This window comes from Monodelphis domestica, chromosome 3 (genome assembly GCF_027887165.1).
Source record: "Monodelphis domestica isolate mMonDom1 chromosome 3, mMonDom1.pri, whole genome shotgun sequence".
In the NCBI taxonomy this organism is placed as follows: Eukaryota; Metazoa; Chordata; class Mammalia; order Didelphimorphia; family Didelphidae; genus Monodelphis; species Monodelphis domestica.
In genome coordinates this window covers 142,830,140-142,974,318 of record NC_077229.1, presented here as the reverse complement: position 1 = coordinate 142,974,318, position 144,179 = coordinate 142,830,140, and the positions used below count along the sequence as shown (strand labels likewise).

The 144,179-nt window shown below is 35.6% G+C and overlaps 1 protein-coding gene across 2 annotated transcripts; it reads right to left on the bottom strand.

The window, feature by feature from the left end:
* Positions 1–25,342: 25,342 nt before the first annotated feature.
* Positions 25,343–143,108, bottom strand: TAF2 (TATA-box binding protein associated factor 2). 2 transcript variants are annotated; one of them, XM_056823154.1, is made up of 27 exons: positions 142,670–143,107; positions 140,889–140,943; positions 139,450–139,610; positions 129,010–129,128; positions 124,155–124,296; positions 122,849–123,080; positions 107,926–108,110; positions 107,010–107,123; positions 90,919–91,018; positions 85,772–85,857; positions 84,653–84,788; positions 82,684–82,838; positions 81,929–82,043; positions 81,340–81,449; positions 80,430–80,495; positions 79,242–79,494; positions 77,264–77,404; positions 73,486–73,596; positions 68,302–68,495; positions 66,451–66,590; positions 61,846–61,915; positions 47,327–47,436; positions 38,640–38,869; positions 35,071–35,226; positions 34,480–34,585; positions 32,932–33,054; positions 25,343–26,902 (listed from the first exon to the last, which is right to left on the bottom strand). In XM_056823154.1, exons 1-27 carry the CDS (start codon positions 142,750–142,752, stop codon positions 26,637–26,639), a joined length of 3,759 nt encoding a protein of 1,252 aa, XP_056679132.1. In that variant the 5' UTR covers positions 142,753–143,107; the 3' UTR covers positions 25,343–26,636. The 2 variants fall into 2 exon arrangements, with proteins under 2 accessions (XP_056679132.1, XP_003340732.2); XM_003340684.4 differs by lacking the exon at positions 35,071–35,226 and having other exon boundaries at positions 142,670–143,108.
* Positions 143,109–144,179: the final 1,071 nt, after the last annotated feature.

Below are 144,179 nucleotides of genomic sequence, written 5' to 3'. Positions count from 1 at the left end.
GGAACAAATGGTCAGTCAATAAGAATTTATTAAGTATCTACTCTGTGCTAAGCACTAGAAAATACAAAGAAAATACAAAACACAGTCCCTGTTCTCAAAGAGCTTACAGACTAATGGGGGAGACAACATGCAAGTGAATTATGTACAGACAGAATATATACAGGATAAATTGGAGATAACTAATAGAGAGAAGGCACTAGGATTAAAAGGGATTGGGGAAAGGTTTCTCCTAAATAGAATTTTAGTGGGGACCTGAAAGAATCCAGGAGGCAGAGATGAGGAAGGAGAAAATTCAAGATACACAGGAGAGTCAGTGGAAATGTCCAGAGTTGGGAGATGAAGCATCTTATTCAAGGAATAGTAAAGATATTAGATTTATTGGCTCACAGAGTTGGTAGGGACAGAGAAGAGGATAAAGAAAAGGGCATGAGATATAAGAAGACTAAAGAGAGGAAAGGTAGGGGTTGATACTGGTTATGAAGGACTTTGAACAGCAAAATGAGGACTTTATATTTGATCGTAGAGGTGATAGGGAATCACTAGAAGTTTTTGAATAGATGACATGGTCAGAGGTGCACTTTAGGAATATTAGTTTGACAGCTGATTAGAAGATGAACTTGTGACAGGGAAACAACTAGGCTATTGTAATAGTTCAGATGTAAGAGGATGAATACCTACTCTAGGGTGGGACAATCCTCATTTTGAGCTAGCCTTGGAAAAACTAAATCTCTGAAAAAAAGATGATCTTGAGACCAGACTTACAAATAGAACCTATAAAAATTCTCTCTCTGTCTCTCTCTGTCTTTGTGTGTGTTTGTGTCTCTGCATCTGTCCATCTGTCTGTCTTCCCCTTCTCTCCTTTTCCCTGCCTTCCCTTTCCTACCTCCTCTCTTGCCTTCCTGAAACTACTTTTTTATTTGAAAATGTTTATTAAATTAATTGATTTAGAATATTTTTCCATGGTTACATGATTCATGTTCTTTCCCTCCCCTCCTCTGAAATAATGATAGGGGTTTTGAAGGTGGGATTAGATGTTACAATGTAGGGCCAATATCAAAAGAATAAACTTTGGGAAGGCTATATATGGTTGACAGGTCCAGTCCAGGCTGAGCCTGTCCTGAGATAATAAACCAGACCACTATGTAACAGGGACATTTTCTTGTATTTAATAAACAAGGGAAGGTGAAAAAGGGATTTGGGATAATCTAAACTAAGGTCAATCTACCTAAACCCAACAGATCTAAATATTCCTTCGCAGAGATCTCTTCTGAGTGAATTTCCAACTCCAATCCTCCCTAACTCCCTTAATCTCCAGTCCCTGATCTTAATGAAAACCTTCAACTAAACCCCCCTTAGTTAGATTTAAGGAAAAGGTCTGTAAAAGGCTTTGCTAGGGCCAGGGAAGGTCTTAAATCCAAAAAGGATCCAGACCCAATCTCACAATCACAGCAGATGGATCAGGTTCAACAGGAACAGCCTCGATGAAATACAGTAAGCACAACAGCAAGCAGGAAAGGACAGGATTAACCACCAAGGAAATTTGCAGCCACCACCTCCAGAGATTCTCCAGAGATACAGCCAACAGCCTTGGTCCCATCTAACCCTCCTTCAAAGTTTCAGAAACTTCCTGCTGGTCTCATGCCACTTCTCTCTGCACACTCACACACTTTCCTTATATCACCTCCCACCCCCATCCTATACACAAGAGCAGTTCCACTGGGTTTTACATGTGTCATTGATGAAGACTTACTTCTATATAATTAATATTTACACTAGAGTGATCATTTAGAGTCTATATCCCCAATCATATCCCCATTGAACCATGCAGTCAAGCAGTTGTTTTTTTCTGCCTTTCTGCTCCCACACTTCTTTCCCTAGATGTGGATAGCGTTCTTTCTCCTAAGTCTCTCAGATTTGTCCAGGATCATTGCATTGCTGCCAGGAGAGAAATCCATTTGATTGTGCCACAGTGTATCTGTCTCTGTGTATAAGGTTCTCCTGGTTCTGCTCCTTTCACTCTGCATCAATTCCTAGAAGTTATTCCAGTTCACATGAAATTCCTCTAGTTCATTATTATTTTAGCACAATAGTATTCCATCACCAACAGATACCATAATTTGTTCAGTCATTTCCCCAATCTAAGGGCATCCCCTCATTTTCCAATATTTTGCCACCTAAAAGAGCATGACTATAAATAATTTTGTACAAGTCTTTTTCCTTATTATCTTTTTGAGGTATAAACCCAGCAGTCATGTGGCTGGATCAAAGGTCTTTTAAAGCCCTTTGTGCATAGTTCCAAATTGCCATCCAGAATGGTTGGATCAATTCACAACTCAACCAGCAATGCATTAGTGTCCCAATTTTGCCACATCCCCTCCAACATTCATTACTTTCCTTAATGTCATGTTAGCCAATCTGCTAGGCATGAGGTGGTACTTCAGAGTTGTTTTTGATTCACATTTCTCTAATTATAAGAGATTTAGAACACTGTTTTATGTGCTTATTGATAGTTTTTATTTCTTTACCTGAAAATTGTCTATTCATGTCCCTTGCCTATTTATCAGTTGGGGAATGGCTTGATTTTTTTGTACAATTGATTTAGCTCCTTATAAATTTGAGTAATTAGACCTTTGTTGGAGGTTTTTGTTATAAAGATTTTCCCCCAATTTGTTGCTTTCCTTTTGATTTTGATTGCTTTGGTTTTGCTTGTACAAAGCTTTCTTAATTTAATGTAATCAAAATTATTAATTTTACATTTTGTAATATTCTCTATCTCTTGCTTGGTCTTAAAATCTTTCCTTTCCCATAGATATGACAGGTATATTATTCTATGCTCACCTAATTTACTTATACTTTCCTTCTTTATATTCAAGGCATTCACTCCTTCTGAGTTTATCTGGGTGTAGGGTATGAGATGTTGATTTAAACCTAATCTTTCCCATACTCTTTTCCAATTTTCCCAGCAATTTTTGTCAAATAGTGGATTTTTGTCCCAAAAGTTAGGCGCTTTGGGTTTATCATACACTGTCTTGCTGAGGTCATTTACCCCAATTCTATTCCATTGATCCTCCTTTCTATTTCTTAACCAGTACCATATTGTTTTGATGACAACTGCTTTATAGTACAGTTTAAGATCTGGTACTGCTAGGCTCCCCTCCTTCATATTTTTTTTCATTATTTCCCTTGATATTCTTGATCTTTTGTTCTTCCAAATGAACTTTGTTATAGTTTTTTTCTAATTTTCTAATTCTAATGTAGTTGTTATTAGCTATATATGTATGTGTGTATATATATATATATATACATATATATTTATTTGGGTAGGATTGTCATTTTTATTATGTTAGCTCATCTTACCCATGAGCAATTAATGTTTTTCCAATTGTTTAGATCTAGTTCTAATTGTGTGGAACACATTTTGTAGTTGTGTTTGTATAATTCCTGTGTTTGTCTTGGCAGATAGATTCCTAGGTATTTTATATTGTCTAGGGTGATTTTAAATGGAATTTCTCTTTATAACTCTTGTTGCTGGGATATGTTGGAAATATAGAGAAATGCTGATGATTATGTGGGTTTATTTTGTATCCTGCAACTTTGCTAAAGTTGTTGATTATTTCGACTAACTTTTTAGTTGATTCTCTAGGATTCTTTAAGTAGACCATCATATCATCTGCAAAGAGGGATATTTTGGTTTCCTCATTGCCTATTTTAATACTTTAAATTTCTTTTTCTTCTCTAATTGCTATTGCTAGTGTTTCTAGTACCAGGTTAAATAGTAGAGGTGATAATGGGCATCCTTGTTTCACTCCTGATCTTATTGGGAAGGCTTCTAATTCATCCCAATTGCAGATGATGCTTACTGATGGTTTTAAATATATGCTGTTTATTATTTTTAGGAAAGGTTTTTCTATTCCTATTCTTTCCAATGTCTTCAATAGGAATGAGTATTTATCTTGTCAAAGGTTTTTGCTGCATCTATTGAGTTAATCATGTGATTTTTGTTAGTTTACTTGTTGATATGATCAATTACGTGGATGGTTTTCCTAATATTGAACCATCCTTGCATTCCTGGTATAAATCCCTCCTGATTATAATGAATAACCTTTGTGATCACTTGCAAGAGTCTTTTTGCTAGTATTCAATTTAAGATTTTTGCATCTATGTTCATTAAGGAGTTGGTCTATAGTTTTCTTTCTTTGTTTTTGACCTGCCTGGCTTTGGAAATCAGTACCATATTTGTGTCATAAAAGAAATTTGGTAAACTCTTTGCTTATTCTGTCAAATAGTTTGTATAATATTGGGATTAGTTGTTTTTTGAATGTTTGATAGAATTCACTTGTGAATCCATCAGGCCCTGGGGATTTTTTCTTAGGGAGTTCTTTGATGATTTGTTCAATTTCTTTTTCTTATATGGGATTATTTAAGTATTCTATTTCTTCTGTTCATCCAGGCAATTTATATTTTTGTAAATATTCATCCATATCACCTAGATTGCCATATTTATTGCCACATATTTGGACAAAATATTTTTTAATGATTGCCTTAATTTCCTCTTCATTAGAGGTGAGGTCTCCCTTTTCATCTTTGGTATTGTTAATTTGGTTTTCTTTTTTTTTTTTAGATTAACCAGTACTTTATTATTTTTATTTTTACAAAGTACCAGCTTCTAGTCTTAATTATTAATTCAATAGTTCTTTCACTTTCAATTTTATTAATTTCTCCTTTAATTTTTAGGATTTCTAATTTAGATTTATATGGTGATTTTAATTTGTTCTCTTTCTAATTTTTTATTTTGCATGCCCAATTCATTGACCTCTGTCTTTTCTAATTTGTTAATGTATGCATTTGAGGATATAAATTTCCCCCTGAGTACTGCTTTGGCTGCATCCAATAGATTTTGATATGATGTCACATCATTGTCATTCTCTTCAATGAAATTATTCACTGTTTCTATGATTTGTTCTTTAACTAAATGATTTTGGAGAATCATATTATTTAATTTCCAATTAATTTTGGTTTACCTCTCTATATACCCTTGTTAATTATTATTTTGATTTCATTATCATCTGAAAAGGTTGTATTTATTATTTCTGCTTTTTCTTTTGCATTTGTTTGTCATTTTTACTCTAGTATATAGTCAATCTTTGGGAATATACCATGTGCTATTGAAAAGGAGGTATATTCCTTTTTGTCCCTATTTATTTTTCTCCATATATCTATTAACTCCAATTTTTCCAAGATTTCATTCACACCTCTTACCTCTTTCTTGTTTATTTTTTGGTTTGATTTATCTAGATCTCATAGAGGTAAGTTCTGGTCTCCCACTAGTATAGTTTTACTATCTATTTCCTCCTTAAGCTCCAATTCTTTCTCCTTTAAAAAATTGAATGCTATACCATTTGATACATAGATATTGATTACTGATATTGCCTCATTGTCTATACTGCCTTTTATCAGGATGTAATTACCTTCCCTATCTCTTCTGATCAGAATCTATTTTTACTTTGGCTTTGTCAGACATCCTGATTGTAATTCCTGCCTTCTTTTTCTCATTTGAAGCCCAATAGATTTTGCTCCAGCCTTTTACTCAAGCAAACTTGCTTGAGTTTTGCATAGTTATTATTTTAGATAGACTTTGGTTTTTTATAAAACATAAGTTTGTAACTGAATTTTATTGTTTTGAAAGTTTGCCTTTTGTATTTTACATTTTGAATTTCTGTAATTGTATGTTTTTCACTTGAATATCTGCAAATATGTTTTCATTGACATTTTCTTTTCTTTCATTTATATCCCTAGTACAGTTTAGCATTGATAAAGTGTAGCAATAAGAATAGGATAAGATAAGCATAAGATTAAGACTATTTTTAGGAAATATGTGATAGAGGCTGGCACTAGAGAAAAAGTGCCAGACTGAAGAGTATATGAAATTGATCACCTCAACAGGGGAAGGGCCCCAGGAGTGAATTTCCTGGGTGGGGGGGGAATAAACTCTGGTTGTGAGAGCAGTGAGGGTCTCTACATCTTGAGATGTCGAAGAGAGAAGGTGGATAAAGACTTTCTCCTGAGGGTTCTTTCCCCCCAATACTTCCCAAATTGAAGAGACTTTCTGAAGAGAAACCTGAGCAGACTTTACCTCAGCTCCTGTGGCCCAGGGGTGAGTCAACCTGACTTTTTCTCAGGGGGCTCAGGCTGCCAAGGCCCAGGTTCCCCCCAAACTTGAGGAGGGAGGGAAAGGGTCTAGATAGAGACAGGGACACCTTTTCACACTTTCCTTTTCCCACTCTTCCCTGCCCATTATTCTTTTTGTATTATCTGATTGAGTTGACATTAAAGTTATCTGTTCACCAAGCTGAGTGTGAATGAGCGGGATCAAAGGGAGACTTTTTGGTCTCGAGTAGTAGAGGGGGGACAAGAGGGACAAGAGCAAATTGGGGAGATCAGCTTTAGCTAAGGAGGGAAGGCATAAGGGGGAAAATCTTCAATACCCCCTTTCTTCTCTCTGAGCCAACTCGTTGCATCTGCTTTCTCCCCTGAACCACACTTTTTAGGAAGGGGGGTTTCTCCTCTCTTTCCCTCTCTCCATACCAAAAGCCCAGACCTCCCTTGAGGGTACATCCCATCCCTTCTTTTTTAAAAAAAATTTTAAAACAATAATAATAATAAGGTTAGGTAAAGCTTTAGAATTACATAGAATAGTGAGCATACAGGAGAGATTTCTTATCTCTCCTGTATGCTCAAAGGGGGGAAATTGTAAGGATGGTATTAGAAAATAAGTAGTTTTATTAGTTTAGAGATAAGAAGCGAAGTGGCTGTTTAAGAAAAGAATTGGAGTTTGAAGCAGAACTGAGAGAGTGTGTTAATTTCAGATGTGACAATTATAACCATTTTTTTATGTCAATTACTCTCTGGCAGTTGGCAGAGACACCCTCTCAGAGACTCTCTCTCAGGGCTGGAGGAGGTAACATCTTTGTCTCCCTCTCCGTCTGAGGGAAAGATCTGAAGGAGCTGTGTTTTCCTTTTCCAACTTGGAAAACACTATTGACTTTCCATTGCAGTTTAAATAGATTGATTAAACTCTGAGAAGACCAAAGAAAAACCTGGTCTTTGGTTTGGACTCTGAGTCTGTTAAATTAACAGAACTCGGCAATAGAATGGATATGGGGGAATGAGACATAGTCAAAAGTCAAGGATAACAGTTGCATAACTAGGAGTGATGGTGGTACCCTGAACAGAAAGAGGGAATCGTGAAAGTGGGGCAGGGGGTCTGGGTGGAAACATACTACCCCAGATTCTCCTGCAAGGAATAGCCATCACTACCTTTGGTTCCTTCACTGGTCCTTCCACTTGTCCGTCCAATTTTCTTTCAAACCTTTGTGGAAGTGAGGGCTGGACCTCATCCTTACCTAGAGAGTCAGCAACATACTCTTGCACACATAGCCTTGTACTCTCTAATCAACTCAATTTTTGCCCCAGGTGAAAAAAACTCAGTTATTTAAAACAAGTCACAGGATATTGTATGAAACCATTCAATATAAATCCTTTATTGACTATGAAGTTAGCAGCAACAGTAAAATATTATTTTAAGCACAAATCAAACAATGTCCTTTTAGGACCATAATAGAAACATAACCACTTGAAAATCAAAACCTGATATGGACACCGTCATCTCAGAGTGAAATGTTCAGACTATGTCAGAAAAATACATTTGTATTTTTCATTTTTAAAAAATGGTTAGCATTCCTAATTAAAACACAGTATTAGAAATGTTTTTGCATTAACAATGAAAAAGCTTTGTACTATTGGTGAAATAAATGGGGTATGGGCAGAACACTAAGTAATACAAAACAGATAGAGCTTTGATCCAGACACCCAGAATATTTATTTTTTCTTCTGGAAGAACGTATTGATATTTTGCCAGCAGTCCTTCTGAGTAACTTACAATTGTTTGGTCTCTTTGTCTCTTAAAATCTCTGCAACAAATATCTATCATTACTACAACTATAACTATTTTCCAATAGCCTTTTTTATGTTTAATATGAGATAGATATGAATGTTATGAGATAGATAGATGTTTCTTGTGGCATTGGGCGTGCAGTGAAGCTAATTCTTTCATCTTTTTTACCTGCTTCTGCAAGGACAACCTATGAATCAGCCTTCACTTTATCTGCCATTCACTTTTGCATTCTGATTTCTTTATTTCAAGACCATTAACACTGAGTAGCTGGACAGTAGTGAATAAGGTACTGACTCACTCATGACCCTGGGCAAGTTATTTAACCATGTTAGCCTAAAAAAAGTAGAAGATCAGTACTGATGTGGTTATGTTCTTCCACTAAGATTTGGAGATTTAGGATCAGAAGGAATAATTATAGTTTCTCTTAGTTTATCTATTGATAAAACCTAATATTTAGATTTATTTTCTTTTATCTATTTAGAACCGATAAATCTATTATATAAGATTGGACTATCCCCTGATTTTATAGATGACTACTGTTATAAGTAAGAGAGGGTTACAGCATGAGAGGATGGTTTACAGGGGACAGATGCAGAGGATGGAGGCAGGAGACTAACAGGTAAAGAATTCTGGAATGTTGAAAAGAGGGTTGAGCTGAAAAACTGAGAAGTAGTTAGGCTCTCTGGGCAATTTTGCTGACTGCAAGCATCTGGTAGGCTTTGCTGCCAAGCTCCCTGGTGGATTACCTTTACTTTTCCATTGCTTTTAAGACCTGTGGTTCTTGAGAAGATCCTTGAACTGAAGCTAGCCTGACTCAACATCCAGTCAAGAGCAGCTGTTAGTGAGCGTGAGATCTGAGTCCATCTGGACTTCGGATCTTTCCGTGGGCCCTGCTAAGCTTGCCACAGACCCTTTAACACTAACTAAGGGGGTTTTAGTGCAGAATTAGCAAGAACAGGGACTGGAAATTGTAGGTAATTGAGGTGAGGATTAGTGTAGATCAACAATTCTGTACAGACTCTCTGCGAGGAAACATTTAGATCCTTGGGATTTTAGTTAGAAGGAATTAGTATCAGGGTTACCCTATTTCCCTTTCAGCCTTTCCCTATTTAATTAAAATACTTTCCCAGTTACTGAGTGGTCTGTGTCTTGATCTCAAACCAGGCTCTGCCATGGTCTAAATTAACTGTTGGCCTTCAACCCACAGTGTACATCTTGTTACTGGCCCAATTCAATCAATCCATCTTATCCCATCCCACCCTAATACACTACCAGTGCCCAGAGAGGTCAACTTGCCCAAGTAAAGTGAACAGCAAACAGCAGAGGAGGGATTTAATCACAGGCTCTCTAACTACAAGCTCCACATTCTTTCCAACCCCACCACTTACTGGCTATTAAAAAAATGATCTAGAAACCAGACAAGAAGGCAAAGTAGGAAGAAGCAATACAGCTCAGCTCCCCTTTACTTGCTCGACAGAATCAGAAGAGGCACCAGACCAACTCCTGATCTTGGAAATAAAGGAAGAATCATACCAAATCATTTTTTCATTATATGCTGACACCAGGAGGGAGACAGAAATCTGCCAGACATGAGATAAGTCTAGCTTGGAAGGCATAAGGCAGAATCTTCCAGTTTAAGGACTAAACTGGGGCTCATAGCTTTATGCAAAGGAAAGAAGTCCCAGATTCCACACAGTTGTTACTGTTGTTCAGCGATTTCAGACATGTCTGACATTTTTGTGACCTTATTTGGGGTTTTCTTTGCAAAGATGTTAGAGATGTTTTGCCATTCTCCAGTTCATTTTAAAGATGATGAAACTAAGACCAACAAAATTATGTGATTTGTCCAGTACTACAGCCAATAAGAGTATTAGGACAGATTGGAACTCAGGACTTCCTGATTCCAGACCAATACACCACCTAGGTACCCAGATGGGCCTGACGTTATGCAGGGTGCAGGACAAGTGCCAATTGGAAGCTCTATAACTCATAACCCAGAATGGGGATTCAAAGTCACAGCAAACTAACAAGGGGCCCTGCTCATAAAGATGGTGGACCAGTACAAGGAGTTGTCTTGGTCTGAGGGCTATATACTAGAACTAGATGAGGAACAGGAAGAGAAGGGAACTGTAGCTATGTGATTCTGAGCCAAGGAACAGAGTAGATCCATGGCCAGACCAGTCTGGAATCTGAAGTTGAATAGCATAGGGAGGTCAGATGAAGGGGGAGCCTATAGTTTGTGATATGGAAATCACTTTAAAAGACTGATATATATTAATTTAAGGTCGCCAAGGAATTCAGCTATGTAATTCCTAAATGAAAACTCAAGTCAGCAGTCAACCTTTTGGAATTTTTAATTACAAACAGGAGGAAGAAAGGTATTAGAGAGAGAGAGAGAGAGAGAGAGAGAGAGAGAGAGAGAGAGAGAGAGAGAGAGAGAGAGAAGGGAATAGGACTTAAATACCCCCTCTCCTTAGGCTAGGCCAAAGGCCCAAGCCCTTAGATAGCTGAGGCAAAGAAAAGAGATCAGTCCCTATCACTCACGTGACCAAAATGGAGAAACAGTCTCAGGGGCCTCCACCTCCAGACTCCTTCAGAGCAAAGCCTCTCAGAGCAAAACCTCCTCGGAGCAAAACCTCTCCTCCTTTTCTCCTCAGACCCCGCTATCTTTAAGGAAACCATCTAAGTTCCCTCCCCTCAGTTCTCACATCTACCAATCACTGTCCATGTCTCCCCTATGCCAATGGTGGCTCTAGTTTAACCCAGGACCTCCCAGAGGTCTGTGGCTTTGCACATGTCTGTTGAAGGTCATATTCTCAAATAATTAAATCTTGATCTTTGCTGCAGCCCTTCCTAAATCCTCTTACTCTAAGTAGGGTGGAGATTGTATTTTCCAAGACCTGGTTCTGTCATTCCAAGTATCTCTATTGTATCAATTCTAAAATCAATCATGACTCAAAGAACTTACTGTTCTATGCTTAAGCATAGGTCAAAACCCTTTCCATTGTTTAGCAAAAGGTTTCTGTCCTAAAGTAGTCTTAAGTAGGGAGGAGAAGGATCCTCCCATGCCAAGGGGTTTCACATTCCAATAGAGTTCTTACTATCAGTAGGAAAATTTTTCCAGTATGAAATTTCCCAATGGGGAAATTTCCAACATTCATAAGTCTAAGAAATTTTAAGGTTTACAAGTTCTATCGCTCTGAATCTTCAGAGTTGGGATCTAGAAGCAGATCAAGAGGTCACCGATGATATTTTGCCTTGAATCAAACTGCTTTGGGTTCAACAAAAGCTTACAGTTGAGATGCTCCTGAAATCTTTAAAGAACATAGCATATATGAATACAAAATAGAGCCCAGAAAAGCCCATACTCTCCTTCCAGAAGAGCACAGGGCCTGGCCCAAATGCAAAGCTCAAATTTAGAAAGTAAAACAGAGAGAATGCTTAATAGAAAAATAAACAAAAACAATATCAAAAAAGCTATTATGGTGAAAGGGATGCCCTAAGCACAAATCCAGAAAAAGAGAATCACTCCAAAATATCCATAAGCAAAGTCTCAAAAAAAAATCAGCTTAGTGACAAGATCAACTAGAAATCCTAGGAAAACTGAAGCAAAAGATAAAAAAGTAAAAGTTTAAAATTATCTTATAAATTAAATAAGAACATTAAGTGCAGGATAGGGAATGAAAGAAATGAGGACTATGAAGGAAACATTTGGGGAAAGAATTAACAGCTTGGTACCAAAGGTACATAACCTTATTGAAGTAACAGACTCCTTAATAATGAACATGAACCAATTAAAAATGAATGTCTATGAGATGACAAGAAATATTAAAAAGAATAATAGCTAATATTTATAAAGTGCTTAATATGTGCCTATACTATACCAACCTTATACTATACTATACTAACTATATTATACTTTGCCTATACTAACTTTATTATTATATATTTATAATATATTATATTTATGTAATATAATATTAATATTCCACTAATATATAAATATATAAAATTGAATATTATGTATTTATAATTATTATAAGCTTTATAAAAAATATTACCTCATTTGATCCAAACCACAACCCTGTAGAGTAGGTACTGTTATTATCTCCATTTCACAAATGTGGAAGGAAACTGACGCAAATAGAAGTTAAGTGACTTGCCCAGGTAACACAACTAATAAGCGTGTCTAAGGCTGGAATTGAACTCAGGTCTTCCTGACTCTAGGCACAATGCTCTATCTGCTGTACCACCTAGCTGCCCCAAAGTCAAAAGCAGAAAAAAAGTTTGACATATCATACAAAATAAAAGTGAACTGGAAAACAGATCAAAGAGAGATTACCTAAGAATTGTAAACCTTAAAATTTCTTAGGCTTGTGAATATTGGAAATTTCCCCATTTCCAACATTAGGTAGGTAGGGTCCTTCTCCTGCCTACCTGAGATTACTTTAGGACAGAAACCTTTTGCTGAACAATGGAAAGGGCTTTGACCTATGCTTAAACATAGATCAAAATTTAATTATTCCAATCTCCACCCTACTCAGGGTAACAGGATTTAGGAAGGGCTGCAGCAAAGGATCAAGATTTAATTATTTGAGAATATGACCTTCAACAGACATGTGCAAAGCCACAGACCTCTGGGCGGTCCTGGGTTAAGGTAGAGCCACCATTGGCACAGGGAAGACATGGACAGTGATTGGTAGATGTGAGAACTGAGGGGAGGGAACTTGGATGGTTTCCTTAAAGATAGCAGGGTCTGAGGACTGGGGTGGGTTGGTTGGTTGGAGAGGTTGGGCTCTGAGAAGCTTGCTCTGAAGGAAGCTGGAGGTGGAGGCCCCTGAGACTGTTTCTCCATTTTTGGTCACGTGAGTGATAGGGACTGATCTCTTTTCTTTGATAGCCTCAGCTATCTAAGGGCTTAGGCCTTTTGGCCCAGCCTAAACAGAAGGGGTATTTAAGCCCTATTCCCTTCTCTCCCCTTTCTCTCTCCCTCTCTCTCTCTATCTCTAATACCTTTCTTCCTCCTGTTTGTAATTAAAACTCCATAAAAGGTTGACTGCTGACTTGAGTTTTCATTTAGGAATTACATAGCTGAATTCCTTGGCAACCTTAAATTAATATATCTCAGTCTTTTAAAGTGATTTCCTTGTCACATTGTGGCTGACCACACGGGAGTCTAAAGAATTCTCTCAATAAACTTCTGAAATTCCTTGCCTTTTTACTCTACCGTCTCACCACTTAGTCCCTTTTAACAACAAACTTGGCTTAAAGACACAGCTGCTAGAACACGTGAGTATAAAAAACTTTTTCTCTCTTCTCTTTTCTCCTTAAGTTAAATTGGAATCAGCAGTTTTTCTTTTTTCTTCCCTTTAATCTTAAGGGACAGCTGGGTAGCTCAGTGGATTGAGAGTCAGGCCTAGAGACAGAAGGTCGTGGGTTCAAATCGGACCTCGGATACTTCCCAGCTGTGTGACTCTGATAGACAGAAAACAGCTGTTTTAAATCTCAGCAACAGGACCCTAAAGTCCTGGCTGGAAGAGTTGTTTCTAAATATCCTTTCCCTTAAGGAACAACTTCCTGGATTAGGAAAAAAAAAACCCTGTGGAAAGTTTGTTGCTTTGCCCTGCTCCTCACGTGTTTTGTGAAATTACAAAATATATATATAAAAATGAGTACTACATTCTTTGACAATTATATGGCAGCTGAAGAATTAGGGGCATTGAGGAATACAGGATACCTCCAAATTTTTATATTAATAGGTACTGTCATTTTTGTACTCCTCAATACTATATTTAGAGATGCTAAAATAAAAAAAATTGAGGATAAAATAGAAAATATTGAGGATAAAATAGAAAATATTGAGGATAAAATAGAAAATATTGAGGATAAAATAGAAAAAATTGAGGATAAAATGCAAGCCCAATTAGAAGATCTAAAATATTTCTTACAGGATCAATTGGCAAACACCCACTCAACCAGAAACAGACCTGTTTCTGAACCTTTGAATGAGGAAATTTCCTTCCCTAAAATAGAGATGGAAAACACCTTCCCTATAGCCCAGTTAACAGACTGCTTCTCTCGTGCAGTGCAAATCTTGACTGAATTTAATCCCCAAAACCCTTCCCCTGCAATCCCAGTTTCTCATGTTCCCTCTCCTACAGAAAACCAAATTCCAACACAAAGGAGATCTTGTCCTCCTAGAGAAACCTGTCCTTGTCAAACTGACCCACAGGTACAAAATTCAACTAGAGGCCTGTTTTCTCTAAGAGAAGTACCTGAAATAGGACAGAATGGGGATGTGGTGACTTTAAGACATAGGATACCGTTTACTCCCCAAGAAATAAATGAATTTACACGAAATATCCCCACATATGAACAAGATCCTTTTCTAGTAACAAAAAAGATAGGAGACATATTTTTTCAGTATAATCCGTCTTACAAGGACGTTGAGAACTTACTATAGGCTTTTTTAAGTGAATGTGAAAAAAATAAAATAATTGCTCATGTCAACAAAACCCGGGGGCATAATGCAGCACATTGGCCATCTCAGGATCCCGAATGGGACTATAACAATCCTGAGGATTATCTACAACTATACCGTTGTAGAGAGGCCATCCTCACGGCAATAAAGGAATGTGCAGACAGTACAGATAAGTGGATGGAACTGGAAAAAATTAAGCAAAAGGAAGAAGAATCACCCTCCAGATTTATGGATAGCATAATCGAGTTTGGGGACAGATACTTAGATTGGGATCTAACTAAAGAGAGTAGCTTAAGACAAGTTAAAAGGATCTTTGTAAATAACTCTTGCAAAGCAATTAAGAATTATTTTAGAACACAATGCCCAAGATGGTCAGATATGGACCTTGAAGAATTGCGAAAAACAGCTATATATGTTTTAAAGGGAAACAAAGAAAAGGAGGAAGAAAATAATGATAACATGGAGGAAATGAAGAAAAAAATAAGATATTTAATAGATAGGATGACTAAATTAGAAAGTGGGCATGATAATGAAGCAACGACAATTGCCCCTCTCCAGAAATCCAATTATCAATCTATTACTTGCCACTTCTGTGAGAAGAAGGGCCACAAAATGATGGAATGTAGAACCTTTCTTAAGATGTTTGGAAGGAATACACAGTTTAATAATAGCCTTAGAAATAATAACTATATAAATGATGATAATGGTTATAGAAACCAGAATTCTAGAAATTATAATAATGACTATGGAAATAACTATAATGAATATAGAAATAAGAACTTTAGAAACCAGAATTATAGAAATAGGAATTGGGAAAATAATGACAATTCTCCAAATGAAGAAAATGATAATACTCAACAACAATATATGAGAAATGGAGCTCATCCAAAACATGCTCAAGGTGCTAATGAACCTCAGAGAGGTGCCCTCCAGGAGGGTGCCCAAGGAACTTCCGAATATAATGAAGATGATTCTTCTTAGATTGTATTGATTTTGTTGATATTAATTAACCTTTTTCAGTTTTTTTTCTCCTCTCCAAATAGTAGGAAAGAATGAACAAAGAACTTAAGACTATGATTGGAAAATTATGCACCGAGACCCATTTAAAATGGCCTGAAATTCTCCCTCTGGCCCTATTTTATCTTAGAAGCAGGCCTAGAGGAGACTTACATATTTCACCATTTGAGATGCTTTTTGGACATCCGCCTATACAGGCTAAGCCTTTCTCCACGGCTTATACATCGCTATTGGGGGAGATATTACTATTGCTTCCTATATACAAGAGTTTCAGCACAAACTACGTGAACTTCATGAATCCGGAGCTGCAGTACAAGCTGGACCATTAGACTTTTCTCTGCATGACCTGAACCCAGGAGATAAAGTTTATATCAAGAATTTCAAGCGAACTGGAGCAACTCAACCTTCATGGGAAGGACCATTCCAAATATTATTAACTACTCCAACATCTATAAAGATTGGAGAAAGAGACTCTTGGATTCACTGCTCACATGTGAAGAAAGCATCTTCTGCTGAGACTGATTGACTGTATCCTATCATATGAATTGTGACTCTATCTTATCATATGAATTGGAGATAATAATCCATAGACAAATGGATGCTGTTTTTTCAAGAACACATTGAATTACTGATTTTTTTCTTATTTTTCTTATTTCTTTTATTTTTTTATCAGAATATTTGATTTTTTTCTCATTTTTTGTACTGAAGGTACACATAATTAATATTAATATTATTTTTTTCCTGCAGTAATACAAGTTAATATATATACTCTTGCTAAAATATCAATATATACCTAAAAGCTTTAAACTATGGGAACCTGCCATTTATTGATAAAATATTATAGGACTGTGATTAATGTTTGTGTCTGATTCCAGGAAAAGGGATAAAAACAAGGAGCACAGACTAAACCTGGATAGTGCCAATTGTAACAAGGGAATCACTTTAAAAGACTGATATATATTAATTTAAGGTCGCCAAGGAATCAGCTATGTAATTTCTAAATGAAAAACTCAAGTCAGCCGTCAGCCTTTTTTGGAGTTTAATTACAATAGGAGTAAGAAAGGAATTAGAGATAGAGAGAGAGAAAAAGGGAGAGAAGGGAATAGGGCTTAAATACCCCTTCTGTTTAGGCTGGGCCAAAAGGCCTAAGCCCTTAGATAGCTGGGGCAAAGAAAAGAGATCAGTCCCTATTACTCACGTGTCCAAAATGGAGAAACAGTCTCAGAGCCCCCACCTTCAGCTTCCTTCAGAGCAAGCCTTCTTAGAGTCCACCGCAATCACCCCTGACCAAAACTCCTCTACCACCTCCCTCCAGCTTCAGACCCTCCTATCTTTAAGGAAACCATCCAAGTTCCTCCCCTCAGTCCTCACATCTACCAATCCCTGTTCATCAATTTCCCTGTCAATGGAGGCTCTAGCTTAACCCAGGACCGCCCAGAGGTTTCTGGCTTTTGCACATGTCTGTTGAAGGTCATATTTTCAAATGATTAAATCTTTACTCCTTTGCTACAGCCCTTTCTAAATCCTGTTAACTTGAGTATGGTAGAGATTGGAATAATTAAATTTTGATCTAGGCTGCAGCCCTTACTCAATCCTATTAGGACTGAATAGGGTGGAGATTTATTCCAAGTATCTCCATTGTATCAATTCTAAAATCAATCAAGACTCAAAGAAATTCCTGTTCTATGCTTAAGCATAGGTCAAAGTCCTTTCCATTGTTCAGCAAAGGGTTTCTGTCCTAAAGTAATCTTAAGAAGGGAAGAGAAGGAACCTCTCATGCCAATGGGGTTCCCATTCCAATAGACGATCAGTAAGAAATTTTCCAAGTATGAAATATCCCAATGGTGAAATTTCCAACATTTATAAGTCTAAGGAAATTTGAGGTTTACACAATAGAGCACACATGAAATATTAAAGTGAGACTCGAGGTTGCGACGCTTAACTTATGTTTAAGTCGTAGGACTTCCTTGTATCTACACTCTTTACAAAGTACTCAAACAAGTACAAAGCTTGACTATCATGCTGGCTCCCTATATCCCTGAATGAAAAAAAAAATCAGACGAGGAAATGACATTTCCCCATCAAAATAGAATTCTAATTCTTTTCTTCTTATATTATGGCAACTTCCTGTAGTCTTGGCTACAAATGGCTAAGTGAAATATTACTGCATCCTGTCCTACATACTTATGGGATAGAAATTACTTTAAACTGGACCTATACAAGACCTATTTTGAATTTTTCTTATGTTTTTGATTATTTTTCTATTATTTTGATAATTGACACATACACTCCCATAACTGAACATTGCATTCTGAGCTAAATTTGATATATTTTTTAATACTTACTTCAGGGGGGATTGTATTTTAATTTAAAATCTAAGAATTTTTGAATTTTTTTTTGTTTAAGATTGTATTTTTAACAAAATCCAAGAATTTTGAATTTTGTTTACGATTGTACTTTTGTAAAAATTCAAGATTTGATTTTGTTCGAGAAAAGATCTTCAAGAAAGAAGCTTGAAACTTTTATATCCAGAGAATGAACTGTTGCAGAAAGATGCCGAAACCTACACTTCATCAAGAAGATCAAGAATGAACTTTGGATATGATTGATTGGACTGAACTTTTGATTGAACATTTATTGTAACTGTACACATTTATGCCAAAAGGGACTGCCCCTAATTTGGCTTTCTGTCAATGCGCCTAGCAAAACATTGGTTTTGCTTTCTTTTCTTTTCTATTTCCTCTCTCACTATTCTAATTTCTCTTAGAAAATTGAATATTGTGTATATCTATAGTTAGAAGTGCATTTAGAACTACAAAATGATTATGTTAAATGATCAATGGGGAGACTAGTCTCCCAATGATCATCAGGGGGGATTGTAAACCTTAAAATTTCTTAGGCTTGTGAATATTGGAAATTTCCCCATTTCCAACATTAGGTAGGTAGGGTCCTTCTCCTGCCTACCTGAGATTACTTTAGGACAGAAACCTTTTGCTGAACAATGGAAAGGGCTTTGACCTATGCTTAAACATAGATCAAAATTTAATTATTCCAATCTCCACCCTACTCAGGGTAACAGGATTTAGGAAGGGCTGCAGCAAAGGATCAAGATTTAATTATTTGAGAATATGACCTTCAACAGACATGTGCAAAGCCACAGACCTCTGGGCGGTCCTGGGTTAAGGTAGAGCCACCATTGGCACAGGGAAGACATGGACAGTGATTGGTAGATGTGAGAACTGAGGGGAGGGAACTTGGATGGTTTCCTTAAAGATAGCAGGGTCTGAGGACTGGGGTGGGTTGGTTGGTTGGAGAGGTTGGGCTCTGAGAAGCTTGCTCTGAAGGAAGCTGGAGGTGGAGGCCCCTGAGACTGTTTCTCCATTTTTGGTCATGTGAGTGATAGGGACTGATCTCTTTTCTTTGATAGCCTCAGCTATCTAAGGGCTTGGGTCTTTTGGCCCAGCCTATACAGAAGGGGTATTTAAGCCCTATTCCCTTCTCTCCCCTTTCTCTCTCCCTCTCTCTCTCTATCTCTAATACCTTTCTTCCTCCTGTTTGTAATTAAAACTCCATAAAAGGTTGACTGCTGACTTGAGTTTTCATTTAAGAATTACATAGCTGAATTCCTTGGCGACCTTAAATTAATATATCTCAGTCTTTTAAAGTGATTTCCTTGTCACAGAATCAATGGACCATCTAAAAGCCATGATGAAAAAGAGCCTAAGCATGATATTTCAAGAAATCATAAAACTGTCCAGATCTCTTGGAATCAGAGAGAAAAGTGAATATAGAAGGAATATTGCACACCTCCTGAAAGAAACTCCCAGTGGAAGTCTTCTAGCATTCAAATCCAGAGCTTTTAGATCAAAGAAAAAATACTGCAAGTAGTCCAAAAGAAAGAATTTGGACACTGGGAAGCCACTGTGAGTATCACCTAACTTTTAGCAGCCACCACTGTAGAGAAGTAGACAGCAATACAGAGTACAATATTTTAAAAGACAAAAGATAAAGGCTTATAACCAAGCATAATTTGCTTAGCAAAACTGAGTATAAAACAGTAGGGAGAGAAGGGAAGAGATGGGAAATATCCTTTCAATGAAAGAGAGATCTTCCAGGCATTACTCATGAAAAGACTAGAACTGAATAGGAACTTTGAAATAAAATATAAGACTCTAGAGAAACATAAAAGTTCTCTTATGGGAGTGAAGACTCATAAGCGATTAGACAAAGATGAAGTGTTCACATTCTAATAGAAAAACATGATAGTGTCCCTTCAGAATCATAACATTGAAAAAATAGACATCAAATAAGACAGAGACTGGCAGTAGATTTTTTTAATGCTTCAATGATCTTAAAATACTAAAAGAAAGGGAAGGGGGAAAGGAATACCCTAGGAAGGGGGAAAGGAGAGTAAGGATGACAATCTCCTATAATTGTGATGTACAAGTAGAAGACTACAAAGCAGGAACAAAGTGTGGGTGGAGATGGGGCCATTTGAAATTCACTTTATTTTTTTAATTTTATCTTTGTTTTATTCTAATAAATTTATACATGTTTTCCAAAGTTATATTATTCATGTTGGCTCCCCTCCTTCTTCTCTCCCCACTCCCGGAACAGACAAATCTAACCAAGAAAAAAAAAGTAAACAAGACAAGTTAAAGGCCAGATGAAATTCCAGGAAAGTTAAATATAATAGACCTCTAGTTGTTTTTGAATGAAATAAAAAGAACTAAACATATTTCTCAGCTGTGCATGGTACCTTTACGAAAAAATGTGACCATGCATTTAGGGGATAAAAACTTCACAAATGCAGAAAAGCAGAAATATTAAATTAATAGACTACAAAGCAATAAAAATTATATTTAACAAAGGACCACTGAAGAAATGATCCTAATTAATTAGTCTAAAAAATTAATCTTAAAGAATGTGTATGTCAAAAAGCAAATCATAGAAACAATATAAAAGTTAATTAAATTAAAATAATGAGACATTCCAAAATTTTTGGAGTACAGCCAAAGTAATCTTTAAAGTAAAATGTGTATTTCTAAGTACTGTCATTAAACAATGTATTCACATTATAGAGCACCTACTCTTAAATTTAATGCTTACAGATGGCATAAAAAATATAATTCTAAGAATTCCTTGTGGTTGTTATACACCACTCCAACCCTCAATACTGAAGGGGTATCTCACAGGACTGAGGATCATTATTTCTATTTGTTTCATGGATTTCTGTGGCCAAAGAACTAGCTAAAAAAAAATTAGTTATGAGCCTCTCCATTATTAAGCTAGGAAAGTCCTTAGACAAAAGACCTAATCTTTCACTGAGATCAGGTTTCAAACAAGGCAGAAGTCATCAACAATAAATTATTAAGCTTTTCTTACGTGTCAAATACTAGGGCCCATTTTCTGTTTTCAATCTTCAGAATTCCAGGGTGGTCACCTTAATGTGATAAAAATTCATTCAAGTAGAATTTTCAAAGGAATCTAAGCCTTTTGATTTATTTACTTTTTTAATATTATGAATTTGGCAAATAATAGACAAACATTCCTTTATATAAGCATAGAAAAAGACGATTGCATACAACACATTAACATTTATTGTGGAATTTTTTCACATGCATGAAATTTAACATGGTAGTTCCAACATGACCCTCACTAAGCTCTAAGTTTCTGAAATTATTTTTGATATCTTCTATTTTTAAAAATGTTTCATTGATGCTCTTAATTTATTCTTTTTTGTATCATTGTCACTCTTTCCTTTCTTCTCTCCCTCCTTTGTTCCCACAATACTCCTTCCTTCAAATAATAAAAGCCTTCAATGGAAATGGGTTTAGCAATATGGCCATATGTTAAAATTAATTTTATCTTGAGTCCATCCTCCCTCTGCCAAGAGGTAAGAAGCATGGTCCATCAATCAGTCAGTTGGAGTTGTGATTAATCATTTCATTGATCATAGTTTTGAATTTTTCAATTTCCCCCCACAGAATACAGTGCTGGGGGAGGGGAATTTTCTCCACATAACATGTTGAAAAAATTTTTATTTATTTTTATTTCATCTTTAGTGCAAAACACTTCCATTGTTGTAAGGGAACACTCATACATAACCAAAACCCTAAAATAAAACTATAAATACATTGATGTGAAAGATAGTATGCTTTGATCCGCATCCATTTGACTCCAATAGTACTCTGGAGGTGGGTAGCATTCCACATCATTTTTCAGGATTGTCCCAGATCACTGTATTGCTGAGAGTATCCAAGTTCACAGATAATCATCATACGGTATCATTGTTACTGTGTATAACATTCCCCCAGTTCTACTTATTTTGCTCTGCATCAGTTCCTGCAGATATTTCTAAGTTTTTCTGAAATCATCCTCACAGTACCATCACCAACAATTTGTTCAATATTCCCCAATTTATAGACATCCCCTCAATTTTCAATTCTTTGTCACCACAAAAAAGGGCACTATAAATATTTTTGTACCAGTCCTTTCCCCTATTTTTTATATCTTTGGGATGCAGCCCTAGTATTGGTTTTACAGAATCAAAGGATGTGCATAGTTTTGTAGCCCTTTGGACATAGTTCCAAATTGCCCAGAATGGTTGGGTAACTCCACCAATAATGCATCAGTGTCCCAATTTTGCCACCTCCTTTCCAAAATTTATCATTTTCCTTTACTACCATGCTTGCCAATCTGATAGGTGTGAGGTGGTACCTCAGCATTGTTTTAATTTGCATTTCTTTAATCAAGACTGATTTAGAACATTTTTTTCATATGATTATTGATGATTTTGATTTCTTTGTCTGAAAATTGCCTGTTCATGTCCTTTGACCATTTGTCAACTGGGGAATGGCTTATAGTCTTATAAAGTTGACCTCGTTCTCCATGGTGATATAATTTTTACAAATTGCCTTCTGACATTTTGCCCTTCCATCCCTACCCTCTCTCTAGATGGCAGATATTATATGACATAGGTTATACATGTGTTGGTGTACAATACATATTTCCATGTTCATCATGTTGTAAAAGAGCATACATGTTCCTTACAAAGAGAAAAATTAAAGGACGAAATGGTGGAAAATGATATGCTTCAATCTTCATTCAGAATTTATCAGTCCCTTCTATGGCAACTGATAGCCTTTTTCAACAAGTATCTTGGAGTTGTCCTGGATCTTTGCCTTATTGATAATATTTGCCATTCATAATCAATCATCATACACTATTGTTACTGTGTACAACATTCTCCTGGTTCTGTTCACTTCACTTTGAATTACTCATGAAAATCTTTCCAGGGTATTTTCTTTCATGATCATTTTGTTCATCATTTCTTATAGCACAATAGTATTCCATCATCACAATCATATACCACAGCTTGTTCAATCAGTCATTTCCCAATTGATGGACATCCCTTCAGTTTCCTGCCCTAAATATATTTATATAAGTAGATCCTTCTCCCATCTCTGATCTCTTTTGTTACAATCATTGTAGGAATTGTTCTTGTTTCTGTTTATTTCACTGTACATCAATTCATGTCTTCCCAGGTTTCCATAAATCATATGTATCCATTTGGAGTTTGTCTTATCAGATGTGAGATGCATTAAACCTATACTAGGTCTAGTCAAAATCTATACTAGGCTTAATCTAAGCCTTCCAGATGCCTTTCCAACTTTACTAGCAGTTTTTACTCAACAGCAAGTCATCCAAGTGTTTTATTTTACACTATACCTTCTCTGTTCCCCAATAAACTTTTCTGTTTTTTAACCAGTATCAAATTGTTTTGATGATCATCAATGATAGTGTAACAGTTAAAATTAGTTTCTCTCTGCAAGGAGTATTACATTTTTAGAGTTTTATTAAAGGTTGAGAATTTGAGAATATACAAGTAAGAGAAGCATGTGCTAGGTGGGCCGAGAGGCCCATTTAACCTCACCTACATCATGGAAGAGGCGCGTCTGCTTGGAAGCGGAAACAGGAAAAGACCCCAGTAGCCTTTACAGCCAGGTTAAATACCCCATCTCACTCTCAGCCCAGGTGAGGTTACAAGGCATTCTGGGAGCCAGAGCAAGGACTTCTGGGGTTTGGAGTCCAGAGTTCAAGTCTCCATTTTTATAGTAGTGAAGTTTGAGATGTGGTATTACCAGGTTGCCTCCGATTTTATCCAGTATTGTTTTTTGTTTTGTTTTGTTTTTAATTTCCTGGTGTTTTGTATCTCCAGATAGATAGTATGTTATTTTTCTAGTTCTATTAAGACTTTGGCAACCTGATTGGTATTGCATTTAATCTGCAAGTTTAACTTAGATATTCTGGTTATTATACTGACATGGCCAAATCAAAACAATTAATCTGTCTCCAATTATTCAAGTCCTTTTCATTTCTGTCAAGTACAGTTGCAGTTGTAGTTATATAATTTCCAAGTGTCTTGATAGTAGATGGACAGAAAATTATTTTATTAAAATTTTTTTCACAGGAATTTGTTTTTCTATCTCTTCCTGCTGGACTTTCTTGATAATATACAGAAAGGTGATAATTTGTATTCGCAGGGGGTTATTTTTAGTTATTTTACTGCAACTTTTAAAATTATTTTTAGTTCAATTTTTAATCTTTAGTCATACCTCTAAGTAAATCATCATATCTTCAAGAAGCTATTCTTTATTTCCTCATTGCTTATGGGCATTCCCTCAGTTTCTTTTGCTAACTTTTTTTTTTGTGACAGCTAGCATTTATAGAATTATATCCAATAAAATAGTGGTACATTAATCTTATGCAAAAGACTTCTACCGTTTCTCTCATGCAGATATTGGTTTCAGATATGTACTATATACCATATTAAAAAATGGTCCATTTATATTTTATATTTTGCAAAGTTTTCCCCACATATACTTGAAATAATTTACTTCATTTTGTTATTAATAGTATGATGATTATGGCTTCCTAATATCAAAACAACTCAATTTCAGGTATGAATCTTCCCTGGTAAGAGTATGTTTTGTTTTGTTTTTTTAAACCCTTACCTTCTATCTTGGAATTAATACTGTGTATTGGTTCCAAGGCAGAAGAGTGGTAAGGGCTAGGCAATGGAGGTCAAGTGACTTGCCCAGGGTCACACATCTGGGAATTGTCTGAGGCCAGATTTGAACCTAGGACTTCTGTCTCTAGGCCTGGCTCTCAATCCACTGAGCTACTCAGATGCCCCCAAGAGTATGTATTTTTATAGGTATTCTTTTTGCTAATATTTTATCCACTGCTTTCATTATTCAGTAGGTATTGGTTTATAGTTTTATTTCTCTTTATCTTATCATACTTTAGGTATCAAGATCCTATTTTTCTCAAAGAAGTTATTTGGTAGGATTACATATTTCTCTCATTTTCTAATTTATGTAATGCTGGAATTGTTTTGTCATTATTTGAGCATGTGTAATTCTAGCTAATTCTGAGGTTATTGTGGAGCAATATTAAGATAGTTCAGAAGCAGTAAATATCTTGACATATATGTGAAAGACTGACTAGAAGAATTAGAATTGTTGTTTTACCTCAGAAATGAAGGCTAAATTCAAATGCATGATGGTTTCAAAGCACAAACTTGTGTTCAATAAAATAAATAACTTCCAAATGACTAAGGTTGTTACAAAATGCAATAGATTGATTTGGAAGGCTGTACATCTGATACTGGCAATTTTCAAATCAATAGGGTTTGATTTACATGCTGAAGATGTCAGAGATGGCTATAGCTTCAGGCAGTTTATTGGCTAAAATAATCTTAACTGTAAAGATTACTAAATTTTATATACTAGAACTACTCTCTGAATTTTATCCCCAGCATTCCAGTGATCTATATTTTTTCTTTTAGTAGTTTCAGTATTGTTAAAAAAAGTCAGTGCACAAAGTTCATAAAAATGTGTTTATTAACACTTTTCAAACACAACTAAGTAGAACTAAAAGTTCTATTGTAAAAAGCATATTATTGAGTCCCCTTTGAAATATCTTTATTGTGGAGAAGCATTTTAAAATTTTTATTTTTCATCTATCAAGAGGAGAAAAATGTTAAAAATAAAAACACTGCTCTGAACTAAATTATAAAGGAAGTGTAAAAAAAAACACAGAGTAGTAAAGGCAATAATAAAAACAAAAGCAAGCTCATAACAATATAAAGTTTAAATTATATCACCAAAACGTTTCATATGTATTTTAAAAATGGAAATATTACAACAAAGATTATCTATGGTGTGTGTTCATACAAGTGCCAAATTGTGGATGTTACAATTAGGAGAATTTACCTTTTAAAAGTTCCAAACCACTGTTAACTCAGGGATAATTTTGCACATTAGAGAAAGCACAGACACTTTGAAATTTACGTCAATAAGAGCATGTGATGGCTACTTATGTATTTTAAGATTGCTGATATTTAGCAAAGAATATTTTATACATACACATATATGTACATATTTATTTAATGAAGAAAAAAGCTACCTCACCAAAAAAAAGGGCAAACTTTATTGTAATTATAAAATCTTGATTTAGAGGCTGATCATGTGTTAGGTTATTTTTCATAAAATTACAACATAATTGCAGAATTTTGAGTTTTAAAATGTAGGCATTCATAATAAAAATCTGCATCCTAAGAATTTGGTTCTTACAGAAGAAAGAAAATATTATTTATTCTCTCTCATAAATTCTGATGCTCAATTTCAGATGTTAACACAAAGACACTGCAATGGAAAATACAGCTATAGGGAAAGCCTTTGTCTTCTCAGTAAGTCCAAATGCTGTTATACAATACTGTACTGGAAACAGTGGTTTCACCACAGATCTGGCAGTGGCTTCTGTTTAAAACATAACTTTGCTTCACAACATCCATCAAAAGCTATAAAACATAATTAATTCTGACAGTACACATGAAAAGCATGATATGTAGTGGGGCAGCCTATGCAAATGGGGGCTCTTATGAAGAGAGAAGTTTTCTAAATATATTTTGAAGGACTGGAAAGGGAATGAAATACTTTTCTTAGAACCAGAAAACACTTTTTCCTAATAAGATTTCAATTACATAACCAAAAGTAATGGAAATTAAATGATTAGAATTTGATTCTGAATTTTCAGGTGAGGCGCCACTCCTTTTGGGACTATTCTTCAGAGAATAATTTTCTACAAGTTCCAGACAAGTCCTCTTTGTTGCAGCCTTCAATCAGACAGAGATGGTGAACGAACTGACCGACCACTAGCTGGACTGTTAGAAAAAGTGAAAGTTTCCTTTTCTTTTTCTTTGCTGTCATGCTTATGCTTGTGTTTATGCTTATGTTTATGCTTTTTCTTCTTTTTCTTGTGTTCATGATGATGGTGATGATGGTGGTCACTATGCTTGGATGAGCTTGGCTCCTTAGTGAACGCTGAGAGTGGTGTAGCAGGTACTGACAAGACATTCATCTCCAAAGCAGACTGTTCTTTACCTATAAGGCAAGGATGCAAACAGAATTCACAATTAATAAGGGAAGCAACACTTACTAAAAGTGAGAGGCTCCTTACAGGGACAAACTGGCTACAGAAAACGCCATTCCAACAGTCATGTAACAAGGATTAATAGGCTCTTTTCCTATTCTTAGAGATGTTAATACCAAGAATAATCAACAGGACATTTTCAGCACTGTGATCAGGGAGCTACATATTTAACACCTCATATGTAATAAATGCTTTACCCTGGGGTTGTGAGATATCAGGGTTCAACAAAATATGGCTAACCTAGTAAATTATCTTAAAAGCTTCATAAAATAATGATTTATAGACACATGTGTATACACACCACGTAGAAGAGACAGTATTTCCTCCCAGGCACTTGGGGTACCAATTTGGTAGCATTCTACTAGTATCACCTGGGAAACTAATTGTTGATAAAGCAGAACCTCAGTGAATACTAAATGCTAACAAGGATACTTCAGTTTGAAACTGAAAAAATCCCTCTCCTCCTTAAATTAGATTCTAGCATTGGTTAAAATAAAAGCATTTCACTCATTATAGTGATTCACGGGAGGAAATCAGATCATATTTTAATTGACCCAAGGCAGGAAAAAGCACATTTCTGGTAACCTCCAAAATGGAGACTATCACTGGACCAATATGCCACTTGTTTGTTTGAGGAGAAGGGCTCTAACAAAAGGTGCATGATGGATATATTTCACTATGGTATCATTCTCGGTTGCACACTACGAGCAGCAAAAATATATGATCAAAGACATGTATCTGGAAAAAAATATTAACAAAGTGAGAGAGGTATTAGTGGTAGGGGTAGTTTAAATGCTGCACTTGTATTTAAAAGAAAAAATACCCCTGCCATAATGCTTATATCATCTATGGAGTATGATCAGAAAGACAGAAAAAAATCACATAGCATGAAAAAACATAGATATAATATGCACTAGATGAAATCATGGATCTATTAAAATATTAACAGACTAGGGGCAGCTAGGTAGCTCAGTGGATAGAGTGCCAGGCCTAGAAATAGAAGGTTCTGGGTTCAAATCTGAACTCAGATAATTCCTGGCTGTGTGACTCTAGGCTAGTCATTTAAACCCCATTGCCTAGACCTTACCACTCTTTTGCCCTGGAACCAATACAAAGTATGGTTTACTCATTATAGTGATTCACGGGAGAAAATCAGATCATATTTTAATTGACCCAGGGCAGGCAAAAGCACATTTCTGGTAACCTCCAAAATGGAGATTATCACTGGACCAATATGCCACTTGTTTATGAAGGAAGTTAGGGGTTATTTTTTTTTTAACAGACCAATTTACCCTTTCCTTTCCTCCCAAATCAAACATCTTTAAGCTAAGGATATAGTACATTACTTAGTAGCCATTTCAGATCAGTCTTTTAAGACTGAAGCATAAAACAATTATTCTGGCAAAGTGATATTTAACTTAAATCAGTACAAGTTACTTCTTGGTAAGATCCAGAGTTTAGATAAAATTGTGGATATTGATGAGCATAATAAGGGTATAAAAAGAAATCTTTGTGGTAACTTAAGTGATGTACACAAGTTCATCCTTATTTCTAATGAACGGATACCAGTCTTCAGAAAATGACACCCTAGAAGTGATAGCAATTATAATATAGGGAATCCAAAAAAGGCCCAAGGAAAGAAATAAGCTCTGGCAATGCAATTGGTACTACCAATCTACAATTCTCTCATTCACCATGAAAAAATGATGTTAGAATTAACTCTTGTAGTAAGATGTCATGTTCAAGGATAGGCTCAGGCATTCTTGGATAACGCTGGATCTTAGTTCTTTATGTTGTATCATATATACATTTTTGGTGACCTACTTGAGTTCTGAAGTCTAAGAAAATTCATTTATAATATGGACTACTGAGCTAAATTATTAAAAATTTATTAAAAATTTTTAATAAAAACCAAAGTGATTTTCTTAATACATAATTAATTCCATATCATTTCATACATGGGATGTTGGGTGAATTTTTTTCCCAAATTCAATGTCACTTGAACATCACTATTTTTTGGCTCAAGAATATTGGTTATATGAAAATTTATTTTCCATTTTTTAAAAAAATGTGTCTTTAGTTATCTAATTTTCTATCAGTTTTTCAAGACAATGAAAATACAAACTGACAAGACAACTTCATTTAGGTTATGAAGTATATTTTAGATAATTTATATTCTTTCAAGAGTTTAAAAAAACTTCAGAAGAAATCTTTAAGTAGTCCTTTTGGAGATACACACAGAAACACATACATATGCACATATTTCACCAAAAATTTTAAATAATCAAGCATGAAGGAAGTCTTTGGTTTTTCATCTAAAATAGGTTTAACAACCAACTGTAATAGAATCACAGACTTAATTCTGAAAGGGGATTTTTCACCAGATCCAATCCTGTCATTTTGCCAATTATGAAATAGAATAAGAGGTTAAGTAATTTGTTCAGAGGTAAAAGCTAGTAAGTGTCTAAGGAAGGACTCCACACTTAGCATCCTTTTTATTATGCCACTAGGTGATAAAAAATTTAACTGTTTTGAGCAATAAGCTTAGTTCCAAAGGTCCAGAAATAACTATTAAGAAATTCCTTTGGGCTCCTGTCTCATTACTGAAGTCATCTTAACATATATTAAAGATCTTCTTGCTTTCTAATTGACTAAATGCATGTTCCAAGTCTCTGTTCTTCTACAGTTAGAACAGTCTAGCAGCATCTAATTTTAAACACCTGCCTAGCTAGTTTGATCACACAAAAGCCAACATTATGTTAGAACTCACATATCCAAAGCAGAAGATTATGTCAAATGGATAGATGAATGCAAAGATACATATTTTATTCCAAGGAATACTTGTAACCACTTCAAAAACTCAATTCCATACTCAGTGGCTTTATACTTATTATAAGGATTTGAAAAACCATGATTAAATCTCTAGTGACTCTAAGTTAATATGAAGAGAATTCCATGCAACAGCTCCTGAGATAAAGCAGCCTACCCTGTTTTCTATGCTTTAGTCTCTCTGGCTAACTGGGGGCAATACTAATAAATAAATAGGCTTCTTACTCAAAAGGCTATTGTTAATCAGGGTCTCAAATTTCAATTTGTAAGGACTGTCTTGTGTGATCTTTTAAAATAACACAATGTTATTGTAAAAGACTCCATAATAAAAGAATGGAATGTAATCATGGAGAGAGGTAAAATCCCTATTACATGACACAAATCAATATCCTAATTCATCCCATAAATGGAAACAAGACTTTTAATATTTTATAATATTTTATCTTGTCTACCTATGTTTTTATTCAAGAGGCTACTTCTGGCAGGGTCCAGTTCAAATACTAGTATGATGTTTTTACTAATATCAAAGCAATCTTTGACAGCTTCCAATATCAAACCCATGATCACTCAATGAAAATGGAAGCTTTTGGGAAGAAAAAAAAATCTGTTGGCAATCAAGGAATGAATACTGTCCTTGGTATGTAACAAGTAGCTCAGGATACAAGCTGGTTAAAGTAGTTTTTTATTTTCTCATTTATATCATAGGATGCAAATTATTAACACAGTCTGATATGTCTATATTGATTTCTTTAGCAAGTTATTTAGTTGTCTATGTATGGATTATATCCCAGTCATTATGATATACCAATTTACTTGTAGAACATTTCATTGGATATTGCTAAGGATGGATAAATGTGTGAAGTTCAGATTTGTGATTTAAGGAGATTAAGAGAAGAGCACTTATTCTGCTCCTCACCCTATCAAAATCCTCCTCAGTTTTCAAGGCCCAGATCAAGTGTTAAGTCTTTCCTAATGATTCTAGCTCCAAAAATATAACCTCTTATAAAAATTAGGAAAAGCATACAATATAATATAATCTCTATAATTAAGAGAACTGAATTTAAATGTTGGTCTTGTTACTTACAAGCTTTATAACCTCTCATGGTCTAGTCTCTCATTTGAAAAATTAGGTTCTACCTCTCCTATACCTAGTTAATAAAGTTGTTAAGAAAATTAAATGAATAAACACAGGCATGTGCTTTAAAAGTCATAAAGTGCTACTATGCACCAGTAGTTATTTGCATTACTCATGTAGCAATTAATACATAATAGCTTATATTGCTCCTACAATTTTTTCTCTCCTACTCATTGTAAATTTCTTGGGGGCCAGGACCTTGTCTTGTATATCTTCACATTTCCCACAGAAGCCAGCACACATTAGAAATTTGGTATAAGTTTTCTCAAAAAACATTATATTGGGCAAGAGGATTTTTGAAGTCTGTTCTAACTGAATCTCTGGTGAATAAAATAAAGTATGCCCTTTAGACATTAAAACCATGGGTGGGAAAGAAAATTAACACAATTCCCTTATTGCAGTTAATGTACAATACACCTCACCCCATCTCTAGACAAGGACTCATTAATAGTTACATAGTTACACTCTCCCAGTGCTTAGACCGAAAAAGTAAATTTGGCAGACATATTATTACCTAAAGATTATTCTTTCTAAAGCTGGGTTCATTGCTCCATGTCAGGAGGACCTGATTTACTTTGACAATATATATTCTTTTTAGTTTTAGAACTTAATTAGTTGATTTTATTAGGTTTGAGATCTTTGGGTTTGGACTTATTAGTGCTTACTTCACAAAGGATTTGGAGCAGCTCACAAAATGAAGTCATGAAAAATAGAGCAATTAGGGGAAAATAGATCAGAGCTTATACCAATACCTTCCATTTGTTGGGCAATTTATAGGCTACAAAGTATTTCTATATATATGATTTCAAATCATTCTCATAACAACTCTGTAGTGAGGATTGTACAAACTAGCTCCATTTTACAGATGAGAAAATAGTAGAGAAAGATGCTATCTCTCGGACATGATGATACTAGGAAAGGAATCTGGCTATAAGTTTTCTGATAGCAAAGATAAAACAGAAGACAGAGCTTTAAACATTTGTCATTTTCTGATATATATTGGACTTCCTTTTTTACTTTCTACTCATTTTCCTCTTCCTGCCACACCTATACTACAAAGCAAATTCATCTGCAGAGAAACTATTTTCCAAAACTACACTCAAGGCAGAATTTATTCCATGGGTAGGGACATTTGGTAATATGGCAACATAATCATCCAGGTTTGCAAACTTCTATGAAAGTCCTCCTTGTGATGCTTAATTGTGGCACAGAGACCAAAGGCTAGCTATGCTGGAAAGCACAAAAGCTCTGTAAGTATCTACAAAGATGGAAAGGCATTGACCATAGATCTGTATACATCTCACAAGAGGCCCAACTAAGCCGAAATCTGACTACCAGTTTTCTTTTTTGCCACAGCAATTCATAATACCATTTACCTCGGAGAAGATGATGAGCAATATGCCCTATATCTAATATATTGCTTTAACTAGAGCATGACAAAATAAAATCACTGGTAAAATAAAAAAAGAAAAGTGTTTTTAAGTTTAATATGGACAATCTTTGGCTTTATTATTATTTAATGACCATGAGCTTATTAAGTAACAAACAGCTTTCAAATGGTGATGAGTAATAGTAGAACTCACTGCAGTTTATATTCCTCAAAGGGATAAAAGGAAAGGTCTAACCAGTTCAGCTGGAATGCAGTACTATTACATCATCTAAGATAACTTCAAGTTAGGAAAACATATTACACACACACACACACACACACACACACACACACACACACACACACACACATGTATGTATGTATCTGATCCTGGAGAAGAGAGGTAAAATACTTGTGTTTTTAAGATTTTTTTTTCTTCTTCATTTAATAATATTGCAAAGTTCAAAGGTAAAGATTCAGGAGATTCACTGTTCTAGTGAGATAATATAAGTAAGACAATTTGCAAATCTTCAAGTGCTAAATAAACAAGCTATAATATTCTAATATATTCTACTATCTATTACATATATATATACCCATATATATATATATTGCATTATATTAATAAATAAGAAAGTGAATTTTACCTATTCCTTTGCGAGACAAATCCATTCCCCACTGAGGTTTTGCAGAAGCTGTGACATCACAACCAGGTGAATGCTGAGGCATCAGAACAGACCTTGAACTAGCTGGCCTCACTTTTGAAAGACCTAAAATGAGAGAAAAACAAAAAGGACTGACTTATTTTCAAGTTAGAAGTTAACACACTGAATTTATTTTGATATACTATATTTAAAGCTATTAGGTATAGATTGTTGTTCAGCCATTTCAGTTGTGTCAGACTTTTCCTGATCCCATTTGGAGTTTTCTTGGCAGACACTAGAGTGGTTCACCATTCACCTCTCCAACTCACAGTTAAGGAAATAGAGGCAAACAAAGTTAAATGATTTGTCCAAGGTCACAAACTAGTATCTAAGGTCAAATTTGAACTGAGGTCTCCATATTTCCTGTGTTCTATCTACTGTATCACCTAGCTGCCTGTAAAAAGGGAGCATGCTAAAAGGCAAAAAGGGAGAATGCTAATCAGAAGTATTTCTTAATTTCTTTATTTGGAGAGACTTTTGCTAAAAAACTATTTTAAGGTGTGTTCTGTTTATCCTACTTACCTACTGATTATGAAAAGGGGATTATATAAAAAAACAAAGATTGTTTTATCTTTAAGGTTTGGTTTTTTTAACTTTTTATATTCAGTTACAAATTTTCTCCCTCCCTCTCCCCTATTCAACAAGAAGGCAAGAAATATGATATCCATTAACCACGTTGTGAGAAAAAAAAAGTAAGAAAAATAAAGTGAAAAAATGTGTGCATAAAATTTATGCTGAATGTTAAAAAAAAATTTTTTTTAATTGAATGTTAAAAATTAAGAAAAAGTTGAAGGACTTATTTGTACAAAAATATTTATAACAGCTCTTTGTGTGAGGACGAAGAATTGGAAACTGAGGGGACACCACATCAACTGGGCAAAAGTAAGTTGTGGTACGTGACTATGAGGGAATACTATTGTGTTATAAGAAATGATAAGGAGGATGGTTTAAAAATAAACAAGGAAAACATATGAATTGATGCAAAGTAAAAAGAGTAGAGAACATTAAACACAGTAACAGCAATATTGTAACAATAATCAACTGTGACGGACAGCAACTCTGAAATCAACACGATGATCCATGATAATTCCAAAAGACTCATGATAAAAAATATTCCCCTTCTCCAGAACTGAAGAACTCTTGAATGCAGATAGAAGCATATTTTTTAATTGGTATTTTGTGAGAAGAGCTAGCCCCCACATCACAGGAGATGATTCCCAGGATGATAGCTCTGAGGGCTGAGTTGGAATCAAGAATGGGTCATAAAACATACTTGCTTGTGACCACAAGTAGGTCATTTAACTACTAAGTGGTCCAGGCAACTCTATAAGACAAAGTTATAGACAAGATACCAGAACAATCTTGTTTTTTTTTTTAAGTTTATGAATACTGTAAGATTTAATCATTTCTATTGCTCACTTTTAAACATGTTATATCCAAACAATTTTTAAATGACACACCATCCCTTTGCATGGTGCACACTCATTGTACCTGGAGTTGATGGCCTTTCCAGCATGTTCAAATGATGATAAATAAAAGCTTGACTATCATGAACAGTGTCCATGTCAACTTCTTCCTCCTCTTGAGAATTTGAGAACTGTATTACACCAAAAGAATAAAGGAAGGGGAAAAATTTTGAATCATTTTAATAGTCTCTTTAATATCTAGGAAAAGGGAACACAGGGCATGACCCCAAATAACCACAATGACAGTCTTCTCCTTACCTCAGGAAAGCATTAGAATAAGAAAGAATTAGAATAATTAAGGATATTATTAGTGAGGGGAAAAAAGGACACCTGATTGAAAATTTACAAGTAATTAATCTGTTCTTCTATTGTGATAAAGTAGCTTGAGATCTATAGCAGAATTTCACACACACACACACACACAAAGACAACTACATGATAATTTAATAAATTAAAGAGTCAGCTGGACTACCCCATTTTCACTTGCTGGATCTTTGGCAGCATGGTTTGGTCTGACAGATGGGAAAAGAAAGAACATTATAATTATGTGAAAAGATTGTTCCAAGAAGGTGAATAGCCTATATTTCTTAGTTTAGTTTTAACCTATATTCCTTACTCTGATTTTGAGTTTCACTTTACTGTTATCGTCATTCTTCTCCAAAATTTGACCAGGTTCTAGTGGGGACCCAAGTGGTGTGTCAGATTTCCTCTTCACTCCCTGCTGATGAGCTGATAAATTAGCTGATGCTTCCTTGGCAAGGTGATCTTCTTCCTGAGGCACCATTCAAGGTCAAAATTAGATTTTTTTTTTAAAGACAAACAGCCCATATTACACCTAAAATTAACAAATGGCTAAAGCAACCATGCAAATTAGAGTAGCCCAGTATCTAAAAGTTACTAGGCAGTGGGCTTAAAAGGATCTTGCACTATCTCCTAAAATCTATTTTATTTTTAATTTGGGGACAAAGATTTCTCTATCAGTGAATGGGTCCATAAGAATATGTTTTACTTAGTAGCTCAAAGTTATAGGAAGTGTTAAATGAATAAATATGGACTGGGGATGGAATATATTGTAACAGATGAAATTATTATGAAGTCCATATATTTTAAAAGTATATAGAGATATGAGATATCACTAACAAAAATCTTACCTAAAATATTTTTCCTGATATTTTATAAAATATTCTATATACATTTCATGGAAAAAATTTAGCTCTAAAAATCAATGTAGATATGTGAAGTTTAAAATGAATCTTTACAATAGAGAAAATAATTTTTAATTGAGAAATCAGTTTTGGGGTATTTTAAAGTTTTAGAGATACCATTAGAAATAATAATCATAAAGTTACTTAAGTCTACATACTTGGGGAAATGAAGTCTGCAGAGGTTAAAATTTTTTATTATCATTCAGGAAATTCTCATTTGTAAAATTTCTAGATACTCCTATAAATAAATTTGAGATTATGCAGAAAACTATCTGTAAAATGTTCCTATCCTTTGATTAAGTGATCCCCATTACTGGATGTATTACCACCCTTTCCCCCATCCTCCCTCCAGAAGGCCAAAGATAGAAGCAAAGGCTCCACATATATCAAATATACATAGCATTTCTGAGGGAGCAAAAAACTAGAAACACAGTAAATGGCCTTCAATAGAGGAATGCTGAATACATTGTGCTATATGAATCTAATATGATATTACTGGGCCAAAACAATCAATGAATAAGAGGAATTCATACAAAGATATATGAACTGATAGAGAAAGAGAAAGAAACCAATGTGTAAAATGACAATAATATTTTTATAAGATACTAAAAATGTAGCAAAAAAACTCATTTATAATATTCAATCTTGAGCTCTAGAAAACTGGCGATGATATACATTAAAAACAAAACAGAGAAGTATGGAACTACTGGTTTGCTATCAGAGACTGCCAATATGTCACCTGGGTTACCTTTTTTTTTTCCCCACAGAAAGTATATTAAGGAAAAAGTAAAGTGAAGTAAAAACAAAAAGCAGTAAGACAATTTGAAAAGATTTCCCCATATTGTAATAAAAGTTACCTTTACGTTATATGTTCCATAAACAAGTCTTTTAAAATGATAAAAAGTTTGTAAAGATAATCACAGCATCTCACAGTAGGAAGGGCTCTTTGAGGCCATCTATTCAATGCACAACTGAACAAAAATTCCCTTGAGAGCAAACCCTACACATGCTTATTCAGCTTTTGTTCGAAGATATCCAGTGAAAGAAAACACCTTCGTCTCAAGGTAGCCCATTGCACCTTTGGATAGCTCTAATGGCATGATATTTACCCTTACACAAAGCTCAGTTTGCTTTCTGTACAAGTTCTACTTTTAATAACTTAGAGCATCAAGGGCCAAGAAGATTTAGTCTAGTAATTCTTTTTTATGGATGAAAAAGATTAAGAACTTACTAGGTGCCAAATATTATGATAGTCCTTCAAATATCTGCACATGGATAATCTCTCCACTGTTTTCTTCTCCAAGGTAGACACCTTCAATTTTTTAACCACTCATCATTGGGGCATGGAGACTCAAGGGCCTTTACCATCCTATCTGCCTGCCCCTGAACACTTTCCAGCTCATCAATGTTCTTCCTAAATGGTGGTGCAAAGAACCTACAACAATACTCCAGATGTAGTCTGAGCAGAACAAAGTACAACTGAGACTTTCATTTCCCTAGTCTTGGACTGTTGTTTCTCTCTATAGCTTAAAAATGCAATTTTTTTCTTAGTCGCCATAACATACTACTGAATCATACGAAGCTTGTAGGCCATTAAAACTATAGGTTCTTTTTAAGATTGTCTCTTAACTTATATCTGTGAGGTAGATTTTTTAACTCACACATTTTACATTTATTCTTACTAAATTTCATCTTATTAGATATGGTTCAAACAAGTATATGGTCTTCAATACGGGAATAGCTGAATGTATTGTGTTCTCTTTATATAGCACAGAAATAAAAAACAGAAGTAAGGAACTACAGATATGCTATCAGACATCGTCAATTGCCAGCTTGGTTAACTCTTCACCCCCGCCCCCCCCCATCCTTTTTTTACAGAGTGCACACTAAAAGAAAGAACTGTGAAGTAAAAACAAAAAGCAGCAAGGCAATTTTAAAAAATCCCCATATTATAATATAAATTACCTTCAAATTAGGTTTCATAAACAAGTTTTTTACAAATGCTATTAAATTTGAAAATGGAATCTCAGAATCTCCCAGTAGGAAGGGATCGTCATCTATTCTACTCGCAACTGATCAAAAATACTCTTTAGAACAATAACAAGTTCTAGTCTTCAAGATCTTTTCTAGACCTGTCATCCAATATGATACTATCCCTACTGACTTTCTGCCAACTACAAATTTGATAAGCATACTGTCTTGTCTTTGGATCTGTGTCTTGTTACTGAAATCCTGATCCTCAGCACTATCCTTCCTTTGATCATTTTCTTTTCCCTTCTATAGCTATTTTTAAAAGCCTTTTATTTCTTTTACTCTCAGTTCACTCTGTATGTTAGCATTACTGTTATTATTCTTAAAGTACTAGGTCAATCTTTTATGTTCATCCTTCTGAATGCTCTTGTATTCATCACTACTTAAAATCTAAACAAAATCAGAAAACTATGTAAAGATAATAAAAACTGTGAAGATGAATGCCAAACATTGGTTGGATATGATATAAATCTGTTTGAAGCTCTGAGGATTGCTGATTCAAAACTCATTCATTCATCAGTAGGCATTTATAAAAATACAAAAGCAAAGCCAAGATATGCCAAATATTATGGGAGACATTAACAAAAAACTCTTGTCCTTCAAAAAGAACACAACCTGGTTGGAAGTAAATTCTGTAATAAATTAACATACAGTTAAATTCCTTTACCTACCCCAATATATATTAAAATAGTATATATAAGAGTGTACATATATGTATATTTTTAAAATCGTGTATGCATATATAATAATAATATTTGCATGTATAGTATAGTGGTATATAATATTGATTGTGCAGTGGTCAGTATACTTCCCCCTAAAATTTCTTTTCTATAGTTTTTAGGTGTGAAACAAAATTACACTACCAATAATTACAGTTCAAGAGATATGTTTTTATGCTATAAATAATAGAATTAATTCAACTCTTTTAAATAATAAAAGTGGTTCTTACAGCATTCTGAAATCCAATCAACTGTGTATGACTGTTTAGATTGCTTACTGGCTCTTGACTACCAGCTACTGCCTCAGGGATGATGGTAGGATTTAGCACAGCCTTTTTCTCTTTCAAATTAAGAACCAATCCAAGTTCTGGTAATGGTAAACAAGAAGGTCTGCTGAGGCCAAAGAGCGTGAAGTAGAGATCTACAGCACCACATCTTAGTCTCCAATCATGTGAAGTACCTAGGACAGAAGAAGAAAAAATTAATATCTAAATTTAGTTATGTAGCTTTTCTATTTTAATTTAATTTTGGAGTTCATGTTAGTAGAACTAATTCAGACGTCTAAGACAAAAGCAAATCAAAAAGTAATTCTGCCTTTATAATCATTATACATGAATGGAATTGTTTTCCCTTTGAATATTCTCTAGACTACACCTAGCCTGAAGGATGAAATAATTTGGTCAAATTGCAATGTAAGGTACAAAGTATATAGAAAAAGTATGAAAGCAGTCCCTATATCAGTGTCTTGCCTTAAGATAGACTTAGCATAAAGGAAATACTTATTTAAAAAATTATAAGAACTTTTGAGAAAGGCTTTGTTTTTTAAAATCCCCAGATGAAAACTAAATTAGAGATTTTAAAAATAAAAGGAGAAATTAATAAAATCAAAAGTAAAAGAACTATTGAATTAATAAATAAGACTAGATGCTGGCATTTTGGAAAAAAACAAGTAAAACAGACAAAGTATTGGTCAATCTAAGAAAAAAAAAGGAAAGAAGAAAACCAAATTAATAATATCAAAGATGAAAAGGGAAACCTCACCTCTAATGAAGAGGAAATTAAGGCAATCATTAAAAAATTTTTGCCCAAATATGTGGCAATAAATATGGCAATCTAGGTGATATGGATGAATATTTACAAAAATATAAAATGCCTAGACTAACAGAGGAAGAAATAAATTACCTAAACAACCCCACATCAGAAAAAGAAATTGAACAAGCCATCAAAGAACTCCCTAAGAAAAAATTCCCAGGGCCTGATGGATTCACAAGTGAATTCTATCAAACATTAAAAGAACAACGAATCCCAATATAATACAAACTATTTGACAGAATAAGCAAAGAAGGAGTTCTACCAAATTTCTTTTGTGACACAATTATGGTACTGATTTCCAAAGACAGGCAGGTCAAAAACAAAGAAAACTATAGACCAATCTCCCTCATGAACATAGATGCAAAAATATTAAATAGAATACTAGCAAAAAGACTCCAACAAGTGATCATGAGGGTTATTCAATATAAGCAGGTGGAATTTATACCAGGAATGCAAGGATGGCTCAATATTAGGAAAATTACCACATAACTGACCATATCAACAAGCAAAAAAAAAAAAATCACATGATTATCTCAATAGATGCAGAAAAAATACTCATTCCTATTGAAAACACTAGAAAGTATAGGAATAGAAGGTCCTTTCCTAAAAATAATAAACAGGATATATCTAAAACCATCAGCAAACATCACCCACAATAGAGATAAGGAGATGCATTCCCAATAAAATCAGGAGTGAAACAAGGATGCCCATTATTACCCATATTATTTAACATTGTACTAGAAACACTAGCAGTAGCAATCAGAGAAGAAAAAGAAATTGAAGGTATTAAAATAGGCAATGAGGAGACTAAGCCATCACTTTTTGCAGATGATATGATGGTCTACTTAAAGAATCCAAGAGAATCAAGTAAAAAAGCTTGTGGAAATAATCAACAACTTTAGTAAAGTTGCAGGACACAAAATAAACCCACATAAATCATCAGCATTTCTATATATTTCCAATACATCTCAGCAGCAAAAGTTACAAAGAGAAATTCCACTTAAAATCAACCTAGGCAATATAAAACACTTAGGAATCTATATGCCTAAACAAACACAGGAATTTAATGGTGTGGAAAGTGTTTTGTAGTTGTGTTCATATATAAACACATATATGTTCATATATGAACATGTTCACATATGTTCATATATGAGCACTACAAAACACTTTCCACACAATTAAAACTAGATCTAAATAATTAGAAAAACATTAATTGCTCATGGGTAGAACAAGGTAACATAATAAAAATAACAATCCTACCCAAACTAATTTACATATTTAGTGCTATACTCATCAAACTAACAAGAAAGTTTTTTACTGAATTAGAAAAAACCATAACAAAGTTCATTTGGAATAACAAAAGATCAAGGATATCCAGGGAAATAATGAAAAAAAAAAGTGGCCTAGCAGAACCAGATCTACTGTACTATAAAGCAATAGTCATCAAAACAATATGGTAGTGGCTAAGAGACAAGACAAAGGATCAGTAAGTGATCTTGGGGTAAGTGATCTCATCAAGACAGTCTATGATAAACCCAAAGATCCCAGTTTTGGGGACAAAAATTCACTATTTGATAAAAAATGCTTTGGAAATTGGAAAACAATATGGGAGAGATTAGTTTTAGATCTACATCTCACACCCTACACCAAGATAAACTCAGAATGGGTGAATGACTTGAATATAAAGAAGGAAACTATAAGTAAATTTGGTGAACACAGAATAGTATACTTGTCTGATCTTTGGGAAAAGAAAGATTTTAAGACCAAGCAAGAGTTAGAAAAAGGTAAAAAATGTAAAATAAATAATTTTGATTACATTAAATTAAAAAGGTTTTGTACAAACAAAACCAGTGCAACCAAAATTAGAAGGGAAGCAACAAATTGGGGAAAAAATCTTTATAACAAAAATCTCTGATAAAGGTCTAATCACTCAAATTTATAAGGAGCTAAATCAATTGTACAAAAAGCCAAGCTATTCTCCAATTGATAAATGGGCAAGGGCCATGAATAGGCAATTTTCAGACAAAGAAATCAAAACTATTAATAAGCACCTGAAAGAGTGTTCTGTATCTCTTATAATCAGACAAATGCAAATCAAAACAACTCTGAGGTACCACCTCTCACCTAGCAGATTAGCTAACAAGACAGCAAAGGAAAGTAATGAATGCTGGAGGGGATGTGGCAAAGTAGGGACATTAATTCACTGCTGGTGGGGTTGTGAACTGATCCAACCATTCTGGTAGGCAATTTGGAACTATGCCCAAAAGGAGATAAAAGACTGTCTGCCCTTTGATCCAGCCATAGCACTGCTGGGTTTGTACCTCAAAGAGATAATAAGGAAAAAGACTTGCAGAAGAATATTCATAACTGTGCTCTTTGTGGTGGCCAAAAATTGGAAAATGAGGGGATGCCCTTTGATTAGGGAATGGCTGAACAAATTGTGGTATCTGTTGGTGATGGAATACTATCATGCTTAAAGAAATAATGAACTGGAGGAATTACATGTGAATTGGAAAGACCTCCAGGAATTGATGCAGAGTGAAAGGAGAAGAACCAGGAGAACATTGTACACAAAAACTGATACACTGTGGTACAACTGAATGTAATGGACTTTTCTATTAGTAGCAATGCAGTGATCCAGAACAATTCAGAGGGACTTATGAAAAAGAACCCCATCCACGTTCAGAGGAAGAACTGTGGGAGTAGAAACACAGAAGAAAAACAACTGTTTGATCACATGGGTCAATGGGGATATGATGGAAGATAAAGACTCTAAATGATCACTCTAATGCAAATATCAATAATACGGACATAGGTTTTGATCAAGGACACACGTAAAACCCAGTGGAATTGTGTGTCAGCAACAGGAGGGGGTTAGGGTTAACATTATGTTCTATTGTACTTTTAATAATTTTGTTAAATAGTTTCCAATTATATTTTAGTCTGATTCAGACAGTACTTGGGAGTGTTGTAGAAGCAAAAGAATCTTCAAGTTTAAAGCCCCTGTCCTATACCAATGAAAACACAATTTGATTCTGATTTGATTTTTTAAAAAAATCAATTCTAGGGACAGTTAATGGCTTAGTGGATAGAGACAATCCCCACCCACCCCCAATTCCAGTAGTTCCTTTATAGCTTATTCTATTTCTATTTTCTAAAATTAGATTATTTAAATTAATATTTAAAACATTTACAATATTTTATACAATACTACATAAATATATAAATATATATTTTTAATAATATTTAAGATATTAATTGATCTTCTATATTATATTATGAATATTATAATATATATTAAACATATTTCTGTTTCTTTTGTTCTCAACTTTATTAGAGTGTAGTAGGTTCTGATCTTTTTTGTCTCTTCTGGTTTTGTTCTGATTTTGCCTTGTTTATTCATTACCATGTTATTTTAATGTTCTACTCTCCTTTTTTTAATCAGGTTGACTAAAGGACTATTAATCATTCTTTTCTAAGAATAAAACTTTTCGTCAATCATTTCTATTGTTTTTGATGCCAATTCACCTGTTTGGCATCCCTTTGTTCTTATTTTGGATTTGTTGGTTTTCTGCTTTTTAAAATGCACACTCAATCCATGATTCCTTTCCTTTTCTATTTTGTTAATTTATAGTTTTAGGGGCCTCATTTTTTCCTCCGGACTGTATGAGCTGCCTCCAGAAATTTTAGTATGCTTTTTCATTATTTTCACTTTCTTTAATGTAATTGTTAGTTATTTCTTTGACTTGATCTTTGATCCACTCAATAGTTAGGATTTTATTGTCAAGTATCCATTTATGTTTATGTTTATTTTTTGTTTGTGTTCTGTGAACTACTTGCTATTTGTATTGCATTATGGTATGAAAAGAATGTTTTTTGCTATTTCTGCTTTCTTACATTTATTTTCAGTATCTTTTTATTCTTATACATGACCAATTTTTGTAAAAAATTCCAAGTAGTTTTGAAAACAGGTATATTTTCATGAGCCTTGTTTAAAGATGCCATAAACTTTTTAGAAACAGCTTTTCTAGCAATTTGCTCAATTCTATATTTTCCTTTTTGTCTTCCTTTTAAGACTTAGCCAAAACTGAGATACTGAACTTTCCTGCCAATATTACATTTCTATGACTTCTTGTAATCCAGTCAATTTTTCACTTATGAATTTAAACAACTACAGCATTTAGAACATGTTTAATATTGATTCTAGTCATGGAAATATTCTTCAGTGGAACCCCTTTCCCATCACTGAAATAAGATTTCTTTTCCTCTTTTCTGTCCCCCATTTCAGTCTTTCTCTGTTACAGGGCCATCTTCTACCAGCAGAAAGACCAGAGGAATATACACATCATGAGAAAAAGGGGGAAAAAAAAGAAAGAAAAACCAGAAGTTATTTTTCCTTCAATGTTAACTAACTTGATTATGATAGATAATACAGTCCCCTTTACGAACTTTTCCCTCCCTTTCCCTTAAGTATTCTTCAATTCTCCCCTCCCCAACTCAAAAAAAGTCTTATAAGTTTCTCATGTTTCAAACCTGTGCTTACACCATCATTTTTATTTGATTTCTGTTTTCACCCTTGTTTTCTTTTAGAAAGAAATATTTTAATTATCCTTCTGATGTTGCTATTAACTTCAAGGATGTTTTTTTAGCCATTGTTAATTAAAATTGGGTTTGACTCAATATGAGAGTTATAAAAGTAAGACTGTGGTCGCCACTTATAAAATAGTAGCCCTTAAGTCAAAAAATGACTGTTAGCCTCTTTTATTTACAACCATGTTGAGATATTGAAAGTGGGAAATGTAGGAAACAGACAGCCTTGTCTAGCCTACTGGCCTAAGTGCTGATCCAGTGACGTCTGGTTCAGCCCCTAGCAAGGACTGCCTCAAGTCCCAATCTCCAAGTGGAAGTCCCAGTGGTATCTACAGCCAGAGATCCACCAAGCAAGCCTCTTCCTTCAGCCCAAGTGACTCACCCAGCAAGCTTCTCTAGCACAGAATGCTCCAACCCAGGACCAGTTCAGGAAAAAAGTGACTGCCTCCAAGAGTCTCCCTTCAACCCAGCTCACCAATGCAGTCCTCCAACACAGAAGTGCCATGCAGAAGAATACAACACAGAGACACCAACACAGAGGTCCTCCAGCACAGCAGAAGCTGAAGAGGCTGACTTTTATAAGCAGTTTTCTCCACATCACTTCCTGTCTCTCTGGTTCCTCCTTCCTTTCACTGTGGGCTGGTCTATCATAGCTCAATAACCAAGCAAAGTGTCTCAATTTGCCTAGCACTATCTAAAGATCAGTGTCTGTGGGATCTACCTCCTATTCTCTGAGGGTGTGAACTCTTATCAAAAGAATTTCACAAGGGTGGAGTATTCTAAGTACTTGATTAAGTTAAGACAAAAAAAATTCCCTTTCACACCATATTTTTTTTGCTTCTTTACCTAGTACAATTTAGTTCATTACTTTCTGCTTTCCTTCATAATTCTGTTTGTTTACTTATTTCACATTTCTGTTGCCTGTTGTGTTTGCAAATCAAATAATGATAGCTAGCATCTATATAGCACTTTAAGGTTTACAAAATGCTTTACAAATAGTCTCATATGATCCTCACAACAATCCTGGGAGGGACTATTATTAATCCCACTTTACAAAAGTAGAAATAACGCATACAAGTTAAGTCACTTGCTAAAGGCCCCCCAGTGAAGAAATGTCTGAAGCTGAATTGAATTTAGAGATTTCTAACACCAGAGCTCTATAAGTTATTCACCTTGCTCCCTTATGATCTAACTTGCTCAGTTCTAGCTTTCCTATAGAAATGCTTCAAATACCCTTCCATTTTTTTTTTTAATTTAAATTTAGGCTCAGCTTGCATGGTTGCATCTTGGACACTTGCTTCTGCTCTTCAAAATATATTACTTCATTCACTACTGTAATTTCTGGTGGGTGTTAAATAGTCTTATGTAATCTGAATTTCTTTTCTTTTATATTGAAAGGTTTTTACTCTGGTTGTTAGCAATATGTGTTGTTTGTCAGTGGAATTGTTATTAACTATTGTGTGTCTTAGAGCGTATAAACTAGAGTTTATGTGTCTTCTGTGTTCAGAGATTCTGGGCAATTTCTTTCTATTATTTCTTACATTGTACTGTTCAGATTTTTTGACCTGTCATGTTATCTAGGAGACCCCTTTCTTTGAGGTGTCTCAGTGTATACTATCTTTGATCTTTTTACTTTTATGTTGATATTTTCCTTTAATAATATTGCTTTTTGCTTCTCTTCCAGATTGTTTCCCTTTTCTGTGTATTTGCAGTTCTTAATTTCTTTAATGAGATTTGCCACCATGAATTCAAGTTCTTCCATTCTGCTGATTGTTTCTTCTAAAAATTCTTCTGACGATTATCATTTCTCTCTAAACCATTCAGGATCATCTAACTGTGGTTTCATGTTCCCTTGGGAATCTACAAGGTACTCTGTATCATTAGGTATTTATTTTTTCCTTTTTTTACTATACTATTTATTCATAGATGTCTAGACTCATTTAGATGATCTGGAGGCCATATTCCCTTCTTATTAACATATTCTCTACTGGTTTATCACCTTGTGTTCAAGGTATTTGAGGTGATTTTTTCTCTTCCTGAGAAATCTGGTAATTCAGGTTTTTTCCTCTTAATATTCATATATCACTTTCTGACAAGATCTTTGCCTATCACTACCTAAGACTGAAAAACCTTGCTGAAGAGATTGTTGAGTATATAGCCCAAGTGCAAACTGTTGGGACCTCTGCAAGGTCAAAGAGATCCAACATAGGATAGCTACTTGTGAAAAAGAACATTTGTTTAGCAGCCCAAGCTGGTTACTTGTGTATATCTGTGTGTAATTGGAAATCTGTTACCCTAAAAACTGCATTTCCCAGGAGCCCACTGATTTTCTGTCATTACATGGTGATGCAGACAGGGACATATATAGGGTGGGATTCCTGGTCTAGGGCTCTTTTTACTTCCTGGGTTGCAACAATGGTGGTAAGCAGGGTTTTTGAACAAGTAAATTAGCCATGGGCACGTGGTTTTTATTTTTATTCCTTTCCTTCTAATGACTGCTAATAAATCTTTAAAAATATAATATTTTTATTATTTTAGATTAATTTTAATATCTGTGAATGACGGGCACCCATTAGAGTGGTGTTTATGTATTTATATGTAGCCACAAAGACTTAATGCCTAAAAGAAACTAGAATGGTTTGATGTATCCTTGCAGTGTTAGGATTTGAACAAATTTTGGTTTCTAAGTTTTTGTTTAAAAAAAAAAACAAAAAACCCCCACAATCCTCATGACTCAAAATCTTAAAATGATATTGGCATGATCAAAATAAAAAGTATTCTACATAGTAGAGAGAACACTGGAATAAAATTAAGAATCCTATCCTGAAACTAACTAGTTCTATGACCTTAATTAAAAAGTCTTTTTAATGTCAGGATTCCTTATCTAAAATGAGATTATCCTTAGGATCACTTCTTGTTTTAAATGCTGTCATTCTAAATTAATTGAATTCCAACCTCTGAGGTACTCATTAATCTTTCAATTCAGTTCAATTGAACAAACTTTTACTAAGTACTTGTAGTACTTATGTCCAGGGCATAAGAATAGGTACCAGGTTGTTCATTCATTCGGTTGAATCTGACTCTTTATGATCACATAAACCATAGTACACTTCCCAAATTTCTTCATCTCTTAAAAAAGTAATGGAAATTAGCTATAAGTTCTAAACAGGTCAGAACAGAAAAGGTTAATAATACACATTAAATAGTAGTAGTAAGAAGAGCTATTTACTCCCACCTGAATTCATAAGTTTCCAAAGTTGGTCAACCAGTGCTTCATTGCATAAGGGAGAATCCATGTTCTTGGTGAATGGTGGATTTCTAGTCAGCATATTTAAAATCTTGTGCCTGAGTTAAAATAAAATAAAAAGAAATTTTATATAGAATAGGAACAACTCCTTCCAGGTTTCCACAGAAGTCTTACTTCAACTGTGGCATGTAAATGAATTTAAATTCCTAAAGGGTATAGTAGTGTAATTATAGGATCTAGCATATTATATACACAATGTTGGAAATGTTTCTAGGATAAGTCTAGATAAGTGTGGAGAGGCTTATCACTAAGGTGCTGAATACGTGGTAGTAAATTATACGGTTGTAGTAACCCATGAAACCAAGAAAAATATAAGATGGTCTCAGTCCTATGACCTTTTCTATTTTTGTAGATGACAGAAAAAGAGGACAGAGAGGACTAAGAATAACAGTTTTTAGATCATCCATGAAAATTAGTTTAATTATTGATATTCTAAATGTGAAATTCTTAGAGGGCAGCTGGGTAGCTCAGAGGATTGAGAGCTAGGCCTACAGACAGGAGGGCCTATATTCAAATCTGGCCTCAGACACTTCCCAGCTGTGTGACCCTAGTCAAGTCACTTAACCCCCATTGCCTAGCCCTTACCACTCTTATGCCTTGAAACCAATACACAGTATTGATTCCAAGACAGAAGGCAAGGGCTCCTAAATAAACAAACAAACAAACAAACAAATAAATAAATAAATAAATAAGAGATTCTTGTCCAATTACTAATAAATTAGCATATTACTCAAGTAAGAAAATCACATCAACACGGGCATTTTCAGAATAAATGAAACCAGAAAACAAAAGGAACTTGCAAATGAATGATCCTTATAACCTTCAAAATGATGGCTCAAAGGCTCTCCTTATAAAAACAAATAAAGGAATTGGTTTTCCTGTGGGTGCAAAGGTAACAAGATCTTCTTGGTCAATTCATAGTACAATGCCTATGACAGCTATTTTAAAAATTATCAGCATGGACTTCCGGGTAATCATGGCTGCAATCTAGACGCTGCACGCTTTCTCTCCCCAGCACCGAACGAAATAGACTACATCAAAGGAGCATAAAATCACCTTTGGAGGAACAGAAGGACTCCCCAGTACCCCACAGAGGCAAAGGTACGTGGGGCTTGAACATTTCCACACTAAAATAAGAAGGAAAAGCTTGCACAGAAAAGTGAACTGAGCCGCCCTTCCCCCACCCCACCTCCCCCACTAAACCAGAGTGAGCTACCTGAGCGCTCACCGGGACAGCGAGTGAGTGGGGAGCGTCTCTGTCTGGGGGGGCACTCCAGGGTCCTTGGGATCTGGGAACTGCCAGGAAAAAACGTCTCAGGGCGCTTTCACTGGAGAAGCCAGCGGACTTCGGGCGGGCTGCGCTGAACAAGGCGCGCTGATTATCTGGGCGGAGCTGAATACCTGGGCTCAGCTGAATACCTGGGCTCGGAGGCTGGGAAGAACTAGTCTGAAGCAACCTAAATTCACAGAAAAACCACTCTTATAACCCAGACCCCAGACCAAAAAGGAAAGGGAAATAAAACCACCAAAGGGATGGCTCACATGGCCCAAAATCAAGCCTCCAGGAAGAAAGGGAAAAAAGTGACTATTGAAAACTTTTAGGGTGGAAGTACCCAAGGAAAAGAGAATGAGGAGGAAATCCAAAAAAATTCAGAACACGCCTCCCAAAATGGAAACTATCAACAAGCTCTGGAAGATCTCAAACTGGAACTTATCCAAAAGATGGAAACCTTCTGGAAAGAAAAATGGGAGAAAGAGATCAGCTGTCTGACAGATAAGACTGCTCAATTGGAAAAAGAACTCGAAGCATCCAATACAAGGGCAGACAAGGCTGAAAAGCAAATCCAGTCCCTAATGACCAGAATTAAGGACCTCGAAGAAAGTGAGATGATAAAACAGCAAGAATCAATAAAGCAAACCCAAACAATTAATGAATTGGAAGAAAACATAAAATATCTCACTGAGAAGGTCACGGACCTGGAGAACAGAGGAAGACGAGAAAATCTCCGTATCATCGGTCTCCCAGAAAAACCAGAGGTAAACAACAAATTGGATTTTATTCTAGAGGAGATTATAAAAGAAAATTGCCCCCACGTTCTGGAGCAAGGGGGCAAAATAGAAATAGAAAGGATTCATAGAACACCTTCTATACTAAATCCCCAAAAGACAACGCCTAGGAATGTAATTGCCAAATTCAAGAGCTTCCAAGTAAAGGAGAAAATCCTACAAGAAGCCAAGAAGAAGAGCTTCAGATATAAGGGGGCTCCCATAAGGATCACACATGACTTAGCGGCTAACACACTAAGAGACCGCAAAGCATGGAACACAATATTTAGAAAGGCAAGAGAGCTGGGTCTCCAACCAAGAATCAACTACCCAGCAAAACTGACTATATACTTCCAGGGGAAAGTATGGGCATTCAACAAAATAGAAGATTTCCAAGCATTTGCTAAGAAAAGACCAGAGCTCTGTGGAAAGTTCGATATCCAAGCACAGAAAGCAAGAGAAACATGAAAAGGTAAATATGAAAGAAAGGGAAAAGGAGATAAATCTTATCTTTCTCTTTAAGTCAAACTCTCTTCTATAAGGACTACATTTACATCTAATTATATATATTAATATGTGGGGAAAATGTTTTGTGTAACTCTCATAAATTGTATCATCATAAGAGTAGTTAGAAGAAACATGCATAGGGAAAGATTGGGGAATCAAGAAGATTTGGGGAAAGTTGGGGCAAAAAAAGGAAAAGGGAGGGGGGAACCGTCAATAATACTAAGATTAACTTCAAGAAATAGGGGGGGAATCAATAGAATAAACTTTCCCATATAAAGATACACATGGGAAGGGGAGGGGAAGAACTCTCATATGAGAAGGAGAGGAAGAGAGCGTGAAGTGGAAGTACTTAAACCTTACTCTCAGTGAAATCAAATCTGAGAGGGAAGAACATCTAGATCCAGTGGGATCCTGAATTCTATCTTATCCATTAGGGCAAGAAAGAAAGGAAAATTAAGGAGGGGGAGGGGGGAGGGAGTACAAAAAGGGAGGGAAGGAGAGGGGGGAGGGGAAGGGAGCATAAAAAGGGAGGGGCTAGAAAGGGAAGCATCTCAAGGGAGGGGACTAGGGGGACTGACCTAAAGTAAATCACTGGTTCAAAAGGAGAAAGCTAAAGAAGAAAGGTCAGAACTAGGGGAAGACATCAAAATGCCAGCGAATCCACAAATAACAATCATAACTTTGAACGTGAATGGGATGAACTCACCCATAAAACGTAGACAAATAGCAGAATGGATTAGAACCCAAAACCCTACCATATGTTGTCTTCAAGAAACACATATGAGACGGGTTGACACTCACAAGGTTAGAATTAAAGGTTGGAGTAAGACCTTTTGGGCCTCAACCGATAGAAAGAAGGCAGGAGTTGCAATCATGATATCTGACAAAGCCAAAGTACAAATAGACCTGATCAAAAGGGATAGGGAAGGTAAATATATTCTGCTAAAAGGAAATATAGACAATGAGGAAATATCACTAATCAACATGTATGCACCAAATGGTATAGCATTCAAATTTTTAATAGAGAAACTAGGAGAATTGAAGGAGGAATTAGACAGTAAAACCATATTAGTGGGAGACTTGAACCAACCACTATCAAATTTAGATAAATCAAATCAAAAAATAAATAAGAAAGAGGTAAAAGAGGTGAATGAAATCTTAGAAAAATTAGAATTAATAGACATATGGAGAAAAATAAATAGGGACAAAAAAGAATACACCTTCTTTTCAGCACCACATGGCACATTCACAAAAATAGATCATACACTAGGTCATAGAAACATGGCACTTAAATGCAGAAAAGCAGAAATATTAACTGCAGCCTTTTCAGATCACAAGGCAATTAAAATATTGATCGGCAAGGGTACATGGAGACCCAAATCAAAAATTAATTGGAAATTAAATAACATGATACTCCAAAATCGGATAGTTAGAGAAGAAATCATAGAAACAATTAACAATTTCGTTGAAGAAAATGACAACGGCGAAACATCCTTTCAAACCTTATGGGATGCAGCCAAGGCAGTACTTAGAGGAAAATTCATATCCCTGAGTGCATACATTAACAAATTAGGGAGGACAGAGACCAAGGAATTGGAAATGCAAATCAAAAAACTTGAGAATGAACAAATTAAAAACCCCCAGAAGAAAACCATACTAGAGATCCTAAAAATTAAGGGAGAAATTAATAAAATAGAAAGTGACAGAACTATTGAGCTAATAAACAAGACTAGAAGCTGGTACTTTGAAAAAACAGACAAAATAGACAAAGTACTGGTTAATTTAATTAAAAAAAGGAAAGAAGAAAGGCAAATTAATAGCATCAAGGATGAAAAGGGGGATCTCACCTCAAATGAAGAGGAAATTAAGGCAATCATTAAAAACTACTTTGCCCAACTATATGGCAATAAATTTACCAATCTAGGTGATATGGATGAATATTTACAAAAATATAAATTGCCTAGACTAACAGAAGAAGAAATAGTTTTCTTAAATAATCCCATATCAGAAATTGAAATCCATCAAGCCATCAAAGAACTGCCTAAGAAAAAATCCCCAGGGCCTGATGGATTCACCAGTGAATTCTATCAAACATTCAGAGAACAGTTAACCCCAATATTATACAAACTATTCGACATAATAAGCAAAGAGGGAGTCCTACCAAACTCCTTTTATGACACAAGCATGGTACTAATTCCAAAGCCAGGCAGGCCAAAAACAGAGAAAGAAAACTATAGGCCAATCTCCCTAATGAATATAGATGCAAAAATCTTAAATAGGATACTAGCAAAAAGACTCCAGCAAGTGATTAGAAGGGTCATCCACCATGATCAAGTAGGATTCATACCAGGGATGCAGGGCTGGTTCAACATTAGGAAAACTATCCACATAATTGACCACATCAACAAGCAAACCAACAAGAATCACATGATTATCTCAATAGATGCAGAAAAAGCCTTTGATAAAATACAACACCCATTCCTACTAAAAACACTAGAAAGCATAGGAATAGAAGGGTCATTCCTAAAAATAATAAACAGTATATATCTAAAACCATCAGCTAATATCATCTGCAATGGGGATAAACTAAATCCATTCCCATTAAGATCAGGAGTGAAACAAGGATGCCCACTATCACCTCTATTATTTGGCATTGTATTAGAAACACTAGCAGTAGCAATTAGAGAAGAAAAAGAAATTGAAGGCATCAAAATAGGCAAGGAGGAGACCAAATTATCACTCTTTGCAGATGACATGATGGTCTACTTAAAGAATCCTAGAGATTCAACCAAAAAGCTAATTGTAATAATCAACAACTTTAGCAAAGTTGCAGGATACAAAATAAACCCACATAAGTCATCAGCATTTCTATATAATTCCAACACAGCTCAGCAGCAAGAACTAGAAAGAGAAATCCCATTCAAAATTACCCAAGACAAAATAAAATACTTAGGAATCTATCTCCCGAGACAAACACAGGATCTATATGAACACAACTACAAAACACTTTCCACACAACTAAAACTAGACTTGAACAATTGGAAGAACATTAACTGCTCATGGGTAGGACGAGCCAATATAATAAAAATGACCATCCTACCCAAACTCATCTATCTATTTAGTGCCATACCCATGGAACTCCCAAAAATTTTTTTTACTGATTTAGAAAAAAACATAACAAAGTTCATTTGGAAGAACAAAAGATCAAGGATACCCAGGGAATTAATGAAAAAAAAATACAAAGGAAGGGGGTCTTGCAGTCCCAGATCTCAGACTATATTATAAAGCAGCGGTCATCAAAACAATTTGGTACTGGCTAAGAGACAGAAAGGAGGATCAGTGGAATAGACTGGGGGCAAGCAACCTCAGCAAGACAGTATATGACAAACCCAAAGATCCCAGCTTTTGGGACAAAAACCCACTATTTCATAAAAACTGTTGGGAAAATTGGAGGACAGTATGGGAAAGATTAGGCTTAGATCAACACCTCACACCCTACACCAAGATAAATTCAAAATGGATGAATGACTTGAACATAAAGAAGGAAACTATAAGAAAATTAGGCGAACACAGAATAGTATACATGTCAGACCTTTGGGAAGGGAAATACTTCAAAACCAAGCAAGAATTAGAAAGAATTACAAAATGCAAAATAAATAATCTGGATTACATCAAATTAAAAAGTTTTTGTACAAACAAAACCAATGTAACCAAAATCAGAAGGGTAGCAACAAATTGGGAAACAATCTTCATAAAAACCTCTGACAAGGGTTTAATTACTAAAATTTATAAAGAACTAAATCAATTGTACAAAAAATCAAGCCATTCTCCAATTGACAAATGGGCAAGGGACATGAACAGGCAATTCTCAGCCAAAGAAATCAAAACTATTAATAAGCACATGAAAAAGTGCTCTACATCTCTTATAATCAGAGAGATGCAAATCAAAACAACTCTGAGGTATCATCTCACACCTAGCAGATTGGCTAACATGACAGCTATGCAAAGTAATGAATGCTGGAGGGGATGTGGCAAAGTGGGGACATTAATTCATTGCTGGTGGAGTTGTGAATTGATCCAACCATTCTGGAGGGCAATTTGGAACTATGCCCAAAGGGCGATAAAAGAATGTCTGCCCTTTGATCCAGCCATAGCACTGCTGGGCTTGTACCCCAAAGAGATAATGGACAAAAAGACTTGTACAAAAATATTCATAGCTGCGCTCTTTGTGGTGGCCAAAAATTGGAAAATGAGGGGATGCCCCTCAATTGGGGAATGGCTGAACAAATTGTGGTATATGTTGGTGATGGAATACTATTGTGCTAAAAGGAATAATAAAGTGGAGGAATTCCATGTGAACTGGAACAACCTCCAGGAAGTGATGCAGAGCGAAAGGAGCAGAACCAGGAAAACATTATACACAGAGACTGATACATTGTGGTACAATCGAAGGTGATGGACTTCTCCATAAGTATCAATGCAATTTCCCTGAACAATCTGCAGGGATCTAAAAAAAAATACTACCCACAAGCAGAGGATAAACTGTGGGAGTAAAAACACCGCTGAAAAGCAACTGCTTGACCACAGGGTTGGAGGAGATAAGACTGAGGAGACTCTAAATGAACACTATAATGCAAACTCCAACAACAGGGAAATGGGTTCGAGTCAAGAACACATGTGATAACCAGTGGAATCATGCGTCGGCTATGGGAGAGGGAAAGGCGGGGGGGGGGGGGGGGGGGGGAGGGGAGGAAAAGAAAACGATCTTTGTTTCCAGTGAATAATGTATGAAAACGACCAAATAAAATAATATTAAAATTAAAAAAAAAATTATCAGCATGGTAATAATGACAACTTTTGTGCCATTTGTGGCAGAAAATGAAGAATCATAGAATCAGAAGTAAAAAAGCATTACAAAGAACATGGTAACAATCTCCAAAATGATATAACACAAACTTTAATATCTGGAGACTACAATGCAAAGATAAATATAGGGAGCCATGAAAACAATTTTTTTTTTAAAATGTGGCACAGGACTGAGAAACTAGAAAGCCAAAAGCTTACAAACAATGCAAAAGCTTCTTATCTATATATCATGATTATTTTCTTCAAAAAGAAAATTTGGAGAAACTGGACATGACAATCACAAAATAACATTACAAAAAACCAGACTAATTTTAATGTAACACTCAATTCTGATTCAGTTGTCTAGAGTGCTGTAAAACTATCAAATAATTGGGACAAAGATCAAAATCAGCATTAAATGTAATTAAAGAATAAAAATAAGTTAAAACATGCAATTAAAAAAAGCTACAACTTAACCTAATTAAACAAAACTGACCCACAGGCAAGAAAGAACTATGGAACTATGGAAGAGGTATAAGTAAAGATCATGAAGCTAGACATAAGAATTAAGAACAAAACCACAGGGTTGTCTCTTAATTCCAGAGAGGGGAATGAAACTCAAACTTAGCCCCCTGGGCATAAGAACTAAATGACTATTGCTCTAATTGCAAAGAGAAGATATTAGATTAAGTGTAAAACAGGACCTTAGCACTGTCCCTCTACTCCAAAGAGGGAATATCAGATTCAGCCTATGAGTAAAGAATTCTCTTCACTGCTCTCTCACTCAGAAAGATTGAAGACTGGACATACTATTAGCCCACCCTGAATCTTTAAAGTCTTCCACCTAGCTGACAAGCTGATGCCAGCATCTGAGACCTCACCCAGGAGCAAGTCTGCAGTAATGTTGTCTAGAGCCTAATTAAAGTCTGGAGCCTGGAGAGTTCAGGAGGGCAGCAGTCGTATCAAGTCCTTTTTTCAGAATACACAGGAAGTCCTTAAGTATGTAACATTTTGGTCTAAATGACAAAATGCACCTCTGACAAAGGTCTAATTTCTCAAATATATAAGGAACTAAATCAATTGTACAAAAAACCAAGTCATACCCCAATTAATAAATGGATAAGGGACAAGAATAGGCAGTTTTCAGATAAAGAAATCAAAACTATTAATAAGCACATGAAAAAGTTTTCTAAATCTCTAAGAGAAATGCAAATCAAAACAACTCTGAGGTACCACCTCATACCTAGCAGGTTGGCCAAAGGAAAATGATAAATGTTGGAGGGCATGTGGCAAAATTGGGACACTAATTCACTGATGGTGGAGTTACAAATTGGTCCAAACATTCTGAAAAGCAATTTGGAACTATGCCCAAAGGGCTTTAAAAGACCGCCTACCCTTTGATCCAGCCATAGTACTGCTGGGTTTGTACCCTGTACAAGAATATTCATAGTTGGGCTCTTTGTAGTGGCATAAAAATAGAAAATGAGGGGATGCCCTTCAATTGGGGAATGGCTGAACAAACTGTGGTATATATTGGTGATGGAATAATATTGTGCTCAAAGGAATAATAAAGTGGAGGAATTCCATGTGAACTGGAAAGAACTTCAGGAATTGATGCATAGTGAAAGGAGCAGAAACAGGACAACATTATACACAGAGACTAATACACTGTGGTACAATCGAATGTAATGGACTTCTTCATTAGTGGCAATGCAGTGATCCTGAACAACTTGGAGTGATCTATGAGTACTGAGTTGCCACAGTTGAGATCAAGATTTAGCAGGCACTACTATAAAGAAAGAGAGAGGATGAAATATAATATTCCAAAAAGCAAATGATAAAGGTTTGCCACCAAAAAAAAAAACATATTCAGAAAAAAATGCATATTAGATCAGAGATGAAAAAAATTGGTTTTTAATTAGAGAACTTCTAATAATTATTCATGAAAAGACAAGAGCTGAATAAATCTTTGAAATACAAACAAAGGAATCAAGAGAAACATTAAATAGTAAATATGAGTGCAAAATCATAAGACTAAATAAAGATGATGTATTCACATTTGTAGGAATATGTTAGGGATAAGATTGGTTTTCTAGGGTTAGTAGAAAGAAGGAAATTTTGAGATAAGCCCTAGGAAAGGATTCTGGGTAGGAAGGAATTGTGGGAGTCTAAGACTGAAAATAACTGAACTTCACTTCCTTATTTCATCTGAGCTGGGAGTGGGTTTTGTCTCTGCCTACAATTTCAAACTGAAGGAGTTTTGCTCTAAGATATTCTCCCTGAAAAGTTGGGATTTTGTGGAGAAATCTTTGATATCCAGGTAGAGGGTTTATTTGGAGGAAACTAATTTCCCTGAATCCAGTCGTCATCTGGCAGTGGTCCATCTACCAGAATTCCTATTGGCTAAGGTAATCCAAAGCTTTTCATCTATAACTTTGGTTACTTAGTACAGCAGCCAAACTCAGGGGTTTTTCCTTATCTTTCTTTATTATTAGGTTAAGTCAGATAGCTTGGGAAAGGGTTTCAGATAACATAAGGAGGTATAGGTAGGGTCTAGAGCAGAAGGCTCTTCTTAAGCAGAGGACTAAGGAGTCAGGTGGAGGTAGTTTGAAGAGTGTTGGGGTCATATCTACCAGTTCCCTTTATCCCCTTTGTTAAAGTAAAATTTGTTTCATAATCAGTGTTTGGTGTTTAATTCGCCCTGAGGAGTTCCTAGGAGGGTTATAACATCTTACATCCCTCCAGGACACTTCCCCATTACACATTCTAATGAGAGAGATAATACAAGTATCCTCTGGGAACTATATCATCATAGGGCAAAGAGGGAGCTAAATTAAATTAGAGGGACTAAGAGGAGTGTTGCTAGTTTTTGATGATCTTGAAATAATATAGCAGAAGAGGGAGGGAAAGGCATACACAGAGGTAGAGGAAAAAAGAATGAGGAAAGAGTAAAATTGGAGTGTACAAGTAAAAGACAAAAATAATAGCTAGTTACAGGAGGGGGAAGAAAGAGGGGAGAGAAAGTACATCAATCATGTAACCATGGGAAAATATTCTTAATTAATTAAATTAAAAAATTAAAAAATAATAGCTAGCATTTATATACTTTTAAGGTTTGCAAAGCATTTTATATATTTTAACTCATTTAATCCTTGCAACAACCCCATAAGATAGGTGCTATTGTGTCTCTAGACAAACAAGGAGAAAGGGATAGGTGGAATGGGTAACATTAAACCTTACTTTTATTTGAATAGCTCCAAAAAAGGGAGGCAGCTGTGTGGCACAGTGGATAGAGCTAGACCCAGAATTAGGAAATTCTTGATTCAAATCTTGCCTTGGATACTTACTGGCTATGTATTACAGACTAGTTTCCTCCTGGTGCCTCAGTTTTGTAAAAATGGGGATAATTATAACATCTACTCCCCAGAGTTGTTGTGAGGATAAAATAAATATTATTAGTAAAGTGTTTTGCAAGTATTTTGCAAACCTTAAAGCACTAGGTATACTACCAATAGTTGCTGAGCAACTAGGTGTAGGGTGGATAGAGTGCTGAACCCGGTGCGAGGAAACCTTGAGTTCAAATCTAGATTCATAAATTAGACAAGAGATATAGTTAACTAGCTATTTGTAACTGCTAAAATACGGAAACAGGAGGGAAAAGGAAAGGGGATAGAGAAGATAAGAGGAAAAGAAAATTATATCAAACCTAAAGCACTGGTGCTGAGCACAGCTCTCATCATACTACCCTAAAAAAAGGGCAGGGAAACAAAAAGAAGGAAAATACAAAATATAAATGCCCATTCTAAGGCTACCCACCCTTTCCCTCCCACTGTGGTCTCTCAAATCACCATCCACAGGTAACAAATTTTCATTTAAAAATTGTTCATTTTTCATTCCTTCTACGTTTCTTATACTCCCTAAGCCCTATTTCCCTCCTGATGACATGGACCCTCTTTCAAGCACAGATTACACTTTCACTTGTATCTCACAATTTGTTCTAGTAATGGTGGAAAACCTGGAATATTCCTTATTCTCCATTGCCACTCTCAGGCTCTCTCTCTACTATTACTCAGGAAACTCATCTCCTTTGAGGTTCAATCAATATCAATCATCAAATCAAGATGATGGTAGTAGTATCTTACCAAACTCCAGAATACTCTTCTTCCTTTGTCAATGAATTCAGTGTCTGGTTCATAGTCTTTCTCTTGTCCTCAACTTTTGCCCTCAAATTAGGAAACTTCAACATACCTAATAATGATAGTCTTTTAAACACACTAACTTCCCAGTTCCTCAATTTTCTTTTGATTTTTTTGATCCATTTTCTTTGATTGTTCCTCCACCTCAGCTACACACAGAGATGGTCATAGCCTTGAACTTGCCATCACCCTCAATGCAATCCTTTCAGGTTCATGAATGCTAAAGTTCTCTTTTATGATTACAATCTTGTCACTGGATTGCTCCTTCTGCCTTGCAATTCCAATCTTCTTCCTCATTGTAATACCCAATTACTCAACACCTTAATTCTTTCCTTCTATTGGCTAACTTCTACTCTTCTCCCTTTATAACCCTTGGTGAACCTGTTCAACAATGCAATATTCACTTATTCTATTTCTGACCTTGTCCTGTCCCATCTCAGCCTTGGATTTCTCCCACTGTCTTTGTTCCTAATCATATGCAACCAAGCAAAACTGAAGAAAACCATCAAGCCATGCTGAGGATAGATTTATGTTAGGTAATCTTAACTGAGCCCTCACCGGGGCAAGGCAATTCTTTTACAACCTCCCTAAATTACTATTCTATTTACCACAAACCTTCATCTCTACTCATATCGCCTGTTTTCCCTTCCCCAACTCTCTCAGCTAAGAACAATGCCTTGTTTCACTGAAAAAGTTGAGGACTTTTTAGAATAGATAACTCAGTTATTTATTTCCTTTTTCTCCTATCTTCCTTTAATCTTGTCTAACATAAAGAGGCAGCCCTTTTCTAGCCAAGTGATCCCATTCATCCCATCTTCTCCAGCAAAAAGTCCCTTCTATCAGCTCCATTCTCTTACTAATCTTCAATCTCTTATAGTCTACTGGTTGCTTCCTTCCTGACTACAAAAAAAAAGACAGTCTCTTCCATCCTCAAAAAATCATTTCTTGATTTATCCATCTCCACTAGCTAAAATCCTATATCTCAACTCTTTTTCATGGCTAACGCCTTGCAAAAATCCATATATGCCTCCACTTTCTTTCCTTTTAACTGCAGTCTAAATATCAACATCATTATTCAACTGAAACTAATCTTTCCTAGGTTAGTAATGGTTGCTAAGCAGCTACATGGTACAGTGGCTTGAATGCTAAATTTAATATAAAGAAAAGAGTTCAATACAGCTTTCAAATACTAGCTATGTGACCCTCAACAAGACTCTTTACCTCTGTCTTTGCCTCAATTCTCTCAACTGAAAAATAAACAGGAATGGGTAAGTAGGCTGCTAGATACAGAGGAACTTCCATGTGAAAAAAACAATTGAGATATGGTGGTGAAATCCCAGAGAATTGGAGGCAAAATCACACAAAGAATGAAAGACAACTAGCCTGGACACCATTTCCCTAAAACTGTTCTCTTCAAGAGTACCAAACATCTCTTAACTTCTGCATTCAACAGCTTTTTCTCTGTCCTTATCTGCCTTATTCCCACCATCACACCCCCACTTATGACCTTACTATCCACTCCTTCCTTCCTAGAAACTATTTCCTGGGGTTTTTATGACATTACTCTCTCTTGGGTCTCTTTCTCCCTATGTGACCCACTTTTTTTCAGTCTCTGATGATGGACCATAATCCACATCTGGTCCCTTTCATTGTAGGAGCTCCCAAAGGTCTGTCCAGAGTGCTCTTTTCTTTCTTTGTACCTTCTACGATAAGAGGAAGGGAGAGAAAAGAAGGAAAGGATAGGATGAAAGGAGAAAAGAACTGTGGGACATCATAAGCTAAAAAAGATGAAATTGTATATAATAAACACATCTCTTAGTAATTATCTTAAAAAATATATCTTTTTTTTTTGGTCTAGACCAGGGAAGTCCTGGTATAGAAACTTCATATACAAATACAGGTCTATAATTTATATAGTCTTTCAGAATTATAAGAGCACTGTGGGGTTAAGTGACTTGCCCTGATCATACAGCCAGTAAGTACCAGAGGTAAAACTTCATGACTGAAAAGCTGGTATTCCACCTCCTATGAAACATTGCCTCTCACTTTAAACAAAATTTAAGCAAAAGGACATTATAGCCCAGTGATAGCAAATCTTTTGGAAATGGAGTAACAGGTCCTACGCCCACCTATTGCCATGCTCCCACCTTGTGTCTGCCCCTCCCCCACACCGAATGAGGGGATATGGGGGGCACCCACCCCATCCCTTTATCCCACACAGGAGTGAGAGAAAGACCTCCCATTGGGCTGCTAGGCGGATGGGTGGAAGAAGTAAGGAATGTCCTTGGCAAGTGTAGAGAGGGGAAGGGGAGTGGCCCAAGTGCTCTGCTCCCTTCCAGATCTCCACCTGTGAACTGCCCACCTTAACCTCTGTCCACTCTCACTAGGCTGCTAAGGCAAAGGGGCAGATTATAAGCCAAGTGCCCACATAGAGCACTCTGAATGCCATCTTGGCACCCATGCCAAAGGTTCACCATCACTGTTATAATCTATTTTAGAAAAGAACAGTAATACCATATTATGGCTACCTATGATATAGCAATCTAAAATTTTCTTTCTATTAAACTCTATAAATTCTTTCTATATTCTATAAACTATAAAATCTCTTGTAAGAGAAGTTATACCTCAATCTACAAAATAATAAACTACTTTATAATACTGGCTTCTTGTATATTAATTAGCAAATGAATATTTGGGCTTTGCTCAAATTAAAAAGACAAGTGCAGAATTCATATAATTCATAATTTTCCAAAATCATAAAATGGCTTCTTTTTAAGTTGTCTAAAATTATCCAGATCCACTTGAGATTTATTTGTAAATATAAAATGTCACATGTTACAAATATAAACTAACCTTACATAGGGTACAGGATCATTCTGAATCATAGTAAGCAACCACTGTAATTCTTCATAACTTCTATCCACTGTAAAGAAAAAAATTATGATAATTAACAGCAAGTTATAATTTAATGAACAAATTCCTTCCAAGGCTTATCTTAAAATTATCTCCTTCCTTGGAGTTATAAATAAGCTCTCCTTTCTCTGAATTACCTTAACATTTTGTACATTTCTTTTCACACTTTTCAAGTCTGGTCTGAATTACATTAATACATCTGTACCTGCTGTTTCCCACTAATGGAACTTTTTGTTGGAGGATTTGGTAGAGGATTAAATAAGCCTGCACATGAATAACTGTTATACAAACATAACTAGCAAAGTGAAAGTTGTTCTTTTCGACATCTTTGCCCTCATATTTGCCTAACATTTAGGGAAAAGGCACTTGATAAATGTGTGCTAAATGAATAAGAAAATGTAAATTTAAGAAAATGTCTGGAATTTTCCACTAATCATTCTGTAGTGGTGATAAATGAGAATAGTGAAAAGAGTAGTGACAAATCTTTTGTACTTCATACTGCTTTAACAAGTCTATCAGATTTTGTAGGTTGCATTTCATAGAACCACAGAATTCACCAATTAGAAGCAACTTCTAATGGCCACATCTTCCAAAACTGAGAAAGAATCCTCATAACAATATTCATGATGAGTGGCTGTCCCACCTATGCTTAAGACCCTCCTATAAGCATAAAGAATAATTACCACTCAGGGGTGCCGATTCCAATTTTGGACAGTTTTCAGCATAAAAACAAAGATTTTCGGGAAATTAGGCTTAAATCATGAACTTCTGGTCATTGTTCCCACTTCTGTCCTCTGGGACCAAAAAAGAAAATCCCCTTTCCCCTAGGTTAAATCTCTCCAGACTTCAGTCATTCAGGAGAATGTTTAATTGAATATGCCATAAATTTGAGGCACTTTATCATATAAAATGCCCACTTCTATCCAATCTCTAGTTTATTAATGTGTTTTCTAAACTGAGATATTAAACTGAACACATTAATTTCTAATTTCATCAAATGAGGAAAGAATACAATGGGCTTGCAGTTGCTTTTACTGACTTCATATCACACTACTCATTTATGTTGAGGTTGTAGTTATTTTACCCAAGTTCTTTAAAAAAAAAAAAAACCCTCAGTCTTTCTCTGATAAACTGCTAGCCTATGATGCTTCTCTCTTAACTTGTACTTGTGAAACTGATTTTCTGATTTGGGATCTTAACTCTGTCCTTCGTTGTGCTAACAAGTCTCTTAACTTTAGACATCTGAAAAGTTGATTAACTATGCCTTCCACATCTTCATCCAAGTATCTGATAAAACATGTTACAGATTCTTGGGGCACTATCAGTTGCCTCTATTTCTAGTTTTAGAGGAGAAACTTGTGTATTAACTACACCACATATATTAATTCTCAATTCCTTTCTCAAATCATCAGGGTTATGGTAACCTTTATTTTTCTATTTGATTGGGCTTCTTCCTTTTCTAACCTTGAAAATTATTCTATATACCATAAAATAAGTACAATCACTAAATCACGCTGATCATGAGAACAAACTCATGTTCATATTAATGTAATTTTTCATTTATTATTTCTGTTTAGCTTTTCAGCAATACTGCTTTACAACTCTGAAAATCTTTTTCCTTTTTAGAACTGTATTTCCTTATTGGTGAGGCAGTATAATAGAATGGAAAAAACAATGGTTTTGGAGTAAGAAAGCTTGGGTTCAAAGCCTGGCTCTGCCTCAGACCACCTGTATGGCCTCAGGCATGTTACTTACCCAGCTCTAGCCTTTATACCCTCATCTGTTAAAAGAGGTTGTAAATACCATCTTTATCCCATTCTGCCTCTCAATTTATGATCCTATATTCTGAACCCTAGCATTTATTTCCTCTCTCCTAATTTTGCTAATTTTTAGTGCTGCTTAATAAATTAATAATTTTAATAAATCATTAATCATATGCAATTGGACAAATCACACATAAATTTAACTTTTTTTAAGTTTTCACAATTATTCTGCTATCTCACTTAAAGGAAGCATTTGCCATTTAAAAATTATCACATGTATCATATTACTGGTCTTCTCTGGAAGCTGGAGAGTCTGAAGGAAAGAAAAGTTGAAACATTGTTATAGGGCACTGCTTTCCTGAACAGGAATATTTGGGCAAGAAGATTATGAAGAATGAAGTTGAACTACAAATATAAATATCTCTTTACTTTAAAACACTAATTGGTGGTTGGTTATGTAAAGACTTATGTTCAGTTTGCTATTTCATATTTATTTATCACAACCTTTTCAACCAACAGGTCAATGAGTTTTATTTTCTCCCAAGATACCTCATGAGATTGTTTTGTTTTGTTTTTTCCCCTCTGCATGTCTCTCCCTAATTATCTTCTCTTAGTCCAGTATTACAGATTTAATTAGCTCAAATAATTTCATGTTAGAATGTCTGGCATATGATATTTTCAGGAAATATAACAACTTTAAATAAGTTCTATAATTAAATTAAAAAGATGTTCTCATGAGTCAATTAGCTATAAATATTACCAACCTTCTATTGATAAGCATGAACTTAATATACAGATTAATTAAAAAACCATCACGACCAGCATCATACCATATAATGTCCCTTCCTTTATACTTTAAATCAGTAGCAAAAGCACTGGATTTATAGAGGACACACATTTAAATCATAAGTCTACTTACTACCTGTATGGCATTAAGCAGGTTACTTAATCTCTCCTGGTCTAATCTTCTTCATTTATAAAACACAGGTCGGAATGTTGTATAACTAAGATCCCGTCTAGCTATAAAATCTATGATCCTATCAACTAATAATTTCAAAAGCTTTAGAACTGACACAATTCTATTCTTTTCTTTGAAAACATTAGCTTTTATCCAAAATGTGCTAAATCAACCAATAAGCAAGCATTTACACTTTATATTCTTATCTTTATTATAAAAATAATTTTTTAATTGTAGAAATTTTCACACTATCCCTTAAAAACAATTATATATGCTTCTATATATAATTGTTTTTTAAACAAGGCTATACTCAAGAGTAGTCTATATTAATCAAATAATAACCAATATGATATTAGTGGAATGCGTTGTCAGAAAAGAGTGATAGTTTTTGTGAATGGAATGTCTTATAAAGACTTGTACTTGGTGCTAGCTTCTATCATATAAACCATTAATGTGGATGATCCCCAACTATCTGTTAGAGGTCTCCTCTTTTCTTTATTCAATATACACTTTCTTTCCAGACAATAAGGAACACTCACTTCTTAGTGAAGCAAGACATCAGGTAACTTGATGCCATACATTTAGTCATCTTTGACTCTTTTTCTTCCCCTTATTCTCTGTATGGTTATGTTACTTTTCTTTCTACAATCTCTTATGTCTATCTTCTCTTTTACATTTACATTGCAACTATCCAGGTTTCAGGCCCTAATTACTCATCTACAAAACTGCTGGAATCTAACAGCTCTTCATGCCTCTAGTCTCATCAATTCATTATTTTTACTACTGCTTAGATTATCCTCCTAATAAATTTCTTTGATTAATCACTTCATCAAAAACCTTCACTATTTACCAAGTATAAAATGAACTCCTTATTCTGACCCTCAAGACCTCCATAATCTATCTCCAACCTAGCTTTCCAGCTCATTATAAATAATTCTCCTCCTATTTTGAATGGATCAAAAATGTTATTATACTATTTCCTCTCATATTTTTATTCACATTGTCCCCTAAGAATGGAAAGGATCTCATCTAACCCTGGTTTGGGTGAAAATCCTTCCTTCTTTTATATTATAGCCCAATTCAGGGTCTCCCCATGAAACCTTACCAAACCTTCAGATCTGGAAATTTCTTCTTCAAACTGCTACATAAGCCCTTTGCTTTGCTTAGTACCCTAAGCTTACTTTTTATTTTCTAAATAATAATGAAAATAATTCACTTCGTAACTTTGTCCTTTTTAGAAGCTATCAACAATATGTTTCATGGATTCCAGTTTAGACTTCCTTTAGATGAAGTAAAACCTTCCCATAATGAATGAGATTTATTTTATTACTTACACCTATGAAAAAAGCTTAAGACAGAGTTTGATAACTAATAAAAAGAAATAAGTCAGTCTCCTTTTAAAGATTTTTCCCTGGGGAAAAAAGATTAATATCCCATATGTACAGTGAAGAAATTGGGTAACAAATATTCTTTCACACACTAAAGAACTTAAAAGAACATAATTAAGAGTTAGACCACTGGGATCACATTAATCTCTTGGAAAAGTTATCTATGATCTTAATTCTTTTTTTGGTAATGTTATGAAGATTCAAAATTTGAATGAAATTTTATCTTAGGAAAAAATATTATCACAAACAAAATAATTGAGTCAGTTTTCTGAAATGGAATTTTAATATAAAAAGAATTATTAAATAAATATCTTGTGGCCGATGAAAAAAAGACCTAGCAATACTAGAAGAAATGACAAAAGTTATAGCATTCATTTACGTATGTATTTATTTGTTTCCCCTTGAATGTCATAAACATAAAGTTTTTAAACATTACCTTTGGTGTAATCAACAACTGCTTCCAAAGCTGCTATCCGAATATCTACAAAGTGACCATATTCAGCATAAGATTTAAAGAGAGCAGGATCACTTGGCACATGCCCATTCTTCTGAAGTACACGAATGGCTCTCAGACAGCTAGAAGGAAAAACCATCAGTAATCTTCAAGAAACTTTAGGCAAAGAAAAAAATATTCCAAGTGAAATTATTCTTAACATTTTAATTTTATACTGTCAAAAAGGTTCATCAAAGTATGCTTTAATCATATTAATATGCAAAAGTTGTCTAGAAGTTGGTATGTTTTGTGAAGAGTAAATCAAACTCGCTTTGTCTATCAATCAACAACTTTTAAGTTAATCAATAAAATCTTAAGGGGGCAGCTGGGTAGCTCAGTGGATTGAGAGCCAGGCCTAGTGATGGGGGATCCTGGGTTCAAATCTGACCTCAGACACTTCCCAGCTGTGTGACCCTGTGCAAGTCACTTGATCCCCATTGCCTAGCCCTTACCACTCTTCTGCCTTGGAGCCAATACACAGTATTGACTCCAAGATGGAAGGTAAGGGTTTATTAAAAAATAATAATAATAAAATAAAATAAAATAAAATCTTAAGTACCCCTTCTTAGTATCTTAGCATTCGCTAAGTATGAGAGTTCACAAGTCATTTGATAAGAGTGGGTGACAACTCCAGAGGCCACTGACCCACACCTGGGCAGTGCTAGGCAAATCGAAAGGCTGCAATTGGTTCCCATAAAGAGGGGAAGGGACAGAAGTGATATGGAAAAAAAGACTATTAAAAAATCCTGAACTTCCTGTCCAAGGGACTTCTTTGAACTTCTCCTTTGGAGTTTGTCTCTGGGCTCTCTGTGTCAGTAAGGTGAACTTGAAGAAAGAGACTCTTCTCCTGGATCCTGCATCAGCTCGCTGGGAGAGTAGCTGGCCTTCCTTTCTTGGCTTCTGGAAAGATTGGTTCTGGAGATTCCTGCCTTGGCTTTGGAGGAAGCTGCACTGGTGGAACCCTGGCTGAAGACATCACTGGGACTTCTGGCTGAGAATTACTGGGAAAATCCACATGGATACAAGAGTCTTGGGGAAGCCCTATTGGGACTAAGCCTGGCTTCTCTGGAGAAGGGCTGGTTGGCTTATTAGAATCTATCTCTTTATATTTTTCCACTTTCACTCTTTCTACCTCTTTGTAAATAAAGCTGCTAAAAGTAATTTTGATTTAAGTTGTAATATTTTTAAATTGGCAACCACAATACTACTTTAGAAATCTCATATTTAGCATAAAACCGAAATTTAAATTCTTACAGTTTTAATGCTAAGAAATCCTATATCAAGACTATAAAATGTTTCAAAATTCAAATATGCATTTTAAACGTATATCTAAAGTAAAATATTCTAATTAGGTTAACAAGATAGAAAGTTTAAAAAATAAAATGTATTCAGTATAAAATGTAATTTAATTAAATATTTGTCCCAATATTGTTTAACTTAAAAATCTTCTTTATAATTAAAAACATATGCAAATTTGTAAAACAAAATAATCTTTCTAAATATCTCAAATGATTAATTTGATACTATGTTCATATGTATTCTGTAAAAATACTATTTTATGATAAATGTTAAAACATTTGCTTTATCTTTGTTAGAATTTGTTCATAATACATTTCCCAGTTGTCTTATGTAAAACTTCAATTAAAATATTGTCTCTAATTTTTTTAAAAAGCTTTCTTTTCCATGTTTCTTTGAATGTTTTTTCTTGTGAAATAAAATACATTGAGAATAAAAGATGACATTTCCAATGGCATAAAGGAATATGTTTGTAGCATAATGAGAATTTAATAGTACCTGACTGTTATGGTGTGTCTGTAACTGGGCAAAAGCTTTTCCATATTTAGGAACCTAGTGATTTCTTCAAGAATAAGTCGGACATCCGGATTTAAGTTATCTAATGTTCGAACTTCATTATTTACGCTGACTGCAGGTGTTACTGAGTTGGCAAGTGCATCAATCATTTCTGCACGATAATAATTATCTGAAAACTAAGCCAAAAAAATGAGAATGGGGGAGGAAGGGAAAGACAGAAAGGATAGGAATAAGCATTTAAGTAACACTTACCAAATGTCAGGTATTATACTACTCTCTTTATAAATATGATCTCATTTATACTTCACAGTAACCCTGAGAGGTAAGTGCTATTATCTCCATTTTATAAGGAAACTAAGATAATGGTTAAATACTTGGCTAGTCACACTAAGAAGGTATCTGTACTTGAACTCGGATCTTCCTAATCCCCAAACCAGCACTTTCTTCACTGCCTCACCTAGCTTATCTCTAATCAAATAAATCAACCAAACCTTTTCTGGCCAAAAAATTAAATGAAATACATGTAAGAATATTTGAAAACATAATAATTCTCATAAAACTATTCCCTACAATTATGTGTTTTGGAATTCTATTCCACAATGATCATACTTCAAAAGATCATTTTCAAAAAACACTTCTTCAATCCATAGGCTTAAAACAATCTTAAACTTATATACCTTTCTTTCATATGAGTAAGATAAAATTCAGCAAAAAAAATAAACTATTACATTAATTTATTATTTATCCACCTCAACATTTATTAACTCAATAAAAATTCTTTTTCAGTCCTCTCCAACTCATTATGACCCCATTTGGGGTTACACTGGTAAAGATACTGGAATTACTTGCCATTTCCTTTTCCAGCTCACTTTACAAATGAGGAAATAATCAAAAAAGGTTAAGTGCCTTGCCTCTTAAATTCATAATTTTTTTTTTAAAGAAAGCTGAGGTAAAATGTCAGAAAAGATACCTAAATAACTGTAACAATCATGACTTTGAAGCCAGTAAATCAAGCTTACCCAATAAATCCCAACTAAGACACCCTAATCTGGATTATATGAAATGAAAACATCAAGTCAGAAAAGTAGCATGGACAATGTTACAAATTTCCAAAAGTTGGTCAAAAACACAAGAATGGTCAAATCTATCATTCTATATAATTTGTGACTCAATTTCCCTCAAGCCTTCAAATATCACATTTCCTCCAAGCTTAAAAACACAAAGCAACAAATACACACATACACAAATACACACAAACCTATGTAATTCTCTCGGCCTCCAATACCTAATCTTGCCATCTTCCTTTCTGTTTCCTCCTCCAGATAATATCTTTTTAAAAAATCAGTTTATACTTGGTGCCTCCATTTCTTCACCACACTCTTCAATGCCTGATAATTTGGCTTTCACACCCACCATTCCTCTCCAAAATCATTAAAAGACTTCCTAAATCACCATATCCAAGTCTTTTTCTTTTTGTATCTACACATCTTTGATTTTCTATAGCATTTGGCACTGTACTTTCTCCTTCTTTATACATCCTTGCCCCAAGTCTTCCATGATATTACAGTATTATGGTTCTTCTGTCTTTATCTTTTCTTTGCTCTTCCATTTGTCAGTTAGGATCATATGATCACAAATTTAGAGCTAGAAGAGACCTTAGGCAAGTCCAACCTTTTAAATGAGTATATAAAGAAACTGAGGCCCAGTAAAAGTAAATGGCTTTTCTAAATCACGCAAGTAGTAAAGAAGTATAGCTGAAGTTCTAACTCAAGTCCTTGGAATCCAAATCCAGCCCTTTTTTTCACTTATAAAGTCCCACATACAACATGCACTCAATAAAAATATTAAAATAACAATATACTACTAAGAGAGTTTTTTGAGTGCACCCTCACATTTAGAATTCTTTGAAAAAAATCACTGATCTCATTTGAATCCTGACACAAAAGATTGATGGCTCAAATAATCTAGATCAAGTCATTTGACATTACAGCTTCATATTTCTATACCTGCACTTCTTCCTCACAGGGCTGGTATGAAGTTGAAAAGTGATTAAGCTCTTAGTAAAATGTAAAATGCTATATAATTGTGAGCTTTTATTTAGGTTCTTTCCAAATCTGACATGACAAATGAATTTTTCTACTTGTATTTACATGGGTAAATTAAAGAAAGTCTTCAAATTTTGAAAGAATGTAGATAACTTTTCTTTTAACTTTTAAAAAGGTCTCACATATATTTTTATGGAAGACACATCACTGAAGCCTAACAGAGAAGAGAGTAACTTAAGATATATCCACCAAATATTGATTACAAAAGCAAAATTCTCAAATTTGTTGTTACATGGAGTTTAAAAATATATGTAAAGTATACACCGACAGGTACTGTTTTCTGAATATGTTCAAGAGTTTCTCTTCAGTTCCTTAAAAATGTTTTGATTTTTGGACTGACATTTCTTAATAGAACTCAAAACTTTAAAAGGTTCTGAAATTTAAGGATTTTCTGGGAAGAACAAGGAAAAAATGTAGTCTATAATATAGCCACTTAGATACAATTGCCTAATGAGTATCACTTGTAACAAAATATTGTGTGAAAAATCTAAATTTTTAAAAAACCAAAAATGTTCTTCATAAAAAAAAAATCTCCTAAGATGAGCATGCTGTTTGCATATGAAATAAAAGAGAACCAGGAAAATATGAGTAAAGAGAATCCAAAAGGTAGGAATAGCTATTACTGACAAATACTCCAGAAATAAAAGGCTTTATCTTTAAAGGACTAAAAAATGGCACCAGTCTTGCCTTCTTAAGGAATAGGTAGTATAGATATTTACTGTCTACAATATTTTATTGACATATTTAGGCTGTGAGTTTTCAGTTTCTTCAGGAGACAAAAGATATCCTTTTTTAGTAATCAAAAAGGGGGATTCCTTTTTATTTTTGCCAAGAAATATCCTCTTTCTAGTTTCAAGGTAAGGAAAAGGGTGATTGGGTTGTGAACTATTATCTACAATATATTTCATTGCCACTCTGATGAAACATGTGGCATATTCTCAGAAAGAGGGGAAAAAGGAATTAAAGAAAAAGTTAAATTAAAGAAGAAACACATATCAAAAAAAGCAGAAAGAAAACAGAGAGCTCTAATGGGCAATGGCTTCTAAAAAAGAAAGAGAAGGAACAAAAGAGAAGGAACACAAAGGCATGAGGATCTGACCTCCTCAGTGAGTAGTAGAGATAAACAAACTGAAAGAAATCAGAGAAAAAAAGGTCAAAGTAACCAAATTTCCTGAAATTAGAAAAGAGAGTCTGTTGGTCATAAGATCAAGTCACATGTTAAATATGACTGCTGCTCTGAGCTAGAGATTGAAAATTATCATCTTTGAAATCTCCTCCCTTTACAAGATAAAGAACAACAAAACAACTGATAGTATATACCCCTTTTTACAGTTTCCAAAACTGGAATACTCTATTATCTCAGTTAAGAGTAGAGTATAGAGTAGAGTATAACTTGACTAACTAGTTATAAAGGAGGGTAGGAAGCAAGGTTTCCCTTTACCCTTCATCTTCTTTAGTCAATGAAATAGACTATTCTTAAAAGAAGAAAGAAACTGATAATATCCTAAACTAACATCCTTAATATTAATAGCTAATAACAGGAGTCTGGCTATGTCCTATCTAGCATGACCTGAGCTGTGGGAAAAGTATGTGTATGTTTGGGGAACACAGGTAAAGTGAAGTCTTAAAAAGACTCAGAAAATGCTAAAACATGTCTCCTAATGTTGATGTGCACAACCCTTCTATCTTCTCAGGAAAAAAAAAAAAGGTCTAGCAAGTACTCTAAAGTTACAAGATGGTACAATATTTTTTCCCCAAAATATACGTGAAGGTACCTAGTGTTATCTATACAGGGCTAAAAAGTTCTCTGAACATTAACTTCTTTAACAACTGAGTGGGGGAGGGGGAGGGTGCAGCTGAGTGGCTCAGTGGATTGATAACCAGGCCCAGAGACAGGAGGTCCTGGGTTCAAATCAGGCCTCAGACACTCCCTAGCTGTGTGACCCTGGGCAAGTCACTTAACCCCCATGGCCTAACCCTTACCACTCTTCGGCCTTGGATCCAATACCCAGTATTGATTCCAAGAGGGAAGATAAAGGTTTAAAAAAAAAACCCAACTAAGTAGGAAGCAATATACAGATAAAAAGACAACATAAGAGCAAACACTCAATGTTTTAAATTTTCTTTTAAAAATGAAGCAGATTGGGAATTATATATGCGTATATAATTGTCTATATATAATAGGCATCATTATGTATATATAATATACATATACATACATATCTATATCTGAAACTTACATATGTTTTAAAGTTGTCAGTGACTCAGGACCATTTTCAGCATGGTATAAAAGACTCAGCTGGGAGTAATCTTGAGTACTTCTGAATTTCCTAATATACAAGCAAATGACCTTTAACTGCCCAAGTTCCACTAATCTAGGCTATTTTATATTTCCAACCAAGTTCTCATGTTTTCTCTATCTAATCCCTTACCCACCACACATTTCATTCTTTTATTAAGGCATATTTCTGAGAAATCTAAATGGGAAATCCTGGGAAATTTTTTCTCACTATATTTCTCCAAGGCCAATAGGTTTTTCAATTCAGTAATTTAGTTATAACCAAAGTATCCAAAGAACTGCTGAACTTTATGGCTAATTCTTTTATTGAACTAATAAACTTAATATCAAGAGTTTTGTCAGCTTTGCCAAAAGAATAGTATACCCTGGTTACTATCAAGAAACCCTTTTACTCTTTTTAAAAACCTTGTCAAATAATATTAATATTGTTATCTACTAAGCTTCCAAATATCAAAAACACAACACCAAGATTCTTAAAAACATCATCTTTTTTTAAGGTAAGGAATCATGGCAACTTGCATTCAAAATCTGGATGAAAACCAGGAAAAAAAATCAGCAGAAACAGGAGTACAAAAAACAACTGTAACTCTAAAATTCTCAGTCTTTATCAATTACTTATGCTAACAAACTGTTCACATAAGGTTAGTTTTACCTACTTGATTAAAATACTGTATGCTTAGAAATTATTTTTAAAATAAAGAGTCAGTTAAAACTATTTAAAAACATAATATAACAGGGAAACTTTATGAGTAACCATCTTACCTTATTTTTCCTGTTATCATTATATTTGATTAGGTCTAAGATAAATGTTAAGACTTCTTTAGGACAGAGATTATGAACATCTCTTAATAAAGCCATAGCAACAGGCATAGTCTATAAGAAAGAGAAAAAACAATATTTTCATTACTATAATTTATCACAGAATTACACAAAAATGCTTTTTCTTTTCTAATGTTGACACAAAGATAAAGAACAAGAAATTCTGGGGTTCCTCAGAACCCATCTTGAGGTAGCCTGTATGTGAGAAAAGGGAACTGTAGAAAGCTTGATGAACACACCTTTGATTTGCTGGTTTCTATTTCATATTGCTACATTTGCTCCTAGCCCTCTTCTTACAGAAATGTCTTCCCTTCCCCTCACAATTATGCAGTAACAGGGACTTGGGTTTTCATTTTCTATATTATATAACTAAATAGAACGGAATATATTGTTTAAACAATGACCTTCCTTGAAATGTTGGTTCTCCTTTCTAGTCAAGATTTGAAACATTAATCATTATTTTCAATTTTAATAAAATACATTATTTTCACAACTTTAAACATCAATTCGAAAGAAACAAAAGAAAGTTTTTACTCTAATTTTAATTGTCATATATATCTGAACCCTCTACCAAGTCGTTAAAATGGTGCATACTCAAAAGAAATTTGTCAAATTAAAAAGCTTTAGTTTTCCAAGAAAAAAAAGCTACTGTTAATTAAAAGGAGAATCAACCTGCATTAGAAGCATTAAAATTAAGCCAGCCAGAGTAGAGTATCAAAGTGAAGATTTAAAATTTTTCAAAGTGAAGATTTAAAATTTTTATAGACAAAATTCTAAAGTATCACTCCTTTCCTCCCACCCACATTGGCTATGGTCATTAGTGAAACAAAAATACAAAATGGCCTTTGTTGTTCTTTTCAACTTTTTATAGCAATGATGGCAGAGGAGAAGGCAAAAGAAAAGAGAACCATCGTTTTTATCATCTATAAATATGAATTCAATTGTTGATATAATAGCAGTTCCTTTACAAAATGCTACTTCAGAGCATTCAGATGAATTTGGGCTCTCATAGTCTATGTATCAATAAAGCATAAGCCCCAGAACAATGGTATTCAAAGTAGAGATTTCTAAGATAGCATTGTGTGTTAGGACCTAGAGGAACCCAAATCCCCTACAAATACCATAGAAAAACTTATAAAATTTTATCTGAAGGAATGTTGATAAAGAAAACCAAAGACCAAAAGCTACAAGTTACTCTATCACAACCTGTAGGGCACAACTATTTATGCAGACTCTAAGTGGTGACAAGTTTGAGAAAGCAGAAAGCAGCCCAAATCCACAGCAGGACCATCCTGAAGCACTGCCATAAATAGGCTCAAACTACTAGGATACACTAGGAGAGTCAGATTAGCGTTTAGGTAATAAGGACTCAGTCCCTCACCCAGACAACCATGTTCAACCCAAAACACATATAGCCTATACCCACCAAACCAACCCACCTCTGAGGCAGAGCAAAAGCAACCGTGGATGAAAGGGTTAGGGTAGCACCTAGGATAAAAAATCACTGAGGTCTGGAAAAAGTATTGCTACCAGTATAATTTATAGCATCTTGGAGACAGTAAGGGACATATATGATCCCAGGTTCCAAACAATCAAAGAAAGAGACAGGGAAGTGGCTGAAGATGAAATCTAAGTTAAGCCACAAGGAAACAGAGCCCAAACTCTGGCAATTTACTTGATCCTAGATGTGTGACATCTAGGATCAAGTAAATTGCCAGAGCATCTTATCTAAGAGAATAGCAGAGAGGAGAATCTGACCCACTACAAAGCCAGACATCCAGCAGCTGTGGCAGGAGACATGAGTAAACAAAAGAAAATGACAAACAAAATGAAAAAATACTAGGGAATGAGAGAAGCTCAAGTAAAGAGGAAACTCCACAAGCCTAAGTACAGTCTTAGAGAAAAGACTCTCCTTACCACAAAGACCATAAGGTCCATGGAAGAAATGAAACAAGAAATATAAAATGTAATGTTTAATGAAAATGAAGAACGGGAAAGAGAATTAATAGCTTAAAACAAAAGGGTAAATGTTGTCTAAGAAGTATACTCCTGAAAAATTATAAGCCCAATTGGAAAGTAATTATTTCATTAGAAAATAAGAGCAAAATAAAGTGCTTTTAAAAAAATAAAATGACAAAATAACAAACAAAAAAAGAGGAAAAAATATGGCAAGAGTTCTTAATCAGGGGTTCATGAACTTTAAAAAAGTTCCAATAACCGTATTTCAAAATAATTGGTGTCCTTTATAAATCTTTGCAGCTGATGAATTTAAAAAGAGTATTCTGAGAGGGGGTCCAAAAGCTTAACCAGATGGCCAAAGGGGTCCTTGACACACAGAAAGGATAAAAGCCTCTGGTATAAGGTATGTACTCTTAAAAAACAACAGTCCTGGAAACAAGTCAAAGAGAGAGAATCAAAAAATAACGACTACCAGGCCTCAAATGTAGTCCCTCTCGAACCACATCCTGCCATCATGCTGACCCCCTTTCTTTCTACTGTCAAGATCTTTCTAGAGCTTCTATTCCAGATATACATATATATATATGTACATACATATATACACACATATACACACACATCTATTAAGTGGTATGCTGATTCTGATTGTGCTTCATAGGTATTTTATATATATGTGCATACATATATATGCACACTATAAAGGAGAGGAATTTAGAATATGATATTCTTTTTTTTTTTAAACCCTTACTTTCCGTCTTGGAGTCAATACTGTGTATTGGCTCCAAGGCAGAAGAGTGGTAAGGGCTAGGCCATGGGGGTCAAGTGACTTGCCCAGGGTCACACAGCTAGGAAGTGGCTGAGGCCAGATTTGAACCTAGGACCTCCCATCTCTAGGCCTGGCTCTCAATCCACTGAGCTACCCAGCTGCCCCCTTGAATATGATATTCTAAAACAGTCATCAAACCCACATCAAGAGCAGACTTGATGGAAACTACATATTCTATATGAGGGGAAAAGGGAGTACATTTCAGACATGTGGGACAATCTACCTGAATGTTACCAATCAGCGGTTTTAAAATAATCCCCTTTGAGGCACAAATACATAAACTTTTTATCCCAGCTCTATAAACATTTTTCTTGATCTTGAAGTTTCAAAATTCCCTAACAAGATTCATGTGAAGATACAAAGCATCCTAAATAATATGCCTTTTGTTCTGATGTTCAATGACTTTTTGAGCTAATGCAATTCTCTAAATACCGCTTACAATTTATAACATTTAATCATGCATCTTTATCTACCTAAAATTCCTTATCCACCATTTTTGTATGTCAAAATCATAATCACCAATCACTCCACCTAACTGGAATTCTCTTTTCCTTCATCTGTACTATTTTATTTCACTATTTCGTTTTAATTATATACATATCTTTTTTTGTCTGCTGTTCCCTCCAAGTACAATAAAAGCTTCTTGGGAATTATTTTTTTTTTACTTTTCTTTCCCCAAAACCTGGAACACAGTAGGAACTTAATAAATGCTTGCTGAATTGAGTTGAAACTAAAAAATCCTCTATGCGGTAGATTAAGCATCAACTGAAGATAGTACTCATTTAAGTCCTATAAAGATTTAGAAGAGGAAATGGCATAAATGTAAAGATTGTGGTATATGAAAAGCAAACATATCACTATCAGAATAGCCCATACTCTAAAATAAGCTATAAAGATATCAGTTTAAAACATTTTCAAAAGAAAATTAGAAAATACCTTTTGTAAAAAGTAGCTTTGGAAACTCATGAAGTTGTTTGTTTTCACAATGTTTGGGCAAGTCTTACAACAAAACATCCTCGTGAAGAGTGACTTCATGGCAGGAGGTCCTGTCCATGTACTCACCATGGAATTTGCAATCTGCATAATTAAAAAGAACAAAAGTGTACTGTTACCATTGTTACAAAGATATCTGGAGCTAAATTAAAGATCATCTTCTCTAAGTGAAAATACTATCACTGCATCAATTTTTAACTATTTTTTCCAGCTTCTCCAATAAAACTGACATGCTAGAGGCGGAAGAAATAAATTCTCTTATGCTTAATAATTATTTTTATTCATTTTTATCAACTACAGTATGTTTCAAGCAAAGTCAAGTATTCTATCAAATGAAGTGAGTAGTGCAAATTCTGTAATTTTTATGTTCTAATTGCCAACAATATTCCTTATATATGTAGAGGAGGTTTTTTTGGCAAGGAAAAGGGCCACTTCTTGATGTGAGATGGGTGAAAGAGATGATGGTGGCAGAAAGCACCTGAATGATGTGTACACGGGGTAATAGAAAGCTAGAAATGTAGCTTAGGCTCAGATTACAGAGGTTTTTGAGAGCATGGGGAGTGATGGGAAGAGAGGAATACATCAAAATTAGCCTGTAAAGGACAGCTCAATGGATAGAGTGCCTGATCTGGAATTGAGAACATGGATTCAAATTTGTTCTCAAACATTTCATAACTGTGTGACCTTAGGAAAGTCATTTAACCCTGTTTGCTTAGCCCTTGCCCTTTGGTCTTAAAGAATACTTACTAGAACAGAAAGCAAAGATTTAGAAAAAAAAACAAAATTAACCTGCCAGCAGTGATTATGATGGATTACCAAGACGAGAGTTAAGACAACCACTACAATAGTTCAGGTAGAGTTATAAGGAATTGGACTAGACCTGTCTCCCTGGAAATGGGAATAAAAGCAAAGATTCAAGAGATATTTTGTAGACAGAATTAACTTATTGGATGTGAAGAAAATGGGGATCAAAGATAACTAACAGGTTCCTAGGAAGAGTACCTAGGAAAATGGTAGTACCATTAGCAGAAATAACAAAGTAAAAAAGGATAACAAATTCTGGGATGAAAATAAGGAATAGCATCTGAGGCACAGATGGAAAACTCAGCATATCCAGTAGATATTTAGAAATAGAGGTCTAAAGTTCAAGAAGAGGGTACAGTCAAGAGATAACCTTGTTAGAGCATCCGCTTTATGAAAGTAGAGACTGCATCTTATTTGTTTTATCTCTGCCTGCACCAAACAATCTACATGTAGTAGATACTTAATAAATCAATACTGAAGTTGATATATTTCTACATAGAAATGGAATTAGCAATTTGTTGCATCCAGAACTCTAATGTAATAATGGACAGCAATGATGGTACTTGGTCTTAGTGTAAGATATCTTGCACAAAACAGCAATACATTCCTTCAATTAGAAAATTATAATTACATGAGGAAATGTTTTTAAAATATTTGCCCATTGTTTAATTTTTCTGTTTTTTTCCCTGCATCCAAATAAAGATGCTACAGTTTTTAGTTTTAATACATTAGTGAACCCAAATGAAAATGAAGTCAGTTATTATATTATTGTAAATATAAATGACGATGGACTTTATTCCTCTGATGGGAAAATATGGGTCTCGAACAGCCAAAGAAATTCCTACCCAAGGTATATTTGCCTCTCTAGATTAAAAAGAAACAACTGTTTTTAGGACTATAAGTAAATAATATCTGGAAAAATCTCTTTTTGTTTCAAAGTCTGACACTTGAATTTTGGCAACTGAAAAAGCTTTCTCTTTTTTCCAAACTAAAATAATGATTCTCTTTTCAAATCAGTAATATTAAAAGTGCTTGACAAAAGTTTTTGAAATAATATATCAAGAGAATTTAAGAATTACAGTAAAAACATAAAATGAGTCATATTATAAAATCTCACCTTTGCAAGGCAGAAGCAAGCCAGCATTCTTACTCGGTAGAAACACTGTTCTTGCTCTAGTATATCTGTCAGTGCAAGTCTTGATGCTGGAGTGGGAAATTTTTCAAGAGCCAAAATGGATTCCTCCTGTGCAACTACATCTCTTTCATAACGAAGCTGATATTGCCACATGAAATCAGACTGCTCAAACTCAACCTTCCTCAATACTGACATATCTGGATCTATTCTTATCCACAGCAAAGGAGAATCAGCACTAAATAAGAAGATGGAAAAACACGTTTTTAAAACATTACAAACTGATAAAATTGGAAAAATTAAAATGAAATATTAACAAACCAAAATTCCATTTTAATAATGATATTTTGCTTTATTTTTTAAACCCTTATCTTCTGCTTAGAATCAATACTAGGTATTGGTTCCAAGGCAGAAAAGCAGTAATGGGGGTCCAGTGACTTGCCCAGTGTTACACAGCTAGGAAGTGTCTGAGGGCAGATTTGAACCTAGGACCTCCCATCTCTATGTCTGGCTCTCAATCCACTGAGCCAGCCATCTGCCCCCTAATGATGATATTTTAGATTAATTCAAAATTCTGAGTTTGTTAGATAAACACACTTGAAACACATCCTATATCAATGGCATTGGAAGCACAATACACATCACATATACAAAAAGGTCCTTCCATCTCTTAAGCCCCTTCGTTTCTTCACTTCTGAACTGCAACTGCAAAGAGGGGACAAGTTGTTTTGAATAACTTTGTGTTGTATACAAAAAGGATTGAGCCCATACTTTTTATATAGCCAGGTAAATAATACCACTTTTCTGTAAACAGTGACTAAGAAGTGAAAGGTCCCATTTTATCTAAATAACTGGTTTCATTGCCAAATCATAGACATCATCTTTACTCAAATCAAAGCAATAATTTGGCATCAAAATTATTTTTAGCTTTTCAGTTTTAGTATGTTATTACAGATGCTTTTTAAAATGTTGGGAAAACCAATTAGACAAAAAATGAACTTTGAATCAATAAGTGTAAAATAAAACTATAAAGCAATAAATAATTAATTAGATAGTTGCTATTACAATTCAAGAGATCATTACATGTTTAGGTCCTTAGATTAAGTCAGACATGAAAGGAGAATATATATGGACAGATACAGATGTAACTTTTGCTTCAACTTATTAACTTACTCCATTGCAGAAAGATCCATGTCAACTTCTTCACCATTCATCAATGGAATCTTTTTCTTTTTATTCCTGTATTAGAAAAAGAAAAAAGCTAAAGATAAAGGTGCTAAACTATTTCTGATAAACTATTTGATCAGTTGTTTTGCATGAATATATACAACTGAAAACTTCTCTTGTTGGAACACTTGACAAAATTGGTGCAATAACAAAATGTTCTAGATGGCAAGCTTCCACAGAGTAGCTATGATACATTTTTATTAACTTTTTATGCACAATACCAACAAAGTATCACATGAAGGTAGATATTAAAATGCTTTTTTGACAATACACTAATAACAGTTTAAAAGAAATCTAAGTATCAATCTAAGTAAACCAGGCTGGAACAAAAATGCAACAAAATATCATTATGCAAATGAATGAGTTACAAAGGAAGTAGAAATCAAAGGTAAAAACTTTCAAAAATAAACAAGAGGTAGGAGAGTCCCAGAACCTTTCTACTTAATTTCTCAGCATATGAGTGTGCTCCATAGTAAAATGAAGACAGCTGGACAAAATGACCTTAGAGGTCTCTTGCAGGTCTAAAGTTATAAAGCTATGATCCTAAGTAAGAACCAAAAGTCATGCCTATTACATGTCTTTCTTAATTCTGTCCTGGGTCAGAAATTAAATTTCTATGGCCTATTTTCTTAATTCTTAATAAACAGAATTGTGTTCAGAGAAAAGCACACAGAAAGGAAATTTGATAATTCTATATTTAAGTAAAATATAATTTATACAAATTTCCTTTATTAAAAAATGCCACCTAAGCAAAAGTATTTTAAATTCTTTTTAAAGTTCTAATATTTAATTATAAATGTTGGTAACATTATATTCTAACACCCACTATAAATGCTGATAACATGTTGATACCTACCTTCTGCTTTTAGAATGGCAGGGTATATCATGTTTAAGGCTGTTTTCTTCAATTTGCAATGTATGATTAAATGATCCATCTAGTTCTTGTACTGTCACTTTAAGAGGGCCCTTTAAAAGAAGATACATTGTTCAAAGATAGTTCTACTATAAAAAATGGACAAAATGTCTTTAGACATATTTATTAAGATCATTATTTTTTCTAAAGATTCAACCTCTGATTTTATTAGCAAGGATCTTCCACAGAGAAAACTCTGCATAATAATTCTGATCTACAATTTATAAAGCTTGAAATTTGCCTAAGGCACTTACAGATTAAGTGACTTGCCCAGAAACACCATAGTCAAGACATAACATAACAAGACAGAATACATGATTTGGAGAGCCAGGCCTGAAGTTGGGAGCACCTGGTAAATATGACCTCAGACACTTCCTAGCTATGACCCTCAGCAAGTTGTTTAACCTCAGTTGCCTAGCCCTTACTGCTCTTCTGCCTTGGAACTGATACTTAATAGTATCAATTCTAAGATGGAGGAAAGGGGTTTAAAAACAAACCATGCTATAAAGGCCTTTAGGGGAAAAAAACTTACCACATATTTCTGGGTTCCAGGAGAGGTATAATCTTGCTTTATTTCTAATTCAAGAACATTTCGTTTTCGGTTGAATGCAAAACTTCCATAAAATTTTACCACTCCACTCTGATCTCTGAAAATTGTTTAGGAAATTTTACATGGAAAATGACTGTGAACTAAACAAAAATAGATACTTTACCCTTCTGCTAGCAGGGCTCCAATCCATCCTTAAGATTCATAGCATACTTTAACTATCAAGTGGCAAAATGTTATAAAATTTTCCCCAAAATGTTTACTCAAACTTAAGGATTCTTAATGAAATTTGTATTTCGAGAGAACCAAAAATTATACCACTCAACTACTAAAACAATACTAATATGAAATAATAATACTTAAAAACAGTCCTCCAACATACCAATCAAATCATACCAAAAGTCTATTAATAATAGAATGATGTACTACAAATCACATCTGAAAATATGCCACACAATTGTACTTTCCAAGTTATCCTAGAGATCCCTCTAGTGGAATTTCTCTTCCAATCTATTTCAATTCCTTTAAACTCTTTTTTAACTGATTACATCCTGAAGCAAAGCACAAAAATTTAATCATTACATGCTAATGTATTGTATTAAAGAAATTTAAGTTAAAATTAAGTTTATGATTATCCTTACTATTGCTTAGTATTTGGTAATTCAAAATTTTCCTCCTAAGTAGTGTCAAAGATTTTCCCCACACTTTTTTAAACTACCTATAACCATTAAGAAGGATACACCCATTGCTTTATTAAAGGCTGAATGTCTTTGCCAGAGACATTGGAGATGGATTTTAAAAACCCAGATGTGGAAACCAACATTTGACTCCACATGTGTGACTGGAACTTCTGAGATGAAGCTGTACTGGCCAGACTCAGCAGTTTGTTAAAAACCTGTAAAATAAAAGTATTAATCAGAAGGTTCAAATGACATAAAATAAACTTTTTAAATCCTATATCTACTTTACAATAGATCACTTCCATATATCAAGGACCTGTACATTTCACAGGAGTGGGTGCATCTTTCTCACCAATGCAGAGCTTGACTCCTCCCTAACTTATTAAATGGTTTATAAGAAGAGTAGCTTTGACTCAAAAATTCACCTTGATCAAACTAGTGATAAGATTCTAAAAACCAAAAAGGCAGTCTCTAGACCAGGCCATTAAATACCCAATACTAAAAATCTTTGCATGGTATCTTCCAGTTTGCATTCCACTGGCAGAATCTGCAAGAATCCCAAGTTTTATCCAGGCCCTAAGGAGGTAGTAAAATAGGAGAGCAGTGCAAAAGGGTTTTACTGCTTCTTTATGTAATGCTTGTCAAAATAATGAAAATTACTTCACATTATCATAAATGGATAAAGCATGTGTTAATATTATGTTATATTATTGCTATATACCTATGTCAAAATGGATAAAACAAATCTATTTCATAGAGTATTAGAATAGAGGTGAAATCATATACTCAAGGATTAAACAAAATTGGTAAATGAATAAGCATTACTTCTATTTCATAAAAATTGGACTTGTTGAGAAAATAATGATTACTATAGGAAAACTACTTCCTATCTCTGGAGCTCAGTTTTCTCCCATGTCAAAAGAATGGACTAGCTCACAAATGAGCTGCTCTAAAACTTTTTCCAGTCCTAACAATTAATATCATGAGTTTATTTCTTATACTGCATGCAAAATTCTGTATAGACTGATAATTCTTTAAGACAAAGTTGATAATCATTAGGATTAAATTTTCATCATGGCCAATCTTTCAATGAATATTTCTACTTCATACTCCAAAGTCAAGAAAAAGCAGGAGAAAAATACATAGAAGGGGACAGAAAAGGACACAGGTAGAAAAAAGCAGTTATTGGAGGTGATCATATAACTTACACAGCATCATATGGTGATTTAGGAGAGTTCAAATTTATAGAACATTTTATAGTTTTAATGTACTTATACAATGATCCTATGGATTAAGTAAAATAGTATTATTCCTATCTTATATATATATAACTGAGGTTCCTGGAAGTTTAATGACTTACCTAGGGTCACCTAGGTATAGAAACTAAGATTTAAACCCAGGTGTTCTGACTCCAGCTCTGCTCCTCTTTCTATAAGATCAGAATGCTAATGAGCAAGGAACAAAGTTAAGAACTTTATCTCGTACAGGAGAATAGCATTGGATTGGCATCTCAAACTTTAGTCCTGAACCTGCCACTACCCTGTTGTGACCTTTGGCCAATCACTTAAAGACTCTGTGTGTCAGTTTCCTCTTTTGAGATAAGGGACTTTAGAAAGATGAAAGCAACTATTCTCTCCTGCTCTGAAATTCCACAACTCTGATTGCACTTACATAAAACATTGCCTACAACATTAAGTAGGTATTAGCAAAAGGGATTCCCTTGGGGTAGCTAGGTAACAGAACAGGCAAGAGTGCCAGGCCTAGAGTAGGGAGGAATGTACTCCTACTCAAAAAACCTAAAGTCTATACAATAAAATATCAACTACATTTAGAAATCCTCTTCTATTATCTTCATTTTACACATGAGAAAACTGAAGCTACAAGTGACTTTCCTAACATTAGTAATGACAAAGCTGAGAATAAAATCATATATTTCCTCTCTCAGTTCAAAGAACATTTTAGTTCCCTTAAAAGAATTTTATACAGACAACACAATTCATTAATTATAAATATGTTTTAATCCACTTACCTGTAGCATAAACTCCATACTTATTCTATTTTCAATCAACCTCATTACAAGATGAGCTTTACACTGGAACATAGTATAATATTCCCAAGAAAGAGTATGTGGGTGCTTTATTGAAAAATGTAGATGTGAAGCTGGACTACAAGAAAAATCAGAGTTTCACATTTTAAAGACATTACAAATCATACAATACAATATTAAGTCAGCAACGAAGGAATGACTACGTAAAAAAAAATACAATTTCATTTGGGCAAGAGAATTAGGTAATTGATTACTAATTATCTGGTATTAGTGGAGTTCATTTTATTTATCTGCTATAGTGATGAGTATTTTAAGTAATAAGGAACCAGGAAAATAAGATATGCTGTGCTAATGACAATGTAGATCTGATAGGGGGGAAAAAGCATTTTTTTCCATGATTTTATTATTCTAAGATGGCACAAGTGGTATCTCTGATATCACTAAAAATGTATTCTAACATATTCTACTCAGAGCCATCCAGGTAGTTGATCGTCTACTTAGGATTCCATTTTTAATAAAATCTTTGGCAATCATTTATTTCAATAAATCAGTTAAAGTTTTAAACTTGGATTGGATAATAGAATCTACACTGAAATTGGGAAACTATGGAAATATAAGGGGGGCAGCTGGGTAGCTCAGTGGATTGAGAACCAGGCCTAGAGACGGGAGGTCCTAGGTTCAAATCTGGCCTCAGACATTTCCCAGCTGTGTGACCCTGGGCAAGTCACTTGATCCCCATTGCCTAGCCTTTACCACTCTTCTGCCTTGGAGCCAATACACAGTATTGACTCCAAGACAGAAGGTAAGGGTTTAAAAAAAAAAGAAATAGAAGTAAATTATATTTTTCAAAGAAAAAATACCCATTTAAAAAGGTTAACTTATTTTCTCTTCTTTCACTTAATATAATACTTTACAATCACATTAAAAACAGAAAAACAATAATGAGTTAAGCATTAACAGAAATAAAGTACTACTCAAGTGTACTTGAGGATCATTATTGTATTTTGACTTTGGATTCAATCAATTCTCACCACACATATAAAATATACTGCTGATTCAACAAAACATAGTTTATAACATCTTACAGTTAAATAAACATACTTATCCTTCTCTTTTCCTCCACCAAATATTGGATGTAGTAAAACTCCACCAGTTTTTAGTTCATATGCCACTATTTGGTCCAACTCCTAAACAATATAAAATTAAAATAAAAAGATGATAAATAATGTTTATTGAATATAAAATATCAGACCTGTATAATGATCTTTAATTTCCTAGAATCATAAATTTTTCAAAAGAAACATTTTATAAAAGTACAAATTATTCTCAAAAGAAAACAAAGGCAATTAAAGCACAGTGATTCAGTGCTCCCACTACTGGCCAGAGGTCCTATAAGGGAGTCAAAAAGAGAAAAGTCTAATATATCTCAAATGTTCACAAAAGCACTTTTTATGGTACCAATAAAAAAAAAAAGTTAAGTGTCCAACAATTTGGCAACAGATAAAAGGATAAAAATTCAGAACATGAATACAGTAGAATATACTATTCACAATAAGAAACAAAGAATTCAAAGAAATGTTAGATTTGAATAAATTGATACATAATAAAGTAAGGAGAACCAAGAGAACAATACATAGAATAACTAAAATAATGTAAATTAAAAATAGTACTAAAAAGCAGGTTAACTCTGATCAACTGTACTGACCAATCTTGATGCCAGAACAGAACAGTTATAAGTCTTCTTCCTCTAAAAGAAATGGGAAAAATCTAAGTGTAGAATGTGGTGTGTATTGTTAAATGCAGTTAATGTCAATCTTGTTTATCTTTTTTAATTCATTATAAAGATATCTACATAATATATGTGAAAATGACTAGTGTAAATGTTGCGAGGCAACAATGAAGCTTAACAATGTTCTTGGGAGTCTTACATCACAGTAAACCAGGAAATGTCTGAAAAAAAAAATTATTTTTTAACCCTTAACTTCTGTCTTAGAATCAGTAATGTGTATTGATTCCACGGCAGAAGAACAGTAAGGGCTAGACAACTGAGCTTAATTTAAGTGATTTGTCCAGGGTCACACAGCTAGGAAGTATCTGAGGTGATATCTGAATCTAGGTCTTCTCAACCACAGGCTTGGCACTCTATATACTGTGCTATTTAGCTGCTCTGAGAAATATTTTATTTTATTTTATTTCTTTTATTCCAGTAACAAATTTACACAGAAGTTTTCCACAGTTACATGATTCATGTTGTCTCTCCCTTCCAAGCAATTCCACTGGGTAATACAAGTATTATCACTCAAAACTTATTTCCATATTATTCAATTTTGTAGTCATCTTTTAAAACCCAAACCCCAAATTATATACCTGAATAAACAAGTGATAAATCATGTTTTCTTCTGCATTTCTACTGCAATAGCTCTTTCTCTGGAGGTGAATAGCATTCTTTTCAGAAGTACCTCAGAGTTGTCCTGCATCATTGTATTATTATTAGTAGTAAAATTTATTACATTTGATCATCTCACAATGTTTCAGTTATTATGTATAATGTTCTCCTGGTTCTGCTTATTTCACTCCACATCAGTTCATGTAGGTCTTTCCACTTCTTAAAGAAATCATTCAGTGTATCATTCCTTAAGCACAATAGTATTCCATCACCTGCATATTCCACAATTTGTTCAGTTATTCCCCAATCAAGGGACATCTCCCTCAGTTTCAAATTTTTTGCCACCACAAATAGCACAGCTACAAATATTATTGTACAAACAGGTCTATCTCCACTTTTAAAAATCTCTTTTGGATACAAATGTAGTAGTAGTGACATTTCCGGATCAAAAGGCATGCATTCTTTTAAAGCCCTTAGGGCATGATTCCGATTTGCCTTCCAGAATGGTTGGCTCAATTCACAATTCCACCAGCAATGCATTAGTGTCCCTATTTTGCCACATCCCCTCTAACATTTATTATTTTCCTTTATTGTCATACTGACCATCTGCTACGTATAAGGTAGTACATCTCAGAGTTATTTTGATTTATATTTATCCAAGAACTATTTAAATTTAAAAAAATTATTACAACTATGCCACATACTTAATCAGAGCATCCACAATGCTCTAATTGCTAAGAAAATGAAAAGCAAGGGACTTCAATCCTAAATGTTGGAATTTTTTTCAATTCTGTAGCAACTAACCATAAGATTGCTTCCCTTCTGCCATGAAATATAGAAATATAGCATTTTCATATATAATTATGGTGCTATTCCAAGTACCAGATCTAGAATCATATGAATTATCCCAGCTTTATATCTCAAAGATATAGTATCTGAAACTTTACAGAGAAGAGCCACCAACATTAAGAGGCAGATGGTTTAAGTTATTATAAGTGATACCCCTCCACCCTGCAAAAATAATAGGCAATAAATTGATTATGAAAAACTAAACTGATTTGAAATTCTGATTGCTGTGCTTACAAAATATCTTCGGTTTATATCAGTGAAGTGAAGCTCATAAGCAAACTTTTCTTCAGGGTTAGGCACAAGGACGCTAAAGAGACTCTTGTTATATAAAAATAAACTATTTATTGAAAATATAAGGATAAAAAAGTATTTTTAGCTCTAGGATTCCAACTCTACCCAAATAAGATTCCCTGGTTCTGCAAGGGATCACTTCTCCTGTTTCCACAGGCTAAACTGATCCTTCCTGATCTGACTAACCCAAATTTTCCCTGTTTCTACCATAAACTAAACACTATTATTCTTACACAAAGGATATACTTCTTAACTTTATCTCCAAGTTATAAAAATAACAAAGGCTAGCTGGTTGAGCCTCAGCAAGAACCAAGTTAGGACTCGGAGCCTTAATAGACTCAGAGTCCAAACCAAAGACCAGGTCTTTCTTTGGTCTTCTCAGATATAAAAACAATATATGAAACTGCAATAGACAGTCACTAGTGTTTCCCAAGTTGGAAAAGGAAAATCACTTAGCTCCTTCAGGTTTTTCCCTCATTTCCTTCTACCTCAGACAGTGAGGAGAGAGAGAATAGATGTCACCTGCTCCCTGAACTCAGAGTAACAGCCATACCCAGAGAGTAACTGTCACTCCCAGAGACCAAATGCCACAGAAAAACCATTAAACTGTCAACATTTGAAACTGATACTGTCTCAAATCTGTTTCAACTCCAATTCTTTCTCAAGCCATCTTCTTCACTTCTTATCTCTTCTTATCTCTAAACTAATATAATGAGACTTAATTTCTAATATCATCCTTATAACCCAGAACAAAAACAAATACCCACTAAAAAAATTAAGGCTTTTCAATAACTAAATAAGAAGGTGAGAAGGCTGAGAAAGAGAACACAAGAGATTACATATATGAAGTATCCCTGGTCTTATTTCTTCAGCAATACTACAGCACCATTTGCAGCTGAATCAAGTTAAGTTTAGAACCAGTAAGAAGTATTATTTTTCAGAACAGATATTAATCTTATCTAATTCAATACTCCAAGAGCTAGTACTGACAAGAAAGATTAACTCATGTTTGTCCAAATATTTGTTTAGACAAATTTATCAGACAGAACAATTAATGGCTATTAAGACATGCTAAGAAAGATTTAGCTTTTAAGACTGATGCTGGCAAGGATAACCAGATGCTCCCACAGAATGTCCCAGGGTATGTCAAAAGTTTAGCTATTTTTGTGTTGCTATTAATTAAAATTATAAAATAATCAAGAAACACGAAAGTTATAAAAATTAATGGTTATTTTATTGCTTGGATATTATAATAGGGGAAGAAGAGAAACGGGTTGTGTGAAAAATGATGAAAAGGTTTGCAATTTGCAAAACTGTGCAAAAACTGAAAAATGCAAAACTAGGAATGATTGACAGTGGCACGTGATCAAAGGTCACATGGGAGCCCAAGCCTAAGGATCTGGGAAGATTTTATGGACCAACAGTTTGTCTTCTGAGGGTATCTGCTCTCCTGGATTAATCCTAAAGACCTTAAGAGAAGTTTGCCTGTGATCAAACTGTGAAAAGAGTTTTTCCCTGTATCTGGCTACTGGCAGCATTATTAGTCTTACTTGGACATCAGGACTTGCTTGGACATCTAACAACAAAGGATCCTGGCTCTATTTGTTTTTGGACTCCTGCTGTAAGAATTGGGGTATTTGGTTAAGTTTTACTTTAGTAACATAGTTAATATAGTTAGTTTTAAGAATAAGAATAGGTATATCCCTATACTCTTCTTTCTTTTTCCTTCCCAAATAATAAAGCAGATTTATTTATATGTTTCCCTCTTGTGTCTTGTGTTTTCCTTATCCAAATCCTATCCTAACAGTTGCAACATGTGAAAAAGAGAGATTTTGCAAAGAAAGAGTCGGACACATGCCAGGAACCAAAGAGTTCCAGAACACAGAAAAAGGATAAAAAGTGAACACCAACAGTTACTGGGGGTTCTTGGACTGTCTCTTGAGCTGACTGGAGCTCTTGGGCTTCCCATCTCTGAAGCTGAGGAGTCTCCTGTCCCCTAGAGCTAAATAGACTTACCTCTGTTGATCCTGAATGAAGAAAAACCCTTCTTTGAAGAAATTACAAACTGTTCCTGTATGCTAATAGCATTCCCAGCTATTAAGATCTGTGACCAGCTAACCTAAGCCAAACTACAGTGTTGATGAGATCTGACAAACTCTGACCTAGCCCTGCTAATGTGGATCCAACCATCCTGAGTTCATTCCTAGATATCTCTGAAGACCTATTACATCCTAAAATCAATCTGGGAGGATTAAGTAGTGCCAGGTTTAGCTAGTCGACCATTGGTCTACATAGTCAGGTGAGGGCCCAGGAAGTGTGAAGAAAAAGAAGAAATCTCTGTAAGGAGGTTTTAGGAAGGCAGGTGATTACTGAGAAACCCCTAATAAGTAGGGAATCCTAATTTCTTAATCCTCCCTTTCTAATACCTCATTTCACAAGAATCCCTACCCTGTTCCTACTTTTCAACAACTTGTCTGGTGGACTGATCTGCTCACTGAACCCAGTGAGGCAGGCTCACAGGACTATCTCACTGAGAGGTACTAAGGACTTCAATAACCTTAGAAGTATCTCAAGAACATCATCAACACCATCCTTATTAGAATTCATATTTCAACATGAAGAGGAAAAAAAACTATGCTTTTCAGGGTTCAAATGGATAACTACAAATATTAGGTCCATTTATGTACCCAATAAATATATAAGATAAATATAATGTTATTACCTCTTTGATCCAGTGGCGGTATTCATTAACACCAAAGGTTTTTTTCATCCAGAGTCCATAGATATAGCCTGAAATTCCTTTCAATACCCACTCATCAGACCTGTAAAAAAGTTAAAATATTAATGACTCTTTACCATATAAGTGTATAAGAAATTATGTAACTTCTAAGCAGAAAGAGTTTTACAGATGATAGGGAGACTTCTTCAATGTATAGATGACCAAAGTTAAATAGTCAATAAAGGGAGGACAAGATAAGGAGTGAAGTAACATTCTTCTTTCCAGTTCTGGGTCCTATCTATTAGGTCATACTATTTGAATCAACAGAAACAATTCATTTCATCAACACACAAATTTATCAAGTGCCTTCAATGGGCAAGGTGCAGTGCAAGGCACAGAGGATAACAAGGAAAAATGAAACTGTTCGTTCTCAAGGAATTAATCTTTTACTAGAACAAACAACATGTCTATTGAGAAGTAAATACAAAATATATACAAAATAAATATAGAGTAGTTTGTTTCTGAGGAGGGGAGGTATGTTTGAGAAGGATCCTAGAAATTCATTGGTTTAGAGATCAGAGTACTCAGAATAGGACCAGTGTATCAGGCCTAAAAACTAAGATTTGAAGTCAACTATGGATTCTTGGAGGCAGAAATGAGAAGGTATGCACAATGAGAAGTTTGGGGAAAAGCAGAGAGCTAGGAGATAAAATGCCATGTCACAGGGCATATCTAATGCAATTGAAGAAATTACCAATCCTTTTTATGAAACTAACCTAGAAAAAAGGGGCATGTACTAAGACAGTGATGGAGAACCTTATGGAGTACCAGGTCCTACCCCCACCCACTCTCTAGACCAAATGCCCTGCTGGCCCCCCATCAGAGACAGAGTGCTGTGTGCACCCCATCCTGCCCCTTACCCCAGACAGGGATGGGAGGAAGTGCTCCCATTGGGCTTCTGGGCAGAGGGGCAGGTGATATGAAAAAATTTCATTAGGCACACTGGATAGGGGGAAGGGAGCAACTCCACCTGAGTCCCTCTGCCTTTCTATTAATGAACTCTTGGGGGGAGGGGAGGAGGAAGGGGAGGGGCATGCATGCCCACAGAGAATGCTCTGTGTGCCATTTGGCACCTGTACCAAAGGTTTGCCATCACTGTACTAATAAGTAATTATCACAATTTTGGAAATATCAAATAATCCAAAGTTGGTCAAAGAATCAATGTATATTAGTGAAAAGCAAAATACTTAAAATATCTTGGCCTTCTAAGTAACTTTTTTTGTTTTATCACCTAATATTATGAAGAAAAAAAAAGGCAATATATAGAACTATACTTTATATAGTTACATAAGGGGCTGAAAAGACCCAAGCATGAACATGGAAAAACATCACCACTGGGGTGACAGTCCTGGGTCTTGAATTTACTACATGAATATGAGCATGAAACAAAGATATGGAGCTATGCATCCAGTTTCCACATGATTTAAACTGATTAGGGTTTCTTAAACCTTTGAAGAAAAGAAAATCACTCAAGTCAGTTCAATAGGCTACAATTTCATTGGTTTAGAGATCACTTTGTACTCAATGCAGGCGGGCATTTTCACTATAACTTTTAAGTTCTTAGAGTTGACTGGATCACTAATAGTTGAAGTGATTTACCCACGGTCATACCAATATGTATGAGAGTCAGAACCAGAACCCAAATTAGCGGTTCATGATTTGAAGGCTGCTTCACTATCCATTATGCTACACTGTCTTTCTGTGAACTCAATACATAAAAGAAATGGTCTTTCATAAAAAAGGCCAAGGCCAATCTATCAAATCAGCAAGAGCAAACAAAATGATTAAAAGTATAATTAGAGATTAATAGAATTAAGAATGTCTAGTGTAATGGGAAAAGGATAGAGACAGTATAAAATTTAAGAGAAGTGGAAGATTGTCTTTAAGGCACATACTAGGAACTCAAGGGAAAGGATTTTAGCAGGTAGAAGGCAGAGGAGGAACAGTTGGGAAGTGACAACTGCTAGAGTGAGTGACTTCCTGGAGAGAAGAAGACTTGATTCTTCCTGCCCTGAAGGGTGGAGGAAAGGTGACTTGTTGGAACTTAGCTACCTCAACCTGACTGTGGAGAAGGAGAAACCTCTAAATCATCTTTAGAAGATTCTCTGTTTGACCAGGGAACATCTAAAAAAGGGTCTGACCATATCTGCTGTGCTTTCCATAAGATTTTTAATCTAAAAATCCTGTCAGATTGGTTTTGAGGTTTTACCTTAGGGGCCAGACCCCCTGCGGTGGACTTGGCCCTTCGAGTGTAATCATAACAGATTTTGGAGATAGCTTTTGAACTAAATCTAACCAACTACTGAGGGTCATAAATAGGTAACTTAGTCAGTTTGGGGGGAACACCTAGATAGAAATAGGGAACTGGTAAATTAGCCAGAAGACCCAAAGGCTCCCTCTTGCAAGGGATGTGAGGGTTGGTTGTAGGGTGAATAGCTGGATCCCTTAGTTAGGGATCCCTTGTTCTGATCCTCAGTTTGTATCCCCTCTTATAATAAGAGAGATACTGATTTAATACATCAATTTCCTCCAAGGCATTTGTGCAACTGGCCCAGTGAGAGAAAGTGATTCTGCTTCACTCTTACTAATTGGAGGTTAGAATACCCAGAGATCATGGCTGGGTATTCAGAGAGATCTCTAAGTGGAAACTACTCTCTCCACTTTGGATCTTCCCCCACTTCTATCTCTCTCCTTCCATATTCTTATTTTATTAGAAAGAAAAAATGATTTCCTATTTTAAAAACACCTGAAGTTAGTGTGAACACTCAACTCCATAACACATTACTAAGCCAGAAAAAAGTGGGTTTAATAAAGGAAGAATTGTTGGATTATGAGCTGATTCAACACTAAAACTGGCTATACTAAAAAGAAGGGAATTTCTATTCATGAATTTATTTAATAAAAATCTGCATGTCCATTATGTATAAAGAAAGTACTGCTAAGTATTACAGGAAAACAAAGATGAGGAAGGCCTTCCACTACCTTATAGTCTAATAGAGGGTTAAAGAAGGTTAAATGCAGAAATAGTATAAATAAAGTGCTACACAAGGTCTGGAAGACAATTAAAGACTATCTACTTAGGAGTGAAAGACTCATAAAAGCATGGATTTATAAGAAGCTCTAAAGGTCTGACCTCTTTGTTTTTATATTTGCAGTAAGAGACCTTATATATGAGGAACCAGAGGTTAAATGTCTCCTCCAAGCTAACACAGAATAGATAAAATTAGTACTTGAGCCAAGGTCCTGTCTTTAAATCCTAGTACCTTCCTCTTGGCCACAGCATCACTAACATACGATATAGTCTTGAAAGATAGGCAAAATTTCAACAGGAGGACAATATATGGAGGACAGTACATGAGGAAAGGCACCAAGGTGAGAAACATGGTGCAGGTATGGGAGACAATTTGGTATGGCTGGAAAGAAAGGTATGAGTAAGAGCTGTGGGAGCTAAAACTCGAGAGGTTATATAAGCAGGGCCAGAATTGAGAAGTCATACTAAAAAGTTTGGATTTTACTGGATAGGAAGTGAGGGGCCACTAAAAGTTTTTGAAAGGAAAATGAGATGAGATCTTTGCTCTCAAGGTTTCATTTTGACAGTAGAGTACAGAATGAATTAACAACAAGGAAAGGAAGGGAAAGGAAAGGAAGGAGATGGAAGAATTTTGAGAGACATATAGAAGATGACTTGGAAACTATATTCAATCAATTCAATAAAGTTACTAAAAGATATATGCAAGGCAATATGCTAAACACCAGGATACAAGGACAAAAAAATGAAACAGCCTTTGCTGCTAGGAGAGGAGTTACACACAATATGCACAAAGTTACATAATAAGAAATCTGAGGAAGGAGAAGACACTAATAACTAAGGAAAATTTCTTAGAGAAGGTAACATCTTAACCAGTCCCTGAAGAAAAGGATTATGAAAAGAGATAAAAATAGCTTGCTTTTTTTCCAGGGACTGAGCAGAGAGAAGAGCTCAGAGAAAGGCCAAAAGCTTATGTAAAAAAAGTGAGTCAGGAGGTAGAATGTCAAAATCAGTCAACAAATAGTCTAGTTTCATAGGATATACACAGTATGAACAGTAATACTGTGACATAAAGTTAGAAAGGCATATGGTGCTAGATTACATTAGACCTTAAATGTAAGGCTAAGAAATATGTTATTTTATTCTAAAGGCAATAGGAGCTACTAGAGATTATTGAGCAGGAGAAAGTCATAATCTTCTCCACCTTAAAAATTCTATTTAGAGGTATATATGATGTGTGAAACAAGGTGGGGCTGGAAGCAGAGGAAATAATTAGAAGGCTATTATAATATTTCAGGTAAAAGATGATGGCCTGTACTAGGGTAGTAGTTGAATGAGTGAAGGGAAGACACTAAATATGAGATGTGAATAGTGAATAAAAAGGAGTTGGCCACGGACAGCTTTCAATGAATAAGGGAGGAAAATCTAGGATGACTCCAAATTTATGAAGTGTGATAACAAGTGGTGAATGAAGAAGAAAGAAGTTTGGAAGTGGTATGGATTGGGGCTATGCACAAATAAGAAGTGGAATAACCAGTCATGAACAAGGCGTGTGCATATGTTGACAGAATATCAAGGGAGGAGTGTCCAGCAAAAACTGGGTATTATGAAACTGTGTCTTGGGGTTAGATAAGTATATTCATAAATTTAAAATTAAATTAAAATTTTAAAATGGAGGTGCTAATGAAAACACCAAATGAAAAGGGGGCTCAAGTAACAAAGCTTTAGGGGATGGCCTTAATAATCTGGGAAACAGATGATGAATTTGCAAAAGAAACTAAGAAGTAGCAATAAGATTAGTAGAAGAGTATCAAGAGTAACCACAGGCAAGAAAAGAAAGTGTATCCAGGTGGATAAACTAATCAACAGTAGCAAAAATTGCAAAAAGGTTAAGGAAGATGAAGAAAGAGAAAAGACCACAGAACTAAGTGGCTTAAGATCACAGCTGAATTTGGGTAAAGATTTTCATGACCTAATGCAAAATGAAGTAAACAGGGGGCAGCTGGGTGGCTCAGTGGATTGAGAGCCAGTCCTAGAGATGGGAGGTCCTAGGTTCAAAGGTGGCCTCAGTCACTTCCCAGCTGTGTGACCCTGGGCAAGTCACTTGACCCCCATTGCCTAGCCCTTACCACTCTTCTGTACACAGTATTGACTCCAAGACGGAGGGTAAGGGTTTAAAAAAAAGAATGAAGTAAAAAAAACAATACATACAATGACTATGACAATATGAATGGGATGAACAATTGCAACAAAAATCAATAAATCAACAAGCATTTATTAATCAACTACTAAGTGCCAGACTGGGGTTGTAAATAAAAAGAAAACAAAGACTGCTCTCAAAGAGCATGTGATTTGGAATAAAAAACTTCATTGTGAGGAGAATCTCAATGAGTACTTTCCTCAGCATCTTAGAGCATAAGAGAGTTGCCTAGAGTTGAATAGTGAAGAGTTAAGTGAGTTGCCCAGGGTCAAACAGTCACTATATGTGATGTGAGGAATAGGACCTAATGCAGGTCTTCCTGACTCTGAAGCCTACACTCTGTTCATTGCTCCATGTTGATTCTCCACCAGCATATACAAGATAAATACAAAAGGCAATTAAAACTGAGGCAAGTTAAGTAGAAATGACATGAACTTTGGGGGTGTCAACTTGGAAAAACACAGAACCATTAGTCAGATAAAACCCAGTCTTTAATCAGGAAAGAGATAGTGTTCAATATTTGGCCACCCCACAGAGTCAAGTACCTAAAAACCACACAGAGCCAAGGGCGCTGAGACTCTGGGGAACAGTATCTCTGAGAGGATCATCCCACGAAATGATTCTCCCAAAGATATTATTCCCAGAGCCCCAGGGTTTCAACTCTATAGTATTTGGAGCTATAGTATTAGCAGCCAATTATTATGGATCTATCTCTTTTCTGATGAAAGATTGGGTTTTGCTAACTACTTCAGTGGTTCAGAGTTTTTCCAAGTTCACATAAATGAAGGTCCCACCAAGATTTGAAGTTATGGCTGCCTAAGCCACCGGTTAACTGACACCAAACATGAGAAGTACACAGGAATCCGCCGAGTTCCAGTCTAGACTCAGTTTAGCAGGTTGGCTGGGTTAAGTGGAAACTCTCTCATGTATCGGGGAATGTGAACCTCTCTTTAATCAGGGATTAAATAGGCAAATACAGTTTCACGTGGGCCCCCAGAAAACGGCCCCCAGAAAACCCACCACAGGGGAATGCTGTGTGGAGTACCAGGTACTTATAGGTATTTAGATAAGTGGCAGAGGTTAACTAGAACTCAAGAAAAACTGGCCAAGATAGGGCTCTTTTGATAGGAAAAAGATGATCTGCAGTCTATTTTAAATGATGCAGGTCATGGGATCGAGGATGCTAAATGGAAAGCTTACAACCAGTGGCTCCACGAGAGTAACAAGAGACAATTAGTGTCAGATCAATCAGTAAGTAGGGAGAGAAAAAGAGTAAAGAGGAGAACCAGGTTAATCCAGGAGAAGGGGAAAGATCTAAAAAAACAGGATAGGGAACAAACTGAAAATCTGATTGCCAGATTGCAAAAAGAAATAGATGACCTTAAGCAGACTTTAAGGACTCTGGTAATTTACCACTCCTTGTATGCAGGCTGCCTAAGCCTCTCAGCTCACCCGAGGTTCCAATTCCTCAATTTTCTTTTAAAATCAAGGGAAAGGAAGGCACAAGAGCATTTTAAGCATCTTTTACTCCTTAGACTAAGGCTGAACTCAGATCTATGGCTAAGGAATTTCCAAGAGTTAGAGAGAGACCAATGGAATTCACTAAAGAATTCGAAGTCACTCTTTCCTGGCTTGATCAAGTACTAGTGGGCCCTAGAGATGCTGCTCACTGGTTTAAAAGAGCTCAGTGGGACAATCCTTTAGAGCACATAAGTCGGTTAATGGCTAGAAAGGATGGGCCTGAAGTTCACCTCCAAGAGGCCAGGAAAATTGGACAGGCCTTATTAGAAGCTATTCCCAAGGCCTTCTCAAAGTCTGTCAATAGGGGGAAAATTCATGTTTGCACTCAAAATACAGGAGAATCTTCTTTTGATCTTTGTAATAAGTTTATTACTATATTTGGAGCAAATTCTGGTCTTTCTCTGGATAGTTCTGATGCCATAGTCACCTTTAATACTATCTATGTGGCAGGACTAAACAAGGCTTAAGAGTTAGCTAAGAAAAGGAATAAAATAATGAACTTGCAGCTACAACAGTGGTAGTCAAAGAAACAAGGATCTGCTTCACTGAACCTCTCTGTTCCTAGATGTTTTCCTTCCAAGAACCAAGCTAAGAGGTGAAGGGATGAAAGGTGTTATTAACTGTCATAAGTCTAGACATCTAAAGGAAGATTGCAATGAGCTGCTACATAAGTTAAAACCTCACCAAGGGAGGTTTCAATCCTCCTCAGAAGGTTCCTTTCCCAAAAGACTACATGGGGATGCCTCACAATGACAGGCTCCAAGGATATTAAGGGTTTTTTTCTGTAACATAATCATTCCCAATAGGAAGCCACTCACATTGTGGTTGTTTCTCTCCCCCATTGAGACTCAAAGACACTGGAGACATGTTGCTAATTCTTCTGATATTAGAAGAATTTAGAACACACCTCCAAGACAAATCCAGTTGGACCCCACCCCTTGTGGGTAATTGTCAGCTGGCATTTTGGTAAAATATTTCAGCCTTTGTAATTCATTCATTGATAAAGTAAGGCTGAGGATTCACAACTTTATATTTTAGTCTTTTCTTTCTAGTTTTGGTATGGTTAATGTGAGAAATACTGTATATCAACAGCAGTTAATTTTTAATGATGTTACTAATGAGATGCATTTATTTTAGGTATATTAACTCTTGATTTGAGTACTATAATTTCATATTTTTGTTAAGCTGTTACTTATTTCTAGAGATGAGGTTTTTCTGATTAATGTATTTTGGAGTAAAGAAAATTAATTTTAGTTTGGTAAACAGGAAGACCTGACTAGTTATTGCGTTGTTGCAAATGTACAAGAAATATTTGGAAAATGTTTTGTGTTTAATGGTAAGAAAACCCTAAGTATTTAAACTGAACAACCAAATTCCTCTAAGAAGTGGCTTCTGCCTTAGCCCAAAAGAGAGGTTTAGGGTGTAGCTGAGAGAAATGCAATTTTTGCAGCCACAAGTGAAATTAAGAGTTAAAAAAAAAAAACAAAAGATAAAAGAAATGGAGATGAATAGCCATTGTAATTTAAGTACTCTCTTCTGATTTAAAGTTAATCTTAAATTTTTCCTTAATAATCCTAAATTTTGTGTTTGGTAAAAAATTTTTATGGATTCTACTTTTTGAGAAGTAAAAGGCCAGGCACTGCAGCCTGATTTTTGGAAGTTTTTTTTTTAGGTAAATTTCTGGAGTGTAAACATTAAAGACTAGTAAATCCTAATGGTTGCTTTTTCTATAGTAATGTATCTCTATCTCTTCCTTTTAAGTCTGGAAGACTGACCCTATTCAGCATCTACCCTTGAATATTATTTTTCTCTGATAGGAAACCATTGGCACAGACTGCTATTAGGAAAGGACTTTCCCACCTGGGAATTCTCCAGTGGCACACTGCATTTACCACCCCAGTCTGGAGTGTGGGTAAAGTTATCAAAATCTGTTAATGTTAATTTTGCTAGATTTCTTGTTGAAAAAGAACTCAGTCAGAACCCCTGGAGCCTTAACTATTATCTCAAGTCATTTCCTAGGGAGCTAAAACCTAGACAAAGTTTTCTAAATCTTGAACCAGGAGTCCAGTTAAGACAGCTCTACAAGGAACCTGAAGAGGCTCTCTTCCTCCTCAAGATACCTCTACATAGAAATCATCTCTACTAAAAGGGGAAGCACTTCACCAAGCAGAAGGCAATTGAACTGGATTAAGTATCTCTTTCTTTTGGTTTTTCTTTTCATTGCCTTTTAGTTTTTCTGAACCTGGTATAAAATTTGCCATTTTATTTCCCCTTGGAATTCTAATAGTATTTATCCTGAGCAAGGTCCCTTTAAGTAGAGAAGTAGAAAGAAAAAGAACTAGTTCCCATATCTAGCTAACATGAGAAAATTGCAACTAGTAGCATTTTATTTTGTTATAAGGTTTAATACATCTGTTGATTTGAAAACCTACAACAAAAGTTCCAGAGTGCTTTTCTAAGTTGCATAACACATGTTCAATATATATAAATAAAATTGAAGAATGTAATTCTTTTTTCTCAAGGTGACATCAGAGGAATTTTGGAAAGAGTATAGAGCCTGATTGATGTTTATGGAGATAATTGTTAACAACAGAAGATGTTATTTTTTTTTTATCCTGAACATGACTGGAGAGAATTGCCATTTAAGGTTGAATTGTATGGGAAAATAATTAGAAAGAATGCTATGAAAAGAACTGGTTAGTGATGCAAGCAGTTCTGACTGTGACTTTGGGTAACTGCAGATTATTTCCAGATCATGGGAAGTCTAAGAGAACTCTCAGCTGGATACCCTAAAAAGAAATCTCTGTGTTATGCCTGGCAGGTTCTATGCATGGCTATGCCTCATTGCCAACTTATACATGGCATTAATATTCCAAATTAGGGGAGCATTTCTCCCTTACTGTAGTCATTTCCCTCTTTTCTCCAGTTAAAGCAAGTTTTCTGTAATCATGAAAAAGAGAAAGTCATAGATAGGCAACTCCTGAAAATATACAGGAATTGAAGAGAAGATATGTAGAAATTGTAGCCATTTCAAATAATTAAGCAAAAAAAGAAGTCCCTTTTTCTGAAACTTTAGACGGAGGTATTATTAGGAAAAATTCAGTACATAAGAAAAACCTAGCAGATACCAGTGTCAAAAGGGGAGAACCTATACAAATAGTAAATTCTATGCAACATTTTTTTATATACAAGGTTAGAATAAAACACCAACTTGCTTCTCAGTACCATTAAAGTTTATACATTTTGGGGCTACAAGGCAGGAAACAATTAGATAAAAAGAGGGGAGCCTTTTGTCCCTAGGAATTGAATGAAAACACCTGACCAGACCTAAGTTAGATGATAAATTTAGCCATTCTTTGCCAATAAGTAGATACTCGGGAAATTGAAAATTGTGTACCAAAAATTACTTTAGTAAGGCTAGGACTCAGTTAACTCAGGGTATCCCATGATACTGAGAATTACTTCCACAATAATTCTTGTCTACTGTCTTTTTGCTTAGGCTGTAATTCAGCTGCATCATTATTCCTTTATGGTATTTCTTTCCTAATGTTTCCTAGAAGGAAACATGAATTAAAGGAATTAAAATAGTAGTTAATTGGAGTAAAATGTCTAATCCATTTGAGCATGGTTGTTAAATAAGTAGTTAAAAGTGAATGAAAACATGTTTTTTAGATATTCAGCATCTCAATCTCCAAAAGGAGATGTGAGAATATTGAATTTATGGGAAGTTAGAAGTATTTTAATTTCTGGATTTAATTTTTAATTTTGAGAATTTTTAATTTAATTTTTAAAATTTGCTTTGAAATCAAAATTGTCATGCAAGCATTCTTAACATGGTTTGGGGTTAGAATTTTACTTAGAAGCTGATATTTTTATTTTTCCACAAACAGTGAGAAGGGCCATTTTCAGATTTACAAGCCTTGATAAACTTGTGGTGTAGATTTTGTTTCTGCCTTCATATTTCTAGAGTTTAGTTTGTATCTATTTTTAATGTTGCTTTTACTATAGGATTACTTTGGTAAGATAAGGCAATCTTTTCTGATCACGTATATAGCTTAGGTATATTTGTAATTTGCACAAATATTTTACTAGAAATATGAGGTTGTTAAAAACTAGCTAATGAGGTTATTTTTAATGCTGATCTAAGCACCAGTGTCAAATACCATTTAGGGTCTGATAATACATAAATCAGACCAAAATTAGCAGCATATTTTAGTCCTATATGTAATAATGAGCAAATATATATGAGAGTCAATCAATTCCTATTGGGAAAAGTGGTTATAGATTTCTCATGTTTTCCCTTGTCGCAATTAAACTGTTCCAAGAACCTGCATGTAAGAGACTTCTACTTTAAAAAGAGGATACTGAAGCCTATTATCAGGACCCATCAAATTTGAAAGACTGAAAGACTTTGGGAAATGGGGTATCATTTGTTAAAATTTTGCTAGAGGAAGAGTACCTGTCTTCTGACCAACTGTCAATGTGCTGCTACATTTGGGGAGTGCACCCAGAATGCCATTTGTCTATACTTATGCCCTATGTTGTCCATCCTTAGTAACAGGGTCAAACTTTCTTAGGCACACACCTTTGTTTCCTTTTGTGTGGTCAATGGTATTTGGCCTTGCCTACAAAGGGGGATGTGTCAACTGGGTTTTTGAGAACCTCAAGTTTGCCCCTATCCCCTAAGACCTCACCCAGACTCAACCTGTTTCAGACTGAACAACAGACTTAAAGTACTTAATAATTCCAGTTTAGGTGGGACTAGTAGACAGTTAAATGTTAAGTTCCCTTTTTGTCTTGGTAGTTTCTACCATGGTATCAAAGTCCTCTCCCAAGAAGCTCAACCTTTGGCTGGACTCTTTCTAATATCTATTGTTAAGCGTCAGCCTCTCCATGATAATCCTGTCTTGGATTTCTCATTTCCTGGTAGCCATTGTGAAGCTAATCAATCATACTTCCCTGTCCTTAGTTCCCAAAAGGTATATAAGTCCCCAAGTTCTATTATTATTTGGAGGATCATATCCCTCAGTGATTCTTCCAGAGATATTGTCCCCAGAGCCCCAGGGTTTCAACTCTGTGTAGTATCTGGAGTGTGGCTCTGTGTAGTGACAGATTATTATGGACTTCTCTCTTTCCTGATTAAAGATTGGGTTTTGCTGACTTTGTAGTTACGTGTTTTTCCAGGTTGACAGAGATATGGTCAGGAAAGACTTCATGCAGGAGGTGATACTTGAAGAAAGAGAAAGGTTTTAGAGAATATATTCCAAGGATTGGGGAGATAGCCAATGCAAAGGTACAAAACAAAGAGATGGAAAACTACTATGTATAAGGGGAAAGAGAAGGCCAGTTTTTCAGAACTGTGAAGTTCTGGAAAAGAAATAATGTTTAATGAAGCTATAAAGAAGGCATCTTAGGTTCAGATTATGAAGAGCTTTAAAAACCAGGAGTTAATATTTTATTCTAGATGTAACAGAAGCACCCTGGAGTTTACTAAATTAGGAAAATCACAAGGTTAGATCTGTGTTTAAGAAAAAATTTTGGAGTAGGGAGAGACATGAGGCAGGGAAAACTATTAAGAATCAACTGGAAAAAAGGGAGACATTGAATGAATGACTAAAAAAACATTTATTAAGTACTTGCCGTTTTTCAGGGCTAAGCACTAAGGATACAAATACAAAAGATGATTCCAATCTTAAGGATTTTTCATTTTTATAAGTGAAGGGAGTCGTCCTCTTAATTACTAGGGAATGAAGAGGACTAGGAAGCACAGGAATGGTGAGTAGAGAGATTGGGCAATTGATTGATATGACTATTTCCATATATGAGGGAATGGTGGGCAGGGGTACTGTAGCAGTAGCAGGGCACAAAAATGGTCAGAGAGAAGACTGATCTGGGGTGGGGCTAATGATAGAGAACTCATGCCAACTGGAGCCCAAGGGTTCTTGAAGGTCCAGAGATTTCACTGGTAACTGGAGAGCCAGTTCAGAGGCAAAAAGCACAACAGAAGGATGACCAGAAAGTAAGAATATCGTAAATCTGATTTAGGTTAGTAAGCTGACTGCGAAGCAAAAAGCATGGTCTAAAGATTTCTAAAGAGACAAAATGTGATGGCTAATAATGGAGAAGTCTCACCAACAGGAGCACAGGAGTCATGGCATTTAGCCAGGAAGAAGTGATTTAAATGCTGTGAAATTATTACAACCAGCCTTAATCTAAGAGAAGAAATATGAAAATGTACTTCTCTCTCTCCCTTCACTGAAAGGGTGAGGGTTTAAGGATTAAAAGATTTGCATATAATGGGGGATTTGGCTGAAGTATGGATTAGTTTTACAGAACTGCTCTTTTAATCCCTACTTTATTCTTTGCTATAAGGTATGGTTCTCTAAATTTGAGGGTGGGACATATTTGAAAACAGTTGGTAATTCTAGAAGCTGGGAAGTGAAAAAACAAGGAGCTATGGAGAGTAATCAAATGTTCAGAGACCGCAAGGTATAGCATACTGATCACTGTCCTGGGAGTTATAGAAGACCCAGAACCTTTGTTCTGTTCCTTTTCTATATTTCAGTTCCCTCATCTGTAAAATGAGGATAATAAAAAAACTCTAGATTTGTTTGTAAGGAAGAGGGAATGAGTTTGGATCTGTATTTAGCATAGGAAACTCTCTACTGATACAGGTGATACCTTCTTTTAACACAGTCATAGAGTTGCCCAGAGCAGAGGAGTCAGCTTTGTGCCTCAGGACCAGAATAAAATGAAATTATGAAATGTTTACCAATATAAATGAAAATACAAAGTAAATGGCTATCCATTCCCACAGAAAGAAGTGATAGAATCTGAATGCAGATTGAAATATATTTTATTTCTTCCATGAATTTTTTCTCTAGTGTAAAGGATGTATGTGTATCTTCTTTTAAAAAATATATAGTTTTCTAAGTCAATGTACAGCCCAGAGAGATCCATTTCTATCTCAGTTTGACACTACTGACCTTGAGAATCAAAAGGTTAAGTAAGGAACTTGTCCAGAGTCACACAGCCAATATGTGTCAAAAGCAGGTCTTCAACCTAGGTCTCCCTGGCTTAGAAGCCAATCAATCCACTATGCTAAAATGCCTCCTCTTCTCTGAGGGAAGATACATTATTTTTTGATTGGTTTTTGGTCAGTTGACTGTTCCTGATCCCATTTAGAGATTTCTTGGCAAGATACTGGAATTGTTTGCCATTTCCTTTTCTAGCTCATTTTATAAGTGAGGAGATACAGGCAAACAGGATTAAGTGACTTGCCCAGAGTCACAGTTAGAACATGTTGGAAATTATATCTGATGATTATGGCTGTGGTCTGACTGATTATGGCAGTGGTCATTCTGTATCACCACACTGCCTCATTATAAAAACTAATGGTACATGTAACAAATACAGAGGTTACACCTAATTAAAATCTCATATTGGTATAGATCATTAAGGCTCACAAATCAGTTTCCTCAAGTTTAAAGCTGAAATCAATCAAATCAGATGACAATGTATATTGAATTAAAAACATAGCATCCTTGGGGAATGAGCCATTCAGAGTTAACCCAAACAGTTTATTTTAAATATCTTGGATGAAAATGTTTCCATGCCTTCATATACAGAGCATATTTAATATAATTAACATTTTCTTGAAGATTCAGTATCATCTTCGAGAACACCATCTTACTGTATAGTAATACTTTCAGTGCCTATGATGGGCAGATGATGTTGACTGAGTCCTAGATAGAAGAGATTTTCCCATATTTTTAAATATCTCAGAGATGCCATCTACTGTAAAAAATAGACTCGAATACAGGACTACAATCCCCACAAGCCTTTGCTCCACTTCCCCAAAATGCTTTGTAATCTCACAGGAATTCTGAGGTGGGCCGAGATCAAGGAAGGATTTAAGCTGGTGGCAAAGGTTTTTGGGGACTCTCTTGGACTTCTGTTTGGGGCAGATGTGGCTCTTTCCATAATGTAGGTGAGGTTGTGTCTAGGCCTCTCTGTGGCCTGGACATGTGTTTTCTTATCCTGTATTTTCTTTAATCCTTAACTTTTAATAAACCTCTAAAAAATATAATTCTCCTTGCAGAGAGAAACTAATTTCAACCTGCCTCAGTCTCCCCATATTCCCTAATTTTAATCTTTACACTACAAACATACTTAAAAACCTATACTAGAATATTTAATTCTTCTTTCAATAAAGGAGTTCATTACTGACAGCAATATAAAATTATATGCCCATTTTAACAGCTGTATTTTTTTAAATGACAGTTTTGATTATTCCTTTTTACCCTTCAAAATAAAATATACTTTAAAATATAAATACAACTAGTTAAATGTTTAAAATGTATTAAATGGAATAGCAATTTTCACTTTTGAATTTTAAAAATTAGATTATTTACACATTCTTTTCTAATAGATAATTTTACTAATACTAAATTCTATTACTAATAAATAATAGCTAACATTTATATTGAACTTTAAAGTTTACAAAGTCATTACAAACATCTCATTTTAGCTTCACAACAACAAAAGGAATGGGTGCTATATTATTATTTAACAGACGAGGAAACTGAGGAAGAGAGAGGTTAAATGACTTGCCAAGGGTCATATAGCTATTAAGTGTTTAAAACCAGATTTGAACTCAGGTCTAGCACTCCACTGAATGTTATGTTTATTGACTTCTTACTAAAATGATCTAGCTAGTTCTATTCTCCCTAGGCTGTGGCTTCCCTCACATCTTTATATCTGGTCTTCATGACTATCTTTCAGTCAATCAGTCATTAAGCATTTTATTAAGCACTTACTATATTCTGTCTGTGCTGAGAATTGGGAATACAAAGAAAAATGAATAATATAACCCTCTAATCCTAACTTCAGAGGGATAACAACCAACTCCAGGATGGTATGAAATTTTCAAATACTCACAATGTAAGCTCCCCAGGCCAGTCACAAGCTGCTCTGCATATACTGCCCTCTCTTTCATATAGGATAACACAAAGCAGTTAGTATTCAAAACTCTATTTATAGTTCTCCCTATACTTGAAGACAAATACCTCACTTTAAAAATGTCATTCAATAGTCTTTCATTTATAACTTATTTCAAATGGCCATCTTAATTTTAAAAAAGTATTTTTTATTTATTTAAAAAGAAACATTTAAGTCATATCTTTTTAATGAATTCTGCATGTTATCACTTTGTATTCCAAAAATAATTAGGAAATATTTCTAGACTTATTTTCACTAATTATATGTTGTTTTGAAGGTGCTTACCATGACATTCTAGATATGAAACATCCAAAAAACTGCTGAGCCAATGACTGTGCTAAACATCTTCTCGTCAAAGGTGTCTCATCTATAATCATAGCACTATGCAAAAGGTTTGTGCTAGATTTAAAAGAGAAAAAAAGTAATTGTAAGAGCAAGGAATGATGGCAATTTTATTTAAACAGTCAAAATGAAATTGAAATCATACTTTAGAAAAGAACAAAATTTGGACTTCAATAAATAAGAATAATTAAAAGGGTCCAAAAAGATTTCTTTTTAAAAAACTGCTCAAAATTATTAAAATATCTGCCTACAACTGGGGGATAAGCCTAAAAATTATCTTTTACTGGTTTCTAATTCAAATAAAAAAGGCTTTCTTCAGTCTCAAAATTCCTAAGTTAGAATGCACTAACCTGGAAAAGTCTTTCTTAATATTTTCTTAAATATATATTTTGTCCAGAGTGATTTCTGATATAGAGAATCCCAATTTAAAAACTCTCTCTACTGATTCAGAGCAATAAATTATCAGTAAAATAAAATCTTATGAAATAATCTGGGGCTATAATGTGGGACTTGCCCACAATTATACAACTAGCATGGGTGAGAGGAAGGACTTAAACCCAGGTCTCCTTGTCTCCAAGGTCAATCTCCCTCTTACACCAAGTTACCACTATTCTTAATATTAAATCAACTTTTTCAAATGGCAAACATCACTTTTGCTTTTAGAGATAAATTCTTTAGATTTTCTTTTTAAAAACCTTAGGCCTTTCTGAAAATCAAATTATGTTCAAATGGCAGGGAAATTAATATCTTAACTTAATATCAAATTCTAGAGATAAATAAAATTTTCCACATTGAAAAAGAAATCAAATTGTGAAATTCATACTGATCACAATTAATACATTTTTACCTACATACTAACCTAAAAATGCTCATGGAAGCATAAGCAGCTACTTCAACATAGGCTTCATCTATGAACACAGTCTTGAAACAGGAATATGGATAACGACAGGTAAGAATCTCTTCATAAAATTCAAAGACTTCATGAAGATAAGATGTGGTATGTTTGAGAAGTGGAAGAAGCTGAGGTAAGCAAAAATGAGTTACCTAAAAACAAAAAAGCAGAGGAACAAAAAATAATTAGGCAATAAAAAATAGTCTTTCTACCCTTTAAGAAAGGGAATATTTTCAGCTAATTTTTTTCAAGTCAAAGTATCATAATACTGAATGGAAATTGAAACTTATCCACCGATCAAACTCAAAAAAATTATTTCACTTGAATATGCATTTAATGGGGGCAGCTGGGTAGTTCAGTGCATTAAGAACCAGGCCAAAAGACGGGAGGTCCTAGGTTCAAATCTGGCCTCAGCCACTTCCTAGCTGTGTGACCCTGGGCAAGTCATTTGACCCCCATTGCCTAGCCCTTACCACTCTTCTGCCTTGGAGCCAATACATAGTATTGACTCTAAGATGGAAGGTAAGGGTTTAAAAAAAAAACCATACTCCAGGTATATGACTTCCAGATTAACATGGCTGCAACATAGACGTGAATTGCTTTGTCTCCCCGGCACTGAACGAAATACACTACCTCAAAAGAGCATAAAAATCACCTTTGGAAGAATGGAGGGACTCTCCAGTACCCCCACAGAAATGAAGGTACGTGGGGCTTGAAAATTTCCACACTATAAGAAGGAGTAAAAGCTTGCACAAAAACATGAACTGAGCCTCCCTTACCCCCCTCATCCCCACCAAACCAGAGTACAGCGAGTACAGAGTACAGAAGACAGCAAGTGAGTGAGGAACATCTCTGTCTGGGGGGGGGGGGGGCAGACCAGGGTCCTGGGGATCTAAAGACTGCAAGGAAACGACATCTCAGGGCAGTTTCACGGGAGAATCCTGCACTGAGCAAACGGGCGGCTGCACTGAACACAGGGGCGGTTGCACTGAACAAAGGGGCGGCCCTGTTGAACATAGGAGAGGTTGTGCTAAGCAAAGGGGCGGCCACATTGAGCAAAGGGGCGGCCATGCTGAACATAGGAGAGGATGCACTGAACAAAGTGGCAGCCTCAATGAACACAGGAGAGGTAGCGCTGAGCAAGGGAGCAGCTGCACTGAGCAAAGGGGCGGCCGCTCTGAACATAGGAGAGGTTGTGCTGAGAAAAGGGGCCTGTGCTCTAAGAAACCTTGGAGGCTGGGAAGAACTAGTCTGAGGCAACGTAAATTCACAGAAAATCCGCCCATATCACCCAGACCCCAGACCAAAAAGGAAAGGGGAACAAAACCACCAAAGGGATGGCTCACATGGCCCAAAATCAAGCCTCCAGGAAGAAAGGGAAAAAGGTGACTATTGAAAACTTTTATGGCGGGAGTACCCAAGGAAAAGAAGAGAAAGAGGATGAAACCCAAACAAAATCAAAACATGCCTCCCAAAATGGAAATTATCCAAAAGCTCTGGAAGAACTCAAATTGAAGCTTACCCAAAAGATGGAAACCTTCTGGAAAGAAAAATGGGAGAAAGAGATCAGCAGTCTGATAGATAAGACTTCAGAATTGGAGAAAGAGCTGGAAGCATCTAATAGAAGGGCAGAAAAAGCTGAAAAGCAAAACTAGTCCCTAACGACCAGAATTAAGCAAATGGAAGACAATGAGCATGCAAAACAGCAAGAATTAATAAAGCAAAGCCAAAAATATATAGAATTAGAAGAAAACATAAAATATCTCACTGAAAAGGTCACAGACCTGGAAAACAGAGGAAGAAGAAACAACGTGAGAATTATTGGTCTGCCCGAAAAATCAGAGATGAACAAAAACCTCGATGCTATACTACAGGAGATTATAGAAGAAAATTGCCACATGTTCTGGAGCAAGGGGGCAAAATAGAAATAGCAAGGGTTCATAGAACACCCTCTATACTAAATCCCCAAAAGACAACCCCCAGGAATGTAATCGCCAAATACAAGAGCTTCCAAGAAAAGGAGAAAATCCTACAAAAAGCCAAGAAGAGGAGCTTGAGATATAGGGGGGGCTCCCATAAGGATCACACATGACTTAGCGGCTAACACACTAAGAGACCTCAAAGCATGGAATACGATATTTAGAACGGCAAGAGAGCTGGGTCTCCAACCAAGAATCAACTACCCAGCAAAACTGACTATATACTTCCAGGGGAATATATGGGCATTCAACAAAATAGAAGATTTCCAAGCATTTGCTAAGAAATGACCAGATCTTAATGGAAATTTTGATATCCAATCACAGAAAGCAAGAGAAACATGAAAAGGTAAATATGAAAGAAAGGGAAAAGTAGATAAATCTTATCTTTTTCTTTAAGTCAAACTCTCTTCTCTAAGGACTACATTTACATCAAATTATACATATTAATATGTGGGGGAAATGTACTGTGTAACTCTCAAAAATTGTATGCACCGTAAGAGTAGTTAGAAGAATCATGCATAGGGAAAGATTGGGGCATCAAGAAGATTTGGTGAAAGGGGGGGCAAAGAAAGGAAAAGGGAGGGGGGGAAGAGTCGACAATACTAAGATTTACTTCAAGAAATTGGGGGGGGGACTAAATAGAATAATCTTTCCCATACAAAGATACACATAGGAAGGGGAGGGGAAGATCTCTCACATGAGAAGGAGAGGAAAAGAGCTTGAAGTGGTATTACTTAAACCTTACTCTCAGTGAAATCAACTCTGAGAGGGAAGAACATCTAGATCCAGTGGGATCCTGAATTCTACCTTATCCAACAGGGTAAGAAAGAAAGGGAAATTAAGGAGAAGGGATCATAAAAAGGGAGGGGCTAGAAAGGGAAGCATACCAAGGGAGGGGACTAGAAGGACTGACCTAAAGTAAATCACTGGTTCAAAAGGATATAGCTAAAGAAGAAAGGTCAGAACTAGGGGAAGATATCAAAATGCCAGGGAATCCACAAGTGACAATCATAACTTTGAACGTGAATGGGATGAACTCACCCATAAAACGTAGACAAATAGCAGATTGGATTAGAACCCAAAACCCTACCATAGGTTGTCTTCAAGAAACACATATGAGGTGGGTTGATACTCACAAGATTAGAATTAAAGGATGGAGTAAGACCTTTTGGGTCTCAACTGATAGAAAGAAGGTAGGAGTTGCAATCATGATATCTGACAAAGCCAAAGCACAAATAGACCTGATCAAAAGGGACAGGGAAGGTAAATATATTCTGTTAAAAGGGAGTATAGACAATGAGGAAATATCACGAATGTAAAATTGAGATTTGAACTCTGGACTCCATTCCCCAGGAGTCCTTGCTAGCTCCCAGAATGCCCTCTAATCTCACTGAATTCTCACCTGGGACGAAAGCAAAATTTTATTTAAAGGGTCTTCCCTGTAGGAGGGGCACTCTTTTACTTCCTGTCTCCGCTGGAAAACAGACATGTCTCATGATGTAAGTGAAATTTTGGGTGGGCCTCATGGCTCACCTGGCACGTGCCTTTTCTTACTTGTATATTCTTAAATTCTCAACCTTTAATAAACCTCATAAAATATAATACTCCTTGCAGAGAGAAATGAATTTCTACCTGCCTCGGTCTCCCCTAAATTTTAATCTTTACACTAATCAACATGTATGCACCAAATGGTATAGCATCCAAATTTCTAATGGAGAAACTAGGAGAGTTGAAGGAGGAAATAGACAGTAAAACCATATTAGTAGGAGACTTGAACCAACCACTATCAAATTTAGATGAATAAAACCAAAAAATAAACAAGAAAGAGGTAAAAGAGGTGAATGAAATTTTAGAAAAATTAGAGTTAATAGACATATGGAGAAAAATAAATAGGGACAAAAAGGAATACATCTTCTTCTCAGCACCATATGGCACATTCACAAAAATAGATCATACACTAGGTCACAGAAACATGGCACTCAAATGCAGAAAAGCAGAAATAATAAATGCAACCTTTTCAGATCATAAAGCAATAAAAATATTGATCAGTAAGGGTACATGGAGAGCAAAATCAAAAATTAATTGGAAATTAAATAATATGATACTTCAAAATCGGTTAGTTAGAGAAGAAATCATAGAAACAATTAATAATTTCGTTGAGGAAAATGACAATGGTGAGACATCCTTTCAAACCTTATGGGATGCAGTCAAAGCAGTACTTAGATGAAAATTCATATCCATGAGTGCATATATTAACAAATTAGGGATGGCAGAGATCAATGAATTGGAAATGCAAATCAAAAAACTTGAGAACGAACAAATTAAAAACCCCCAGAAGAAAACTAAACTAGAGATCCTAAAAATTAAGGGAGAAATTAATAAAATCCAAAGTGATAGAACTATTGCACTAATAAACAGAACTAGAAGCTGGTACTTTGAAAAAACAGACAAAATAGACAAAGTACTGGTCAATCTAATTAAAAAAAGGAAAGAAGAAAGGCAAATTAACACCATCAAGAATGAAAAGGGGGACCTCACCTCCAATGAAGAGGAAATTAAGGCAATTATTAAAAACTACTTTTCCCAACTATATGGCAATAAATATACCAACCTAGATGATATGGATGAATATCTACAAAAATATAAATTGCCTAGACTAAGAGAAGAAGAAATAGATTTCTTAAATAATCCCATATCAGAAAAAGAAATCCAACAGGCCATCAAAGAACTTCCTAAGAAAAAAATTCCCAGGGCCTGATGGATTCACCAGTGATTTCTATCAAACATTCAAAGAACAGCTAACCCCAATACTATACAAACTATTTGACATAATAAGCAAAGAGGGAGTTCTACCAAATTCCTTTTATGACACAAACATGGTTCTGATCCCAAAGCCAGGCAGGCCAAAAACAGAGAAAGAAAATTATAGACCAATCTCCCTAATGAATATAGATGCAAAAATCTTAAATAGGATACTAGCAAAAAGACTCCAGCAAGTGATCTGAAGAGTCATTCACCATGATCAAGTAGGATTTATACCAGGGATGCAGGGCTGGTTCAACATTAGGAAAACCATCCACATAACTGACCACATCAACAAGCAAACCAACAAAAATCACATGATTATTTCAATAGACACAGAAAAAGCCTTTGATAAAATACAACACCCATTCCTATTAAAAACACTAGAAAGCATAGGAATAGAAGGGTCGTTCCTAAAAATAATAAACAGTATATATCTAAAACCATCAACTAATATCATCTGCAATGGGGATAAACTAGATGCATTCCCAATAAGACCAGGAGTGAAAAAGTATGCCCATTATCACCTCTATTATTTAACATTGTACTAGAAACACTAGCAGTAGCAATTAGAGAAGACAAGAAATTGAAGGCATTAAAATAGGCAAGGAGGAGACGAAGTTATCACTCTTTGCCGAAGACATGATGGTCTACTTAAAGAATACTAGAGATTCAACCAAAAAGCTAATCGAAATAATCAACTTTAGCAAAGTTGCAAGACACAAAATAAACCCACATAAGTCATCAGCATTTCTATATATTTCCAACACAGCTCAGCAGCAAGAACTAGAAAGAGAAATCCCATTCAAAATCACCTTAGACAAAATAAAATACTTAGGAATCTATCTCCCGAAACAAACACAGGAACTACATGAACACAACTACAAAACACTCTCCACACAACTAAAACTAGACTTGAACAATTGGAAAAACATTAACTGCTCATGGATAGGATGAGCCAATATAATAAAAATGACCATCCTACCCAAACTCATTTATCTATTTAGTGCCATACCCATTGAACTTCCAAAAATTTTTTTTACTGATTTAGAAAAAAATATAACAAAGTTCAGTTGGAAGAACAAAAGATCAAGGATATCCAGGGAAACAATGGAAAAAAATACAAAGGAAGGGGGTCTTGCAGTCCCAGATCTCAGACTGTGTTATAAAGCAGCGGTAATCAAAACAATTTGGTACTGGCTAAGATACAGAAAGGAGAATCAGTGGAATAGACTTGGGGTAAGTGACCTCAGTAGGACAGTATACGACAAACCCAGAGAACCCAGCTTTTGGTATAAAAATACACTATTTCATAAAAACTGCTTGGAAAATTAGAGGACAGTGTGGGAAAGATTAGGTTTAGATCAACACTTCACACCCTACACCAAGATAAATTCAAAATGGGTGAATGACTTGAACATAATGAAAGAAACTATAAGAAAATTAGGTGAACACAGAATAGTATACATGTTAGACCTTTGGGAAGAGAAAGATTTTAAAACCAAGCAAGACTTAAAAAGAGGCACAAAATGCAAAATAAATAATTTGGAATACATCAAATTAAAAAGTTTTTGTACAAACAAAACCAATGTAACTAAAATCAGAAGGAAAGCAACAAATTGGGAAGCAATATTCATAAAAACCTCTGACAAAGGTTTAGTTACTCAAATTTACAAAGAGTTAAATCAATTGTACAAAAAATCAAGCCATTCTCCAATTGATAAATGGGCAAGGGACATGAACAGGCAGTTCTCAGCCAAAGAAATCAAAACTATTAATAAGCACATGAAGAAGTGCTCTACATCTCTTATAATCAGAGAGATGCAAATCAAAACAACTCTGAGGTATATCACCTCACACTTAGCAGATTGGCTAGCATGACAGCTATGGAAAGTAATGAATGCTGGAGGGGATGGGGCAAAGGAGGGACACTAATTCATTGCTGGTGGAGTTGTGAATTGATCCAACCATTCTGGAGGGCAATTTGGAACTATGCCCAAAGGGCGATGAAAGACTGTCTGCCCTTTGATCCAGCCATAGCACTGCTGGGTTTGTACCCCAAAGGGATAATAAGAAAAAAGACTTCTTGTACAAGAATATTCATAGCTGCACTCTTTGTGGTGGCCAAAAATTGGAAAATGAGGGGATGCCCTTTGATTAGGGAATGGCTGAACAAATTGTGGTATATGTTGGTGATGGAATACTATTGTGCTAAAAGGAATAATAAAGTGGAGGAATTCCATGGAGTCTGGAACAACCTCCAGGAAGTGATGCAGAGCGAAAGGAGCAGAACCAGGAAATCATTATACACAGAGACTGATACACTGTGGTACAATCTAAGGTAATGGACTTCTCCATTAGGGACAATGCAATGTCCCTCAACAATCTGCAGGGATCTAAAAAATACTATCCACAAGCAGAGGATAAACTGTGGGAGTAAAAACACCGAAGACGAGCAACTGCTTGACTACAGGGGTGGAGGGGATATGACTGAGGAGAGACTCTAAATGAACACTCTAATGCAAATACCAACAACACGGAAATGGGTTCAAGTCAAGAACATATGTGATACCCAGTGGAATCATGTGTCAGCTATGGGAGAGGGGGGGTTATGGAGGAGAAGGAAAAGAAAATGATTTTCTTTTCCAATGAATGTTTGGAAATGACTAAATAAAATAATGTTTATTAAAAAAGAAAAAGAAAAAAAATTGCATTTAATTTAGTTGGATGCTTATTAAACTAAATCTGAAGTGTATATTATGCTATGTTGCACAATGCTGAGAAATTAATTTTCCAAAAAAAAGCTACCAGTGTCACACTACTCTCCTGCTAAAAAACTTTTAGGGGCTTTTCTCCATTACCCAGAGGAAAATGTCCAGACTCCTTCCTCATCAAACAAAATTCTCCAAAATCCTGGCTCTCTAGCAGCTGATTCACTCACTGTGTATCCAAGCAAATCTCTGCTTTCCCATCATTATTGCTCCATGTTATCTTCTGTCTCTCTTTCTGAGTATAAAGATCCTGCTTTTTATGGTTCAGTTCAAAACTCTTCTTCACATATTCTGTCTAAAGTGTTCATTTTCCTAAACTCTTTTAATATTTTATGTCCATACCAATTATTAGATTATAGAAACAGAATGTCATTTATCTTCACATATGCCTCCCCAACTCTCTATTTATGTGCTCTTAGAATAGTTCATTTGAAATTTCTAAACTCAAGAGAAAGCAAATGAAATTGAATGAAAAGGGGAAATCACATTGGACAATCTGTAATTAAGAAAAATTATTTTGGCAGCAATGTGTTGGATGAACTGGAATAAAGAGACACTTGGGGTAAGGAGAGCATTTAAAAAACTGTTGCAATTATCTAGGTGAGAGGTGTTCAGGGACTACAACTGTGTAAGTGGAAAAGAATGGACCGCAAGGGATATTAATGAAATTAGAAAAACCAAGTAACTGGTAGGTAGGTAGGTAGGCAGAAAGTGAGGAGTCTAAGATAATGTGAAAGTTACCAACCTAGAAGACTAGAAAGATGGTAAGTTTAGAAGAAGATAAGTTCAGTTTCAGATCTTTTAGGTTTAGAGACTCTTTCACAACATCCAATCTGAAATGATCAATATTTAATTGGTGATGAAGAATTGAAGCTCAGAGGAAAGACTATGACTAGATATAGAGATTGAGAAATAATATAAACATAGTGAGCATTTGGTTCAACCCAAAGGAGATAATGAGATTAACTAAGTAGGACTGTGGAGAAAACAGAGAAGTTAGATGGATGATGACCTAAAAAAAGAGATGGAAAATAAATAAAGGAGATAGGCAGGAGACAAATCTGGAAAGAGCAGGGTCATAAAAACCCAATGAATATAAAGTATACATAGGTCAATAGTGTTAAATGCAACAGAAAAGTTGAAAAGGATGAGGACAGAGAAAAGACTCTCAGAATTGCTAATTAAAAGATCATTGGTAACATTAGAGAGAACAGTGAGGAGGACAGAAACCAGACTGCAAAGGGTTCATTAGTGGATGAGAAAGAAGGAAGTTACTTTTTTAAACAAGTTTGGGTGAGAAAGAGAAAAAAAATGTAGATCTGTATCTGTAAGTCTTAAAAACTACTCAGACTCTACTTCAGAAGATTTGATTAAGCTATTCCCCATTTTTAACAATGGAGGTACTTGGTCAGGAATGTATCGAGAACTTTTAAAATTACTCCACCCTACTTAAACGGTGCCTTAGGGGAAGATAAAGTTGCAAACTCCTGACTGAACAATGAAAAGTCCCTAATTCATACTTATAATAAAGCTAGAACCTTAAGTTAGGTCTATTTTTAGATCTAATACAAAAAGGTGCTAAGTACCTATAAAGGTTAAATTAATCACTAAAAGGTCAAGCAACTTACAAAAGGCAAGCTTAACAAAAGAGGTGTGAAGTACTCAGAGAATTTTATCTAGCCAGAGAAGGTGAGAACAAAAGAAGATGAGAACTAAGAATGGGCAGTCCTGGGAAAAAAAGCATCTACTGTGATGGGTAGATGTGAAAATTTAGGGGAGGTGACATAAGAGAAAATCTCTTTAAAAGGAGAAGGATTGAACTCATTGGAGGAGTTCAGGAGTTCAGTGGAGGACTGGAGCTTGCTTGAGACGATCTTGTGGTAAGTGATAAAGACTGACTTGCTCTCTCTTAGGCTCAGGCCTAGGCCGTTTGGCCTAGGCCCTTTCTACTATTCTCTCTCTCTCTCTCTCTCTCTCTCTCTCTCTCTCTCTCTCTCTCCTTCCCTTAATTCCTTCATTTGTATTAATTAAAATCTCCATAAAACCCAGCTGACTTGGATATTTTCATATTTGGGAATTTTCCCATGGTGACCACTTAATTTTAGATTTTAAATCAAAATACTAAAAATTATCTTTACAGTTTGGCTGAAACCTTTACAGTTTTGGCAATTCACAGTCTTGGCAAACCACATTTTCACAGTTACAGTATCTTAAGGGGTTAGTAATTCTTTTTAAATGGAAGGATAACTCCAGCATCTTCTATCAGGTTTAATGTTGGGATGAAAAGAGGAACTCAATGAGTTATTAAAAAAAGATTTATTTTGCTCAATCACAGAAAGAATATATATACATATATATATATAGAGAGAGATAGATAGATAGACAGATAGATAAAAAGAATACAGTGGCATCAATTTGCTTCTCTGACATGACCATTATCTCCATCTGGTCAGTACATCATCAAAGTATGAAAATTCTTATGGTGTCAGGAACCCACCAAGTCTGAAAGGCACTGAATACAGAAGACTGGGACCTTTTATGCCCCTCAAATTAGGAAACTTCATCAAGGAATCTGCAGGCAATCAACTTGCATATGGGGAAGAAGTCAGCAATGTTACACCAAGAAAGTCCTATCACAGCATGTTTGAAGGAAGTAACGAAAGAATCAGTTCATAGGAAGAAGTTGAAGATGAAGGGTAAGGTAGGTAACTGATGATGTCATCATCAGGAGAAGATCAGAGGGGATGAGATTGAGTGCACATCTAGAGGGGATGACTTTGGCATGTAAAAAGGTTATCTCTTTGTCAGACAAGGGAGGCAGGGAGTAGAAGGGGTTTTGATATGAAGAAAATGAGTGAATTGGAAACTTAGATCAAATGCCCTTAATTTTCATGTCAGAAAGACAATATCTTCATTTAAAATAACTATAGATAGCTTTCCTTCAGAGGGGCAGAGTCAAGATGGCAGAGAAGGCCCACAGACCCATGTAATTTCTACCAAATTATGTTCCAAACAGCAATGACATAGTGTTTCAAAATGAATTCTGGAGAAGCATAATCCATAAAAAAGACAAAGTGAAGTAATTTTTCAATCCCAAACAACTTAGAAGGCTGACACGAGGGATCTAGTGCACTAGGGTAGAGGAGGATCACAATGGGCCAGGGCAGGTCCCACTAAGGCAATAGGCCTTGAACATAGCTGAAGAAACAGCAGACTTCCAGAGCTCTCAGCCACAGATGGTAAGGGGATTGAACAACTTCTCAGAAGGAGATTACAGGGATCCCTTTGCTGGCTCTAGGTGCAAGACACTTATTGCAGAATGAGGAGAAACACCAGCATATACCAGCACTTGTAGCCACAGGGGAGCAGGGGACCCGGTTACAGTATGAAGAGATAAAAGAGTGCTTTGTGTTACTCACAGACCATAGCATAGGCCAGAAGAGAATTAAACAAATCTCTCCTTATATCATGACACCTTAGAAGAATTGAAAGCAGATAGATTCCCAGTGTCAGCTCTGAAGGTAGCTGCACAAGAACTAAAGCCTGGAACAGTGCTCCCTTCACCACAGTTACAGAGCTCAACTTTAAGTTTTTTAAACTAAAAGAAAAGAAAATGGCAGGAAGATGAGCAAACAACAACAAAAAAAGAAACTCAACTTGGAAAGTTATTTTGATGACAGAGTAGATTCAACCTCAGAAGACAACAAAGTCAATACTGCTACATGCAAAGCCTCCAAGAAAAATATGAATTGCTCTTAAGTCCAAAAAGGATTAATGGAGGAGCTCAAAAAAAGACTTTAAAAGTCAAATAAGAAAGGCAGAAATAAATTGGGAAAAGAAATGAGAGTTATACAGGATAATCATGAAAAAAGAGTCAACAGCTTAGGAAAGAAGGTACAAAAAGACACTAATGAAATTAATAACTTAATAAACAGAATAGGCCAATTGGTAAAAGAGGCATGGAAATCCAAAGAAAAGAAGAACCTCCTAAAAAGCATAATTGATGAATAGTATTCCATCCCAATCATTACACAAATAGTCAGATATATATAAGTAATTGGAGAAATATTAATTGTTCTGGATGGGCAGAGCCAAAAAAATTAAAATGACAATCTTTCCTAAACTAATCTACTTAATCAATGCCATCCCAATTAAATTACCAAAAAATTATTTTACAGAGTTAGAAAATTATACTGAGAAAAACAAAACTCATTTGAAAGAATAAAAGATCTAGAATATCAAAAGAAATAATGAAAAAAGGTCAAGGAAGGAGTTTTAACAGTATCAGATTTTAAATTATATTATAAAACAATGATTACCAAAAGTAGTACTGGCTAAGAAATAGAAAAGTGGGTCAGTGGAACAGAACAGACATACAACAAACAGCAATAAAAGATTACTGTAATCTTTATTCTGGCCTTTATATCTTGTATTTGACAAAATCACAGATCCAAGTTTTGGGGAAAAGAAATTACCATTTGGTAAAAATAGCCAGAATAACTATAAGTTAGTTTGGCAGAACGTAGGTATAGACCATTACTTTATACCATTCACTAAGATAAGATCAAAATGGATTCATGATCTAGAAACAAAAGGAGATATCATAAGTAAATTAGAAGAACAGAGAACATACCACCTCTCAGGTTTATGAATAGGAGAATTTATGAGTCAACAAGAGAGAGAGGATTGTGAGATGTAAACTGGATAATTTTGAGTACATTAAATTGAAAATTTTTTAAAGAAATAAAACAAATGCTGCCAAGATTAGAAGAAAACAGAAAACTGGAGAGGGAGGGGAATTTTATAGAGAGCCTATCAGATAGAGATCTCATATTTAAAATACTAGAGAGAGCTTAGTCAAATTTACAAAAATGAGAGCCATTCCCAATTGATAAAGGAGCAAAAGATATGAAGAGATAATTTTCAAATGAAGAAATCAAAGCTAAATATAGGTATATGAAAAACTGCTCAATCACTACTGATTAGAGAAATAGAAACCAGACCAACTCTTGGGGTATCACTTCATACCCATCAGACTAGCTAAAATGACAAAAGTATTTACAGAAGTTCTCTTTTTAGTTGCAAAGAATTAGAAACAGGGAGTGCCCATCAATTGGGGAATGGACAAACAAATTTTGGTATATGATTGTGGTAGAACACTACTGTGCCATAAGAACAAATGAGCAAAATGATTTTTAAAAACTTGGAAAGAACTACATGAGATGAAGAATACTGAAATGAGTAGAAATAGGAGAACATGATACACAGCCACAGAATTAATGATGGAAGAATAAACTGTGAATAGTACCTCCAAAAAGTGAACAGAAAAATGAAACATGAATTTATATGTGCATGTTGGTCTCCCTGACAAGATTTTCTGTGATGTAGGAAGGTCAGGGAAGGGATGGAATCCTTGTGGATAGGATTTATTACCTATATATGAAGAATAACAAACTAAACATACAGAAGATTTCATTTGTGTACAATCTTCTTTTTCTTTGCATGTGGAAATGCTTGTTTTGTTTGGTTTTATAAAATTTGGAATACTTAAAAAAGAGAAAAAGAAATACAATGTCTTCAGCTAAGAAGAGGGTGGTGGGAGATAGAGGAAGATGGAAGATTTGAAAAGGAAAGAAAAGGTCTGGAATAGCTTCTGTGGAGAGTAAGATAGGAATTCAATTAGGATAGAATGAAAGGATTGTCTTACTGTAGTGAGGTATCAGGAAACACTAGAAAATGAGAATCTGTAATAAAACCTGGTCAGCATGATTGTGAGACTTCCTCCAGCTCCATTAAGTCACTTGTGAATAGGAACTGAAGAGGCAGAAAGAGGAGTAATCTAGATCTAAAATTTTACAAGATGGCAAAAGGACAAGGGAACAAAGGATTGAAAAGCATATGACAGTATAGAGTTGAAATAAATTAACTACTCAAAAGAGTTTGTAGAGGGGGAAAAAATCAAGTCAGATTAGATGTAATGACTTGAAGTAATATTAAGGGATGAAGAAAATGGAGCTTGAAGGCAAGAACAGATTGGGGAGAAGCAGGGAACCTAGGAAGAGGTGGAATGGATAGATGGTTATCATCAGATAGGAGAATGTCAAGAATTTCTAATTCAGAACATAGTATTATATGATGAACAATGTTAATGGAAAGAGAAATTTAATAATCAAAAGTGAATGCTGAGGAGGTAGTTGGGTAGCTCAGTGGATTGAGAGCCAGGCCTAGAGATAGGAGGTCCTACATTCAAATCTGGTCTTAGACACTTCCCAGTTGTGTGACCCTGGGCAAGTCACTTAACCCCCATTGCCTAGCCCTTACCACTCTTCTGCCTTGGAACAAATACACAGTATTGATTCTAAGATGGAAGGAAAAGGTTTAAAACAAAAAAAAGTGACCATGGGAACTGGAACAACCTCCAGGAAGTGATGCAGAGTGAAAGGAACAGAACCAGGAGAACACTGTACAGAGACTGATACACTGTGGTATAATCGAATGTAATGGACTTCTCCATTAGCAGCAAAGCAGTGATCCTGAACAACCTGGAGGGATCTATGAGAAAGAACACTATTCACATTCAGGGGAAAAACTATGGGAGTAGAAACACAGAAGAAAAACAACTGCTTGATTACATGGATCGAGGGGGATATGATTGGGGATGTAGACTCTAATGATCACCCTTGTGCAAACATCAATAGCATGGAAATAGGTTCTGATCAAGAACACATGTAATACCCAGTGGAATTACACATTAGCAATGGGAAGGGCGGGGGGAAGGGAAGGGAGGAACAGAATATGATTTTTGTAACCAAGGAATAATGTTTGAAATTGACCAAATAAAATTTTTAAAAAGTGAATGCTGGAAAATTATAATAACCAATGCTGACCTCTAAAGAAAAGATGTAAAAATATATTTCTTCCCTATTCACTTGAAGAATACAGTGTGTTTATGTGTATGTGTGGGGATAGGTGAGAGTAACTGCATTTCAGACTTTTTGATATGTCAACTGTGGAATTTTTTCTTCCTCTTTTTTGTTTTTAATATAAGGAATGGCTCTCTGGGAGAGGGGTAGGAAAAGATATACATTAGGAAAGGTATGTGATAAAAAAAGAAAGATATACCCTTAAATTTATATGAAAATAAAATAAACATAATTATTAAGTACATAAGCCAGAACTCAAATACAAATTTTCAGTATCTAATTTCTGTATTCTATTCTATAACATTCTGCTTTCTCTCCAGATGAGCCAAAATTCTAAAGAGACTTAATATTTATTAATATCCTATCATCTATAAAAAGTATTACAGTATATAAGAAGAGACAAAGATATAATTACCTCATGCATATAAGGATCCACAAGGATTTCAAAAGGTCCGATGGCCAAAGAGATATTTGATGCTGCTGTTGGAATTGTAAGCATGTAATGGAAAGTCTTTTTTCTCATATCATGGGTATAAATAGTTTCTACTAAATCTCCATTAGAAACTGCGACCATTGCAGCATCCACTGTATATTCTAATTTCCATGTGCATAATTCAGAGTATGAATCAACACAAGGAAACCAAAATCTGAAAAAAAAATTACAAATATTGAAGAACAGCAAAAGTTTAAAAATAACTCTAATAACTAGGCTTTGATGTATTATTTTTCAGTAGTAGTATTTCTAGGTAGTACATGTATTTCATTTATTTGGCTAAGAATTGTAACATTTACTTTTATTCTTTTCCACCTAATTCCCAATAGTGATCAACTATGATTTCAAATTGACATGGAAATTTGTTCTGCTTGATTATGCATAGTTGTCACAAGCTTTTTTAGGGGGAGGGGTAGAAAATAAATGCATTTTCATTTAAAAAATAAAATTTAATTATGAAAATGTTTTAAAATGAAGATTTACTGATTGGATTCCCTTCCTCTCCCTTTTAAAAAAATCTGCTTAGTTACCATAATAGCCTTTTAGGATCAGTTGAGATTACTGCTATTCACTAAATTAAGAAACTAAAGTCTAACATTATTTAGATTCCATATTTGGAATTCACCTACTCACTAAAATTTGTGATCCCCAAATCAATACTGGAAGCCCTTTTGTGGATAAGGTGAAACTCTATCTTCCTGTTTCAATTCTCACATTGTAAGCAAGTAGCCATTTCAAGGTTTATGTAGTACCACATTTTTATGCATTTTGTTGGTGACTTTTCCATCTTAAATGGCCCCTAAGCATAGAGCTGAAGTGCTATCTAGCCTTACAAAGAAAACATGTGTTAGATAAGCTTTGTTTAGGCATAAGTCATAGTGCTGTTGGTCATCAGTTCAATGTTAATGAATCAACAATACAAAACTTTAAGAATAAGGAGGAGGAAATTCATCTACTTATATAAGAAGCCGTTCGGGAAAGTGGTAATGTAAATCTTGTGATCAGAGGCTCTCAGGAAACTAATCCCCAGGGAGCAATGGTTCAGTATTCACTAATTTGGTGTTCACTGTGATTTTATAGAATTTAACTACCAAGAATAATGAGAATCAACTGTACTTCACAAAATATTAAGTGCTTTGCCTAAGAATAAAGATGAATATAGTCATAAACTGCTGACTTTCTACTAGTATCTTACTTAGGTAATATTTGCAAATATTAATTTTCTGACCTTGTAGAATTCTGATATCCACAAGAGAAAACATGGGCACCTCTCTCTGCCATGCTTCCTTCTACATTCGGTACCACAAAATGAAGGCCTCCTTTTGGTTGATCCAAAGAAAAATTAATGTGTACTTTCAGAACTTTTAATTCTAAAGAAAAAAATAAAAACACAAAAAAGTACATATCAAATTCATATTATTATTTTAATTTATAAAACATCAGAGTCAAAAGAGCAAATACTTTTACATTTCCTCAGTCTGACAAAGAAAAACAGTCTCATGTTTCTTTTTTTTTTCCAAGCCAAAAACATATTACCAGCATTTAGTGCACTGAAAAAGCTAATTCACTATTAAACCCCAAAAAATGATGTAGCTTCAGAAAACACTTTATTCCTTTTTATAATTAATTTTTCAAACATTTATTAGGCACAAGTTTGTAAACACAGGATTTTTTTTGCCTCCCCATCTCTAACAAAGGCCATCTCTCTATCCATACAACATACTGCTTCTTAATTTAAATGCAATCAGTATGTCTGTTCCAATTTCATTCAAGATGTAAAGATATTTAGTATTGGGGTAGTATAGAGCTAAAAGCCTTGAGCTTTAGAATTGGCTCTTCCACTAAGTTTAGTTTAGTTAGTAGTATAAGTAGCTATTTGTAAACCATTTGACTTCAGTGGACCTCAATTTCTTCATGTGTAAAATTAGTGAGTTACTCGAAAGCCAGTACAAAGAAAAAAATCAATAATTATTTGATGAAATTATCATCTCCAAGGTTTTGAATCTGTAATAATTCTAAACTGTATTGAATCTCCACAAAAAAAAAAATTCTATATTATTCTCTTACTTTTTTTTTAAACCGTTGCCTTCTGTCTTGGAACCAATACTGTGTATTGGTTCCAAGGCAGAATAGTATGGAGGGCAGCTGGGTGGCTCAGTGGACTGAGAGTCAGGCCTAGAGATGGGAGGTCCTAGGTTCAAATGTGACCTCAGACACTTCCCAGCTGTGTGACCCTGTATTGAGGGGTACTAATACACAGTACTGACTCCAAGACAGAAGGTAAGGGTTTAAAAAAAAAAAGAAGAAGAGTGGTATTAGTGGCAATGGGGATTTAGTGACTTGCCCAGGGTCACAGAGCTGGGAAGTGTCTGAGGTCACATTTGAACCTAGGACCTCCCATCTCTAGGTCTGACTCTCAATCCCCAGCTGCCCCCTTCTCTTACTTTTTAACATATGTAGCTTAGATTTTTTTTTTATCCTCTACAGGTCAATGACTATTTAAAGAAAAACAACTTCTCCCATCTTGGCATAAATATACATATATATGTATGTGTGTATGTATATATATACATATATATACATATATTTGTATATCCATAATATTATTTTAGTACTGAATCTGTTATTTCATCTCAGTGTGAAAATACCTTCTCAGTTGTTTCTTTTAGTGACTTTCCTTAAGGGCAGACCTGATCATGTCACTCTTGCTCACACTGTATTAACTCCAGGAGCTCCAAGAGAATAAAATACAAGCTTTATTTGTATTTTAAATGACCTGGCCCTAAAGGATCTTAGACTCAACCTACATAAATTCCTTTCCAGAACTCTATAATCCAATCAAGCTGGTCTTCTCTTTATTCATCACATATAAATCTCCATTTCCCATCTTTATACATTTGCACTGGCTGTGCCCCATGCCTGGAAGGCACTTCCTCTTTACCCCCAGAGCTCAATAAATCACTTTCTTGAAGACTCAATTAAAACACCACATTTGATACAAATTCTCTCAGATCCCAGCCCCAACTGCAAACCCTCCTTCACTAATTACCCTGGTTGGCTATTGTCCTTCCTACTTTCAAGAGGACCAAAATGACATCATTTATGTTGGGGTCTATGTACAATATGTTTGACTGTGGCTTATCAGACCAATACAAACTCAGAAGACTCAGGCTGAGGACAAATATCCTATATGAACACTTAGGATAGAGATATCTCTAAACTTAAAAATTTTATTTTTATTTTGAGCTACTACAATTTCTGCTTTGCTCATGGAGCACAGCACCTTCTTTAATGCAGTCACACCATACTAGCTGGCCCTGTACCAGTCTCTCAGGTTTCATAATTGATACCAAAGTTCTTCAGAGAGACCTTCAGAGTGCCTTTGTATCATTTATTCTGACCATGTGAGCATTTGCCTTGTTTGAACTCTCTATAAGATAGTTTTTTAGACAAATGTGCATTTGGCATTTGAACAATGTGGCCAGATCATCAAAGTTGCAAACTCTGCAGTAGTGTTTGAATGCTCAAGAATTTAGCTCAAGAAAATACCTCAATGTCTAGTCCCTTTATCTTGCCAAGTGACCTTCAGCATCTTCCTAAGAAAACTGAAGTGGAAGTGATTCAATTTCCTGGCATGGCTGCTGTACCCTCCAGGTTTAACAGGCATACAACAATGAAGTCAGCACAAGGACTCCATCAACCTTCAGCTTGGTAGGCAGTCTAATATCTCTTCTCTTCCACAATTTCCTTCCGATTCTTCCAAAGACTGAGCTAGTTCTGGCAATGCAAGTGGTGACCTTGCATCATCTATGTGCACATCCACAGCATTCATAATTTCTCTATTTGTTGTAGTCAGTAATTCCACATATGGATGGTGTGGTGCTGGCTGGTAGAAAACTTGTTTTCTGTGTGTTAACTGTTAGGCTAACTATGGCCAAAATAAGCACAAGCAGCAGAGAATTGATCCATATTCTGATGCATCTCATCCTCAGAGGTGATAGTGTTGGTTATGAGGTCATAAGACACCCAAGTCTTCAGTATTAAATGACCATTGCTATTGCTGTTTCTGACTTCATTCCTCCCAAGGACCCTACTATGTCTGATAATTTGTAGTTACTCTGGCATTAATATCACCCAGAATTACACACTTGTTCTGGAATATTGGTGAAAAGAGTCTTCAGGTTTTCACAAAACTTTTCTTTGACTTCATCAGGGTGTAAGCATATGCACTGATGATGATGGCATGGCCCTAGTAATTTACTACAAGTGGCAGTCACATTTGTCCTAACCCTGCCATTCATTCCTTTCAAGAGATATACAAACTTGTGGACCAAATAAGATTTGAACAATGCTTCTCATCACAGTGAGTGATTCTGAGAAAAACATGTATCCAGCTCTGATTTCAGTAAGTTGGCCTTCATTTGACAGTCTTGTTTCACTCAGGACTATTCTTTAGATGTGATACCTGCTGAGTGTTCTCACAAAAAGAACTGTTCATCTTTTAGGTATATCCATAAACACATGCACATTCCATGTACCACTGGTGAGTATGATCACCTTTGCAAAAGAGTGTGTGTGTGCATGTGCGTGTACATGTGTGTGTGTGTTTTTCAACTGCAAGGGAAGCTCCCCACCTCCCTTAGTAAGCAGTCCAGAGTTAGGTTTAGGTGAAGTACTTAATTTTTTAAGCCAACTTTTCTAGTTGCTTCTAGGTGAGCAATTTTGTCTTTAAAAAGTCTAATGAATCCCACTGCTGCTTCAGTTCAATAGGAAGACTCTATGCCCTGGGCCATTTGCATGCAAGGTTGTGACTACAACTCCTAGCGTTTTGTTGCTTGCCTGTCACCAAAGGATTTCTGAGAATAAAACAGGAAAATAATAAAATAGTAAATGGTAAAATGGTTTAGGTCAATGATGGTGAACCTTTAAGAGATGGACTGCTCGGCCCTGACTCCCTGCCACCCCCATGACTGAGTGTTGTACTGGTCCCCCCAGAGACCGTGGGCTGTGCCCCTCCCTTCCACCAAATGCCCCTTACCCCACATAGGGAAAGGAAGAAGCACTCCCATTGGGCTTCTGGATGAAGGGGTGTGTGAAGTAAGGAATGTCCTCAGCAAGTATAGAGAGGGAGAGGGGAATGACACAAGCATTCTGCTTCCCTCCAGCTCTGCCACCTGTGAGCTGTCCACCTTATCCCCTGTGCACTTTCACTGGGCTGCTAGGCAGAGGGGCAGAGGATGTGAAAAAATGTCATCAGGCACAGTGGAGAGGGGAAGGGGAGCTACTCTGCCCAATTTCCTCTGCCTTTCTAGTAACAAACTTGGGGGAAGGGGGATGCACCCTCTTTGGCACTCATGCCATAGGTTTACTGTCACTGGTATAGGTGATGTCTTTTGACTCTCACATAAATAGGATTAAGAGAGGCAGAGTTAGCAAATCCACCAATTCTGCCAGAGAAGCCTTCACATGCCTGGAGTAGACACCTTCCCTAATACACCATTGGGTTTGAGGCCTATCAATTATCCTCAACTTGGCTTAGCCCATCTGCCAAGAAAGTTTTATCAGGATGTATCTGCTTCTGGAAGCCACAGGAAAGAGACGTGTGGCAGGTAGACATCAAAGCAGGTCTACCACTAAAGACTGGAAGCAACACCCCAAAAAAGGCTTGGCTACTCTTCCCTAGACACCCTGAAGACCCCCCCTTAACTACTCTGAATTTATTCTGAATATATTTAGGTAAATAATGTTCTTGGGAATAAAGATCAATTTTTTATTCCTAGGGCCCACCACCATGTCTGGCACTTAATAGCTCTTTAATGTTAGTTGACTGGAGAGTTTCCTAGAGGAAAGGAGAGGCTAATTGACTTCTCAAAGGCCACACAGCTACTGTGAATCAAGAGCAGGATTTGAACCAAGGTTTCTTTAACTCCAAGGTAATATCTCAATGCATTATATCTTGATTCCTTACACACTCACTCTCTCTTCTCTCTCTTTAATTACGTGATTCATAATTCTCCTTATTTTTATTTACAAAAAAGCTTTATATCTCTATAATTTAATGTCATTTAATCATAATACTTTACCATCAACATGTTTCCAAAGCTCTGATGGAACTTTAATGCAAAGTTCTCCATTTCCAGCATCAGGGTCAACAGCACTAACTGCAGCAGCATAAGCATTGGAAAAATAGTTGAGATTTCTTCTGCAAGGTAAAAGGGCAAAGTTTTAAAGTCAAATAATAAAAACTATATTGAGGACTTTCCTTAGCCATTGACAGGCCTGCTCATAACTTTTTGTAATATTCATTTTGCCTCTGATCTGAGCCTGTGATTTTATTAGTGTATGGAGCACTCAGGGAAACAAAAAAATTTTTCTCTACCAATAGATGAATGAACAAAGAATGAAGAAATATTTATTATGCTAAGCATTATGCTAAGTGCCAAGGAAGCAAAGAAAGAAGCAAAGGGCTCATATGTACCAGAAAATTTAGATAGCAGACCTTTTTATAGTGGTAAAAAACTGGAATATAAGGGGTGGCCATCAATTTGAGAATGACTGGATTATGGTATATAATGATATATTATTGTGCTATATAAAATGATGAAAGAAAAGGTTTCAGAGAAAGCTGGAAAAATTTGTATGAATAGACACAAAGTAAGCAGAGCAAGGGGTACAATTTCTACACAACAACAACATTGCATAGACAACTTTAAAGACTTATCAATGCAATGATCAAGCACAATTTCAGAGGATTGATGAAAATGCATGCTACTAATTTTCTTAGAAATGACTCATGATAAAAAAAAAGAGACATATTTTTAAACGAGGTAGGAATTTGTTTTGCTCTATTGTACAATAGGGGAAAGGGTAGAAAGAGAAAAAATGAAGATTTTAAAAGAATTTTTAAAAATAAAATTTTAAAAGATTGTTTTAAAGGATAAAAAAGAACTATCCAAAAATTTGACATTCAAAAGTCTAAGAAGTAATTCAGGAGGTGCAACTGGGTGGTTCAGTGGATTGAGAGCCAGGCCTAGAGAAGGGAGGTACTAAGTTCAAATCTGACCTCAGACACTTCCTAGCTATGTGACCCTAGGCAAGTCACAACCCCCATTACCTAATGCTTACCACTCTTCTGCCTTAGAACCAATACACAGTAATGATTCTAAGATGGAAGGTAAGGGTTTAAAAAAAAGAAGTAATAATTCAGGGGTTTTCATGGACTCTAAAATATCTTATGGTCTCTCCTCTATCCAGTGACGTTATGGTGGAAAAACTTTAGTGGCACTTATAATTTAGAAGAGTAGCCAAGATGGAGGAAGGAATACCACTCAGAATTCTGACATGACTCCATCAAAAAACCTTAGTAAAGGGACTTCCGGTTAAGATGGCGGCTTAGAGAAAGCTAAAGCTCAGATCTCCTGAAAACCCTTCCCGACCCATCTCAAACGATAAGCTCCTAAGGCGCCGAAATTCAAAACGATCAACAGCACAGACCCTGGGAACCCTCCTCCTGGACCTGGACCCGGTTCAAAAGGTACGGCTCCCCTTAAAAGCCAGAACCCGAGATCACTCGGACCTCAGGGGTAGGAGCGCAGAGTCCAAGGCTCCCGGAAGCCGCAGCCTGGCTGGGCTCAGAGAGCAGAACCCTCAGGGCCTTCTACAGTCCCGGTGAAAGTTCCTGCCTGGGGCTTCCCCTGCAGAGAGCTGGTCGAAACAACAGCAACCCTCAGGGCGGGCAAGACAGCCTCAGGGGCTGGATCCTGCTATCCAAGTCGCAGTGAAAGTCCTTGCCCTAGAGCTTGGGAAAGCTGCAGCCCATCCCCCCGCAGGCCTATGAAACAGCCTCATGGCCAGCGATTCTGAAGGCAACTTCCTGAAAGCGAGCCGGGGGGAGAGTGTGGCCTCGTGGTCTGACCCTTCCATTCCAGTTCCAGTGAGGCATATTCAGTTTAACCCAGGGAAAACTCATAGAACCAACATCTGCCCAGGACTAAAGCCTCGGATCACCAGAGATAAGAAAAGCTAATCCTCCACATTCAGAAATGGCAAACTCCACAGAACCACAGAAGCCCCAAAATACCAAGAAAAATAAGAAGAAAGGGGCGACTTTGGACACATTCTATGGAGCCAAAATACAAAATACTGAGCAGACAGAAGATAATATAAAAGAAAATGCTCCAAAACCTTCCAAAGGAAATGGAAACTCTCCACAAACCTATGAAGAATTTGAATCAGAAATGACCAAAAAGATGGAAGCCTTCTGGGAGGAAAAGTTGGAAATAATGCAAAAGAAATTCACGCATCTACAAAACCAGTTTGACCAAACTGTAAAAGAAAACCAGGCTTTAAAGGCCAGAATCAGGCAGCTGGAAGACAACGATCGTGTAAAAGAGCAAGAATCAATAAAGCAAAGCCAAAATACCAAGAAATTAGAAGAGAACATAAAATATCTCACCGACAAGGTGATAGATCTGGAAAATAGGGGGAGAAGGGATAATTTAAGAATAATTGGACTCCCAGAAAAGCCAGAAATAAACACCAAACTGGACATGGTGATACAAGATATAATCAAAGAAAATTGCCCAGAGATTCTAGAACAAGGGGGCAATACAGCCACTGACAGAGCTCACAGAATACCTTCTACACTAAACCCCCAAAAGACAACTCCCAGGAATGTAATTGCCAAATTCCAAAGCTATCAAACAAAAGAAAAAATCCTACAGGAAGCCAGAAAAAGACAATTTAGATATAAAGGAATGCGAATCAGGGTCACCCAAGACCTTGCAAGTTCTACTCTGAATGATCGTAAGGCATGGAACATGATCTTCAGAAAGGCAAGAGAGCTGGGTCTCCAACCAAGAATCAGCTACCCAGCAAAACTGACTATATACTTCCAAGGGAAAGTATGGGCATTCAACAAAATAGAAGACTTCCAACTTTTTGCAAAGAAAAGACCAGAGCTCTGTGGAAAGTTTGATACCAAAAATCAAAGAGCAAGGAATACCTGAAAAGGTAAATATTAAGGAAAGGGGAAAATGTTATCTTCTTCTTTTACTCAAACTCTCTTCTATAAGGACTACATTTATATCAACCTATGTATACTAACATGTGGGGGAAAAAATGTAATGTATAAATAGGGGGTAAAGAAAGACCAAATAGAATAATCATTCTCACACAAAGATTCACATGGGAAGGGGAGGGGAAGAAAACTCCTATAAGAAGGAGAGGAAGGGGGGGGGGGGTGGTTTACTTAAACCTCAATCTCAGGGAAATCAACTCTGAGAGGGAAAAACATCCAGATCCATTGGGATCTTGAATTCTATCTTACCCAACAAGGGTAAGGAGAAGGGAAAACTAAGGGGGGGAGGGGGAGAGGGTGAACAAAAAGGGAGGGAAAGAGAGGGGGGAGGGGGAGGGAACAAAAAGGGAGGGACTAAAAAGGGAAACATCAAGGGAGGGGACAAGGGGCACTGATTCAAAGTAAATCACTGGACTAAAAGGTAGAGCCGAAGAAGAAAAGGTTAGAATTAGGGAAGGCAATCAAAATGCCAGGGAGTCCACAAATGACAATCATAACTTTGAACGTGAATGGGATGAACTCACCCATAAAACGTAGACGAATAGCAGAATGGATTAGAATCCAAAACCCTACCATATGTTGTCTTCAAGAAACACACATGAGGCGGGTTGACACCCACAAGGTCAGAATTAAAGGATGGAGTAAGACCTTCTGGGCTTCAACTGATAGAAAGAAGGCAGGAGTGGTAATCATGATATCTGATAAAGCCAATGCAAAAATAGACCTGATCAAAAGGGATAGGGAAGGTAATTATATTTTGTTAAAAGGGACTATAGACAATGAGGAAATATCATTAATCAATATGTATGCACCAAATAACATAGCACCCAAATTTCTAATGGAGAAACTAGGAGAATTGAAGGAAGAAATAGACAATAAAACCATACTAGTGGGAGACTTAAACCAACCATTATCAAATTTAGATAAATCAAATCAAAAAATAAATAAGAAAGAGGTAAAAGAAGTGAATGAAATCTTAGAAAAATTAGAATTAATAGACATATGGAGAAAAATAAATAGGGATAAAAAGGAATACACCTTCTTCTCAGCACCACATGGCACATTCACAAAAATTGACCATACATTAGGTCACAGAAACATAGCACACAAATGCAGAAAAGCAGAAATAATGAATGCAGCCTTCTCAGATCACAAGGCAATAAAAATAATGATTAGTAATGGTACATGGAAAACCAAATCTAAAACCAATTGGAAATTAAACAATATGATACTCCAAAACCGTTTAGTTAAAGAAGAAATCATAGAAACAATTAATAATTTCATCGAGGAAAATGACAATGGCGAAACATCCTTTCAAACCTTTTGGGATGCAGCCAAAGCGGTAATCAGAGGTAAATTCATATCCCTGAATGCTTATATTAACAAACAAGGGAGAGCAGAGATCAATCAATTGGAAATGCAAATGAAAAAACTGGAAAGCGATCAAATTAAAAACCCCCAGCAGAAAACCAAATTAGAAATCCTAAAAATTAAGGGAGAAATTAATAAAATCGAAAGTGATAGAACTATTGATTTAATAAATGAGACAAGAAGCTGGTACTTTGAAAAAACAAACAAAATAGACAAGGTACTGGTCAATCTAGTTAAAAAAAGGAAGGAAGAAAAGCAAATTCACAGCATTAAAGATGAAAAGGGGGACAGCACCTCCAATGAGGAGGAAATTAAGGCAATCATTAGAAATTACTTTGCCCAATTATATGGCAATAAATACACCAATTTAGGAGAAATGGATGAATATATACAAAAATACAAACTGCCTAGACTAACAGAAGAGGAAATAGAATTCCTAAATAATCCCATATCAGAAATTGAAATCCAACAAGCCATCAAAGAACTTCCTAAGAAAAAGTCCCCAGGGCCTGATGGATTCACCTGTGAATTCTATCAAACATTCAGAGAACAGTTAATCCCAATACTATACAAACTATTTGACATAATAAGCAAAGAGGGAGTTCTACCAAACTCCTTTTACGACACAAACATGGTACTGATTCCAAAACCAGGCAGGTCAAAAACAGAGAAAGAAAACTATAGGCCAATCTCCCTAATGAATATAGATGCAAAAATCTTAAATAGGATACTAGCAAAAAGACTCCAGCAAGTGATCAGAAGGATCATTCACCATGATCAAGTAGGATTCATACCAGGGATGCAGGGCTGGTTCAACATTAGGAAAACCATCCACATAATTGACCACATCAACAAGCAAACTAGCAAGAATCACATGATTATTTCAATAGATGCAGAAAAAGCCTTTGATAAAATACAACACCCATTCCTATTAAAAACACTAGAAAGCATAGGAATAGAAGGGTCATTCCTAAAAATAATAAACAGTATTTATCTAAAACCAACAGCTAATATCATCTGCAATGGGGATAAACTAGATGCATTCCCAATAAGATCAGGAGTGAAACAAGGATGCCCATTATCACCTCTACTATTTGACATTGCACTAGAAACACTAGCAGTAGCAATTAGAGAAGATAAAGGAATTGAAGGCATCAAAATAGGCAAGGAGGAGACCAAGTTATCACTCTTTGCGGATGACATGATGGTCTACTTAAAGAATCCTAGAGATTCAACCAAAAAGCTAATTGAAATAATCAACAACTTTAGCAAAGTTGCAGGATACAAAATAAACCCACATAAGTCATCAGCTTTTCTATATATCTCCAACACAGCTCAGCAGCAAGAACTAGAAAGAGAAATCCCATTCAAAATCACCTTACACAAAATAAAATACCTAGGAATCTACCTCCCAAGACAAACACAGGAACTATATGAACACAACTACAAAACACTCGCCACACAACTAAAACTAGACTTGAACAAATGGAAAAACATTAACTGCTCATGGATAGGACGAGCCAATATAATAAAAATGACCATCCTACCCAAACTTATTTATCTATTTAGTGCCATACCCATTGAACTACCAAAATACTTCTTCACTGATTTAGAAAAAACCATAACAAAGTTCATTTGGAAGAACAAAAGATCAAGGATATCCAGGGAAATAATGAAAAAAAACACATATGATGGGGGCCTTGCAGTCCCTGACCTAAAACTATATTACAAAGCAGCAGTCATCAAAACAATTTGGTACTGGCTAAGAAACAGAAAGGAAGATCAGTGGAATAGACTGGGGGAAAGCGACCTCAGCAAGACAGTATACGATAAACCCAAAGATCCCAGCTTTTGGGACAAAAATCCACTATTCGATAAAAACTGCTGGGAAAATTGGAAGACAGTGTGGGAGAGACTAGGAATAGATCAACACCTCACACCCTACACCAAGATAAATTCAAAATGGGTGAGTGACTTAAACATAAAGAAGGAAACCATAAGTAAATTGGGTAAACACAGAATAGTATACATGTCAGACCTTTGGGAGGGGAAAGGCTTTAAAACCAAGCAAGATATAGAAAGAATCACAAAATGTAAAATAAATAATTTTGACTACATCAAACTAAAAAGCTTTTGTACAAACAAAACCAATACAACTAAAATCAGAAGGGAAACAACAAATTGGGAAAAAATCTTCATAGAAACCTCTGACAAAGGTTTAATTACTCATATTTATAAAGAGCTAAATCAATTGTACAAAAAATCAAGCCATTCTCCAACTGATAAATGGGCAAGGGAAATGGATAGGCAGTTCTCAGATAAAGAAATCAAAACTATTAACAAGCACATGAAGAAGTGTTCTACATCTCTTATAATCAGAGAGATGCAAATCAAAACAACTCTGAGGTATCACCTCACACCTAGCAGATTGGCTAACATAACAGCAAAGGAAAGTAATGAATGCTGGAGGGGATGTGGCAAAATAGGGACATTAATTCATTGCTGGTGGAGCTGTGAACTGATCCAACCATTCTGGAGGGCAATTTGGAACTATGCCCAAAGGGTGCTAAAAGAATATCTACCCTTTGACCCAGCCATAGCACTGCTGGGTCTGTACCCCAAAGAGATAATGGACACAAAGACTTGTACAAAAATATTCATAGCCGCGCTCTTTGTGGTGGCCCAAAACTGGAAAACGAGGGGATGCCCATCAATTGGGGAATGGCTGAACAAACTGTGGTATATGTTGGTGATGGAGTCCTATTGTGCTAAAAGGAATAATAAAGTGGAGAAGTTCCATGGAGACTGGAACAACCTCCAGGAAGTGATGCAGAGCGAGAGGAGCAGAACCAGGAGAACATTGTACACAGAGACAAACACACTGTGGTATCATCGAACGTAATGGACTTCTCCATTGGTGGTGGTGTAATGTCCCTGAACAACTTGCAGGGACCCAGGAGAAAAAAACACCATTCATAAGCAAAGGATAAACTATGGGAGTGGAAACACCAAGAAAAAGCAACTGCCTGAATACAGAGGTTGAGGGGACATGACAGAGGATAGACTCTAAATGAACACTCTAATGCAAATACTATCAACAAAGCAATGGGTTCAAATCAAGATAACATCTAATGCCCCGTGGACTTACGCGTCGGCTATGGGGGGTGGGGGGGGGAGGAAAAGAAAATGATCTATGTCTTTAACGAATAATGCTTGGAAATGATCAAATAAAATATATTTTAAAAAAAAAATAAAAAAAACATATTAAAAAAAAAAAAACCTTAGTAAAGTGTGAGACTGAATAATGACTGGGAAATCTAAAGAAAAACCAGAGTATATAATCTATTCTGCAAAAGATCATATTCAACACACAGGCAAGTGAACTGTGCAGAAATTGTAAAAAATGGAGCTCAGAATTACAGAGTCAGACCCCTGGAGCAGAACAGAACTGTTGTACTGTACTTCTAATGCAGGAAAAGAGCCCTTAGAGCCAAACTCCTGGAAAATAATAGGTCTGCTATTACTCTAGCCCGGACTTGGACTTAGTCAGGGTATGTTCCCTCTAACCCAAAGATAGGAAAACAAGGGTAAACAAACAGTGCAATGATTCTGAACTTGAAGAACTTTCCAGCTAGCTGATAGGGCTGAGACCAGAAAGTGTCCACTAGAAGTCTACCTGGAACAAGTTTGTAGCTATGTTGTCTAGAACCAAACCATGGTCCAGAGCCTGGAAAACCCTGGACAACAGTTATTCCTCTAATTATTAATAATTTGGAACATTTTTATATGGTTACTAATATCCTGAATTTCTTCTTTTGCAAACTGCCCACTCATATCCTTTGATCGGATTGTGCCTTTGAAAAGACTACATAGGGACTAATTAAAGTTCCCTGGCCCGAGTACTCTTTGTGATCCTTGAAGAAAATGGTATTCAATACTTAGAGAATGTAGTGGCAAGACATCAAACAAGACAGGTCAGGACCAAACAAATCAAACAATCCTTACAGAAATGAATAGATCCTGACCCTAACATAGTCCCCATCTAGGAATTAAATAAGGATGTATGAGAAAACAAACAAATTAAATAACTATTTTGATTCTGGGAATGCCCAATATCCAAATTCAAAAATGGATATAACACCAAAACACCTATAATCAAAGCCTCAAAGAAAAACATTTTTGTCATAAGACCAATGATAACTTTAGGGGGAAATGAATCAAAATCTTTTTTTTTTATTTTAAAGTTTAAAATAATATCATAGATGGAAGCCCTAGAAGAAAGAAATGGAAACAAAATGAGAGAGGAGAATGAAATAAGAATTAATAGCATAGCAGAAAAGGTACAAAATCCAAGTTACAAACTACCTTAAAACAGATCAAACAGAAATGAACAACTCTAAGAAATATTAAAGACATGTAAAACTATGTAAAAAGAATGGGAGGGAAAACGAAAAAAATGTAAGGTATCTCAAGTCAAAAGTAGACACCACCTATAATCCCAGAATTATAAGTGTAATCAAGTATGGCTACATCAATATCTTCAATAAAAGTATTCTGCCTGAAAATATTACTTATTATTTATCTAGGGTCTAGCAGCTTGCTAAAATAAAACTGGTATCATCAAGATTACATATATTTTCACAGTATAAATTCATTAAGGAAAATAACCCCCCCCTCCAAATAAGCTTCCTAGACATCATCTCTAATTCTGCTAAAATCCCTCTACACTCAGAATCTAAACTTCAGTTTCTTACTCTAATTCCAACCCACATATCCAATTCACAAGACTATACCATTCTCTCCACTTAAAGAGCCACCACCCTAGTTTAGGCTCTTGTCATTTCTTCTCTATTATTGAAATAGCCTCATAACAGTCTCACTACCTCAAATTTCTCCTCTCTCCAATCCAAACCTTACATAGTTGCCAATGATATTCTTAATGCACAGGCCTCTCTGACTAAGACATTCTCCAGCTCACTCAACTCCAGGGGCTCTTCATTAGTTCTTAGGATCAAATAAGAAGTCCTCTGCTTGGCCTTTATCTTTGCTATTAGTGTGACATTTATCTTTCAAAACTTGGTTCTAACTTTTCCACTTATAATATATTACTCCTTTTCACACATGCTACAGTCCAGTCAAACTGCATTCTGCTCCTTGTATACAACATTCTACTTCCTGTCTCTTTGCACACGGTTCCTATGCCTGAAAAGCCCTCACTTCTCACCTCTATATCTTAAAATGCCAAATTTCTTTCAAAGTTCAGCTAAAGTGCCACCTCCTAAATTAGGCCTCTCCTTCAAAATCCCATTGTACATTTCTGTATATATACAAGTTATTTCCCACTATAGATTGTAAAATTAAGAGTGGGTACAGATTCTTGGTAATAGGGAGTTGTTTCTTTTTTATCTTTGTATCTATAGTGCTTAGCACTATATGTTTGGCACAAAGAAGACCTTTAATAAATGCTTGCTAATTTGTTAAAAATTTCAGTCATAGGATTTAACACCTGAAAGTTGCATGCAGTTGATCAAAAATCTTTTACCTCCAAGAAATTGATACGCAAAGAGTTAAATGTAACTTTAGTTAGATGGTAAAATAGATACTAAATAGCAGAGCCAGAATCTAACCAATTTAGGAGTATAGTACAATGATAGCAAAACTTTTAGAGATCAAGTGCTCAAACTGCAACCCTCACCCCACATGTGAACTCCCCTCCCCCTTACCTCAGACAGGGGAGGGAAGAAGCACTCCCATTGGGCTTTTGGGCAGAGGGGCAGGTCATGTAAGAAATGTCCTCAGGCATGCATGGAGAAGGGAAAAGGAGCTGCTCCCTCCAGCACACATGTCATAGGTTTGGCAACATGTGTATGGTATGATGAGTACAAATAACCCTTGAACCATATATGAAAAGAAAGTATCCTCAGGAAAGTGATGGGGAAAAAAGAAATTAAGAATGTAAAATTACTTCTATATACAGACAACTAATAAGGCAAGGAAAATCTTCCATTGAAAAAGTTACTATGATTCAACAAGAACAAATTTTTGCTACCTCTAGATTTTAAAAGTTACTTACTGTTTTGATTCATGGTGACAAACTTCCAGTGTGGGGTCATTATAAATAAAAGCTGCCTCCAAATCATTGACTCTTACTCTGTATATTCTGCACTGTTTGCTGTTTAACTTAATTCTATTCAAGTTTGCAACTGTGGGAAAGATTGTAAGCTCCACAAATCCCTATAAAAAATATAAAAATATTAGTTCATTATGTCAAAGATTTCTTTTTTTAAAAACATTAATTTCTACACATATCTATATACATGTGGATAGATACATTTTGGAGAGGCAGAGGGAGAAGGATAGAATGAGAAAAGAGAATGAGAATGTTACTATCAGCGTTACTGGATTAAACAAATTTAGTAGGTTCTATTCTTCATGAAAATTTTTCTTAAAACTAGGAACGAGGGGGGGCAGCTAGGTAGCTCAGTGGATTGAGAGCTAGCCCTAGAGACGGGAGGTCCTAGGTTCAAATCTGTCCTCAGACACTTCCCAGCTGTGTGACCCTGGGCAAGTCACTTGACCCCCATTGCCTAGCCCTTACCACTCTTCTGCCTTGGAGCCAATACACAGTATTGACTCCAAGTAGGAAAGTAAGGGTTTAAAAAAAACAAACAAAAAAAAAACTAGGAACGAGGAACCATTAGCCCAGGATAATGATGTCAATGAATTAAAAAAAACAAACCAGGATTATTAAATCTGCAAATGACACAAAGCTAGGAGCACTAATTAAAATTTGGAAAACAAGGACACAAAAAGATTTTGACAGGTGAAATTATTGGTCTAACTAATAAACTGAAATTAAATAGAGATAAAAATAAAGTTTTTAAGCCTACCTACAAAAAAAGTTTTGATTGGTTATTTTGGCTTACTGAAAAATAACTTTAATAAAGACAAGAATAAATGAAGGATTTAGAAATAAAAGGCTTTTCCTTATGTTGAAAGTACTGCCAGCAAGGATTGAATTGACTTCATTTCAGAAACACTTTACCAATCAAAACTTGTTTATCTGGCTATTTCAATTAGTATAGTAATAAATATGAAAGAAAAAAGGCATGAGGAAAATTAGACATTTAAAAAGTCATGAAAATTGATCAGATTTCCCCTCAGAGAGTCTAGTTAATCTCCCCATCCACTCAGTAGTTTTAATAATCTTGGTTAACTGGTTTTCCAGTCAATAGCTAAACAAGAGTATGCTCTTTGAAGAGGATAGCATCAATAATGGGCATTTGGATCATGGAATAGATAGGAGAGTGCTAAAATCTTCGTGATTTCAAATCTGCCTCAGATATCCTAGGCAAGTCACTTAACCCTATTTGCCTCTGCTTCCTGGTCTGCAAAATGAGCTGGAGAAAGAAACAGCAAACCACACTAGTACCTTTGCTAAGAAAATCCAAAATGGGGTCACAAAGAACTGGACAACAATAGCATCAATAATAGTAAAAGGAATATACTTACCACAACAGACTTTCTTTGGAAATTTATGTTGTTGATGCAAACCACCTGATGGGTTGTATAAAATAAAAAACCAAGATATAAAAACAGGTAGGACTGATACAGTTTCATTAAATGATTTTTAAATATCACATAGAAAACATATAGGAAGAACCCATTTTTTAAAGTTAAAAACAGTTTTGTTATATTATTCATGGCATAAAGATTATCTGTTCAACTAAAACATTTTTGTTTCATTAAAATGAAAGCAAACACTGCCCTGCATATTATACTAAAAATCTGCAGATATTCAAAATATTTTCTCAGCCATTTTCTAATTTCCAATCTGCTGCACTCATTTTGTATTTTTTTAATGTTTTCTACCATGCTCACTTATAGGGAAATCTTATCCTGCAAAGTCCAATCAGTCTTGTTAATAAGATTACCTCATCAGTACCATCTGCCCCATGGATTGGAGGGTGGAGCCATAAAGCTTCTATTTAAAGAGAAGAGCTAAGACAAACCTCTCCTCACTTCTTCAACTTCTCCTGGATTACTGGTTTTGGACTTCTTTAACTTCTCCACAGTGGTCCTATACCAGGTATCTTCTCTTCTCCCCTTTTCTACATTTTTCTCCCTGGTTTCCTTTAAATCCCAACTGAAATTCTATCTTCTACTGGTAAATTTCCCCAACCCTTTTTAATTCTAGTGCTTTCCCTAATTAGTTCCTATTTATCCTATATATAGCTTGTTCACATATAAAAATATATACATAGGTATCTTACATGTTTTCTCCATTAGATTATAAAATCTTTGAGGGGAAGTACTCTTTTTTGCATTCATATTCCAGACACTTCAAGAACACTTCATTTGGTATCTGGCACATAGATGGTGTTTAACAGATGTTTTTTTTAACAATTGTGTTAAATGTTTGAACATTTTTTACCAGATATGAACCAGTGTGAGACACTGAAAAGTTTTATTTGCAATCAGTGTGGGCATGATTTAAAAAAAAAACAACAAAAAACAACCAGACTGGACTATGTTTAACCTCTGATTTGAGCAGACTTGAGGCAGTGTGGTACAGTAGAAAGATTCTGAATTGGAATCAAGAGGGCAAGGATTTTTTTTTTTAATTGACACCTCACTATGTTCAAATTTTGGACATTTTGACCAAAAATTGGGCAGTGTGTTCAGTGTGGAAACAATATTTGATATGGAGTCAGAGGGCATGGTTTTGAATCCCAGTTCTTCTACTCAATACCTGGGTGGCCATGGGCAAACGAATCTCTTCCGTCTCTGGGCCTCTGTTCCCTCATATTTAAAATTAAAAGAGTTAAATCTCAAAGATCTCTAGTCTTCCTTAGCTTTCAAACAGTAAACTGACACATCCCTCAAGTTTATTCTAATAATGATCATTGATATGTTTATTTTGTATATATTCTCTATTTATCTGGGTGGTGTATTGCCTCTTCCCCTGAAGATATTCCTTGAGCAGGTTCACTGGACTTAAGACTGGAAGAAACTGTCGAGTCCAACCCCTCCTCTTTTACAAACCGGGAGACTGAGGTTCAAAAAGACTGTCACTTTCCCAGGGGTGGTTTCATTGACTGGGATCCAGCACGGGAATGCGGCACAGAGCGGGCTCCCCATATCTCCCCGGATGAAACAGCTTGACTAAGTCAGGCTCACTAGCTGATGAAGAATTCTCCCAGCTCCCCTAGGCTCCAAGGCCAGCCCTCTTTCAGCTATACCCCCAGCTACACAACGACAGTACAAGAAAACCAAAAGAGGGGAATACTCATAATTTATAAGGTCTTGGGCTCTCGAATCCTTTGTCGCCTTTCTTCCTGTTCATCCTGCAGGGCTCTAAGCCAGTGGGCGGCATGAAGAACGGAGAAAGGGCTCGCTTTGCCCCCTCCCTCTCGGCTTCCTGGGCATTCCCCGGCCCGAGGACCCCAGCCGCGCCGGCGGCAGCGGTTACGGCCTGATTACCCCCACCAAAAGTTCAGTCAACATCAACAAAACCATGCCCTGCTCGGACCCTCCCCGCCTCCGGCTGCTGCCCGTCAGTTCGGACTACGTCCTGGCTCCGTAGCTCGGGGCGGGGGATTCGGGCGCAGGAACTCGGAGCTCCCGCGCGCGACCGTTCCGGCCGCAGCGACAGCGCCTCAAGCAGCCGCCGCCGCTCCGGCGGTTGTGTGGAGATAGCCGGCACCCAAAGTTCCCAGGAGCCTCCGCTGAGGGCTGACGTAACACGTCACCATTAACTTCCGCCGCGACGTCGGAAGTAGCGCGAGAAGGGGTTACGCCCGGAAGCTGCTTGTGCATAGCGGAGGAAAGAATAAAATTCGTTTTATAAAATGTATTTAAAACATTCGAATGTGAGGGTTACGAGTTTCAGACGATGTGGGGATGTGGAAATAGGTCTTTAATGACTGCTAGTGGTCTTGAAGCCTCTGAGCTTTAGCAGGCAATCGTTACCAGTTTTTCCAGTATCCCTAGGGCTTAGCATCCCGCCTTGCACATAGCCATTTAAATGTTTTGACTGACATGAAAGAAGCTGGGGAAGCCAAAAGGCAGAGAGAGAAGGGGTTAGGAAAAAGGAGATCAGGCACTGAATGAAAAAAAGGGGAAGGTTGGAGGACCAGGTCGTGAAAGGCTTTGAAAGCCAAACCAAGGATTTTCATATTTGATATGGAGGTAGCGGAGGCAAAGAAAAGAGACTGGATGTCAAATATATAGAGAACCATATGACAAAAAGGGAAAATGATACATTTTGGAGGGGATGTGGGAAAACTGTAACACTAATACTGTTAGTGGAGCTGTGAACTGATATAACCAATCCAGAGAGCAATTTGGAACCATGCCCAAAGGGCAATAAACTAGACCCACTCTTTGATCCAGCAGTACCACTACTTTATGCTAAAGAGATCAAAGATAGGGGGAAATGACCTACTTACACTAAAATATTTGTAGCAAAACTTTTTGTGAGGGCAAAGAATTGTCAACTGAAAAGATGTTCTTCATTTGGGGTATGAATGGACAAGTTGTGATATAAGACTGTAATTGCCAAGCAGCTAGGTGGCTCACTTCAAATCCGTCCTAGGATACTTCTAGCTGTGTGACCTTGGGCAAATCATTTAACTTCCATTGTCTAGCCCTTAGCATTTTTCTGTCTTGGAACCAATACTTAAGTATTTATTCTTAAGAAAGTAAGAAGTTAAAGATTGTAATGGGATACTATTGTGCCATAAGAAATGATGAATAGGACAATCACACACACACACAAAACCCTGCAAAGACCCAAATAAA

Coding starts and splice junctions, on each gene's coding strand:
- TAF2 (XM_056823154.1), bottom strand. CDS start 142,752: ATGCCGCCCACTGGCTTAGAGCCCTGCAGGATGAACAGGAAGAAAGGC. Junction 81,450..81,928: donor CTGGAACCCAGAAATATGTG/GTAAGTTTTTTT, acceptor CTTCTTTTAAAG/GGCCCTCTTAAAGTGACAGT. Junction 26,903..32,931: donor TTTGTCTCGCAAAGGAATAG/GTAAAATTCACT, acceptor CTTGCCTTATAG/GTAAAGAACAGTCTGCTTTG.